The 144,179-nt window shown below is 46.0% G+C and overlaps 1 long non-coding RNA gene across 3 annotated transcripts; it reads left to right on the top strand.

Annotated features, from left to right (window-relative positions):
• Positions 1 to 4,418: 4,418 nt before the first annotated feature.
• Positions 4,419 to 101,637, top strand: LOC122733367. Of its 3 annotated transcripts, none has more exons than XR_006353824.1 (8): positions 4,419 to 4,733; positions 9,439 to 9,610; positions 10,837 to 10,939; positions 33,293 to 33,464; positions 89,923 to 90,077; positions 98,890 to 99,035; positions 100,414 to 100,572; positions 101,420 to 101,637. It is a non-coding gene; the product is annotated as an uncharacterized LOC122733367 (long non-coding RNA). The 3 variants fall into 3 exon arrangements; XR_006353823.1 differs by having other exon boundaries at positions 100,441 to 100,572; XR_006353825.1 differs by lacking the exons at positions 4,419 to 4,733; positions 9,439 to 9,610; positions 10,837 to 10,939; positions 33,293 to 33,464 and adding an exon at positions 75,597 to 75,699.
• Positions 101,638 to 144,179: the final 42,542 nt, after the last annotated feature.

Here is a 144,179-nt window from a genome sequence, read left to right on the forward strand (position 1 = left end):
CATGGATATGAATTGAGAGTGAATAGGTGAGTACTCATGATGCCTAATACCAATGAGGAGATAGAATCTACTACCACATAAATAGAATGATGGAAAGAGGCAAGGATCTCTTGTTCATAAGGTAGAAAAGGAAGAACCTGGGTACTTTAGTAGAGAAATATATGATTATAGATTTAACATTATGAAGAGAATCCTTCATCAATTATAAAGAGGATTAGGGAGAATGGAAGATTCCTCCCTTACATGAATTTCCAAAGGAAATATTTGATTACTCATAGATAAGAATATAGGAAGAGCAGAGGGATCAAACTGGGGGACAGTTGTCCATCAGGACAGAGAGGAGGGGGTCGGTGGGCATCAGTCCTGTTCCCTGGCATCCCCTCCCCTCATTCAGGCTCCCTGATTGGCCAGAGCTAGGTAACGCCACAGGCAGTTCGAGGCACTTGTAGCTATGGGGAGGGGGGAGTGCGTGGGTGCAGGGAAGATGAAATGAAATTCATTGGTTATCAGGGGGAGAGATGCTGTCTCCAAGGCAATGGGTGAGTGGGATGTCTGCTGGAGCCCAGGCAAGAAGCAGCAGGATTGGCTGGATGGAGACTCGTGCCTGGCCAAGGTAGGTGCTGACGTCATCGGCCAAAAGCACTGTGCGGATTTGGGGAGGGGGGATGCACCTTGCCCAGAATCAGTTCTCTTGATTCTCTTAGGACCCCTAGGGCTTGGAATGGATATCTGAGAGGGCAGGGGACCTACCCAAAACCCACCAGAAGTCCAAGCTCCTGAGCAATGGAGAAAAGGGCTCAGCAGAAATAAGCCCAAGATGTCAGGACCCCTGCCCATGCTAGGGACAAGGTCCCCAATTGGTGCTTACAAGACCTTATCATTACACCTCTTTTAGGCTTTAAGGTGTGATAGTCCTAGTGCAATGGTGGGGCAGTTTTGTTCAGGTGGCAAATCCATGGAGTCCCACGGCTTTTTTTCCTGTGTTTAGGGCTAGAATAGGGGAAGAATTTGCTGGGAAGCTTGTTGGGGGCTGCCCCATAGGAAAGCATTCCACTCACTAGCAGGGATTTCTCAGCTGGGCTTGGGCAACTAAGTGAGTTGTTTAGGTGGGGAGGGTTGAGAACAGACAAGGGGGTAGAATTTGAAAATGAGCTTGGAGGTTTACATGCAATGCAGGGCCAGCAGAGGCCTAAGAGGTCATGTGCTCCCACCTCCTCCTAGGACAAAAAGATAATTGAGCTCAAGGGAAGGGCAGGGACCTGGTCAAGGTCACAGGTCCAGTAAGGGGAAACCCAGGCCTGGAGCCCACATCTCTCTTACCTGGCAGCCTACCTGACTTCCAGGTTGGCCTATTCCTTGTCTGACATCCAAGGTACAAGATCCAAAGGTCCCAGGCACGTGTTCCTAGAAGCAGATGGGCAGGTTCCCCAAAGTGCTAGAGGTTCAGGGGGTCTTCAGGTAGGATAGTTAAGGGGAAAGCAAAGGGCCAATCCAGCTGCCCCCACCAACTTTTGGAGTAACCTGGCCTACAGAGTGAAATGGCTGAGCATGGTAGAACACTGGGTCTTCTTTGCATGGCTTTGTTCCACTTGAGAAAGAAGGACCTGCTCTCAGCAGAGCCTGCCTACTGGAACATTTTCCTGGGGTTTGGGGGTGTTAGCCTAGGCACATTACAGCTTTTCAGCCCTCACAGTCCTCCATGTTTAGTGCGAGAAAAGGAGGGACCTGAACATGCTACATATGTAAGCCAGTCCAAAGCCTGGGTCAAAGGAGGCCAGCCCTGGAAAGGCAGGGATCTAGAACTGCTTGGGGGAGGTGGGCAGGGGGTACTTGGGCTTTCAGGGATTGGAAGGAAGGGAAAGATTATCTAGAGAACACATGGGAGAAAGTGTCAGCTCTGCAAAGGGATGTCGATGCCTGGGCTGGGGAAGGGGCCCTGGGACTAAGGTCGAGAAGAGAAGCCCAAGTCAACCCTTGAGTATCATTTCCTTTGCCAACCTGGGCAGAGAGATCAGTTGGGTTCTAACCACCAGGGAATTGGGCTTCTCCCCAGAAGCCTCATGGACACCTACCCCTGGGGATGTCTCCTGATGCAAACTGCCTCAAGAGGTCAGAAGCAGGAGCCAAACCCAAGAGTTTGTCAAATGAGCCCAGAACTAGAGGAGAGCAAGAGCAAGTTCACTAGGACACCTAGAAGAAACATTTCCTCAGCAGGGGTGCACTGATGGGATCAAATCCTCTAGTGAATTGAAAGCTAAAGGAAAGCACCACTCAGAAAGGTGGAACCTACCCTAAACACACTCCAATCTGCCCTATTCCAAAAATGTGAGCAATGATAGAACAAGGGGATGCAAGTTGAGACATAAACACTGTTGGACACATGCTCACACACATACACAGAGATACATAAGGTCCCACAGTTATAACCCCCCAATACACACACAAAAATTGGTGAACCTCCGGTGATATTTTAAAAAATATTTTAATCTCTATCAGCTAGAGTTCATGAGGGAAAAAGGGAATGTCTAGGTTCTTCAAAAACATCTAATTCAGGGGCAGCTAGATGGCACAGTGGATGGAGCAAGGGCCCTGGATTCAGGAGGACCTGAGTTCAAATCCAACCTCAGACACTTAACACTTACTAGCTGTGTGACCCTGAGCAAGTCACTTAAGCCCAATTGCCCTACAGAAAAAAAAAGAACGAAAGAAAAGAAAAGAAAAAGATCTAATTGACTTGGGAAGTTTGGAGGATGTTTAGAGAATGGCAAAGCACTCAGGAACCTAAAACACCTGAGGAAAATCTCCTGGCAAAAAGGCAGAATATATGGCCCTACATATGGAACTTATTTTAGATGAGCATCCCGTTCTTTCCTGAGTATTTGGACATGGAAGTGTAGTCACCCTTCTCACTATATCCATGCATCTTAGTACAGCTAGGGTCTCTTTCAGTCTTCAGAGGAATGCATATTCTTCCCTAACTAATCTCATTAGGTTCATATTTTACTACTCCTATAGCCTAGCTATAAATGAAGAAAACTTTGGGTTACCCCATGTACCCCAAGGAATCAGAAGCACACATATGACAAATCACAAATCCCCTATACATACATACATACATATATAGATATAAATATATACAATATATATTTACATATTGCTAAGTGTATATATTCACATGCATAGTATATTATACATTTTGACTCATACATGATTTTTCATATATCCTCTCTATGTTGGAAGATATGAGAATTCCTAGATTGTTTCCCCATTTCAATAGGAGTACCTCATTTATGAATGCTCATTCCCCCTCCCTTTTATGCCTATATTCTTTGACTATATCCCTATATGTGAGTATACATATGCTTCATGGGTATGTCAACTGGAGTCTGCAAATATTCTCTCACAAGTAAAGAAGCAGTGGAAAAATTTTCTCATATACAAAGAGCACACAAAAGGATCAATACAAGTGAACAGAGAGAGAGAATGTAAATTCCAGATTTTATGGGAATAGGGAAAATGTCAGTACTCATGGATATGGATGTAGAGTGAATATGTGAGTCCTCATGATTCCTAATATTCATGAGGAGATCAAATATACTAGTCACATAAAAGGATTTATAGAAAGAAGCAAGGACTTTGGGTAAATAAGGCTGAAAAGGAAGCCCCTGCCTACTTTTGTATAGGTATATAGTCCATCTTGATATTGATGGGTTATCATTTTATCAATATAATGGCCGACAAAAGAAGGAATGTATACTGTCTAGGAAAGAGGCTAGGACAGCTTCTATCTGAGTATGAATAGAGAGAATATATAGAAAATATATGAATTTTATTATATAAAAGATATAATCTTACATAGCTATATCTATATCTATCTATCTATCTATGTATCTATCTATCTATCTATCTATAAAGAATTCTCTTAAAATGGTTCAGCCATGAAAAAGAAGAGGGAGAATGGAAAATTTCTCCCTTACATGAAATTCCAGAGGAAATATTTGAATACTCATACATAGATAACAATATAGAAAGGCCAGAGGGATTAAAGAGGGGAGCAGTGGTCCATGGGGACAGAGAGGAGGGGGTCGGTGGGCATCAGTCCTGTTCCCTTTCGCCCCCTCCCACCAATCCGGCTCACAGATTGGCCAGGGCTAGGTAACGCCACAGGCAGCTCAAGGCACTTGTTGCTATGGAGGGGGGGGGTGCGTGGGTTCAGGGAAGATGAAAGAAATTCAATTGGTTATCAGGGGGAGAGATGCTGTCTCCAAGGCAACAGGTGAGTGGGATGTGAGCTGAGGCACAGGCAAGAAGCAGGAGGATTGGCTGGATGGAGACTCGTGCCTGGCTAAGGGAGGGACTGACGTCATCAGCCAGGAGCACTGTGTGGATTTGGGGAGGGGGGGTGCACCTTGCCAGAATCCATTCCCTTGACTCTCTTAGGACCCCTAGGGCATGGAATGGATATCTGACAGGGCCGACAAGCCAAGGGAACTGCGAAAACCCTTCCTAAGGCCAAGGATCCCGAGTATGGGAGAGCAGGGGTCAGCAGACATAAGTCCCAGACATCAGGACTCCTGCTCATGTTAAGGAAATGGTGCCCAAATGGTCCCTAAGAGACCTTGTCATTACACCCCACCCTGGGCTCTAAGGTGTTACAGACACAGTGAGATTGGGGAAAAATATATGAAAAGAGAAAATATGGGTACCCATGGATATGAATTGAGAGTGAATAGGTGAGTACGCATGATGCCTAATACCAATGTGGAGATAGAATCTACTACCACATAAATGGATTGACGGAAGGAATAAAGGATTTCTTGTGCATAAGGTAGAAAAGGAAGACCCTGAGTACTTTACTAGGGAAATATATGACTATAGATTTAACATTATAAAGAGAATCCGTCATCAGTTATAAAGAGGATTAGAAAAAATGGAAGATTCCTTCCTTACATGAATCTCCAAAGGAAATATTGATTACTCATAGATAAGAATATAGAAAGAGCAGAGGAATTAAAGAGGGGAACAATTGTCCATCGGGACAGAGAGGAGGGGGTCGGAGGGCATCAGTCCTGTTCCCTGTCATTTCCTCCCCCCATTCTGGCTCCCTGATTGGCCAGAGCTAGGTAACACCACAGGCAGCTCGAAGCACTTGTTGCTATGGGGAGGGGGGAATGCGTGGGTGCAGGGAAGAGGAAATTAAATCAATTGGTTATGAGGGGGAGAGATTCTGTCTCCAAGGCAACAGGTGAGTGGGATGTGAGCTGGGGCCCAAGCAAGAAGCAGCAGGATTGGCTGGATGGAGACTCGTGCCTGGCCAAGGTAGGGGCTGACGTCATCGGCCAAAAGCACTGGGTAGATTTGGGGAGGGGGGTGCACCTTGCCCAGAACCAGTTCCCTTGACTCTCTTAGGATCCCTAGGGCTTGGAATGGATATCAGAGAGGGCAGGGGACCTACCCAAAACCCACCAGAGGGCCGAGCTCCTGAGCAGAGGAGAAAAGGGGTCAGCAGACATAAGCCCCAGATCCCAAGACCCCTGCACAAACTAGGGAAAAGGTCCCCAATTGGCCCTTACAAGACCTTGTCATCACACCTCTTTTAGGCTTTAAGGTGTGATAGTCCTAGTGCAGTGGGGTTGGGGTGAGGCATTCTGGTTCAGGTGAAAAATCTATGGAGTGCCACGCCTTTTTTCCAATGTTTGGGGCTAGAATAAGGGCAGAGCTTGCTGGGAGGCTTGTTGGGGGCTGCCCCATAGGAAAGCATTCCACTCACTAGCAGGGATTTCTCACCTGGGCTTTGGCAACCAGGTGACATGTTTAGGTGGGGAGGGTTGAGAACAGACAAGGGGATAGAATCTGAAAATGAGCTGGGAGGTTTATATGCAATGGAGGGCCAGCAGAGGCCTAAGAGGTCATATGCTCCCACCTCCTCCTAGGACAAAAAGATAATTGAGCTCAAGGGAAGGGCAGGGACCTGGTCAAGGTCACAGGTCCAGTAAGGAGAGACCCAGGCCTAGAGCCCACATCTCTCTCACCTGGCAGCCGACCTGGCTTCCATCTTGGCCTGTTCCTTGTCTGACAGCCAAACTTGAAGATCCAAAGGTCCCTAGGCAAGTGCTTCCTAGAAGAAGATGTGCAGGTACCCCAAAGTGCTAGAGGTTCTGGGTGTCTTCAGGTAGGAAAGTTAAGGGGCTAAGGGAAGGGCCAATCCAGCTGCCCCCACCAACTCTGGGGTAACCTGGCCTACAGAGTGAGATGGCTGAGCATGGTGGAGCACTGGGTCTTCTTTGCATGGCTCTCTTCCACCTGAGAAAGAAGGACCTGCTCTCAGCAGAGCCGGCCTACTGGAACATTTTCATGGGGTTTGGGGTGTTTGTGTGGGCATGTAACAGGTTCTCTGCCCTCAGAGACCTTCAGCTTTAGTGAGAGAAAAGGAGCGACTTGAACATGCTACATATTGATAGCAAGTCCAAAGCCTGGGTCAAAGGAGGCTGGCCCTGGAGAGGCAGGGATGAAGAAGTGCTTGGGGGAGGTGGGCTGGGGGGAGGCAGTTGTGCTTTCAGTGATGGGAAGGAAGGGAAAGATCATCCATGCAAAAGAGATGGGAATTTTCAGCTGTGGCAAAGGTCTTGCTTGGTGTGCAGAAGGGAGCTATGGGAATCAGGGTGGGAAAAGCAGCCCAAATCACCCCTTCATGAGAGTTTCTGTGCTCTTTCCTTTTCCACCCTGGGCAGGACAGTGCAATATTTCCAGAATTATATAGAGTATATAGGGAAACTAATATATGTGAAAAGTGATAGAGAATTTATTTATACATATATGTACATATAAATGTAGAAACTATGAGACTCATATATGAAATGCCAGTGAACATATGAGTACTCCTATACTTAAAAATGGAATGATTAACAATATTTGTGAGGAGATAGAATGTAAGTCATATAAATGAATTTATAAATGGAAGAAATGACGTCATGTACCTAGTACTGAAGATAAAAAACTTGAGAACTTAGACATATGTTATCAGTACATACATTAACATAAATAATTACTGGTAATCTCTAGGAAAGGCACCCTATAGTCATATATAGGAGTACTTAGAGAGGAAGACAGAGATTATATATAAATGGGATGAATATACAAGTTTTTTATTATATATAGGATTATATAAACTCTTTATTTGTGTTTGTGCATATATACGCATACATATATGTGTGTATGTGTATATATATATATATATATATATATTTATTTATTTCAGGCTATAAGGAGTGTAATTCACTACTCCTAATGATAAAAGAGAGACTGGCAAAATGGAAGATTCCTCCTTTACATGAATATATGGAGAAAAACTTGAGCCCTCATAGATAAGACTATACAAAGCCAAGAGGTGTATGAAGGGAAGGGGGAACAGAGGACCTTCTGGACAGTCAAAAAGGGGTCTGTCGGCATCGGTCCTGGTCCCTGGGGTCTCCTCCCTCAGTCCCAGGTCCAGGACAACAGTCAAGAGACCCATTGGCATCTGGAGCCAGTTGTAGAGCCAGGGGAGAGGTGGATGGGCGGGGGGAGGGTTGCAGGGAGGGGGTGAGGATAAAATGAGCCTGAGAGGGTGTGGCAGGAGGAAGGGGGAAACGAGTTGGAGGGGGCCCTTGGGGGAGGAGAAAATGAGACCAATAGAGTGTGCGGGGCAGCAATGCTGTCTCCAAGGAGATGGTGAGGGGGATGGGGGCGGGGGTCCAATAGAAGGAGCGGCGGGATTGGCGGGAGGGAGACTCCTGCCTCACTCAGGTAGCCGATGACATCACCAGCTACTGGTGCTCAGCGGGGAGTTCACCTTGCCCAGACTCAGCTCTCCTTGGCTGCTGGCTCCCTGAGGATCCTGGGAGCTGGGAATGGCTACCTGAGGGGCAGGAGATGCCCGGGGACCAGACCAAAGCCCACCAGGACCCAAGTTGCTGCACATGAGGCCAGGGAACAGGCCTCAGGGAACAGGACTCCTTCCATGGTGGAGAAACCATCCCTTAATGTTCTCTATGGGACTTTGTTCCCCCTCCCTCCTTCCCCGAGGTCCGGAAGTGCCTGGGGCAGGGGGGCACCTCTGGCTCAGGAGGCAACTCCAGGAATGCCCAGGGGTTTTCTTCCAGCCTTAAGGGCTAGCAGCAGGACAGAGCTGCTGGCTGGGGACCAAAGCATCTGAGTAGCAGGGATTTCTCAGCTGGCCAGGGGCTGGTTGGTTAGTCTTGGGGGAAGGGAGGAAGGGGCAGGGAATGGGGTGGTTTGGACATGGGAGGACAATCTCCATGCACTGGTAGGTCTGGATATTGGAGAGTGTGGCAGGAGACTTCAGAGGTCACCTGGTCCAACCTCCTCACTGGAGCAAGGGGGCAGGGACAAGGCCAGGGTCACAGAGCCAGTGAGGGGCAGAGTCAGGCCTCCAGGCAAGGTCTCTGCTGCCTTCCAGAGCAGCTGCCTTCCACCTTGGCCTCTGCCTTCTGGGACAGCCAAGCTGCACGTGTAGAGAGCCCTTGGGAAGGGGCTCCCCAGAAGCAGTTGGGCAGGTTCCCATAGAGCTAGGGCTTCTGGGAGTCTTCAGTCACGACTATGGGGTGGAGTCAAAAGCAAACTAGCCCCTCTTCCCCTCAGGTCTGTGCCAGCCTTGGCAATGCACTTGCCAAAGCCTTGGCCCAAGGAGGCCAGCCTTGGGGAGGCAGGGATCCAGAACTGCTTGGTGGAGGTGGGCCAGGGGCAGCTGGGCTTTCCAGGACAGGTAAGAAGGTGCAGATCATCCAGAGAACACAGGTGGAAATTTTCAGCTCTGCATAGGGAATGACATGGCCCACAGAAAAGGGCTGTGGGGATCTAGGGGGGAAAGAAGCCTCAATCACTCCTTGACCAGAGCTCATGTACCCTTCCCTTTCCAATCCCAGTAGAATCTTTGGGGTTCTGGCCACCAGGGAAGAAGACTCCTCTCTTAACCTGCACAGATGAGACCCCTATGCCTAAGGTTGTCTCCTGTGCAAACAACTTGAAGAGGCCAGAAGCAGGAGCCACATCCAATTGTTTGTCAATATGAGGCCAGAAATAGAGAGAAAGTTCCCCAGGAGAGCTAGAAACACTTCCTCTACAGGTGTGCACTGATTGGAGGAAATCCTGTAGTTAATAGAAATCCAAAGGAAAGCACAACACAGAAAGGTGTGGCCTGCATTAAACACTCCAGTCTGTCCTATTCTATCCTATGAGATGGACATTAGGACAGAACCATATAGCCTCCCATTCTTTCACCCACTACACCAAGGAATGACCAGGGCATGGGATGGAAGTTGGGACATACAATGAAATGCTGAAACACGTAGGCTCCCACACTTATACACACCCATACACACACAGTCGTGTTGCCCCAGGACAATCATTTCATTAACCATTTCAATTGGTATCAATTAGGAATCCTGGGGAGGAGAGGAAAGGTGACCTCCAGAGGGCCTTCAGAAACATCTGACTGACTTGGGAGGTACAGAGGTCGGCCAGACAAAGGCAGGACAGCCTGAGAACCTGGAGTCCTGAGGAAAATCTCATGGAAAATGGTGTTGGGATATCTGGATGTGTCTCCTCAGAGGTGAGCATTCCCATCTTTCACATGTATTTGTACGGGTATGAGTACAAACCTCTTCTCTCTCTCCATCCATACATCTGAGAATGAATATGTGCTCTTTCTTTGTTCAATGTCTGGAATCTCTCCTACACTCATTTGTTTTTCATATTTCCATACTCCTAGATCCACTGTGTACATGAATCTACAGATAGCAATTCCCCCACATTGTCACCTACATGTGTAGATATTTGTCAGCTATCACTTATTCAGGATATATCTCTGCAAAGAGATAGTGATGTTTCTTGTGACACATGTATATGATTATTCTTATGTTCTACCCCTCTCTGTTGGCATGTATGGGCATTTATAACACAGACCTATATTCCACTATAGGTACGTTATTTGTGTGTACACATTCACTCCATAGTAATCTACATAACAGGTACCTTATTCTCTGTGTACATTTTTGTTTATGAGGACTGGTAGACGCTGGACACTCACAGGCAGGAGTCTCCATATATTCTGTCACAGGGAGAGAAGCAGTGGAATACTTTGTAGCAATAGAGAGAGGATATAGGAGGTCTCATATATGTGAATAGAGAGAGTGAGAATGTGAGTATTCGTACATGTAGGAAATGAGAGAACGATTGCTAATGTTCATGAGGGGATAGATGTTACAAAGCATATGGTGGCAGCTAGGTGGTGCAGTGGATAAAGCACTGGCCCTGGATTCAGGAAGACCTGAGTTCAAATCCGGCCTCAGACACTTGACACTAGCTGTGTGACCCTGGGCAAGTCACTTAACTCTCATTGCCTGAAAATTAAAATAAAATAAAATAAAAGCATATGATTGAATTTATGGAAAAAATAAGTGACTTTCAGCATAAAAGAATGAACAGAAATAATTTCAGGCCATATATAAAAAATATTATCTTTCTTCATATATCTGAGGTGTTTTATAATATCTATATAATTATTACCATAAGTATGCAGTTGGAATGTACAGGAAATGAATACTGTATCTTAAATATGAATACATATAGATGAAGATAGAAAATATATATGAATGCAATATCCAAGTTCTTTGCTATATATGGGATGGTATAAGCCCCCACTTCTCTCTCTCTCCATATATATATATATGTAGTTTTATATACATATATATATATATGTGTGTGTGTGTGTGTGTGTGTGTATATGTATACACACATATCGTCATATACATATGGGTATATATTTCTTTATTTTAGGGTTCTCAACAGAGTCATTCAGTATCCATGAAGAAGATAAGAGAGAGATTGGACGATTCCTCCCTCACATGAATACACAAAAGAAACTTTTGAGTAGTCCTGGGTAAGAATATACAAAGCACATTAGTTTTGAAGGGGGACAGAGAGGCATCTGGACAGAGTGGAGGGTCTCTGGGCCACAGTGGAGGTCCCCGGGGTCCTCCCCATCTGTCCTGGCTCCCAGAACGACCACATTCAAGTAACCTGGTTGGCAGCGCAAGGCACTTGTAGCAGTGTGGGGTGGAGGACAATAGGAAGCAGAGAAGGGAAAATGGGCAGGGGAGCATTTGGGAGACAGGAAAAGGAGCAAGAGGAGGTGTTGGAGAGGGGAAATGAGCCTATGAATGGGGTTTGGAGGCAGGAGAGGATTACAGCGAGGAGAGTGAGTGGGATTTCTGGTGGGGGCCAGTGAAGGGAGGGACGGGGTTGGCAGATGGGGCACTCCTGCCTCACCAAAGTCAGTGCTGACATCACTGGCCATTGAAACCCAGTGGGAGGTCCACCTTGCCCAGACTCACCTCTGCTGTGCTGGTGGCTCACTGAGGACCCCGAGGGCTGGGAACAGATGTCTGAGAGCCAAGAGATAGAGACACCAGAGGACCAGCTCAAAGCCCATCTGAGACTCAAGCTCCTAAGCATGGGAGACAAGGGCTCAGGAGACATAATCCCCAGAACCCAGAACCTCTGTCCACACTAGGGAAATGCTCCCCAACTGGACCCTTGTCATTACACCCAACTGAGCTCTACAATGTGACAATCTCTAGGAGACGCATTGGGGGAGGCAGCCCGAGATCAGGAGTCAGGGTCAGCAAGAATCATGGGTTTTACTCCAGGAGAGCCACTTGGTAGACTTCTCTATGGGTATGAGTAGAGAGAACATATGAAGTATATGAATTCCTTCACAAATCAGATATAATCCTATAGAAGTTTGTAAAGAGAATCCTTCTACAATTATCAAGAGGAATAGAGCTTCCTCCCTTACATGAATCTACAGAGGGAATATTGGAATACTCATGCATAAGAATATCCAAAGCTCAGGGATTCTGAGGAGGGGGGACTGAGGGCCCTCTGGACAGACAGCAGGGTGTCGATGCCCATCATTCCTGGTCCTTGGGGTCCCCTCCGTCCATCCCGGCTCCTGGACTGGCCACAGCCAGGTAACACCACTGGCAGCTCGAGGCACATGGAGCTTAGGGGAAGAGGGAATGCTGGGGTGCAAGTGGGGGACAATGAGATCAACAGGGTGTGAGGAGGAGCGATGTTGCTTCCAAGGGGACAGAAGAGCGTGATGGGTGTTGGGGCCCAGGCAAGGAACTGGCAGGATTGGCGGGAATAGGACACCTGCCTCATCAAGGTAGGAGCTGACATAACCAGCCATCAATGCTCAGTGGGACTGTCATCCTGCCAAATTCAGCTCCCCTTGACTCTCTGAAGACCCCTAGGGCTGGGAGTGGATAGTGAGAGGGGGAAAGGTCAGATATCCTGGCCAAAACACACCTGAGGTCCTGAACATCAGAGACAACAGGTCAGTGACATAGGCCCCAGACCCCAGAACTCTTGCACATCCTAGGGAAACAGTATCCAACTGGTCCCTAGGGGAACTTGTCATTACACCTCACTTGGGGCACTGAGGTGTGACAGTCTCTTTGAGATGGATGGAGAGGGCAGCTATGGTTCAGGTGTCTGGCCCAGGAATAACCAGGGCTCTTATTCCAAACAAGGACAGAACATGATAAGAAGAAGTTAGCCCAAGGAAATGCATTTGACTAGCAGGAATTTCTCATCTAGGGACTGGGAACCAGTGAACTTGAATGGGGCAGAGGGCAGTGGGGGGGGGCAGGGTTAGAATGGAAGTGGGGTTAGAATCTTAGTGACATTGTAGGTGTGGATAGAATGGAGACTACAAGAGACTTCAGAGGTCATTCTGCTCCAACCTCCTCATGTGAGAAGAAAGGGGAATTGAGATGTAGAGGAGGGCAGGGACTTGGCCAAGGTCACCCATCCAGAAAGGGGCAGACAAGGCCTGGGGCCATAACTCTCTTCCCAGATGGAAGCCAACTGACCTGTCATCCATCTGGGCTCCTCACTTCACTGACAGCCCAGTTTCATGGGCCAAAGGTCCCTGGAAAAGTGCTCCCCAGAAGCAGGTGGGCAGGTTTCCCAAACTGCTAGTGATTCTGGGAATTTTCACCTAGGAATGTGGAGTTAAGGGAAGGGCAAATAGAGCCCCAACCCCAAACCAACTTTGGGGCATCCTGGGATACATAATTAACTGAGTGGGCATGAACAAAATCCATGCTTTCCTTGAATGGGTTTCTTCCAATTGAGAAAGAAGGAGGGATGACCACTAGGTGCTGTAATCAGAGCCAACCTTCTTGAACATTTTTGTGTGGTTCGGGGGTGTTAGGCTAGGCAAGGTGCATGCTTCCTGCCCTCAGAGTCCTCCATGTTTAGTGAAAGAAAAGGAGTGACTTGAACATGCAGGATGTGGCAGCAAGCCCAAAGCTTGGTCAGAGGAGGCTGGCCCTGTAGAGTCACGGATCAAGAAGTACTTGGTGGAGGCGGGCAAGGGGTCACATGGGCTGACAGTGATGGGAAACGAAGTGAGGATCACCTGCAAAACAGAAGTGGGAAGGGTCATGTGTATAAAGGGACCGGGGAACAACTAGGTGGCACAGTGGATAGAGGACCGGCCCTTGGTCAGGAGGTCCTGAGTTCAAATCCGGCCTAAGGTGCTTGACACTTACTAGCTGTGTGACCCTGAACAAGTCACTTGACCGCAATTGCCTCACCAAAAAAGGGGGGAACGTATTGGGATGCAGAAAAGTGTTCTGGGAATCTAGGAGGAAAAAGAAACCCCCAAATCTTCATGATCAGAGCTCTTGTGACCTTTCAGATCATGGGCAGGACATGTGGCTTCTGTGCCCCAAGGAAAGAGGGCTTCTCCCCCTACCTACACAGATGAGCCTCATGGATACCTACCCCTGAGGTCTCTCCTGCTGCAGTCTGCCTGAAGAGGCCAGAAGCAGGAGCCAAACCCACCTGGTTGTCATTGAGGCCAGAAATGGAGGAGACCAGCTTCACTAGGAGAGCTAGAGACACTTGGTGAACAGGCCCACACTGATGGGAGCCAATATGGTAGTTAATAGAAGGAAAGCACAAGGCAGAAAAGTGTGGCCTACAATAACAGACACACCAGTCTGACCCACTCCAAAGCCTCTTAGGACACACACACACACACACACACACACACACACACACACACCAATACACACATACGAACAGAAAGACATAAGCTCCCACATTTGTATAAACTCATGAACATTTAGTACATTTGTATCATAACAATATTTTAATCTATATCAATTAGTAATCTCGATTAGGAGACACAAGGGAATCTCCTCAGGGTCTTCAGAAACAGAAAGTTGGGAGGTGGGGCACAGAATGGCAAAGCAAGCTGAGAACTTTAACTCTTAAGGGAAATTTCATGAGAAAAAAAGGCAGAATGATTGGCCTTAGACAAGATGTCTTCCACAAGCGCTCCTATCTTCCATGTCTCTTTCCATGTCCTCTTCTCTCACTATATCCATACATCTCAGGTCTGAAAGCTTCTCTTTCTGTATTCATGGGATTGAATATTCCTCCGTACCATACTGAAGTTCATATTATAGCATACTTCAATCCTCTCTATAAATGAATTAAAAATATGGGTTCTCCCCATGGATTCTAGGAAATCAGATACACACACACACAAACACACACACATACATATACACACACATATATATATACATATATATGAGAATTTATAAATTCAGCATACTTACATAAATATATATGGGTTTTATATTTTTCCCTTTTTATTCAAATGCATGGTTTTTCCTATATCCTCGCTAGATGTTGGCCTATATGACGATTCCTAGGGCTTTTCCCTATTTTGTTAGGACTACCTCATTTGCAAATACTCATTCCCTCCCTGTTCCTCTATGTATAAATGTCCATATTCTTTGGCTATATGCCTATATAGGAGGACACATACACTGGGTCTGTACATTGACTGGAGTGTGCCAATATTCTCTCACAAGTACAGAATCAGTGGAATACTTTTCAGATATATGGAGGGCAGAGAGGAGATCCAATATATGGGAATATATAGAGTGAATATATATACAAGAATATAAACATGAATAGAGAAAATATGGGAACTCATGGATATGAATTGAGAGTGAATATATGAATGCTGATGATTCCCAATATTCCTGAGGAGATAGAATGGACAAGTCAATATGAAGGGATTTACAGAAAGTGCCAAGGACTTCCTGCACATAATGTTGGAGAGAAACGAATTTAGTTCTCTTATATATGAATGTATTCCGTCTTCATATAGAAGAGTTATCATATATTATCAATATAATTTTTATATAAGCAAGAATTGACACTATATGGGAGAGAGACATGGCAATCATCTATATGAGTTTGAATAGAGAGAATATATCCAATATATGAATTCTTTAATACAAAGGATGTAATCACATTTATATAATTATATATATAAGATTATGAAGAGAATAATTCAGGCTTTATAAAGAGGAATAGAGAGAATGGAAAATTCCTCCTTTACATGAATCTGCAGATGAAATATTTGAGCCCTCTTGGATAAGAATATACAAAGCCCAGGAGTAGAGAAAAGGGGGGACAGTGGGCACACTGGACAGACACCCTGGGGTTGCTAGGCATCAGTGCTGGCCCCTAGGGTCCCCTCCCTCCTTCTGGGCTCCAGGATTGGCCACAGCCAGTTAACTCCACTGGCAGCCCAAGCCACTTGTAGCTGAGGGGAGCGGTAATGTGTGGGTACAGGGAGGGGGAAATGAGACCAATGGAGTTTGAGGGGCAGCGATGCTGTTTTCAAGGAGACAGATGAGTGGGATGCGGGGGCTAGAGCACAGGAGAGAAGTGTGGATTGGCTGGAATGAGACACCCCCTCAGCAATATGGGCGCTGACGTCACCATCTATCAACACTTGGCCAAGGGTAAGGGTTGGGGGCGAAGAGGGAGGGGTCAGCCTTGCCCAGACTCTGCTCTGCTTGGCTCTCTGAGGACCCCTAGGCCTGGGACTGGATGTCACAGAGGGAAGAGATGCCAGGGGAACTGACCAAAGCCTACCTAAGGCCCAGGCTCCTGAGCATGGGAGAGCAGGGGTCAGCAGACATGAGTCCCAGACATCAGGACTCCTGCCCATGCTAAGGAAATGGTGCCCATCAAGTACCTAAGAGACCTTGTCATTACACCCCCCCTGGGCTTTAAGGTATTACAGATCCAGTGAGATGTTGGAGAATATATATATATATATGACTAGAGAAAATATGGGTACCCATGGATATGAATTGAGAGTGAATAGGTGAGTTCTCATGATGCCTAATATCAATGAGGAGATAGAATCTACTACCACATAAATGGATTTCTGGAAAGAACAAAGGATTTCTTGCATATAAGGTAGGAAAGGAAGACCCTGAGTACTTTACTAAAGAAACATATGGGGGCAGTTATGTGGGGAAGTGAATAAAGCACCAGCCCTGGATTCAGCAGGACCTGAGTTCAAATGCAGCCTCAGACACTTGAAAGTTATTAGCTGTGTGACCCTGGGCAAGTCACTTAACCCTCATTGCTCCACCAAAAAAAGAAAGAAATATATGACTATAGATTTAACATTATAAAGAAAATCCTTCATCAATTATAAAGAGGATTAGAGAGAATGGAAGATTCCTCCCTTACATGAATTTCCAGAGGAAATATTTGATTACTCCTAGATAAGAATATGGAAAGACCAGAGGTAATAAAGTGGGGGGCACTTGTCCATCGGAACAGAGAGGAGGGGTCGGTGGGCATCAGTCCTGTTCCCTGGCATTCCCTCCCCCTATTCGAGCTCCCTGATTGGCCAGAGCTAGGTAACACCACAGGCAGCTCAAGGCACTTATTGCTATGGGGAGGGGGAGTGCGTGGGTGCAGGAAAGATGAAAGAAATTCAATTGGTTATCAGGGGGAGAGATGCTGTCTCCAAGGCAACAGGTGAGTGGGATGTGTGCTGGGGCCCAGGCAAGAAGCAGCAGGATTGGCGGGATGGAGACTCGTGCCTGGCCAAGGTAGGGGCTGACGTCATCGGCCAAAAGCACTGGGTGGATTTGGGGAGGGGGGTGCCCTTTGCACAGAATAGGTTCCCTTGACTCTCTTAGGACCCCTAGGGCTTGGAATGGATATCAGAGAGGGCAGGGGACCTACCCAAAACCCACCAGAGGTCCAAGCTCCTGAGCAGTGGAGAAAAGGGGTCAGCAGACATAAGCCCCAGATCCCAGGACCCCTGCCCATACTAGGGAAATGGTCCCTAATTGGCCCTTACAAGACCTTGTCATCTCACCTCCTTTAGGCTTTAAGGTGTGATAGTCATAGTGCAAAGGGGAGGGGGGGCAATCGTGTTCAGGTGGCAAATCCATGGAGTCCCACGGCTTTTTTTCCTGTGTTTAGGGCTAGAATAGGGGAAGAGCTTGCTGGGAGGCTTGTTGGGGGCTGCCCCATAGGAAAGCATTCCACTCACTAGCAGGGATTTCTCACCTGGGCTTGGGCAACTAAGTGAGTTGTTTAGGTGGGGAGGGTTGAGAACAGACAAGGGGGTAGAATCTGAAAATGAGCTGGGAGGTTTACATGCAATGCAGGGCCAGCAGAGGCCTAAGAGGTCATCTGCTCCCACCTCCTCCCAGGACAAAGATAAGTCAGCTTAAAAGAAGGGCAGGGCCCTGGTCAAGGTTACAGGACCAGGAAGGGGAGACCCAGGCCTGGAGCCCACATCTCTCTCACCTGGCAGCTGACCTGGCTTCCATCTTGGCCTGTTCCTCCTCTGACAGCCAAGGTTCAAGATCCAAAGCTCCCTAGGCAAGTGCTTCCTAGGAGCAGATGGGCAGGTTCCCCAAAGTGCTAGAGGTTCTGGGGGTCTTCTGGTAGGATAGTTAAGGGGCAAGGGAAGGGCCAATCCAGCTGCCCCCACCAACTTTGGGGTAACCTGGCCTACAGAGTGAAATGGCTGAGCATGGTAGAGCACTGGGTCTTCTTTGTTCCTCTATGTACAAATACCCATATTCTTTGGCTATATTCCTATATAGGAGGACACATGCACTGTGTTTCTACATTGACTGGAGTGTGCCAATATTCTCTCACAAGTACAGAAGCAGTGGAATACTTTTCAGATATAGAGAGGACAGAGAGGAGATCCAATATACGGGAATATATATATACAAGAATATACACATGAATAGAGAAAATATGGGTACTCATGGATATGAATTGAGAAGGAATATATGAATGCTGATCATTCCCGATATTCGTGAAGAGACAGAATGGACAAGTCATATGAAGGGTTTTATAGAAAGAGCGAAGGACTTCCTGTATAAAAGGTTGAAGAGGAACCACCTGAGTACTCACATTTAGGAATATATTCTGTATTCCTATAGGTGAATTATCATATATTATCAATATAATAATTTATATAAGAAGGAATTTATACTCTATAGGAGAGAAACTTGGCAATCTTCTCTATGAGTCTGAATAGAGAGAATATATCAAATATATGAAATCTTTTATATATGGGATATAATCTCATATTTATATAATATATTTTTAAGATTATAAAGAGAATGATTTAGTCTTTAAAAAGAAGAAAAGAGAGAATGGAAAAGTCCTGTTTACATGAATCTACAAATGAAATGAGAATATACACAGCCCAGGGGTATTGAAAAGGGGGGACAGTGGGCCGAATAGACAGACAACCTGGGGTTGCTAGGCATCAGTGCTTGTCCCTGGGGTTCCCTCCCAACTTCTGGGCTCCCGGATTGGCCACAGCCAGGTAACGCCACTGGCAGCTCAAGCCACTTGTAGCTATGGGGAAGGGGTAATGCATAGGTGCAGGGAGGGGGAAATGAGACCAATGGGGTTTGAGGGGCAGCGATGCTGTTTCCAAGGAGACAGATGAGTGGGGTGCGGGAGCTGGAGCGCAGGAGAGAAGCATTGATTGGCTGGAATGAGACTCCCCCCCTCACCAAGGTAGGTGGTGACATCACCGGCCATCAACACTTGGATGCCAGTGAGGGTTGGGGGCGAATAGGGAGGGGCCGGCCTTGCCCACACTCTGCTCTGCTTGGCTCTCTGAGGACCCCTAGGGCTGGGAGTGGATGTCAGAGAGGGAAAAGAGGCCAGGGGAACTGCCCAAAGTCTACCTAAGGCCCAGGCTCCTGAGAATGGGAGAGCAGGGGTCAGCAGACATGAGTCCCAGACATCAGGACTCCTGCCCATGCTAAGGAAATGGCACCCAACTGGTCCCTAAGAGACCTTGTCATTACACCCCGCTGGGCTTTAAGGTGTTACAGACCCAGTGAGATGGGGGAGAATATATATATATGAATAGAGAAAATATGGGCACCCATGGATAAGAATTGAGAGTGAATAGATGAGTACTCATGATGCCCAATAACAATAAGGAGATAGAATTTACTAACACATAAATGGAATGATGGAAAGAAGGAAGGATTTCTTGTGCATAAGGTAGAAAAGGAAAACATTGAGTACTTTACTAAAGAAATATATGACTATAGTTTTAACATTATAAAGAGAATCCTTTATCAATTATAAAAAGGATTAGAGACAATGGAAGGAAATTCCTCCCTTACATGAATTTCCGGAGGAAATATTTGATTACTCATAGATAAGAATATGGAAAGATCATAGGTATTAAAGTGGGGGGGCAATTGTATATCAAGATAGAGAGTAGGGGGTCGGTGGGCATCAATCCTGTTCCCTGATGTTCCTTCCCCCCATTCCGGCTCCCTGATTGGCCAGAGCTAGGTAACGCCACAGGCTGTTCGAGGCACTTGAAGCTATGGGGAGGGGGGAGTGCGTGGGTGCAGGGAAGATGAAATGAAATCCATTGGTTATCAGAGGGAGAGATGCTGTCTCCAAGGCAACAGGTGAGTGGGATGTGTGCTGGGACCCAGGCAAGAAGCAGCAGGATTGGCTGGATGGAGACTCGTGCCTGGTCAAGGTGGGGGCTGACGTCACTGTCCATCAGCACTGGGTGGGGGTAGGGAGGGGGTTGCCCCTTCCTCAGAATCTGTTCCCTTGACTCTCTTAGGACCCCTAGGGCTTGGAATGGGTATCTGAGAGGGTAGAGAGGCCAGGTGACCTACGCAAACCTACCAGAGGTCCAGACTCCTGAACAGAAGAGAAAAGGGATCAGCAGACATAAGCCCCATACCCCAGGACCCGAGCCAATACTAGGGAAATGGTGCCCAACTGGCCCTTACAAGCCTTGGACATGACACCTCCCTTGGGCTTTAAGGTGTGACAGTGCCAGGGATATGGGGGTGCCCAGGCCCAAGTCTGTTTCAGGAGGCAAGTCCATTAAACCCCAGGGCTTTTATTCCAGTCATTAGGGCTATAATAAGGGAACAGATTGATGGTTGGGGGCTGCCCCAAAGGAAAGCATTGAAAAGGAGTGACTTGAACATGCTAGAAATGGTAGCAAGTCCAAAGCCTTGGTCAAATGAGGCTGGCCCTTGTGAGCCAGGGATAAAGAAGTGCTTGGTGGAGGTGGGCTGGGGGGAAGCTGGGCTTTCAGTGATGGGAAAGGAGGTGAAAATTATACACATAACAGAAGTGGGAAGTGTCATGGGTAAAAGGGGACCTGCTTGAGCTGCAGAAAAGTATTCTGGGAATCTAGGAGGAAAAAGAAGCCCCAAATCTCCAAGACCTTTAATATCATGGGCAGCTCATTGGGGTTCTGCCCCCCCCCAAGGATATAGGGCTTCTCCCCCAACCTACACAGATGAGCCTCATGGACTCCAACCCCTGAGGTCTCTCCTGCTGCAGTCTGCCTGAAGAGGCCAGAAGCAGGAGCCAAACCCACCTGTTTGTCATTGAGGCCAGAAATGGAGGAGACCAGCTTCATTAGGAGACCTAGAAACACTTGGTCAACAGGCCCACAGTGATGGGAGTCAATACCGTAGTTAACAGGAGGAAAGTACAACACAGAAAGTTGTGGCCTACAATAACACCAGTCTGACCCACTCCAAAGCCACTTAGGACACACACACACACACACACACACACAAACACACACACACACAAACAGAAAGACATAAGCTCCCACATTTGTATAAACTCATGAACCTTTGGTACATTTGTATCATAACAATATTTTAATCTATATCAATTAGTAATCTTGATTAGGAGACACAAGGGAAACTGCTGAGGGTCTTCAGAAGAGAAAATTGGGCAGTGGGGCACAGAATCGCAAAGCATGCTGAGAACCTTAACTCTTTTTTTTTTTTTTTTTAGTGAGGCAATTGGGGTTAAGTGACTTGCCCAGGGTCACAGAGCTAGTAAGTGTTAAGTGTCTGAGGCCAGATTTGAAGTCAGGTCCTCCTGACTCCAGGGCTGGTGCTCTATCCACTGTGCAACCTAGAAGCCCCACCTTAACTCTTAAGGAAAATTTCATGGGAAAAAAGGCAAAATATTTGGTCTTAGACAAGTTGCCTTCCATGAGCACTCCTATGTTCCATGTCTCTTTTCACATAGATGAGGACTCATCTCTTCTCTATATATATCCATAAATCTCAGTACTGAAAGGTTCTCTTTCTGTATTCATGGGAATGAATATTCCTCAATAGCCCACTGAAATTCATATTTTAGCCTTCATATAAGCTCGCTACAAAAACAAAGGGGGGGGCATCTAGGTGGCTCGGTGGATAGAGCATCGGCCCTGGATTCAGGAGGACCTGAGTTCAAATCTGGCCTCAGACCCTTAACACTTATTAGCTGTGTGACCCTGGGCAAGTCACTTAACCCCAATTGCCTCACCAAAAAAAAATACCACCAAAAAACAAAACATATATGCTCTCTATAAACGAATCAAAAATATGGGTTCTTGGGGGAAGCAAGGTGGTGCAGTGGATAGAGCACTGGCCCTGGATTCAGAAGGAGCTGAGTTCAAATTTGACCTCAGACACTGGACACTTACTGGCTGTGTGACTTTGGGCAGGTCACTTGACCCTCATTACCACCCACACAAAAAAAAAATGAAAGAAAAAGGAAAAAAAGGAAAGAAAAAAATATGGGTTCTCCCCATGTATTCTAGGGAATCACACACACACACACATATGTGAGAAATTATAAATTCACTATACTCATATATATACTATATTATCCCTTTTTACACAAATGCATGGTTTTTCATATACTCTCTCTATATGTTGACCTATATGAGAATTCCTAGAGCCTTTCCCTTTTTCGATAGGACTACCACATTTGCAAGTACTCATTCCCTCCCTCTACCTATATGTAAAATACCCATATTCTTTGGCTATATTCCTATATTGGAGGACACATATACTGTGTTTTTAAATTAACTTGACTCTTCCAATATTCTCTCGCAAGTTCAGAAGCAGTGGAATACTTTTCAGATATACAGAGGACAGAGAGGAGATATATGTGAATATAGAGGCAATGTATATACAAGAATATATATATATATATATATATATAAATAGAGGAATTTGGAGTACTCATGGATATGAATTAAGAATGAATATATAGGGGCAGCTAGGTGGCGCAGTGGATGGAGCACCGGCCCTGGAGTCAGGAGTACCTGAGTTCAAATCCGGCCTCAGACACTTGACACTTACTAGCTGTGTGACCTTGGGCAAGTCACTTAACCCCAATTGCCTCACTGAAAAAAAAATTAAAATTCAAAAAAAAGGAAAGAGTATATGAATGCTGATGATTCCCAAAATTCATGAAGAGATAGAATGGACGAGTCACATGGAGGGTTTTACAGAAAGAGCCAAGTACTTCCTGTATATAAGGATGAAGAGAAACGACCTGAGTACTTTTATTTAGGAAGATATTATGTCTTCCTTTATAGGCCTTATCATATATTATCAATATAATCATTTCTAAAAGAAGGAATTTATACTCTGTGGGAGAGGGACTTGGCAATCTTCTATATGACTATGAATAAAGAGAATATATCCAATATATGAAATCTTTTATATATGGGATATAATCTGATATATATATATAAGATTATGAAGAGAATGATTCAGACATTATAAAGAGGGAAAGGGAGAATGGAAAATTCCTCCTTTACATGCATCTACAGATTAAATAGTTGAGCCTTCTTGGAAAAGAATATACAAAACTCAGGGGTAGAGAAAAGGGGGGAGAGAGGGCCGACTGGAAGACAACCTGAGGTTGCTAGGCATCAGTGCTGGTCCCTGAGGTCCCCTCCCACCTTCCTGGCTCTCGGATTGGCCACAGGCAGGTAAGGCCACTGGCAGCTCAAGCCACTTGTAGCTGAGGGGAGGGTGGAATGTGTGGGTGCAGGGAGGGGGAAATGAGACCAATAGGGTTTGAGGGGCAGCGATGCTGTTTCCAAGGAGACAGATGAGTGGGATGCGGGGGCGGGAGCGCAGGAGAGAAGCGTGGATTGGCTGGAATGAGACACCCACCATCCCAAAGTAGGCGCTGACGTCATTGGCCATCAGCACTTGGCCATGGCTGAGGGTTGGGGGCGCATAGGGAGGGGGTCTGCTTTGCCCAGACTCTGCTCTGCTTGGCTCTCTGAGGACCCCAAGGGCTGGGAGTGGATGTCAGAGAGGGAAGAGAGGCCAGGGGAACTGCCCAAAGCCTACCTAAGGCCCAGGCTCCTGAGCATGGGAGAGCAGGGGTCAGCAGACATGAGTCCCAGACATCAGGACTGCTGCCTATACTAAGGAAATGGTGCCCAACTGGTCCCTAAGAGACCGTGTCATTACATAGCACCCTGGGCTTTAAGGTGTTACAGACCCAGGGAGATGGGGGAGAATATATATAGAACTAGAGAAAATATGGGCACGCATGGATATGAATTGAGAGTGAATAGGTGAGTACTCATGATGCCTAATACCAATGAGGAGATAGAATCTACTACCACATAAATAGAATGATGGAAAGAGGCAAGGATCTCTTGTTCATAAGGTAGAAAAGGAAGAACCTGGGTACTTTAGTAGAGAAATATATGATTATAGATTTAACATTATGAAGAGAATCTTCATCAATTATAAAGAGGATTAGGGAGAATGGAAGATTCCTCCCTTACATGAATTTCCAAAGGAAATATTTGATTACTCATAGATAAGAATATAGGAAGAGCAGAGGGATTAAACTGGGGGACAGTTGTCCATCAGGACAGAGAGGAGGGGGTCGGTGGGCATCAGTCCTGTTCCCTGGCATCCCCTCCCCTCATTCAGGCTCCCTGATTGGCCAGAGCTAGGTAACGCCACAGGCAGTTCGAGGCACTTGTAGCTATGGGGAGGGGGGAGTGCGTGGGTGCAGGGAAGATGAAATGAAATTCATTGGTTATCAGGGGGAGAGATGCTGTCTCCAAGGCAATGGGTGAGTGGGATGTCTGCTGGAGCCCAGGCAAGAAGCAGCAGGATTGGCTGGATGGAGACTCGTGCCTGGCCAAGGTAGGTGCTGACGTCATCGGCCAAAAGCACTGTGCGGATTTGGGGAGGGGGGATGCACCTTGCCCAGAATCAGTACTCTTGATTCTCTTAGGACCCCTAGGGCTTGGAATGGATATCTGAGAGGGCAGGGGACCTACCCAAAACCCACCAGAAGTCCAAGCTCCTGAGCAATGGAGAAAAGGGCTCAGCAGAAATAAGCCCAAGATGTCAGGACCCCTGCCCATGCTAGGGAAAAGGTCCCCAATTGGTGCTTACAAGACCTTATCATTACACCTCTTTTAGGCTTTAAGGTGTGATAGTCCTAGTGCAATGGTGGGGCAGTCATGTTCAGGTGGCAAATCCATGGAGTCCCACGGCTTTTTGTCCTGTGTTTAGGGCTAGAATAGGAGAAGAGCTTGCTGGGAGGCTTGTTGCGGGCTGCCCCATAGGAAAGCATTCCACTCACTAGCAGGGATTTCTCAGCTGGGCTTGGGCAACTAAGTGAGTTGTTTAGGTGGGGAGCATTGAAAACAGACAAGGGGGTAGAATTTGAAAATGAGCTTGGAGGTTTACATGCAATGCAGGGCCAGCAGAGGCCTAAGAGGTCATGTGCTCCCACCTCCTCCTAGGACAAAAAGATAATTGAGCTCAAGGGAAAGGAAGGGACCTGGTCAAGGTCACAGGTCCAGTAAGGGGAGACCCAGGCCTGGAGCCCACATCTCTCTTACCTGGCAGCCGACCTGGCTTCCACGTTGGCCTACTCCTTGTCTGACATCCAAGGTACAAGATCCAAAGGTCCCAAGCACGTGTTCCTAGAAGCAGATGGGCAGGTTCCCCAAAGTGCTAGAGGTTCAGGGGGTCTTCAGGTAGGATAGTTAAGGGGAAAGCAAAGGGCCAATCCAGCTGTCCCCACCAACTTTTGGAGTAACCTGGCCTACAGAGTGAAATGGCTGAGCATGGTAGAGCACTGGGTCTTCTTTGCATGGCTTTGTTCCACTTGAGAAAGAAGGACCTGCTCTCAGCAGAGTCTGCCTACTGGAACATTTTCCTGGGGTTTGGGGATGTTTGCCTAGGCACATTACAGCTTTTCAGCCCTCACAGTCCTCCATGTTTAGTGCGAGAAAAGGAGGGACCTGAACATGCTACATATGTAAGCCAGTCCAAAACCTGGGTCAAAGGAGGCCAGCCCTGGAAAGGCAGGGATCTAGAACTGCTTGGGGGAGGTGGGCAGGGGGTACTTGGGCTTTCAGGGATTGGAAGGAAGGGAAAGATTATCTAGAGAACACATGGGAGAAAGTGTCAGCTCTGCAAAGGGATGTCGATGCCTGGGCTGGGGAAGGGGCCCTGGAACTAAGGTCGAGAAGAGAAGCCCAAGTCAACCCTTGAGTATCATTTCCTTTGCCAACCTGGGCAGAGAGATCAGTTGGGTTCTAACCACCAGGGAATTGGGCTTCTCCCCAGAAGCCTCATGGACACCTACCCCTGGGGATGTCTCCTGATGCAAACTGCCTCAAGAGGTCAGAAGCAGGAGCCAAACCCAAGAGTTTGTCAAATGAGCCCAGAACTAGAGGAGAGCAAGAGCAAGTTCACTAGGACACCTAGAAGAAACATTTCCTCAGCAGGGGTGCACTGATGGGATCAAATCCTCTAGTGAATTGAAAGCTAAAGGAAAGCACCACTCAGAAAGGTGGAACCTGCCCTAAACACACTCCAATCTGCCCTATTCCAAAAATGTGAGCAATGATAGAACAAGGGGATGCAAGTTGAGACATAAACACTGTTGGACACATGCTCACACACGTACACAGAGATACATAAGGTCCCACAGTTATAACCCCCCAATACACACACAAAAATTGGTGAACCTCCGGTGATATTTTAAAAAATATTTTAATCTCTATCAGCTAGAGTTCATGAGGGAAAAAGGGAATGTCTAGGTTCTTCAAAAACATCTAATTCAGGGGCAGCTATGTGGGGCAGTGGATAGAGCAAGGGCCCTGGATTCAGGAGGACCTGAGTTCAAATCCAACCTCAGACACTTAACACTTACTAGCTGTGTGACCCTGAGCAAGTCACTTAAGCCCAATTGCCCTACAGAAAAAAAAAAGAACGAAAGAAAAGAAAAGAAAAAGATCTAATTGACTTGGGAAGTTTGGAGGATGTTTAGAGAATGGCAAAGCACTCAGGAACCTAAAACACCTGAGGAAAATCTCCTGGCAAAAAGGCAGAATATATGGCCCTACATATGGAACTTATTTTAGATGAGCATCCCGTTCTTTCCTGAGTATTTGGACATGGAAGTGTAGTCACCCTTCTCACTATATCCATGCATCTTAGTACAGCTAGGGTCTCTTTCAGTCTTCAGAGGAATGCATATTCTTCCCTAACTAATCTCATTAGGTTCATATTTTACTACTCCTATAGCCTAGCTATAAATGAAGAAAACTTTGGGTTACCCCATGTACCCCAAGGAATCAGAAGCACACATATGACAAATCACAAATCCCCTATACATACATACATACATACATATATAGATATAAATATATACAATATATATTTACATATTGCTATGTGTATATATTCACATGCATACTATATTGTACATTTTGACTCATACATGATTTTTCATATATCCTCTCTATGTTGGGAGATATGAGAATTCCTAGATTGTTTCCCCATTTCAATAGGAGTACCTCATTTATGAATGCTCATTCCCCCCCCTTCTATGCCTATATTCTTTGACTATATCCCTATATGTGAGTATACATATGCTTCATGGGTATGTCAACTGCAGTCTGCAAATATTCTCTCACAAGTAAAGAAGCAGTGGAAAAATTTTCTCATATACAAAGAGCACACAAAAAGATCAATACAAGTGAACAGAGAGAGAGAATGTAAATTCCAGATTTTATGGGAATAGGGAAAATGTCAGTACTCATGGATATGGATGTAGAGTGAATATGTGAGTCCTCATGATTCCTAATATTCATGAGGAGATCAAATATACTAGTCACATAAAAGGATTTATAGAAAGAAGCAAGGACTTTGGGTAAATAAGGCTGAAAAGGAAGCCCCTGCCTACTTTTGTATAGGTATATAGTCCATCTTGATATTGATGGGCTATCATTTTATCAATATAATGGCCGACAAAAGAAGGAATGTATACTGTCTAGGAAAGAGGCTAGGCCGGCTTCTATCTGAGTATGAATAGAGAGAATATATAGAAAATATATGAATTTTATTATATAAAAGATATAATCTTACATATCTATATCTATATCTATCTATCTATCTATCTATCTATCTATATATATATATATATATATATAAAGAATTCTCTTAAAATGGTTCAGCCATGAAAAAGAAGAAGAGGGAGAATGGAAAATTTCTCCCTTACATGAATTTCCAGAGGAAATATTTGATTACTCATACATAGATAACAATATAGAAAGGCCAGAGGGATTAAAGAGGGGAGCAGTGGTCCATGGGGACAGAGAGGAGGGGGTCGGTGGGCATCAGTCCTGTTCCCTTTCGCCCCCTCCCACCATTCCGGCTCACAGATTGGCCAGGGCTAGGTAACGCTACAGGCAGCTCAAGGCACTTGTTGCTATGGGGGGGGGGTGCGTGGGTTCAGGGAAGATGAAAGAAATTCAGTTGGTTATCAGGGGGAGAGATGCTGTCTCCAAGGCAACAAGTGAGTGGGATGTGAGCTGAGGCACAGGCAAGAAGCAGCAGGATTGGCTGGATGGAGACTCGTGCCTGGCTAAGGGAGGGACTGACGTCATCAGCCAGGAGCACTGTGTGGATTTGGGGAGGGGGGGTGCACCTTGCTCAGAATCCATTCCCTTGACTCTCTTAGGACCCTTAGGGCATGGAATGGATATCTGAGAGGGCAGATAAGCCAAGGGAACTGCGCAAACCCTTCCTAAGGCCAAGGATCCTGAGTATGGGAGAGTAGGGGTCAGCAGACATAAGTCCCAGACATCAGGACTCCTGCTCATGCTAAGGAAATGGTGCCCAACTGGTCCCTAAGAGACCTTGTCATTACACCCCACCCTGGGCTTTAAGATGTTACAGATACAGTGAGATGGGGGAAAATATATATGAAAAGAGAAAATATGGGTACCCACGGATATGAATTGAGAGTGAATAGGTGAGTACGCATGATGCCTAATACCAAAGTGGAGATAGAATCTACTACCACATAAATGGATTGACGGAAAGAACAAAGGATTTCTTGTTCATAAGGTAGAAAAGGAAGACCCTGAGTACTTTACTAGGGAAATATATGACTATAGATTTAACATTATAAAGAGAATCCGTCATCAATTATAAAGAGGATTAGAAAAAATGGAAGATTCCTTCCTTACATGAATCTCCAAAGGAAATATTGATTACTCATAGATAAGAATATAGAAAGAGCAGAGGAATTAAAGAGGGGGACAATTGTCCATCGGGACAGAGAGGAGGGGGTCGGAGGGCATCAGTCCTGTTCCCTGTCATTTCCTCCCCCCATTCTGGCTCCCTGATTGGCCAGAGCTAGGTAACGCCACAGGCAGCTCGAAGCACTTGTTGCTATGGGGAGGGGGGAATGCGTGGGTGCAGGGAAGAGGAAATTAAATCAATTGGTTATGAGGGGGAGAGATTCTGTCTCCAAGGCAACGGGTGAGTGGGATGTGTGCTGGGGCCCAAGCAAGAAGCAGCAGGATTGGCTGGATGGAGACTCGTGCCTGGCCAAGGTAGGGGCTGACGTCATCGGCCAAAAGCACTGGGTAGATTTGGGGAGGGGGGTGCACCTTGCCCAGAACCAGTTCCTTTGACTCTCTTAGGATCCCTAGGGCTTGGAATGGATATCAGAGAGGGCAGGGGACCTACCCAAAACCCACCAGAGGGCCGAGCTCCTGAGCAGAGGAGAAAAGGGGTCAGCAGACATAAGCCCCAGATCCCAAGACCCCTGCCCAAACTAGGGAAAAGGTCCCCAATTGGCCCTTACAAGACCTTTTCATCACACCTCTTTCAGGCTTTAAGGTGTGATAGTCCTAGTGCAGTGGGATTGGGGTGAGGCATTCTGGTTCAGGTGAAAAATCCATGGAGTGCCACGCCTTTTTTCCAATGTTTGGGGCTAGAATAAGGGCAGAGCTTGCTGGGAGGCTTGTTGGGGGCTGCCCCATAGGAAAGCATTCCACTCACTAGCAGGGATTTCTCACCTGGGCTTTGGCAACCAGGTGACATGTTTAGGTGGGGAGGGTTGAGAACAGACAAGGGGATAGAATCTGAAAATGAGCTGGGAGGTTTATATGCAATGGAGGGCCAGCAGAGGCCTAAGAGGTCATATGCTCCCACCTCCTCCTAGGACAAATAGATAATTGAGCTCAAGGGAAGGGCAGGGACCTGGTCAAGGTCACAGGTCCAGTAAGGAGAGACCCAGGCCTAGAGCCCACATCTCTCTCACCTGGCAGCCGACCTGGCTTCCATCTTGGCCTGTTCCTTGTCTGACAGCCAAGATTCAAGATCCAAAGCTCCCTAGGCAAGTGCTTCCTAGAAGAAGATGTGCAGGTACCCCAAAGTGCTAGAGGTTCTGGGTGTCTTCAGGTAGGAAAGTTAAGGGGCAAGGGAAGGGCCAATCCAGCTGCCCCCACCAACTCTGGGGTAACCTGGCCTACAGAGTGAGATGGCTGAGCATGGTGGAGCACTGGGTCTTCTTTGCATGGCTCTCTTCCACCTGAGAAAGAAGGACCTGCTCTCAGCAGAGCCGGCCTACTGGAACATTTTCATGGGGTTTGGGGTGTTTGTGTGGGCACGTAACAGGTTCTCTGCCCTCAGAGACCTTCAGCTTTAGTGAGAGAAAAAGGAGCGACTTGAACATGCTACATATTGATAGCAAGTCCAAAGCCTGGGTCAAAGGAGGCTGGCCCTGGAGAGGCAGGGATGAAGAAGTGCTTGGGGGAGGTGGGCTGGGGGGAGGCAGTTGTGCTTTCAGTGATGGGAAGGAAGGGAAAGATCATCCATGCAAAAGAGATGGGAATTTTCAGCTGTGGCAAAGGTCTTGCTTGGTGTGCAGAAGGGAGCTATGGGAATCAGGGTGGGAAAAGCAGCCCAAATAACCCCTTCATGAGAGTTTCTGTGCTCTTTCCTTTTCCACCCTGGGCAGGACAGTGCAATATTTCCAGAATTATATAGAGTATATAGGGAAACTAATATATGTGAAAAGTGATAGAGAATTTATTTATACATATATGTACATATAAATGTAGAAACTATGAGACTCATATATGAAATGCCAGTGAACATATGAGTACTCCTATACTTAAAAATGGAATGATTAACAATATTTGTGAGGAGATAGAATGTAAGTCATATAAATGAATTTATAAATGGAAGAAATGACGTCATGTACCTAGTACTGAAGATAAAAAACTTGAGAACTTAGATATATGTTATCAATACATACATTAACATAAATAATTACTGGTAATCTCTAGGAAAGGCACCCTATAGTCATATATAGGAGTACTTAGAGAGGAAGACAGAGATTATATATAAATGGGATGAATATACAAGTTTTTTATTATATATAGGATTATATAAACTCTTTATTTGTGTTTGTGCATATATACGCATACATATATGTATGTATGTATATATATACACATACATATATGTATGTATGTGTGTGTGTATATATATATATATTTATATATATTTCAGGCTATAAGGAGAGTAATTCACTACTCCAAATGATAAAAGAGAGACTGGCAAAATGGAAGATTCCTCCTTTACATGAATATATATAGAAAAAATTTGAGCCCTCATAGATAAGACTATACAAAGCCAAGAGGTGTATGAAGGGAAGGGGGAACAGAGGACCTTCTGGACAGTCAAAAAGGGGTCTGTCGGCATCGGTCCTGGTCCCTGTGCTCTCCTCCCTCGGTCCCAGGTCCAGGACAACAGTCAAGAGACCCATTGGCATCTGGAGCCAGTTGTAGAGCCAGGGGAGAGGTGGATGGGCAGGGGGAGGGTTGCAGGGAGGGTGTGAGGATAAAATGAGCCTGAGAGGGTGTGGCAGGAGGAAGGGGGAAACGAGTTGGAGGGGGCCCTTGGGGGAGGAGAAAATGAGACCAATAGAGTGTTCGGGGCAGCGATGCTGTCTCCAAGGAGATGGTGAGGGGGATGGGGGCGGGGGTCCAATAGAAGGAGCGGCAGGATTGGCGGGAGGGAGACTCCTGCCTCACTCAGGTAGCCGATGACGTCACCAGCTACTCGTGCTCAGCGGGGAGTCCACCCTGCCCAGACTCAGCTCTCCTTGGCTGCTGGCTCCCTGAGGATCCTGGGAGCTGGGAATGGCTACCTGAGGGGCAGGAGAAGCCCGGGGACCAGGCCAAAGCCCACCTGGACCCAAGTTGTTGCACATGAGGCCAGGGAACAGGCCCCGCACACAGGACTCCTGCCATGGTGGGGAAACCATCCCTTAATGTTCTCTAAGGGACTTTGTTCCCCCTCCCTCCTTCCCCGAGGTCCGGAAGTGCCTGGGGCAGGGGGGCACCTCTGGCTCAGGAGGCAACTCCAGGAAGGCCCAGGGGTTTTTTTCCAGCCTTAAGGGCTAGCAGCAGGACAGAGATACTGGCTAGGGATCAGAGCATTTGAGTAGCAGGGATTTCTCAGCTGGCCAGGGGCTGGTTGGTTAGTCTTGGGGGAAGGGAGGAAGGGGTAGGGAATGGGGTGGTTTGGACATGGGAGGACAATCTCCATGCACTGGTAGGTCTGGATATTGGAGAGTGTGGCAGCAGACTTCAGAGGTCACCTGGTCCAACCTCCTCACTGGAGCAAGGGGGCAGGGACAAGGCCAGGGTCACAGAGCCAGTGAGGGGCAGAGTCAGGCCTCCAGGCAAGGTCTCTGCTGCCTCCCAGAGCAGCTGCCTTCCACGTTGGCCTCTGCCTTCTGGGACAGCCAAGCTGCACGTGTAGACAGCCCTTGGGAAGGGGCTCCCCAGAAGCAGTTGGGCAGGTTCCCATAGAGCTAGGGCTTCTGGGAGTCTTCAGTCATGACTATGGGGTGGAGTCAAAAGCAAACTAGCCCCTCTTCCCCTCAGGTCTGCTCCAGCCTTGGCAATGCACTTGCCAAAGCCTTGGCCCAAGGAGGCCAGCCTTGGGGAGGCAGGGATCCAGAACTGCTTGGTGGAGGTGGGCCAGGGGCAGCTGGGCTTTCCAGGACAGGTAAGAAGGTGCAGATCATCCAGAGAACACAGGTGGAAATTTTCAGCTCTGCATAGGGAATGACATGGCCCACAGAAAAGGGCTGTGGGGATCTAGGGGGGAAAGAAGCCTCAATCACTCCTTGACCAGAGCTCATGTACCCTTCCCTTTCCAATCCCAGTAAAATCTTTGGGGTTCTGGCCACCAGGGAAGAAGACTCCTCTCTTAACCTGCACAGATGAGACCCCTATGCCTAAGGTTGTCTCCTGTGCAAACAACTTGAAGAGGCCAGAAGCAGGAGCCACATCCAATTGTTTGTCAATATGAGGCCAGAAATAGAGAGAAAGTTCCCCAGGAGAGCTAGAAACACTTCCTCTACAGGTGTGCACTGATTGGAGGAAATCCTGTAGTTAATAGAAATCCAAAGGAAAGCACAACACAGAAAGGTGTGGCCTGCATTAAACACTCCAGTCTGACCTATTCTATCCTAAGAGATGGACATTAGGACAGAACCATATAGCCTCCCATACTTTCACCCAGTACACCAAGGAATGACCAGGGCATGGGATGGAAGTTGGGACATACAATGAAACGCTGAAACACGTAGGCTCCCACACTTATACACACCCATACACACACAGTCGTGTTGCCCCAGGACAATCATTTCATTAACCATTTCAATTGGTATCAATTAGGAATCCTGGGGAGGAGAGGAAAGGTGACCTCCAGAGGGCCTTCAGAAACATCTGACTGACTTGGGAGGTTCAGAGGTCAGGCAGACAAAGGCAGGACAGCCTGAGAACCTGGAGTCCTGAGGAAAATCTCATGGAAAATGGTGTTGGGATATCTGGATGTGTCTCCTCAGAGGTGAGCATTGCCATCTTTCACATGTATTTGTACAGGTATGAGTACAAACCTCTTCTCTCTCTCCATCCATACATCTGAGAATGAATATGTGCTCTTTCTTTGTTCAATGTCTGGAATCTCTCCTACACTCATTTGTTTTTCATATTTCCATACTCCTAGATCCACTGTGTACATGAATCTACAGATAGCAATTCCCCCACATTGTCACCTACATGTGTAGATATTTGTCAACTATCACTTATTCAGGATATATCTCTGCAAAGAGATAGTGATGTTTCTTGTGACACATATACATGATTATTCTTATGTTCTACCCCTCTCTTTTAGCATGTATGGGCATTTATAACGCAGACCTATATTCCACTATAGGTACATTATTTGTGTGTACACATTCACTCCATAGTACTCTACATAACAGGTACCTTATTCTCTGTGTACATTTTCATATATGAGGACTGGTAGACGTTGGACACTCACAGGCAGGAGTCTCCATATATTCTGTGACAGGGAGAGAAGCAGTGGAATATTTTGTAGCAATAGAGAGAGGATATAGGAGACCTGATATATGTGAATAGAGAGAGTGAGAATATGAGTATTCGTACATGTAGGAAATGAGAGAATTATTGCTAATGTTCATGAGGGGATAGCTCTTACAAAGCATATGGTGGCAGCTATGTGGTGCAGTGGATAAAGCACTGGCCCTGGATTCAGGTGGACCTGAGTTCAAATCCGGCCTCAGACACTTGACACTTACTAGCTGTGTGACCCAGGGAAAGTCACTTAACTCTCATTGCCCTCAAAATAAAATAAAAGCATATGATCGAAATTATGGAAAAAATAAATGACTTTCAGCATAAAAGAATGAACAGAAATCATTTGAGTCCATATATATGGACTCAAATATTATTTTTCTTCATATATCTGAGGTGATTTATAATATCTATATAATTATTACCATAAGTATGCAGTTGGAATGTACAGAGATAAATAGTGTATCTTAAATATGAGTACATATAGTTAAAGATAGAAAATATATATGAATGCAATATCCAACTTCTTTCCTATATATGGGATGGTATAAGCTCCCCCACTTCTCTCTCTCTCCATATATATGTGTGTGTGTGTGTGTGTGTGTGTGTGTGTGTATGTATGAATACACACATATCGACATAGACATAGGGGTATATATGTCTTTATTTTAGGGTTCTCAACAGAATCATTCAGTATCCATGAAGAAGAGAGAGAATGGAAGGTTCCTCCCTCACATGCATACACAAAAGAACTTTTGAATAGTCATGACTAAGAATATACAAAGTCCATTAGTTTTGTAGGGGAACAGAGAGGCATCTGGACAGAGTGGAAGGTCTCTGGGCATCAGTGAAGGTCCTGGGGGTCCTCCCCATTTGTCCTGGCTCCCAGAATGACCACATTCAAGTAACCTGACTCGCAGCTCAAGGCACTTGTAGCAGTGGGGGGTGGAGGAGAATAGGAGGCAGAGAAGCGAAAATGGGCAGGGGAGCATTTGGGAAGCAGGAACAGGAGCAAGAGGAGGTGTTGTAGAGGGGAAATGAGCCTATGAAGGGGTTTGGAGGCAGGAGAGGACACTGAGGACACACACACAAGCCAATACACACATACAAACAGAATGACATAAACTCCTGCATTTGTATAAACTCATGAACCTTTGGTACATTTGTATCATAACAATATTTTAATCTATTTCAATTAATAATCTTGCTTAGGAGACACAAGGGAATCTCCTCAGGGTCTTCAGAAACAGAAAGTTGGGAGGTGGGGCACAGAATGACAAAGCAAGCTGAGAACCTTAACTCTTAAGGAAAATAGCATGGGGGAAAAAAGGCAGAGTATTTGACCTTAGAAAAGTTGTCTTCCACGAGCACTCCTATCTTCCATGTCTCTTTGCACATGGATGAGGACTCACCTCTTCTCTCACTATATCCATACATCTCAGGACTGGAAAGTTCTTTTTCTGTATTCATGGCAATGAATATTCCTCCATACCCCACTGAAGTACACATTCTAGCATACCTAGATCCGCTCTATAAATGAATTAAAAATACGGGTTCTCTCCATGGATTCTAGGGAATCAGAGACACACACAAGCGCATATATATATATATATATATATATATATATATATATATATATATATATACATACACACACACGATATATATGTGATATATATATCGCATATATATATATATACACACACACATATATATATGAGAATTTCTAAATTCAGCATACTTACATATATAGAGACATATTTCATATTTCCCCTTTTTATTCAAAATCATGGTTTTTCATATAAATATATCCTCACTATATGTTGGCCTATATGAGGATTCCTAGGGCCTTTCCCTATTTTGTTAGAACTACCTCATTTTCAACTACTCATTCCCTCCCTGTTCCTCTATGTACAAATATCCATATTCTTTGGCTATATGCCTCTATAGGAGGACACATACACTGTGATTGGAGTGTGCCAATATTCTCTCACAAGTACAGAAGCAGTGGAATACTTTTCAGATATACAGAGGACAGAGAGGAGATCCAATATATGGGCACATATAGAGGGAATATATATATATATATATATATATATATATATATATATATATACACACACAAGAATATATACAAGAGGGGCAACTAGGTGGCACAGTGGATAGAGCACCAGCCCTAGATTCAGGAGGACCTGAGTTCAATTCTGGCCTCACTTAACACTTACTAGCTGTGTGACCCTGGGCAAGTCACTTAACCCCAATTGCCTCACCAAGAAAGAAAGAAAGAAAGAAAGAAAGAAAGAAAGAAAGAAAGAAAGAAAGAAAGAAAGAAAGAAAGACTATATACATGAATAAAGAAAATATGAGTACTCATGGATATGAATTGAGAATGAATATATGAATACTGATGATTCCCAATATTCATGAAAAGATAGAATGGACAAGTCATATGAAGGGATTTATAGAAAGAGCCAAGGACGTCCTGCACATAAAATTGGAGAGAAACCAATTGAGTACTCTTATATATATTAATGTATTCTGTCTTCATGTAGATGAGTTATCATATATTATCAATATAATTTTTTATATAAGCAGGAATTTATACTCTACAAGAGAGAGACATAGCAATCATCTATATGAGTCTGAATAGAAAGAATATATCCAATATATGAATTCTTTAATATAAAGGATGGAATCACATTTATATAATTTTATGTTTTTAAGATTATGAAGGGAATGATTCAGCCTATATAAAGAGGAATAGAGAGAATGGAAAATTCCTTCTTTACATGAATCTACAGATGAAATACTGGAGCCCTCTTGGATGATAATATACAAAACCCAGGGGTAGAGAAAAGGGGGGACAGTGGACCCACTGGACAGAAAACCTGGGGTTGCTAGGCATCAGTGCTGGTCCCTGGGGTCCCCTCCCCCCTTCCTGGCTCCAGGATTGGCCACAGCCAGGTAACGCCACTGGCAGCTCAAGCCAATTGTAGCTGAGGGGAGGGAAGTATGCGTGGGAGCAGGGAGGGGGAAATGAGACCAATGGGGTTTGAGGGGCAACGATGCTGTTTCCAAGGAGACAGATGAGTGGGATGTGGGGGCGGGAGCGCAGGAGACAAGCGTGGATTGGCTGGAATGAGACACCTGCCTCACCAAGGTGGGCGCTGACATCACCATCTATCAACACTTGACCAAGGGTGAGGGTTGGGGGCGAAGAGGGAGGGTCTGCCTTGACCAGACTCTGCTCTTCTTGGCTCTCTGAGGACCCCTAGACCTGGGAGTGGATGTCACAGAGGGAAGAGAGGCCAGGGGAACTGCCCAAAGCCTACCTAAGGCCCAGGCTCCTGAGCATGGGAGAGCAGGGGTCAGCAGACATGAGTCCCAGACATCAGGACTCCTGCCCATGCTAAGGAAATGGCGCCCAACTGGTCCCTAAGAGACCTTGTCATTACACCCCCCTGAGCTTTAAGGTGTTACAGACCCAGGGAGATGGGGGAGAATATATATATGACTAGAGAAAATATGGGTACCCATGGATATGAATTGAGAGTGAATAGGTGAATACTCATGATGCCTAATACCAATGAGGAGACAGAATCTACTACCACATAAATGGATTGATGGAAAGAACAATGGATCTCTTGTTCATAAGGTAGAAAAGGAAGAAGCTGAGTACTTTAGTAGAGAAATATGTGACTATAGATTTAACATTATAAAGAGAATCCTTCATCAATTATGAAGAGGATTAGGGAGAATGAAAGATTCCTCCCTTACATGAATTTCCAGAGGAAATATTTGATTACTCCTAGATAAGGATATACAAAGCCCAGGGGTATTAAAGTGGGGGACAGTGGTCCATCGGGACGGAGAGGAGGGGGTCTGAGGGCATCAGTAGTATTCCCTGTCATCCCCTCTCCCCATTCGGGCTCCCTGATTGGTGAGAACTAAGTAACACCACATGAGTTCAAAGCACTTGTTGCTATGGGGAGGGGGAGTGCGTGGGTGCAGGGAAGATGAAAGAAATCCATTGGTTATCAGGGGGAGAGATGCTGTCTCCAAGGCATCGGGTGAGTGGGATGTGTGCTGGGGCCCAGGCAAGAAGCAGCAGGATTGGCTGGATGGAGATTCATGCCTAGCCAAGAGAGGGGCTGATGTCACCGGCTATGAGCACTGGGAGGGGGTAGGAAGGGGGGTGCCCCTTGCTCAGAATCTGTTCCCTTCACTCTCTTAGGAACCCTAGGGCTTTGAATGGGTATTTGAGAGGGTAGAGAGGCCAGGTGACCTACGCAAAACCCACCAGAGGTCCAAACTCCTGACCAGAAGAGAAAAGGGATCAGCAGACATAAGCCCCACACCCCAGGACCCCAGGCCATACTAGGGAAACGGTGCCCAATTGGCCCTTACAAGACCTTGTAATTACACCTCCCTTGGGCTTTAAGGTATGACAGTGCCAGGGAGATGGGGGTGACTGGGCCCAAGTCTGTTTCAGGAGGCAAGTCCATTGAACCCCAGGGCTTTTATTCCAGTCTTTAGGGCTACAATAAGGGAAAAGCTTGATGGTTGGGGGCTGCCCCAAAAGAAAGCATTGAAAAGGAGTGACTTGAACATGCTCAATATGGTAGCAAGTCCAAAGTCTTGGGCAAAGGAGGCCCGGCAGGGATCAATAAGTGCTTGGTGGAGCTGGACTGGGGGGGAAGCTAGGCTTTCAGTGATGGGAAAGGAGGTGAAGATCATCCACGAAACAGAAGTGGGAAGTGTCATCTGTAAATAGGGGACCTGCTTGGGCTGCAGAAAAGTATTCTGGGAATCTAGGAGGAAAAAGAAGCCCCAAATCTCCATGAACAGAGCTTTTGTGACCTTTCAGATTATGGGCAGCTCATTGGGGTTAAGCCCCCCAAGGATATAGGGCTTCTCCCCCAACCTGCACAGATGAGCCTCATGGACACCAACCCCTGAGGTCTCTCCTGCTGCAGTCTGCCTGAAGAGGCCAGAAGCAGGAGCCAAACCCACCTGTTTGTCATTGAGGGCAGAAATGGAGGAGACCAGCTTCACTAGGAGACCTAGAAACACTTGGTCAACAGGCCCACACTGATGGGAGCCAATACTGTACTTAATAGAAGGAAAGCACAACACAGAAAGGTGTGGCCTACAATAACAGACACACCATTCTGACCCACTCCAGAGGCACTGAGGACACACACACACACACACACACACACACACACACACACACAGAAAGACGTAAGGTTCCACATTTGTATAAACTCATGAACCTTTGGTACATTTGTATCATAACAATATTTTAATCTATTTCAATTAATAATCTTGATTAGGAAATACAAGGGAATCTCCTCAGGGTCTTCAAAAACAGAAAGTTGGGAGGTGGAGCACAGAATGGCAAAGCAAGCTGAGAACCTTAACTCTTAAGGAAAATAGCATGGGATAAAAGGCAGAATATTTGACCTTAGATAAGTTGTCTTCCACGAGCACTCCTATCTTCCATGTCTCTTTGCACATGGATGAGTACACACCTCTCCTCTCACTATATCCATACATCTCAGGACTGAAAGGTTCTCTTTCTGTATTCATGGGAATGAATATTCCTCCATACCATACTGAAGTTCATATTCTAGCATACCTAGAACCTCTCTATAAATGAATTAAAAATATGGGTGCTCCCCATGGATTCTAGGGAATCAGAGATACAAAAGCATATATATATGAGAATTTATAAATTCAGCATACTTACATATATAGAGATATAATTTATATTTCCCTTTTTATTCAAATGCATGGTTTTTCATATATCCTCGCTATATGTTGGCCTATATGAGGATTCCTAGGGCCTTTCCCTATTTTGGTAGGACTACCTCATTTGTATCTACTCATTCTCTCCCTGTTCCTCTATGTACAAATGTCCATATTCTTTGGCTATATCCCTATATAGGAGGACACATACACTGTGTTTCTACATTGACTGGAATGTGCCAATATTCTCTCACAAGTACAGAAGCAGTGGAATACTTTTCAGATATATGGAGGGCAGAGATGAGATCCAATATATGGGAATATATAGAGGTAATATATATACAAGAATATATACATGAATAGAGAAAATATGGGAACTCATGGATATGAATTGAGAGTGAATATATGAATGCTGATGGTTCCCAATATTCCTGAGGAGATAGAATGGACAAGTCAATATGAAGGGATTTACAGAAAGAGCCAAGGACATCCTGAACATTATGTTGGAGAGAAACCAATTGAGTTCTCTTATATATGAATGTATTCTGTCTCCATATAGATGAGTTACCATATATTATCCATATAATTTTTATATAAGCAGGAATTTATACTCTATAGGAGAGAGACTTGGAAATCATCCATACGAGTCTGAATAGATAGAATATATCCAATATATTAATTCTTTAATATAAAGGATATAATCACATTTATATAATTATATGTTTTTAAGATTATGAAGAGAATGATTCAGCCTTTATAAAGAGCAATAGAGAGAATGGAAAATTCCTCCTTTACATGAATCTACAGATGCAATACTGGAGCCCTCTTGAATGATAATATACAAAGCCCACTGGACAGACACCCTGGGGTTGCTAGGCATCAGTGCTGGCCCCTAGGGTCCCCTCTCCCCTTCCAGCCTCCAGGACTGGCCACAGCCAGGTAACACCACTGGCAACTCAAGCCAATTGTAGCTGAGGGTAGGGGGGAATGAGTGGGAGCAGGGAGGGGGAAATGAGACCAATGGGGTTTGAGGGGCAACGATGCTGTTTCCAAGAAGACAGATGAGTGGGATGCGGTGGGGCTGGAGGGCAGGAGAGAAGAGTTGATTGGCTGGAATGAGACACCTGCCTCACCAAGGTAGGTGCTGATGTCACCGTCTATCAACACTTGGCCAAGGGTGAGGGTTGGGGGCGAAGAGGGAGGGTCTGCCTTGACCAGACTCTGCTCTGCTTGGCTCTCTGAGGACCCCAAGGGCTGGGAGTGGATGGCAGAGAGGGAAGAGAGACCAGGGGGACTGGCCAAAGCCTACCTAAGGCCCAGAATCCTGAGCATGGGAGAGGAGGGGTCAGCAGACATAAGTCCCAGACATCAGGGCTCCTGCCCATGCTAAGGAGTAGGTGCCCAACTGGTCCCTAAGAGACCTTGTCATTACACCCCCCTGAGTTTTAAGGTGTTATAGACCCAGGGAGATGGGTGAGAATATATATATGACTACAGAAAATATGGGTACCCATGGATATGAATTGAGAGTGAATAGGTGAGTACTCATGATGCCTAATACCAGTGAGGAGACAGAATCTACTACCACATAAATGGATTGATGGAAAGAACAAAGGATTTCTTGTTCATAAGGTAGAAAAGGAAGAAGCTGAGTACTTTAGTAGAGAAATATATGACTATAGATTTAACATTATAAAGAGAATCCTCCATCAATTATAAAGAGGATTAGGGAGAATGGAAGATTCCTCCCTTACATGAATTTCCAGAGGAAATATTTGATTACTCCTAGATAAGAATATGGAAAGACCAGAGGTATTAAAGTGGGGGGCAGTTGTCCATCGGAACAGAGAGGAGGGGTCAGTGAGCATCAGTCCTGTTCCCTTGCGCCCCCTCCCACCAATCTGGCTCACAGATTGGCCAGGGCTAGGTAACACCACAGGCAGGTCAAAGCACTTGTTGCTATGGGGAGGGGGGGAGTGCGTGGGTGCAGGGAAGATGAAATGAAATCCATTGGTTATCAGGGGGAGAGATGCTGTCTCCAAGGCAACAGGTGAGTGGGATGTGTGCTGGGGCCCAGGCAAGAAGCAGCAGGATTGGCTGGATGGAGACTCGTGCCTGGCCAAGGTAGGGGCTGACGTCATTGGCCAAAAGCACTGGGTGGATTTGGGGAGGGGGTGCCCCTTGCCCAGAATAGGGTCCCTTGACTCTCTTAGGACTCCTAGGGCTTGGAATGGATATCAGAGAGGGCAGGGAACCTACCCAAAACCCACCAGAGGTCCAAGCTTCTGAGCAGAGGAGAAAAGGGGTCAGAAGACATAATCCCCAGATGCCAGGACCCCTGCCCATACTTGGGAAATGGTCCCTAATTGGCCCTTACAAGACCTTGTCATCACACCTCTTTTAGGCATTAACCTGTGACAGTCCTAGTGCAATGGGGAGGGGGGGGCAGTCTTGTTCAGGTGGCAAATCCATGGAGTCCCATGGCTTTTTTTCCAGTGTTTAGGGCTAGAATAGGGGAAGAGCTTGCTGGGAGGCTTGTTGGGGGCTGCCCCATAGGAAAGCATTCCCCTCACTAGCAGGGATTTCTCACCTGGGCTTTGGCAACTAAGCAACTTGTTTAGGTGGGGAGGGTTGAAAACAGACAAGGGGATAGAAACTGCAAATGAGATTGGAGATTTGCATGCGACGCAGGGCCAGCAGAGGCCTAAGAGGGCATCTGTTCCCACCTCCTCCTAGGACAAAAAGATAATTGACCTGAAGAGAAGGGCAGGGACCTGGTCAAGGTCACAGGTCCAGTAAGGAGAGACCCAGGCCTGGAGCCCACAGCTCTCTCACCTGGCAGCCGACCTGGCTTCCATCTTGGCCTGTTCCTCCTCTGACAGTCAAGGTTCAAGATCCAAAGCTCCCTAGGCAAGTGCTTCCTAGGAGCAGATGGGCAGGTTCCCCAAACACAAACCAATAAAATCATACAAACAGAAAGACATAAGCTCCCACATTTGTATAAACTCAAAAACTTTGGTACAATTGTTTCATAACAATATTTGAATATATATCAATTAGTCATCTCGATTAGGAGACACAAGGGAATCTCCTCAGGGTCTTCAGAAACAGAAAGTTGGGAGGTGGGGCACAGAATGGCAAAGCAAGCTGAGAACCTTAACTCTTAAGGAAAATTTCATGGGGAAAAAAGTCAGAATATTTGGCCTTAGACAAGTTATCTTCGAAGAGTACTCCTATGTTCCATAACAATTTGCACATGGATGAGGACTCACCTCTTCTCTCACTATATCCATAAATCTCAGGACTGAAAGGTACTTTTTCTGTATTCATGGGAATGAATATTCCTGCATACCACACTGAAGTTCATATTTTAGCCTTCATATATGGTCTCTATAAATGAATCAAAAATATCGGTTCTCCCCATGGATTCTAGGGAATCAGAGACACACACAAGCATATATATATATATGAGAATTTATAAATTCAGTATATTTACATACATATAGAGATTTTTTTATATTTTCCCTTTTTATTCAAATGCATGGTTTTTCACATATCCTCACTATATGTTGGCCTATATGAGGATTCCTAGGGCCTTTCTCTATTTTGGTAGGACTGCCTCATTTGAAAATACTCATTCCCTCCCTGTTCCTCTATGTACAAATATCCATATTCTTTGGCTATATGCCTATATAGGAGGACACATACACTGTGATTGGAGTGTGCCAATATGCTCTCACAAGGACAGAAGCAGTGGAATACTTTTCAGATATACGGAGGACAGAGAGGAGATCCAATATATGGGAATATAGAGAGGAAATATATACAAGAATATATACATGAATAGAGAAAATATGGGTACTCATGGATATGAATTGAGAAGGCATATATGAATGCTGATTATTCCCAATATTCATGAAGAGACAGAATGGACAAGTCATATGAAGGGTTTTATAGAAAAAGCCAAGGACTTCCTGTACAAAAGGTTGAAGAGGAACCACCTGAGTACTCATATTTAGGAATATATTCTGTCTTCATATAGAAGAGTTATCATATATTATCAGTATAATAATTTATATAAGAAGGAATTTATACTCTATAGGTGAGAGACTTGGCAATCTTCTGTATGAGTCTGAATAGAGAGAATATATCAAATATATGAAATCTTTTATATATGGGATATAATCTCATATATATAATAATATATTTTAAAGATTATAAAGAGAATGATTTAGCCATTAAAAAGAGGAAAAGAGAGAATGGAAAATTCCTGCTTTACATGAATCTACAAATGATGTGAGAATATATACAGCCCAGGGGTAGTGAAAAGGGGGTACAGTGGGCCGACTGGAAGACAACCTGAGGTTGCTAGGCATCAGTGCTGGTCCCTGGGGTCCCCTCCCACCTTCTGGGCTCCCGGATTGGCCACAGCCAGGTAACGCCACTGGCAGCTCAAGCCACTTGTAGCTGAGGTGAGGGAGAAATTCGAAGGAGCAGGGAGGGGGAAATGAGACCAATGGGGTTTGAGGGGCAGCGATGCTGTTTCCAAGGAGACAGATGAGTGGGGTGCGGGGGCTGGAGGGCAGGAGAGAAGCGTGGATTGGCTGGAATGAGACTCCCCCCTCACCAAAGTAGGCAGTGATGTCACCGGCCATCAACACTTGGATGCTAGTGAGTGTTGGGGGCAAATAGGGAGGGGTCGGCCTTGCCCAGACTCTGCTCTGCTTGGCTCTATGAGGACCCCTAGGGCTGGGAGTGGATGTCAGAGAGGGAAAATAGGCCCGGGGAACCGCCCAAAGGCTACCTAAGGCCCAGGCTCCTGAGCATGGGAGAGCAGGGGTCAGCAGACATGAGTCCCAGACATCAGGACTCCTGCCCATACTAAGGAAATGGCGCCCAACTGGTCCCTAAGAGACCTTGTCATTACACCCCCCTGAGCTTTAAGGTGTTACAGACCCAGGGAGATGGGGGAGAATATATATATATATATGAATATAGACAATATGGGTACCCATGGCTAAGAATTGAGAGTGAATAGGTGAGTACTCATGATGCCTAATATCAATGAGGAGATAGAATCTACTACCACATAAATGGATTGATGGAAAGAACAAAGGATGTCTTGCACATAAGATAGAAAAGGAAGACCCTGAGTACTTTATTAAAGAAATATGTGAATATAGATTTAACATTATAAAGAGAATCCTCCATCAATTATAAAGAGGATTAGGGAGAATGGAAGATTCCTCCCTTACATGAATTTCCAGAGGAAATATTTGATTACTCCTAGATAAGAATATGGAAAGACCAGAGGTATTAAAGTGGGGGGCAGTTTTGCATCGAGACAGAGAGGAGGGGTCGGTGGGCATCAGTCCTGTTCCCTGGCGTTCCCTCCCCCTATTCGGGCTCCCTGATTGGCCAGGGCTAGATAACGCCACAGCCAGCTCAAGGCAGTTGTTGCTATGGGGAGGGGGGGAGTGCGTGGGTGCAGGGAAGATGAAATGAAATCCATTGGTTATCAGAGGGAGAGATGCTGTCTCCAAGGCAACAGGTGAGTGGGATGTGTGCTGGGACCCAGGCAAGAAGCAGCAGGATTGACTGGATGGAGACTTGTGCCTGGCCAAGGTGGGGGCTGACATCACTGTCCATCAGCACTGGGTGGGGGTAGGGAGGGGGGTGCCCCTTGTTCAGAATCTGTTCCCTTGACTCTCTTAGGACCCCTAGGGCTTGGAATGGGTATCTGAGAGGGTAGAGAGGCCAGGTGACCTACGCAAAACCCACCAGAGGTCCAAACTCCTGACCAGAAGAGAAAAGGAATCAGCAGACATAAGCCCCATACCCCAGGACCCGAGCCAATACTAGGGAAATGGTGCCCAATTGGCCCTTACAAGCCTTGGACATGACACCTCCCTTGGGCTTTAAGGTGTGACAGTGCCTGGGAGATGGGGGTGCCCAGGCCCAAGTCTGTTTCAGGAGGCAAGTCCATTAAACCCCAGGGCTTTTATTCCAGTCATTAGGGCTATAATAAGGAACAGATTGATGGTTGGGGGCTGCCCCAAAGGAAAGCATTGAACAGGAGTGCCTTGAACGTGCTAGAAATGGTAGCAAGTCCAAAGCCTTGGTCAAATGAGGCCGGCTCTTGTGAGGCGGGGATAAAGAAATGCTTGGTGGAGGTGGGCTGGGGGGAAGCTGGGCTTTCAGTGATGGGAAGGAAGGTGAAGATTATACACAAAACAGAAGTGGGAAGTGTCATGGGTAAAAGGGCACCTGCTTGAGTTGCAGAAAAGGATTCTGGGAATCTAGGAGGAAAAAGAAGCCCAAAATCTCCAAGACCTTTCATATCATGGGCAGCTCATTGGGGTTAAGCCCCCCGAGGATATAGGGCTTCTCCCCCAACCTGCACAGATGAGCCTCATGGACTCCAATCCCTGAGGTCTCTCCTGCTGCAGTCTGCCTGAAGAGGCCAGAAGCAGGAGCCAAACCCACCTGTTTGTCATTGAGGCCAGAAATGGAGGAGACCAGCTTCACTAGAAGAGCTAGAGACACTTGGTCAACAGGCCCACACTGATGGGAGCCAATACCGTAGTTAACAGGAGGAAAGTACAACACAGAAAGTTGTGGCCTACAATAACAGGACACACCAGTCTGACACACTCCAAAGCCACTTAGGACACACACACACACACACACACACACACACACACATATATATATGTGAGAAATTATAAATTCACTATACTCATATATACACTATATTGTCCCTTTTTACACAAATGCATGGTTTTTCATATACTCTCTCTATATGTTTACCTATATGAGAATTCCTAGAGCCTTTCCCTTTTTCGATAGGACTACCACATTTGCAAGTACTCATTCCCTCCCTCTACCTATATGTAAAATACCCATATTCTTTGGCTATATTCCTATATTGGAGGACACATATACTGTGTTTTTAAATTAAAGTGACTCTTCCAATATTCTCTCACAAGTTCAGAAGCAGTGGGATACTTTTCAGATATACAGAGGACAGAGAGGAGATCCAATATATGTGAATATATAGAGGTAATGTATATACAAGAATATATATATATATATATGTATATATATATATACAGAGAGAGAGAGAAATTTTGGGTACTCATGGATATGAATTAAGAGTGAATATGTGAATGCTGATGATTCTCAAAATTCATGAAGAGATAGAATGGACGAGTCATATGAAGGATTTTATAGAAAGTGCCAAGGACTTCCTGTACATAAGGATGAAGAGAAACAACCTGAATACTCTTATTTAGGAAGATATTATGTCTTCCTTTACAGGCCTTATCATATATTATCAATATAATCATTTATATAAGAAGGAATTTATACTCTGTGGGAGAGGGACTTGGCAATCTTCTATATGAGTACGAATAAAGAGAATATATCCAATATATGAAATCTTTTATGTATGGGATATAATCTCATAAATATATATATATATTTAAGATTATAAAGAGAATGATTCAGCCTTTATAAAGAGGCAAAGGGAGAATGGAAAATTCCTCCTTTACATGAATCTACAGATGAAATAGTTGAGCCTTCTTGGATAAGAATATACAAAACTCAGGGGTAGAGAAAAGGGGGGAGAGAGGGCCCACTGGACAAACCACCTGAGGTTGCTAGGCATCAGTGCTGGTCCCTGGGGTCCCCTCCCACCTTCTGGGCTCCCGGATTGGCCACAGCCAGGTAATGCCACTGGCAGCTCAAGCCACTTGTAGCTGAGGCAAGGGGGGTATGCGTGGGAGCAGGGAGGGGGAAATGAGACCAATGGGGTTTGAGGGGCAGCGATGCTGTTTCCAAGGAGACAGATGAGTGGGATGCGGGGGCGGGAACGCAGCAGAGAAGCGTGGATTGGCTGGAATGAGACTCCCCCCTCACCAAGGTAGGCGTTGACATCACTGGCCATCAGCACTTGGCCAAGGGTGAGGGTTGGGGGCGAAGAGGGAGGGGTCGGCCTTGCCCAGACTCTCCTTTGTTTGGCTCTATGAGGACCCCTAGGGCTGGGAGTGGATGGCAGAGAGGGAAGAGAGGCCAGGGGAACTGCCCAAAGCCACCTAAGGCCTAGGATCCTGAGCATGAGAGAGCAGGGGTCAGCAGACATAAGTCCCAGACATCAGGGCTCCTGCCCATGCTAAGGAAATGGCGCCCAACTGGTCCCTAAGAGACCTTGTCATTACACCCCACCCTGGGCTCTAAGGTGTTACAGACCCAGTGAGATGGGGGAGAATATATATATATATATATATATATATATATATATATATATTTATATTTATATTTATATATATATGAATAGAGAAAATATGGGTACCCATGGATATGAATTGAGAGTGAATATGTGAGTACGCATGATGCCTAATACCAATGTGGAGATAGAATCTACTACCACATAAATGGATTGATGGAAAGAACAAAGGATTTCTTGTTCATAAGGTAAAAAAGAAAGAGGCTGAGTACTTTACTAGGAAAATATATGATGATAAATTTAACATTATAAAGAGAATCCTTAATCAATTATAAAGAGTATTAGGGAGAATGGAAGATTCCTCCCTTACATGAATTTCCAGAAGAAATATTTGATTACTCATAGATAAGAATATGGAAAGATTCGAGGTATTAAAGTGGGGGGCAATTGTCCATCGGAACAGAGAGGAGGGGTCAGTGAGCATCAGTCCTGTTCCCTGGCGTTCCCTCCCCCCATTCGGGCTCCCTGATTGGCCAGAGCTAGGTAACGCCACAGGCAGTTCGAGGCACTTGTTGCTATGGGGAGGGGGAGTGCGTGGGTGCAGGGAAGATGAAATGAAATCAATTTGTTATCGGGGGAGAGATGCTGTCTCCAAGGCAACGGGTGAGTGGGATGTGTGCTGGGGCCCAGGCAAGAAGCAGCAGGATTGGCTGGATGGAGACTCGTGCCTGGCCAAGGGAGGTGCTGACGTCATCGGCCAAAAGCACTGGGTGGATTTGGGGAGGGGGGTGCACCTTGCACAGAATAGGGTCCCTTGACTCTCTTAGGACCCCTAGGGCTTGGAATGGATATCAGAGAGGGCAGGGGACCTACCCCAAACCCACCAGAGGTCCAAGCTCCTGAGCAGAGGAGAAAAGGGGTCATCAGACATAAGCTCCAGATGCCAGGACCCCTGCCCAAACTAGGGAAAAGGTCCCTAATTGGCCCTTACAAGACCTTGTCATTACACCTCCTTTAGGCTTTAACCTGTGATAGTCCTAGTGCAATGGGGGCAGTCTTGTTAAGGTGGCAAATCCATGGAGTCCCATGGCTTTTTTTCCCAGTGTTTAGGGCTAGAATAGGGGAAGGGCTTGCTGGGAGGCTTGTTGGGGGCTGCCCCATAGGAAAGCATTCCACTCACTAGCAGGGATTTCTCACCTGGGCTTTGGCAACCAGGTGACATGTTTAGGTGGGGATGGTTGAGAACAGACAAGGGGATAGAATCTGAAAATGAGCTGGGAGGTTTATATGCAATGGAGGGCCAGCAGAGGCCTAAGAGCTCATCTGCTCCCACCTCCTCCCAGGACAAAAAGATAATTGACCTGAAGAGAAGGGCAGGGACCTGGTCAAAGTCACAGGTCCAGTAAGGGGAGACCCAGGCCTGGAGCCCACATCTCTCTCACCTGGCAGCTGACCTGGCTTCCTTCTTGGCCTGTTCCTCGTCTGACAGCCAAACTTGATGATCCAAAGGTCCCTATGCAAGCGCTTCCTACGAGCAGATGGGCAGGTTCCCCAAAGTGCTAGAGGTTCTGGGTGTCTTGAAGTAAGATTGTTAAATGTTAAGGAAAGGGCCAATCCAGCTGCCCTCTACCACCAATTTTGGGGCAGCCTGGCCTACAGAGTGAAATGGGTCAGCATGATAAAACACTATGCCTTCTTGGCATGGCTTTCTTCCACTTGAGAAAGAAGGACCTGCTCTCATCAGAGCCTACCTACTGGAACATTTTCCTGCAGTTTTGGTGCGTTAGCCTAGTCAAGGTATAGGTTTCCTGCCCTCAGAGTCCTCCATGTTTAGTGAGAGAAAAGGGTGAGTGGAAAATGCTAGATATGGTAACAAGGCCAAAGCCTGGGTCAAAGGAGGCCAGCCCTGGAAAGGCAGGGATCAAGAACTGCTTGGTGGAGGTGGGCAGGGGGGGGGGGTAGTTGGTCTTTCAGTGATTGGAAGAAAGGGAAATATTATCCACAGAAGAGATGGAGGAAGGTGTCAGTTCTGATATATTCCTGGGCTGGGGAAAGAGCCCTGGGACTAAGGTCAAGAAGAGGAGCCCAAGTCAACCCTTGGGTACTATTTCCTTTGCCAACCCGGGCAGAGAGATCAATGAGGTTCTATCCACCAGGGAATTGGACTTCTCCCGAGCAGCCTCATGGACCCTTACCCCTGGGGATGTCTCCTGATGCAAACTGCCTCAAGAGGTCAGAAGCAGGAGCCAAAGCCAAGAGTTTGTCAAATGGGCCCAGAAATAGAGGAGAGCAAGAGCAAGTTCACAAGGACAGCTAGAAACATTTCTTCAGCAGGTGTTCACACGTACACAATTTGGTGAACTTCTGGTGCAATTATATTATAAAATATTTTAATCTTTATCAACTAGGATTGATGAGGGGGGAAAGGCAATGTCTAGTGTTTCCAGAAAGATCTAATTGCCTTGGGAAGTTTGAAGGTTGCTTAGAGAATGGCAAAGCAGTCAGGAACCTAAAACTCCTATAGAAAATCTCATGGCGAAAGGCAGAATATATGGCCATACATACGTAACATATGTTAGATGAACATCCCAATCCTTCCTGAGTATTTGGACATGGAAGAGTCCTCACTTCATCTCTCACTGTATCCATAAATCTGAGTACTTATAGGTTCTCTTTCTGTATTCATTCCCTCCCTCTTCCTCTATGTACAAATACCCACCGTCTTTGGCTATATTCCTATATAGGAGTACACATAGACTGCGGTTGTATATCAGGTGGAGTCTGCCAATATTGTCTCACAAGTACAGAAGCAATGGAATGCTTTTCTCATATAGATACTCATAGATATGAATTGAGAGTGAATATAAGAGGGCTGATGATTCCTAAGATTCATGAGGAGATAGAATGGACAAGTTATATAAATATATCTAAAGACAAAGTCAAGGACTTCTTGTACATAAGGTTGAAGAAAATCGACCAGAGTACTCCTATATAGGAATATATTCTGTCCTCATATATATGAGTTATCATATGTTATCAATATAATCATTTATATAAGAAGGAATTTATATTCTGTAGGAAAGAGACCTGGCAGTACTATATGAGTCTGAATAGAGCAAATATATGAAATTTTTGTGTATAAGATATAATCTCATTTCTATAATTATCTATTTTTAAGATTATAATGAGAATGATTCAGCCATTGTGAAGAGGAATAGAGAGAATGGAAGATTCCAACTTTACATAAATATACAAATGAAATATGAGAACACTCATTGATAAGAATATACAAAGACCAGGGGTACTGAAACAAGGGGGACATTGGGCCACTGGAACAGATATTAGGGGGTTATTGGGAAACAGTGCTGGTCTCTGGGGTCCCCTCCCCACCTTCAGGGTTCCCTGATTGGCCACAGCCAGATAACGCGACTGGCAGCTCAAGCCACTTGTAGCTAAGGGGAGGGGGAATGCGTGGGAGCAGGAAGGGGGAAATGAAACCAATGGGGTTTTAGGGGCAGCGATGCTGTTTCCAAGGAGACAGATGAGTGGGATACGGGGGCTGGAGTGAAGGAGAGGAGTGTGGATTGGCTGGAATTGAGACACCTGTCTCATCCAGGTAGGCGCTGACGCCAGTGGCCATCAGCGCTCAGTGGGGGTGGGGGTGGGGGCGGGGGTCAGGGAGGGAGTGGGTGTGGGGTTCACCTTTTCCAGACTCAGCTCCTCTTGGATCTATGAGGACCCCTAGAAATGGGAGTGGATGTCTGAGACAGGAGTGAGGAAAGGGGACCTACTCAAAGCCCACCTAAGGCCCAGGCTCCTAAGCATCAGAGACCTGGGGACAGGAAATATAAGCCCCAGACCCCAGGACTCCTGCCCCTGGTAGGATAAAGGTCCCCAACTGGTTCCTAAAGCACCGTGTCCTTCCACACCCTGGGTTCTGAGGTCTGACAGGCCCTGTGATTTGGGGGCACAGTGTGGCATGCCAGGGAAGGGGGGCAGTTCAATGGTTCAGGAGGCAGGTAGGAAAGGAACCAAGCATTTTTCTTTGGGGAGCAATGAGGGTTAACTGACCTCCCAGGGTCACACAGCAACTAAGTGACAAGTATATGAGGACAGATTTGAACTCAGGTCCTCCAGAATCCAGGTCTGGTGCTTTATCCACGGGGCCACTTAGCTGCCCCCACACCAAGCATGTTATGCCAATCGTTAGGGCTACAACAGGTGAAGACCTTGGTGCCTGGCATGGGACCAAAGGAAAGCATTACACTCACTAGCAGGCATTTCTCACCTGGGACTGGGAACTCAGTGACTTGAACGAGGGAGGGTGGTTTAGCATGAACATGGGGTTAGAATATGAATGAGACTGTAGGTTTGGTAAGATTGGAGGACTAGAAGTAAACTCAGAGGCCACCTGCGCCAGCCTCTCATATAGAGAGAGGGTAACTGAAGTCAAAACAAGGGCAGTGACATGGCCAAGGTCACAGAGCCAGTAAGGGGCAGAGCCAGACCTTGAGCCCACATCTCTCTTGCCTGCCTGAATTTCATCTTGGCCTCTCCTTTCTCTGACAGACAAAGCTTCATGGGCTGAAGGCCCCTGGGAAAGTGCTCCCCAGATGCAGCTGGGCAGGTTGGCCATAGAGCTGGGGCTTCTGAGAGACTTCAGTCCCTCACTTCTCACCCCTGCACAACCTTTGGGGCAGCCTGGAGTACACAGGTACCTTGGAGCATGAACAAATCCATGCCTTCCTTGGATGGGTTTCTTCCACTGGAGAAAAAGGGGGGATAAGCCTGTCTACTTGAACATTTTCCTGGGATTTGGAGGTGTTAGCCGGGGCACGGTGTTTCCTGCCCTCAGAATCCACCAGGTTTAGTGACAGAAAAGGAGTACCCTGAACATGCTGAATGTGGTAGCAATACCAAAGCCTTGGCCAAAGGAGGCCAGCCCTCGAGAGGCAGGGATGACAGGAAAGTGAAGATTATCCACAGAAGTGTAAAGGGTCAATTGTGCAAAGGGACCTGCTTGGGCTGCAGATGGGGGCTCTGGCAGACAGGGTGGGGAGAGAAGCCCAAATAACCCCTTGAGCAGAGCTCAGGTGACCTTTCCTTTCCCAACCTGGGCAAATCTGTTGGGTTCTTCCCACAAGGGAAAAGGGCTTCTCCCCCAGCCTGCAGAGACCAGATTCACAGGCACCTATCCCTGAGGTCATCTCCTGCTACAAAAACCCTGAAGAGGCCAGAAGCAGGAGCCAAACCCAACTGTTGGTCAAAATGAGGCCAGAAGTAGAGGAGAGCAAGTTCACCAGGAAAGCTAGAAACACTTCCTCAACAGGTGTGAACTGACTGGAGCAAATCCTGTGGTTAATAGAAATCTAAAGGACAGCACAGCACTGAAAGTTGTGACCACCTGCATTAATGTACACAGGAGTCTGACCTATTCCAATGTGGTAGCAATGACAGAACATTGGGATGAAAGTTCAGACACGCAGACACACACAGAAAGCCATGAGCTCCCACACTTCAATGAACACAAACTCGTGTGCCTCCGGTACAATTATTTCATAAAAATATTTTAATCTATATCAATTAGTAATCTGGAGGAGGAGACAAAAGGGAATCTCCTCAGTGTCTTCAGAAACATCTGATTAACTTGGGCAGTGGAGAGGTTGGGCAGAGAGTGGCAAAGCAGGCTGGGGACCTTAACTCCTAAGGAAAATCTCATGGGGAAAATGGCAGAATATTTGGCCATATGTGAATTCTCTTGGGCAAGCATTCCTCTCTTCCATGTGTATATTGACAGTGATGAGTACACACTTTTTCTCTCACTTATATCCATACCTCTGAGAACTGATCTGTTCTCTTTCAGTATTCATGAGAATGAATATGCCTTCACACCCCCACTGAAGTTCATTATTTAAGTACTCATATACCCCCTCTATAAATGAATGAAAAATATGGGTACCACCATGTAATCTAGGGAATAAAATACATGTGTATATATGTGTATATATAAGAAATTATCAATTCACTATATTTATATATAATCTCTTTTGTCCATTTAGACTCATATGCATGATTATTCATATATCCTCCCTATATGGTGGCCTATGTGAGAATTCCTAGAGCCTTTCCCTATTTCTTTGAGAGTACCTCATTTGTGAGTGCTCATTCCCTCCCTCTGCTTCTATGTAGAGGTACCCATAGTCTTTGACTATGTTCTTATGTATGTGTACATCGCCTGTTGTCTACAGATATTCCATCACAAATACAGAAGCAGTGGAATACTTTTCAGATACAGAGAGAACATAGAGGAGATCCAATATATGTGAACATGTAGAGAGAATGTATGTACAAGTATGTAAATATATAAATAGAAAAAATATGGGTACTCATGGATATGAATTAAGAGGGAACATGGGAGTCCTCATGATTCCTAATATTCATGAGGAGATAGAATATACTAGTCACATAAATGAATTGATGGAAAGAAGCAAGGATTTCTTGTACATAAGGCTGAAGAGAAAGCCCCTGAGGGCTTTTATATAGGAATATCTTCTGTCTTTATATAGATGAGTTATCATATATTACCAATAGAATGGTTTTTATAATCAGGAATTTATTCATTCTAGGAGAGACACTTGGTAGTTTTCTATATGAGTCTGAATAGAGCAATATAGCAAATATATGAATTTTTATATATAGGATATAATCACATATATACTTATATATGTTTAGGTTTATAATGAGAATGATTCAGCCTTTATAAAGAGGAATAGAGGGAATGGAAGATTCCTCCTTTACATGAATCTATAGATGAAGTATTTGAACACACATTGATAAGAATATAGAAAACCCTGGGGTACTGAATAGGGGGGGACAGAGGGCCATTGGAACAGGGAGTTGGGGGGGACGTTAGGCATCAATGCTGGTCCCCGGGTCCCCTCCCCGCTTCCGGGCTCCGGGATTGGCCACAGCCAGGTAACGCCACTGGTAGTTCGAGCCACTTGTAGCTGAGGGGAGGGGGGAATGCGTGGGTGCAGGGAGGGAGGAAATGAGACCAATAGGGTGTGAGGGGCAGCGATGCTGTTTCCAAGGAGACAGATAAGTGGGATGCGGGGGCTGGAGCGCAGGAGAGGAGCGTGGATTGGCTGAAATGAGACTCCTGCCTCATCCAGGTAGGCGCTGACGCCAGTGGCGATCAGCGCTCAGTGGGGGCGGGGGCGGGGGGGGGGGGCGGAGGTCGGGGGTCGGGGAGGGAGTGGGTGTGCGGTTCACCTTTTCCAGACTCAGCTCCTCTTGGATCTATGAGGACCCCTAAAAATGGGAGTGGATGTCTGAGAGGGCAGTGAGGCAAGGGGACCTGCTCAAAGCCCACCTGAAGCCCAGGCTCCTAAGCATGGGAGATCTGGGGCCAGGAAATATAAGCCCCAGATCCCAGGACTCCTGCCCCTGGTAGGATAAAGGTCCCCAACTGGTTCCTAAAGCACCATGTCGTTCCACACCCTGGGTTCTGAGGTCTCATAGGCCCTGTGATTTGGGGACACGGTGTGGCATGCCAGGGAAGAGGGGGCAGTTCAATGGTTCAGGAGGCAGGTAGTAAAGAAACCAAGCATTTTTCTTTGCAGGGCAATGAGGGTTAACTGACCTCCCAGGGTCACACAGCTACTAAGTGACAAGTATCTGAGGACAGATTTGAACTCAGGTCCTCCAGAATCCAGGTCTGGTGCTTTATCCACGGGGCCACTAGCTGTCCCCAAACCAAGCATGTTATTCCAGTAGATAGGGCTAAAACAGGTGAAGACCTTGGGGCCTGGCATGGGCCCAAAGGAAACTATTCTACTCACTAGCAGGCATTTCTCACCTGGGACTGGGAACTCTGTGACTTGCACGAGGGCGGGGTTTAGCATGGACATGGGGTTAGAATCTGAATGAGACTGTAGGTTTGGTAAGATTAGAGGACTAGAAGTAACCTCAGAGGCCACCTGCGCCAGCCTCTCAATTAGAGAGAGGGTAACTGAAGTCAAAACAAAGGCAGTGACATGGCCAAGGTCACAGAGCCAGTAAGGGGCAGAGCCAGACCTTGAGCCCACATCTCTCTTGCCTGCCTGGATTTCATCTTGGCCTCTCCTTTCTCTGACAGACAAAGCTTCATGGGCTGAAGGCCCCTGGGAAAGTGCTCCCCAGATGCAGCTGGGCAGGTTGGCCATAGAGCTGGGGCTTCTGATAGACTTCAGTCCCTCACTTCTCGCCCCTGCACAACCTTTGGGGCAGCCTGGAGTACACAGGTACCCTGGAGCATGAACAAATCCATGCCTACCTTGGATGGATTTCTTCCGCTGGAGAAAAAGGGGGGATGAGCCTGTCTACTTGAACATTTTCCTGGGATTTGGAAGTGTTAGCCGGGGCACGGTGTTTCCTGCCCTCAGAATCCTCCAGGATTAGTGACAGAAAAGGAGTACCTTGAACATGCTGAATGTGGTAGCAATACCAAAGCCTTGGCCAAAGGAGGCCAGCCCTGGAGAGGCAGGGATGAAGACGTGTTTGGGGGAATGTGGGCTGGGGGCAGTTGTGCTTTCAGAGACAGACAGGAAAGTGAAGATTATCCACAGAAGTGGAAAGTGTCATTTGTGCAAAGGGACCTGCTTGGACTGCAGATGGGGGCTGTGGCAGACAGGGTGGGGAGAGAAGCCCAAATAAACCCTTGAGCAGAGCTCAGGTGACCTTTCCTTTCCCAACCTGGGCAAATCTGTTGGGTTCTTCCCACCAGGGAAAAAGGGCTTCTCCCCTAGCCTGCAGAGACCAGCTTCATAGGCACCTATCCCTGAGGTCATCTCCTGCTACAAAAACCCTGAAGAGGCCAGAAGCAGGAGCCAAACCCAACTGTTGGTCAAAATGAGGCCAGAAGTAGAGGAGAGCAAGTTCACCAGAAGAGCTAGAAACACTTCCTCAACAGGTGTGAACTGACTGGAGCAAATCCTGTGGTTAATAGAAATCTAAAGGACAGCACAGCACTGAAAGTTGTGACCACCTGCATTAATGTACACAGGAGTCTGACCTATTCCAATGTGGTAGCAATGACAGAACATTGGGATGAAAGTTCAGACACGCAGACACACACAGAAAGCCATGAGCTCCCACACTTCTATGAACACAAATTCGTGTGCCTCCGGTACAATTATTTCATAAAAATGTTTTAATCTATATCAATTAGTAATCTGGAGGAGGAGACAAAAGGGAATCTCCTCAGTGTCTTCAGAAACATCTGATTGACTTGGGCAGTGGAGAGGTTGGGCAGAGAGTGGCAAAGCAGGCTGGGGACCTTAACTCCTAAGGAAAATCTCATGGGGAAAATGGCAGAATATTTGGCCATATGTGAATTCTCTTGGGCAAGCATTCCTCTCTTCCATGTGTATATTGACTGTGATGAGTACTCACTTTTTCTTTCACTTATATCCATACCTCTGAGTACTGATCTGTTCTCTTTCGGTATTCATGAGAATGAATATGCCTTCACACCCCCACTGAAGTTCCTGATTTAAGTACTCATATCCCCTCTCTAAATTAATGAAAAATATGGGTACCCCCATGTACACTAAGGAATAAAAAAAACTCACACACACACACATATATATATATGAGAAATTATCAATTCACTATATTTCTATATAATCTCTATTGTCCATTTTGACTCTTATGCATGGTTATTCATATATCCTCCCTATATGGTGGCCTATGTTAGAATTCCTAGAGCCTTTCTCTATTTCTATGAGAGTAACTCATTTGTGAGTGCTCATTCCCTCCCTCTTCTTCTATGTAGAGGTACCCATAGTCTTTGACTATTTTCTTATGTATGTGTATATCGCCTGGTGTCTACATATATTCCATCACACTTACAGAAGCAGTGGAATACTTTTCAGATGCAGAGAGAACATAGAGGAGATCCAATATATGTGAACATGTAGAGAGAATGTATGTACAAGTATGTATATATATGAATAGAAAAAATATGGGTACTCACGGATATGAATTAAGAGGGAACATGGGAGTCCACATGATTCCTAATATTCATGAGGACATAGAATATACTAGTCACATAAATGGATTGATGGAAAGAAGCAAGGATTTCTTGTACATAAGGCTGAAGAGAAAGCCCCTGAGGGCTTTTATATAGGAATATCTTCTGTCTTCATATAGATGAGTTATCATATATTACCAATAGAATGGTTTTTATAATCAGGAATTTATTCATTCTAGGAGAGACACTTGGTAGTTTTCTCTATGAGTCTGAGTAGAGCAATATAGCAAATATATGAATTTTTATATATAGGATATAATCACATATATACTAATATATGTTTAGGTTTATAATGAGAATGATTCAGCCTTTATAAAGAGAAATACAGGGAATGGAAGATTCCTCCTTTACATGAATCTATAGATAAAGTATTTGAACACACATTGATAAGAATATAGAAAACCCTGGGGTACTGAATAGGGGGGGACAGAGGGCCATTGGAACAGGGAGTTGGGGCGGGACGTTAGGCATCAATGCTGGTCCCCGGGTCCCCTCCCCGCTTCGGGGCTCCGGGATTGGCCACAGCCAGGTAACGCCACTGGTAGTTCGAGCCACTTGTAGCTGAGGGGAGGGGGGAATGCGTGGGTGCAGGGAGGGAGGAAATGAGACCAATAGGGTGTGAGGGGCAGCGATGCTGTTTCCAAGGAGACAGATAAGTGGGATGCGGGGGCTGGAGCGCAGGAGAGGAGCGTGGATTGGCTGAAATGAGACTCCTGCCTCATCCTGACGCCAGTGGCGATCAGCGCTCAGTGGGGGCGGGGGCGGGGGGGGCGGAGGTCGGGGGTCGGGGAGGGAGTGGGTGTGGGGTTCACCTTTTCCAGACTCAGCTCCTCTTGGCTCTATGAGGACCCCTAGAAATGGGAGTGGATGTCTGAGAGGGCAGTGAGGCAAGGGGACCTACACAAAGCCCACCTGAGGCACGGCTTGGAGACCTGGGGCCAGGAAATATAAGCCCCAGACCCCAGGACTCCTGCCCCTGGTAGGATAAAGGTCCCCAACTGGTTCCTAAAGCACCATGTCTTTCCACGTCCTGTGCTCTGAGTTCTGCCAGGCTCAGTGATTTGGGGACATCATATGGCATACCAGGGAAGGGGGGCAGTATGATAGTTCAGGAAGAAGGTAGGAAAGGAACCAAGCATTTTTCTTTGGGGAGCAATGAGGGTTAACTGACCTCCCAGGGTCACAGAGCTAGTAAGTGACAAGTATCTGAGGACAGATTTGAACTCAGGTCCTCCAGAATCCAGGTCTGGTGCTTTATCCACTGGGCCACTAGCTGTCCCCAAACCAAACATGTTATTCCAGTAGATAGGGCTACAACAGGTGAAGACCTTGGTGCCTGGCACGGGCCCAAAGGAAAGCATTCTACTCACTAGCAGGCATTTCTCACCTGGGACTGGGAACTCGGTGACTTGCACGAGGGTGGGGTCTAGCATGGACATACCAAAGCCTTGGCCAAAGGAGGCCAGCCCAGGGACGAAGACATGTTTGGGGGAATGTGGGCTTGAGGGTAGTTGGGCTTTCAGAGACAGACAGGAAAGTGAAGATTATCCACAGAAGTGGAAAGTGTCAGTTGTGCAAAGGGACCTGCTTGGACTGCAGATGGGGGCTGTGGCAGACAGGGTGGGGAGAGAAGCCCAAATAAACCCTTGAGCAGAGCTCAGGTGACCTTTCCTTTCCCAACCTGGGCAAATCTGTTGGGTTCTTCCCACCAGGGAAAAAGGGCTTCTCCCCCAGCCTGCAGAGACCAGCTTCATAGGCACCTATCCCTGAGGTCATCTCCTGCTACAAACACCCTGAAGAGGCCAGAAGCAGGAGCCAAATCCACTTGTTTGTCACAATGAGGCCAGAAATAGAGGACAGCAAGTTCACCAGAAGAGCTAGAAACACTTCCTCAACAGGTGTGAACGGACTGGAGCAAATCCTGTGCTTAATAGAAATCTAAAGGAAAACACAGCACTGAAAGTTGTGACCAACTGCATTAATGTACACAGGAGTCTGACCTATTCCAATGTGGTAGCAATGACAGAACAATGGGATGGAAGTTCAGACACACAGACACACACAGAAAGCCATGAGCTCCCACACTTCTATGAACACAAACTCGTGTGCCTCCGGTACAATTATTTCATAAAAATGTTTTAATCTATATCAATTAGTAATCTGGAGGAGGAGACAAAAGGGAATCTCCTCAGTGTCTTCAGAAACATCTGATTGACTTGGGCAGTGGAGAGGTTGAGCAGAGAGTGGCAAAGCAGGCTGGGGACCTTAACTCCTAAGGAAAATCTCATGGGGAAAATGGCAGAATATTTGGCCATATGTGAATTCTCTTGGGCAAGCATTCCTCTCTTCCATGTGTATATTGACAGTGATGAGTACTCACTTTTTCTTTCACTTATATCCATACCTCTGAGTACTGATCTGTTCTCTTTCAGTATTCATGAGAATGAATATGCCTTCACACCCCCACTGAAGTTCCTGATTTAAGTACTCATATACCCTCTCTATAAATGAATGAAAAATATGGGTACCCCCATGTACTCTAGGCAATAAAAAACGTGTGTATATATGCATATATATGAGAAATTATCAATTCACTATATGTATATGTAATCTCTATTGTCCATTTTGACTCATATGCATGATTATTCATATATCCTCCCTATATGGTGGCCTATGTGAGAATTCCTAGAGCCTTTCCCTATTTCTATGAGAGTACCTCATTTGTGAGTGCTCATTCCCTCCCTCTTCTTCCATATAGATGTACCCATAGTCTTTGACTATGTTCCTATATAAGGGCACACATATGCTGTGTGTGTACATCGCCTGGTGTCTACAGATATTGTGTCACAAGTACAGAAGCAGTGGAATACTTTTCAGATGCAGAGAGAACATAGAGGAGATCCAATATATGTGAACATGTGGAGAGAATGTATGTAAAAGTATGTATATATATGAATAGAAAAAATATGGGTACACACGGATATGAATTAAAAGGGAACATTGGAGTCCACATGATTCCTAATATTCATGAGGTCATAAAATAAACTAGTCACATAAATGGATTGATGGAAAGAAGCAAGGATTTCTTGTACATAAGGCTGAAGAGAAAGCCCCTGAGGGCTTTTATGTAGGAATATCTTCTGTCTTCATATAGATGAGTTATCATATATTACCAATAGAATCGTTTTTATAATCAGGAATTTATTCATTCTAGGAGAGACACTTGGTAGTTTTCTATATGAGTCTGAGTAGAGCAATATAGCAAATATATGAATTTTTATATATAGGATATAATCACATATATACTAATATATGTTTAGGTTTATAATGAGAATGATTCAGCCTTTATAAAGAGGAATAGAGGGAATGGAAGATTCCACCTTTACATGAAGCTATAGATGAAATATTTGAACACACATTGATAAGAATATAGAAAACCCTGGGGTACTGAATAGGGGGGACAGAGGACCATTGGAACAGGGAGTTGGGGGGGGACGTTAGGCATCAGTGCTGGTCCCCGGGTCCCCTCCCCGCTTCCGGGCTCCGGGATTGGCCACAGCCAGGTAACGCCACTGGTAGTTCGAGCCACTTGTAGCTGAGGGGAGGGGGGAATGCGTGGGTGCAGGGAGGGAGGAAATGAGACCAATAGGGTGTGAGGGGCAGCGATGCTGTTTCCAAGGAGACAGATAAGTGGGATGCGGGGGCTGGAGCGCAGGAGAGGAGCGTGGATTGGCTGAAATGAGACTCCTGCCTCATCCAGGTAGGCGCTGACGCCAGTGGCGATCAGCGCTCAGTGGGGGCGGGGGCGGGGGGGGGGCGGAGGTCGGGGGTCGGGGAGGGAGTGGGTGTGCGGTTCACCTTTTCCAGACTCAGCTCCTCTTGGATCTATGAGGACCCCTAAAAATGGGAGTGGATGTCTGAGAGGGCAGTGAGGCAAGGGGACCTGCTCAAAGCCCACCTGAAGCCCAGGCTCCTAAGCATGGGAGATCTGGGGCCAGGAAATATAAGCCCCAGATCCCAGGACTCCTGCCCCTGGTAGGATAAAGGTCCCCAACTGGTTCCTAAAGCACCATGTCGTTCCACACCCTGGGTTCTGAGGTCTCATAGGCCCTGTGATTTGGGGACACGGTGTGGCATGCCAGGGAAGAGGGGGCAGTTCAATGGTTCAGGAGGCAGGTAGTAAAGAAACCAAGCATTTTTCTTTGCAGGGCAATGAGGGTTAACTGACCTCCCAGGGTCACACAGCTACTAAGTGACAAGTATCTGAGGACAGATTTGAACTCAGGTCCTCCAGAATCCAGGTCTGGTGCTTTATCCACGGGGCCACTAGCTGTCCCCAAACCAAGCATGTTATTCCAGTAGATAGGGCTAAAACAGGTGAAGACCTTGGGGCCTGGCATGGGCCCAAAGGAAACTATTCTACTCACTAGCAGGCATTTCTCACCTGGGACTGGGAACTCTGTGACTTGCACGAGGGCGGGGTTTAGCATGGACATGGGGTTAGAATCTGAATGAGACTGTAGGTTTGGTAAGATTAGAGGACTAGAAGTAACCTCAGAGGCCACCTGCGCCAGCCTCTCAATTAGAGAGAGGGTAACTGAAGTCAAAACAAAGGCAGTGACATGGCCAAGGTCACAGAGCCAGTAAGGGGCAGAGCCAGACCTTGAGCCCACATCTCTCTTGCCTGCCTGGATTTCATCTTGGCCTCTCCTTTCTCTGACAGACAAAGCTTCATGGGCTGAAGGCCCCTGGGAAAGTGCTCCCCAGATGCAGCTGGGCAGGTTGGCCATAGAGCTGGGGCTTCTGATAGACTTCAGTCCCTCACTTCTCGCCCCTGCACAACCTTTGGGGCAGCCTGGAGTACACAGGTACCCTGGAGCATGAACAAATCCATGCCTACCTTGGATGGATTTCTTCCGCTGGAGAAAAAGGGGGGATGAGCCTGTCTACTTGAACATTTTCCTGGGATTTGGAAGTGTTAGCCGGGGCACGGTGTTTCCTGCCCTCAGAATCCTCCAGGATTAGTGACAGAAAAGGAGTACCTTGAACATGCTGAATGTGGTAGCAATACCAAAGCCTTGGCCAAAGGAGGCCAGCCCTGGAGAGGCAGGGATGAAGACGTGTTTGGGGGAATGTGGGCTGGGGGCAGTTGTGCTTTCAGAGACAGACAGGAAAGTGAAGATTATCCACAGAAGTGGAAAGTGTCATTTGTGCAAAGGGACCTGCTTGGACTGCAGATGGGGGCTGTGGCAGACAGGGTGGGGAGAGAAGCCCAAATAAACCCTTGAGCAGAGCTCAGGTGACCTTTCCTTTCCCAACCTGGGCAAATCTGTTGGGTTCTTCCCACCAGGGAAAAAGGGCTTCTCCCCTAGCCTGCAGAGACCAGCTTCATAGGCACCTATCCCTGAGGTCATCTCCTGCTACAAAAACCCTGAAGAGGCCAGAAGCAGGAGCCAAACCCAACTGTTGGTCAAAATGAGGCCAGAAGTAGAGGAGAGCAAGTTCACCAGAAGAGCTAGAAACACTTCCTCAACAGGTGTGAACTGACTGGAGCAAATCCTGTGGTTAATAGAAATCTAAAGGACAGCACAGCACTGAAAGTTGTGACCACCTGCATTAATGTACACAGGAGTCTGACCTATTCCAATGTGGTAGCAATGACAGAACATTGGGATGAAAGTTCAGACACGCAGACACACACAGAAAGCCATGAGCTCCCACACTTCTATGAACACAAATTCGTGTGCCTCCGGTACAATTATTTCATAAAATGTTTTAATCTATATCAATTAGTAATCTGGAGGAGGAGACAAAAGGGAATCTCCTCAGTGTCTTCAGAAACATCTGATTGACTTGGGCAGTGGAGAGGTTGGGCAGAGAGTGGCAAAGCAGGCTGGGGACCTTAACTCCTAAGGAAAATCTCATGGGGAAAATGGCAGAATATTTGGCCATATGTGAATTCTCTTGGGCAAGCATTCCTCTCTTCCATGTGTATATTGACTGTGATGAGTACTCACTTTTTCTTTCACTTATATCCATACCTCTGAGTACTGATCTGTTCTCTTTCGGTATTCATGAGAATGAATATGCCTTCACACCCCCACTGAAGTTCCTGATTTAAGTACTCATATCCCCTCTCTAAATTAATGAAAAATATGGGTACCCCCATGTACACTAAGGAATAAAAAAAACTCACACACACACACATATATATATATGAGAAATTATCAATTCACTATATTTCTATATAATCTCTATTGTCCATTTTGACTCTTATGCATGGTTATTCATATATCCTCCCTATATGGTGGCCTATGTTAGAATTCCTAGAGCCTTTCTCTATTTCTATGAGAGTAACTCATTTGTGAGTGCTCATTCCCTCCCTCTTCTTCTATGTAGAGGTACCCATAGTCTTTGACTATTTTCTTATGTATGTGTATATCGCCTGGTGTCTACATATATTCCATCACACTTACAGAAGCAGTGGAATACTTTTCAGATGCAGAGAGAACATAGAGGAGATCCAATATATGTGAACATGTAGAGAGAATGTATGTACAAGTATGTATATATATGAATAGAAAAAATATGGGTACTCACGGATATGAATTAAGAGGGAACATGGGAGTCCACATGATTCCTAATATTCATGAGGACATAGAATATACTAGTCACATAAATGGATTGATGGAAAGAAGCAAGGATTTCTTGTACATAAGGCTGAAGAGAAAGCCCCTGAGGGCTTTTATATAGGAATATCTTCTGTCTTCATATAGATGAGTTATCATATATTACCAATAGAATGGTTTTTATAATCAGGAATTTATTCATTCTAGGAGAGACACTTGGTAGTTTTCTCTATGAGTCTGAGTAGAGCAATATAGCAAATATATGAATTTTTATATATAGGATATAATCACATATATACTAATATATGTTTAGGTTTATAATGAGAATGATTCAGCCTTTATAAAGAGAAATACAGGGAATGGAAGATTCCTCCTTTACATGAATCTATAGATAAAGTATTTGAACACACATTGATAAGAATATAGAAAACCCTGGGGTACTGAATAGGGGGGGACAGAGGGCCATTGGAACAGGGAGTTGGGGCGGGACGTTAGGCATCAATGCTGGTCCCCGGGTCCCCTCCCCGCTTCGGGGCTCCGGGATTGGCCACAGCCAGGTAACGCCACTGGTAGTTCGAGCCACTTGTAGCTGAGGGGAGGGGGGAATGCGTGGGTGCAGGGAGGGAGGAAATGAGACCAATAGGGTGTGAGGGGCAGCGATGCTGTTTCCAAGGAGACAGATAAGTGGGATGCGGGGGCTGGAGCGCAGGAGAGGAGCGTGGATTGGCTGAAATGAGACTCCTGCCTCATCCTGACGCCAGTGGCGATCAGCGCTCAGTGGGGGCGGGGGCGGGGGGGGCGGAGGTCGGGGGTCGGGGAGGGAGTGGGTGTGGGGTTCACCTTTTCCAGACTCAGCTCCTCTTGGCTCTATGAGGACCCCTAGAAATGGGAGTGGATGTCTGAGAGGGCAGTGAGGCAAGGGGACCTACACAAAGCCCACCTGAGGCACGGCTTGGAGACCTGGGGCCAGGAAATATAAGCCCCAGACCCCAGGACTCCTGCCCCTGGTAGGATAAAGGTCCCCAACTGGTTCCTAAAGCACCATGTCTTTCCACGTCCTGTGCTCTGAGTTCTGCCAGGCTCAGTGATTTGGGGACATCATATGGCATACCAGGGAAGGGGGGGCAGTATGATAGTTCAGGAAGAAGGTAGGAAAGGAACCAAGCATTTTTCTTTGGGGAGCAATGAGGGTTAACTGACCTCCCAGGGTCACAGAGCTAGTAAGTGACAAGTATCTGAGGACAGATTTGAACTCAGGTCCTCCAGAATCCAGGTCTGGTGCTTTATCCACTGGGCCACTAGCTGTCCCCAAACCAAACATGTTATTCCAGTAGATAGGGCTACAACAGGTGAAGACCTTGGTGCCTGGCACGGGCCCAAAGGAAAGCATTCTACTCACTAGCAGGCATTTCTCACCTGGGACTGGGAACTCGGTGACTTGCACGAGGGTGGGGTCTAGCATGGACATACCAAAGCCTTGGCCAAAGGAGGCCAGCCCAGGGACGAAGACATGTTTGGGGGAATGTGGGCTTGAGGGTAGTTGGGCTTTCAGAGACAGACAGGAAAGTGAAGATTATCCACAGAAGTGGAAAGTGTCAGTTGTGCAAAGGGACCTGCTTGGACTGCAGATGGGGGCTGTGGCAGACAGGGTGGGGAGAGAAGCCCAAATAAACCCTTGAGCAGAGCTCAGGTGACCTTTCCTTTCCCAACCTGGGCAAATCTGTTGGGTTCTTCCCACCAGGGAAAAAGGGCTTCTCCCCCAGCCTGCAGAGACCAGCTTCATAGGCACCTATCCCTGAGGTCATCTCCTGCTACAAACACCCTGAAGAGGCCAGAAGCAGGAGCCAAATCCACTTGTTTGTCACAATGAGGCCAGAAATAGAGGACAGCAAGTTCACCAGAAGAGCTAGAAACACTTCCTCAACAGGTGTGAACGGACTGGAGCAAATCCTGTGCTTAATAGAAATCTAAAGGAAAACACAGCACTGAAAGTTGTGACCAACTGCATTAATGTACACAGGAGTCTGACCTATTCCAATGTGGTAGCAATGACAGAACAATGGGATGGAAGTTCAGACACACAGACACACACAGAAAGCCATGAGCTCCCACACTTCTATGAACACAAACTCGTGTGCCTCCGGTACAATTATTTCATAAAAATGTTTTAATCTATATCAATTAGTAATCTGGAGGAGGAGACAAAAGGGAATCTCCTCAGTGTCTTCAGAAACATCTGATTGACTTGGGCAGTGGAGAGGTTGAGCAGAGAGTGGCAAAGCAGGCTGGGGACCTTAACTCCTAAGGAAAATCTCATGGGGAAAATGGCAGAATATTTGGCCATATGTGAATTCTCTTGGGCAAGCATTCCTCTCTTCCATGTGTATATTGACAGTGATGAGTACTCACTTTTTCTTTCACTTATATCCATACCTCTGAGTACTGATCTGTTCTCTTTCAGTATTCATGAGAATGAATATGCCTTCACACCCCCACTGAAGTTCCTGATTTAAGTACTCATATACCCTCTCTATAAATGAATGAAAAATATGGGTACCCCCATGTACTCTAGGCAATAAAAAACGTGTGTATATATGCATATATATGAGAAATTATCAATTCACTATATGTATATGTAATCTCTATTGTCCATTTTGACTCATATGCATGATTATTCATATATCCTCCCTATATGGTGGCCTATGTGAGAATTCCTAGAGCCTTTCCCTATTTCTATGAGAGTACCTCATTTGTGAGTGCTCATTCCCTCCCTCTTCTTCCATATAGATGTACCCATAGTCTTTGACTATGTTCCTATATAAGGGCACACATATGCTGTGTGTGTACATCGCCTGGTGTCTACAGATATTGTGTCACAAGTACAGAAGCAGTGGAATACTTTTCAGATGCAGAGAGAACATAGAGGAGATCCAATATATGTGAACATGTGGAGAGAATGTATGTAAAAGTATGTATATATATGAATAGAAAAAATATGGGTACACACGGATATGAATTAAAAGGGAACATTGGAGTCCACATGATTCCTAATATTCATGAGGTCATAAAATAAACTAGTCACATAAATGGATTGATGGAAAGAAGCAAGAATTTCTTGTACATAAGGCTGAAGAGAAAGCCCCTGAGGGCTTTTATGTAGGAATATCTTCTGTCTTCATATAGATGAGTTATCATATATTACCAATAGAATCGTTTTTATAATCAGGAATTTATTCATTCTAGGAGAGACACTTGGTAGTTTTCTATATGAGTCTGAGTAGAGCAATATAGCAAATATATGAATTTTATATATAGGATATAATCACATATATACTAATATATGTTTAGGTTTATAATGAGAATGATTCAGCCTTTATAAAGAGGAATAGAGGGAATGGAAGATTCCACCTTTACATGAAGCTATAGATGAAATATTTGAACACACATTGATAAGAATATAGAAAACCCTGGGGTACTGAATAGGGGGGACAGAGGACCATTGGAACAGGGAGTTGGGGGGGGACGTTAGGCATCAGTGCTGGTCCCCGGGTCCCCTCCCCGCTTCCGGGCTCCGGGATTGGCCACAGCCAGGTAACGCCACTGGTAGTTCGAGCCACTTGTAGCTGAGGGGAGGGGGGAATGCGTGGGTGCAGGGAGGGAGGAAATGAGACCAATAGGGTGTGAGGGGCAGCGATGCTGTTTCCAAGGAGACGGATGAGTGGGATGCGGGGGCTGGAGCGCAGGAGAGGAGCGTGGATTGGCTGAAATGAGACTCCTGCCTCATCCAGGTAGGCGCTGACGCCAGTGGCGATCAGCGCTCAGTGGGGGCGGGGGCGGGGGGGGGGGGCGGAGGTCGGGGGTCGGGGAGGGAGTGGGTGTGGGGTTCACCTTTTCCAGACTCAGCTCCTCTTGGCTCTATGAGGACCCCTAGAAATGGGAGTGGATGTCTGAGAGGGCAGTGAGGCAAGGGGACCTACACAAAGCCCACCTGAGGCACGGCTTGGAGACCTGGGGCCAGGAAATATAAGCCCCAGACCCCAGGACTCCTGCCCCTGGTAGGATAAAGGTCCCCAACTGGTTCCTAAAGCACCATGTCTTTCCACGTCCTGTGCTCTGAGTTCTGCCAGGCCCAGTGATTTGGGGGCATGGTGTGGCATGCCAGGGAAGGGGGGGCAGTACGATAGTTCAGGAAGAAGGTAGGAAAGGAACCAAGCATTTTTCTTTGGGGAGCAATGAGGGTTAACTGACCTCCCAGGGTTACAGAGCTAGTAAGTGACAAGTATCTGAGGACAGATTTGAAATCAGGTCCTCCAGAATCCAGGTCTGGTGCTTTATCCACGTGGCCACTTAGCTGACCCACACCAAGCATGTTATGCCAGTAGATAGGGCTACAACAGGTGAAGACCTTGGTGCCTGGCACGGGCCCAAAGGAAATCATTCTACTCACTAGCAGGCATTTCTCACCTGGGACTGGGAACTCAGTGACTTGCACGAGGGAGGGGTTTAGCATGGACATGGGGTTAGAATCTGAATGAGACTGCAGGTTTGGTCAGATTGGAGGACTAGAAGTAACCTCAGAGGCCACCTGCTCCAGCCTCTCATATAGAGGGTAACTGAAGTCAAGATGAGGGCAGTGACATGGCCAAGATCACAGAGCCAGTAAGGGGCAGAGCCAGACCTTGAGCCCACATCTCTCTTGCCTGCCTGGATTTCATCTTGGCCTCTCCTTTCTCTGACAGACAAAGCTTCCTGGGCTGAAGGCCCCTGGGAAAGTGATCCCCAGATGCAGCTGGGCAGGTTGGCCATAGAGCTGGGGCTTCTGAGAGACTTCAGTCCCTCACTTCTCGCCCCTGCACAACCTTTGGGGCAGCCTGGAGTACACGGGTACCCTGGAGCATGAACAAATCCATGCCTTCCTTGGATGGGTTTCTTCCACTGGAGAAAAAGGGGGGATGAGCCTGTCTACTTGAACATTTTCCTGGGATTTGGAGGTGTTAGCCAGGGCACGGTGAGTGGTTCCTGCCCTCAGAATCCTCCAGGTTTAGTGACAGAAAAGGAGTACCTTGAACATGCTGAATGTGGTAGCAATACCAAAGCCTTGGCCAAAGGAGGCCAGCCCTGGAGAGGCAGGGATGAAGACGTGTTTGGGGGAATGTGGGCTGGGGGCAGTTGGGTTTTCAGGGACTGACAGGAAAGTGAAGATTTTCCACAGAAGTGGAAAGTGTCAGTTGTGCAAAGGGACCTGCTTGGGCTGTAGATGGGGGCTGTGGCAGACAGGGTGGGGAGAGAAGCCCAAATAAACCCTTGAGCAGAGCTCAGGTGACCTTTCCTTTCCCAACCTGGGCAAATCTGTTGGGTTCTTCCCACCAGGGAAAAAGGGCTTCTCCCCTAGCCTGCAGAGACCAGCTTCATAGGCACCTATCCCTGAGGTCATCTCCTGCTACAAACACCCTGAAGAGGCCAGAAGCAGGAGCCAAATCCACTTGTTTGTCACAATGAGGCCAGAAATAGAGGACAGCAAGTTCACCAGAAGAGCTAGAAACACTTCCTCAACAGGTGTGAACTGACTGGAGCAAATCCTGTGCTTAATAGAAATCTAAAGGACAGCAAAGCACTGAAAGTTGTGACCACCTGCATTAATGTACACAGGAGTCTGACCTATTCCAATGTGGTAGCAATGACAGAACAATGGGATGGAAGTTCAGACACACAGACACACACAGAAAGCCATGAGCTCCCACACTTCTATGAACACAAACTCGTGTGCCTCCGGTACAATTATTTCATAAAAATGTTTTAATCTATATCAATTAGTAATCTGGAGGAGGAGACAAAAGGGAATCTCCTCAGTGTCTTCAGAAACATCTGATTGACTTGGGCAATGGAGAGGTTGGGCAGAGAGTGGCAAAGCAGGCTGGGGACCTTAACTCCTTAGGAAAATCTCATGAGGGAAATGGCAGAATATTTGGCCATATGTGAATTCTCTTGGGCAAGCATTCCTCTCTTCCATGTGCATACTGACAGTGATGAGTACACACTTTTTCTCTCACTTATATCCATACCTCTGAGTACTGAGCTGTTCTCTTTCAGTATTCATGAGAATGAATATGCCTTCACACCGCCACTGAAGTTCCTGATTTAAGTACTCATATACCCGCTCTATAAATGAATGAAAAATATGGGTACCACCATGTACTCTAGGGAATAAAAAAACATGTGTATATATGTATATATATGAGAAATTATCAATTCACTATATGTATATATAATCTCTATTGTGCATTTTGACTCATATGCATGATTATTCATATATCCTCCCTATATGGTGGCCTATGTGAGAATTCCTAGAGCCTTTCCCTATTTCTATGAGAGTACCTCATTTCTGAGTGCTCATTCCCTCCCTCTGCTTCTATGTAGAGGTACCCATAGTCTTTGACTATGTTCTTATGTGTGTGTACATTGCCTGGTGTCAACATATATTCCGTCACAAGTACAGAAGCACTGGAATACTTTTCAGATACAGAGAGAACATAGAGGAGATCCAATATATGTGAACATGTAGAGAGAATGTATGTACAAGTATGTATATATATGAATTGAAAAATATGGGTACTCATGGATATGAATTAAGAGGGAACATGGGAGTCCACATGATTCCTAATATTCATGAGGACATAGAAAATACTAGTCACATAAATGGACTGATGGAAAGAAGCAAGGATTTCTTGTACATAAGGCTGAAGAGGAAGCCCCTGAGGGCTTTTATACAGGAATATCTTCTGTCTTTATATAGATGAGTTATCATATATTCCCAATAGAATCGTTTTTATAATCAGGAAATTATTCATTCTAGGAGAGACACTTGGTAGTTTTCTCTATGAGTCTGAGTAGAGCAATATAGCAAATTTATGAATTTTTATATATAGGATATAATCACATATATACTAATATATGTTTAAGTTTATAAAGAGAATGATTCAGCCTTTATAAAGAGGAATGGAGGGAATGGAAGACTCCTCCTTTACATGAATCTATGGATGAAATATTTGAACACACATTGATAAGAATATAGGAAACCCTGGGGTACTGAATAGGGGGGGACAGAGGGCCATTGGAACAGGGAGTTGGGGGGGGACGTTAGGCATCAGTGCTGGTCCCCGGGTCCCCTCCCCGCTTCCGGGCTCCCGGATTGGCCACAGCCAGGTAACGCCACTGGTAGTTCGAGTCACTTGTAGCTGAGGGGAGGGGGGAATGCGTGGGTGCAGGGAGGGAGGAAATGAGACCAATAGGGTGTGAGGGGCAGCGATGCTGTTTCCAAGGAGACAGATGAGTGGGATGCGGGGGCTGGAGCGCAGGAGAGGAGCGTGGATTGGCTGAAATGAGACTCCTGCCTCATCCAGGTAGGCGCTGACGCCAGTGGCGATCAGCGCTCAGTGGGGGCGGGGGCGGGGGTCGGGGAGGGAGTGGGTGTGGGGTTCACCTTTTCCAGACTCTGCTCCTCTTGGCTCTATGAGGACCCCTAGAAGTGGGAGTGGATGTCTGAGAGGGGAGTGAGGCAAGGGGACCTACACAAAGCCCACCTGAGGCCCGGCTCCTAAGCATGGGAGACCTGGGGCCAGGAGATATAAGCCCCAGACCCCAGGACTCCTGCCCCTGGTAGGATAAAGGTCCCCAACTAGTTCCTAAAGCACCATGTCTTTCCACCCCCTGTACTCTGAGTTCTGCCAGGCCCAGAGATTTGGGGGCATGGTGTGGCATGCCAGGGAGGGGGGGGGGGCAGTACGATAGTTCAGGAAGAAGGTAGGAAAGGAACCAAGCATTTTTCGTTGGGGAGCAATGAGGGTTAACTGACCTCCCAGGGTCACAGAGCTAGTAAGTGACAAGTATCTGAGGACAGATTTGAACTCAGGTCCTCCAGAATCCAGGTCTGGTGCTTTATCCACGGGGCCACTTAGCTGACCCACACCAAGCATGTTATGCCAGTAGATAGGGCTACAACAGGTGAAGACCTTGGTGCCTGGCATGGACCCAAAGGACAGCATTCTACTCACTAGCAGCCATTTCTCACCTGGGACTGGGAACTCAGTGACTTGCACGAGGGAGGGGTTTAGCATGGACATGGGGTTAGAATCTGAATGAGACTGCAGGTTTGGTCAGATTGGAGGACTAGAAGTAACCTCAGAGGCCACCTGCTCCAGCCTCTCATATAGAGAGAGGGTAACTGAAGTCAAGATGAGGGCAAGTGACATGGCCAAGATCACAGAGCCAGTAAGGGGCAGAGCCAGACCTTGAGCCCACATCTCTCTTGCCTGCCTGGATTTCATCTTGGCCTCTCCTTTCTCTGACAGACAAAGCTTCCTGGGCTGAAGGCCCCTGGGAAAGTGATCCCCAGATGCAGCTGGGCAGGTTGGCCATAGAGCTGGGGCTTCTGAGAGACTTCAGTCCCTCACTTCTCGCCCCTGCACAACCTTTGGGGCAGCCTGGAGTACACGGGTACCCTGGAGCATGAACAAATCCATGCCTTCCTTGGATGGGTTTCTTCCACTGGAGAAAAAGGGGGGATGAGCCTGTCTACTTGAACATTTTCCTGGGATTTGGAGGTGTTAGCCAGGGCACGGTGAGTGGTTCCTGCCCTCAGAATCCTCCAGGTTTAGTGACAGAAAAGGAGTACCTTGAACATGCTGAATGTGGTAGCAATACCAAAGCCTTGGCCAAAGGAGGCCAGCCCTGGAGAGGCAGGGATGAAGACGTGTTTGGGGGAATGTGGGCTGGGGGCAGTTGGGTTTTCAGGGACAGACAGGAAAGTGAAGATTTTCCACAGAAGTGGAAAGTGTCAGTTGTGCAATGGGACCTGCTTGGGCTGTAGATGGGGGCTGTGGCAGACAGGGTGGGGAGAGAAGCCCAAATAAACCCTTGAGCAGAGCTCAGGTGACCTTTCCTTTCCCAACCTGGGCAAATCTGTTGGGTTCTTCCCACCAGGGAAAAAGGGCTTCTCCCCTAGCCTGCAGAGACCAGCTTCATAGGCACCTATCCCTGAGGTCATCTCCTGCTACAAACACCCTGAAGAGGCCAGAAGCAGGAGCCAAATCCACTTGTTTGTCACAATGAGGCCAGAAATAGAGGACAGCAAGTTCACCAGAAGAGCTAGAAACACTTCTTCAACAGGTGTGAACTGACTGGAGCAAATCCTGTGCTTAATAGAAATCTAAAGGACAGCAAAGCACTGAAAGTTGTGACCACCTGCAATAATGTACACAGGAGTCTGACCTATTCCAATGTGGTAGCAATGACAGAACAATGGGATGGAAGTTCAGACACACAGACACACACAGAAAGCCATGAGCTCCCACACTTCTATGAACACAAACTCGTGTGCCTCCGGTACAATTATTTCATAAAAATGTTTTAATCTATATCAATTAGTAATCTGGAGGAGGAGACAAAAGGGAATCTCCTCAGTGTCTTCAGAAACATCTGATTGACTTGGGCAGTGGAGAGGTTGGGCAGAGAGTGGCAAAGCAGGCTGGGGACCTTAACTCCTAAGGAAAATCTCATGGGGAAAATGGCAGAATATTTGGCCATATGTGAATTCTCTTGGGCAAGCATTCCTCTATTCCATGTGTATATTGACTGTGATGAGTACTCACTTTTTCTTTCACTTATATCCATACCTCTGAGTACTGATCTGTTCTCTTTCGGTATTCATGAGAATGAATATGCCTTCACACCCCCACTGAAGTTCCTGATTTAAGTACTCATATACCCTCTCTATAAATGAATGAAAAATATGGGTACCCCCATGTACTCTAGGGAATAAATAACATGTGTATATATGTATATATATGAGAAATTATCAATTCACTATATGTATATGTAATCTCTATTGTCCATTTTGACTCATATGCATGATTATTCATATATCCTCCCTGTATGGTGGCCTATGTGAGAATTCCTAGAACCTTTCCCTATTTCTATAAGAGTACCTCATTTGTGAGTGCTCATTCCCTCCCTCTTCTTCTATGTAGATGTACCCATAGTCTTTTACTATGTTCCTATATATGGGCACACATATGCTATGTGTGTACATAGCCTGGTGTCTACAGATATTGTCACACATACAGAAGCAGTGGAATACTTTTCAGATGCAGAGAGAACATAGAGGAGATCCAATATATGTGAACATGTAGAGAGAATGTATGTACAAGTCTGTATATATATGAATAGAAAAAATATGGGTACTCATGGATATGAAATAAGAGGGAACATGGGAGTCCTCATGATTCCTAATACTCATGAGGTCATAGAATATACTAGTCACATAAATGGACTGATGGAAAGAAGCAAGGATTTCTTGTACATAAGGCTGAAGAGGAAGCCCCTGAGGGCTTTTATACAGGAATATCTTCTGTCTTCATGTAGATGACTTATCATATATTACCAATAGAATCGTTTTTATAATCAGGAATTTATTCATTCTAGGAGAGACACTTGGTAGTTTTCTCTATGAGTCTGAGTAGAGCAATATAGCAAATATATGAATTTTTATATATAGGATATAATCGCATATATACTAATATATGTTTAAGTTTATAAAGAGAATGATTCAGCCTTTATAAAGAGGAATAGAGGGAATGGAAGACTCCTCCTTTACATGAATCTATAGATGAAGTATTTGAACACATATTGATAAGAATATAGAAAACCCTGGGTACTGAATAGGGGGAGACAGAGGGCCATTGGAACAGGGAGTTGGGGGGGGGACGTTAGGCATCAGTGCTGGTCCCCGAGTCCCCTCCCCGCTTCCGGGCTCCCGGATTGGCCACAGCCAGGTAACGCCACTGGCAGTTTGAGCCACTTGTAGCTGAGAGGAGGGGGAAATGCGTGGGTGCAGGGAGGGAGGAAATGAGACCAATAGGGTGTGAGGGGCAGCGATGCTGTTTCCAAGGAGACAGATGAGTGGGATGCGGGGGCTGGAGCGCAGGAGAGGAGCGTGGATTGGCTGAAATGAGACTCCTGCCTCATCCAGGTAGGCGCTGACGCCAGTGGCGATCAGCGCTCAGTGGGGGCGGGGGCGGGGGGGGGGGGGCGGAGGTCGGGGGTCGGGGAGGGAGTGGGTGTGGGGTTCACCTTTTCCAGACTCAGCTCCTCTTGGCTCTATGAGGACCCCTAGAAGTGGGAGTGGATGTCTGAGAGGGCAGTGAGGCAAGGGGACCTACTCAAAGCCCACCTGAGGCACGGCTCGGAGACCTGGGGCCAGGAAATATAAGCCCCAGAACCCAGGACTCCTGCCCCTGGTAGGATAAAGGTCCCCAACTGGTTCCTAACGCACCATGTCTTTCCACGTCCTGTGCTCTGAGTTCTGCCAGGCTCAGTGATTTGGGGACATCATATGGCATACCAGGGAAGGGGGGCAGTATGATAGTTCAGGAAGAAGGTAGGAAAGGAACCAAGCATTTTTCTTTGCAGGGCAATGAGGGTTAACTGACCTCCCAGGGTCACACAGCTACTAAGTGACAAGTATCTGAGGACAGATTTGAACTCAGGTCCTCCAGAATCCAGGTCTGGTGCTTTATCCACTGGGCCACAAGCTGTCCCCAAACCCAACATGTTATTCCAGTAGATAGGGCTACAACAGGTGAAGACCTTGGTGCCTGGCACGGGCCCAAAGGAAAGCATTCTACTCACTAGCAGGCATTTCTCACCTGGGACTGGGAACTCAGTGACTTGCACGAGGGAGGGTTTTAGCATGGACATGGGGTTAGAATCTGAATGAGACTGTAGGTTTGGTCAGATTGGAGGACTAGAAGTAACCTCAGAGGCCACCTGCTCCAGCCTCTCATTTATAGAGAGGGTAACTGAAGTCAAGATGAGGGCAAGTGACATGGCCAAGATCACAGAGCCAGTAAGGGGCAGAGCCAGACCTTGAGCCCACATCTCTCTTGCCTGCCTGGATTTCATCTTGGCCTCTCCTTTCTCTGACAGACAAAGCTTCCTGGGCTGAAGGCCCCTGGGAAAGTGATCCCCAGATGCAGCTGGGCAGGTTGGCCATAGAGCTGGGGCTTCTGAGAGACTTCAGTCCCTCACTTCTCGCCCCTGCACAACCTTTGGGGCAGCCTGGAGTACACGGGTACCCTGGAGCATGAACAAATCCATGCCTTCCTTGGATGGGTTTCTTCCACTGGAGAAAAAGGGGGGATGAGCCTGTCTACTTGAACATTTTCCTGGGATTTGGAGGTGTTAGCCAGGGCACGGTGAGTGGTTCCTGCCCTCAGAATCCTCCAGGTTTAGTGACAGAAAAGGAGTACCTTGAACATGCTGAATGTGGTAGCAATACCAAAGCCTTGGCCAAAGGAGGCCAGCCCTGGAGAGGCAGGGATGAAGATGTGTTTGGGGGAATGTGGCCTGGGGGCAGTTGCGCTTTCAGGGACAGACAGGAAAGTGAAGATTATCCACAGAAGTGGAAAGAGTCAGTTGTGCAAAGGGACTTGCTTGGGCTGTAGATGGGGGCTGTGGCAGACAGGGTGGGGAGAGAAGCCCAAATAAACCCTTGAGCAGAGCTCAGGTGACCTTTCCTTTCCCAACCTGGGCAAATCTGTTGGGTTCTTCCCACCAGGGAAAAAGGGCTTCTCCCCTAGCCTGCAGAGACCAGCTTCATAGGCACCTATCCCTGAGGTCATCTCCTGCTACAAACACCCTGAAGAGGCCAGAAGCAGGAGCCAAATCCACTTGTTTGTCACAATGAGGCCAGAAATAGAGGACAGCAAGTTCACCAGAAGAGCTAGAAACACTTCCTCAACAGGTGTGAACGGACTGGAGCAAATCCTGTGCTTAATAGAAATCTAAAGGAAAACACAGCACTGAAAGTTGTGACCAACTGCATTAATGTACACAGGAGTCTGACCTATTCCAATGTGGTAGCAATGACAGAACAATGGGATGGAAGTTCAGACACACAGACACACACAGAAAGCCATGAGCTCCCACACTTCTATGAACACAAACTCGTGTGCCTCCGGTACAATTATTTCATAAAAATGTTTTAATCTATATCAATTAGTAATCTGGAGGAGGAGACAAAAGGGAATCTCCTCAGTGTCTTCAGAAACATCTGATTGACTTGGGCAGTGGAGAGGTTGGGCAGAGAGTGGCAAAGCAGGCTGGGGACCTTAACTCCTAAGGAAAATCTCATGGGGAAAATGGCAGAATATTTGGCCATATGTGAATTCTCTTGGGCAAGCATTCCTCTCTTCCATGTGTATATTGACTGTGATGAGTACTCACTTTTTCTTTCACTTATATCCATACCTCTGAGTACTGATCTGTTCTCTTTCGGTATTCATGAGAATGAATATGCCTTCACACCCCCACTGAAGTTCCTGATTTAAGTACTCATATACCCTCTCTATAAATGAATGAAAAATATGGGTACCCCCATGTACTCTAGGGAATAAATAACATGTGTATATATGTATATATATGAGAAATTATCAATTCACTATATGTATATGTAATCTCTATTGTCCATTTTGACTCATATGCATGATTATTCATATATCCTCCCTGTATGGTGGCCTATGTGAGAATTCCTAGAACCTTTCCCTATTTCTATAAGAGTACCTCATTTGTGAGTGCTCATTCCCTCCCTCTTCTTCTATGTAGATGTACCCATAGTCTTTTACTATGTTCCTATATATGGGCACACATATGCTATGTGTGTACATAGCCTGGTGTCTACAGATATTGTCACACGTACAGAAGCAGTGGAATACTTTTCAGATGCAGAGAGAACATAGAGGAGATCCAATATATGTGAACATGTAGAGAGAATGTATGTACAAGTCTGTATATATATGAATAGAAAAAATATGGGTACTCATGGATATGAAATAAGAGGGAACATGGGAGTCCTCATGATTCCTAATATTCATGAGGTCATAGAATATACTAGTCACATAAATGGACTGATGGAAAGAAGCAAGGATTTCTTGTACATAAGGCTGAAGAGGAAGCCCCTGAGGGCTTTTATACAGGAATATCTTCTGTCTTCATGTAGATGACTTATCATATATTACCAATAGAATCGTTTTTATAATCAGGAATTTATTCATTCTAGGAGAGACACTTGGTAGTTTTCTCTATGAGTCTGAGTAGAGCAATATAGCAAATATATGAATTTTTATATATAGGATATAATCGCATATATACTAATATATGTTTAAGTTTATAAAGAGAATGATTCAGCCTTTATAAAGAGGAATAGAGGGAATGGAAGACTCCTCCTTTACATGAATCTATAGATGAAGTATTTGAACACATATTGATAAGAATATAGAAAACCCTGGGGTACTGAATAGGGGGAGACAGAGGGCCATTGGAACAGGGAGTTGGGGGGGGGGACGTTAGGCATCAGTGCTGGTCCCCTGGTCCCCTCCCCGCTTCCGGGCTCCCGGATTGGCCACAGCCAGTAACGCCACTGGCAGTTTGAACCACTTGTAGCTGAGGGGAGGGGGGAATGCGTGGGTGCAGGGAGGGAGGAAATGAGACCAATAGGGTGTGAGGGGCAGCGATGCTGTTTCCAAGGAGACAGATGAGTGGGATGCGGGGGCTGGAGCGCTGGAGAGGAGGGTGGATTGGCTGGAATGAGACAACGGCGTCATCAAGGTAGGCGCTGACGCCAGTGGCCATCAGCGCTCAGTGGGGGCGGGGGCGGGGGCGGGGGGCGGGGGGCGGGGATGAAGTGGCTGTGGGGTGCACCTTTTCCAGACTCTGCTAGAAATGGGAGTGGATGTCTGAGAGGGGAGTGAGGCAAGGGGACCTACTCAAAGCCCACCTGAGGCCCAGGCTCCTAAGCATGGGAGACCTGGGGCCAGGAAATATAAGCCCCAGAACCCAGGACTCCTGCCCCTGGTAGGATAAAGGTCCCCAACTGGTTCCTAAAGCACCGTGTCCTTCCACCCCCTGGGCTCCCTGACAGGCCCTGTGATTTGGGTTGGGTAGTGGAGGGGATTGGGCCGCGGGGGGGGGGGGGGGGGGGGGGGCGGGACGATGGTTCAGGAGGCAGGTCCAGCAGGAACCAATCGTTTTATTCCAGTCTAGGCCAAGAGCAAGTGAAGACTGTGATAGTTGGCATGTGCCCAAAGAAAGCATTCCACTCACTAGCAGGGATTTCTCATCTGGGACTGGGAACTAGGTGACTTGAATGGGGGGAGGGGTTTAAAATGGACATGGGGTTAGAATCTGAATGTGACTGCAGGTTTGGTCAGATTGGAGGACTAGAAGTAACCTCAGAGGCCACCTGCTCCAGCCTCTCATTTAGATAAAGGGTAACTGAAGTCAAGAGGAGGGCAGTGAAGTAACCAGCAATGTGTGTGTGTGTGTGTGTGTGTGTGTGTGTGGAATTAATTAATTAATCAATTGAAAATTTAAAAATAATTTTAAATTAAAAAAACTTTGCGGAGCAGCTAGATGGCACAGTGGATAGAGCATCGGCCCTGGAGTCAGGAGGACCTGAGTTCAAATCCTACCTCAGACACTTAACACCTACTAGTTGTGTGACCTTGGGCAAGTCACTTAACCCCAATTGCCTCACCAAAAGAAACAAAAAACCGTGGGGTGTGTGTGTGTGTGTGTGTGTATATATACATACATACATACATACATACATATTTGTACATGCATATATATATATACATATTTGTACATGCATATATATATACACACATTGTGTATACACACACGTTTCCTGATTTATTTTATCTACAGAATAATTCAATAGAGTATTTCAGTATTGATAAAGAATAATAGAGGGGGCAGCTAGATGGTGCAGTGGTTAAAGCACCGGCCCTGGAGTCAGGAGGACCTGAGTTCAAATCCGGCCTCAGACACTTGACACTTACTAGCTGTGTGACCCTGGGCAAGTCACTTAACCCCCATTGCCTGCAAAAAGAAAAAGAATTTTAAAAAAGAATAATAGAGAGAGAGAATGAAAGATTCCTTCCCTACATGAATGTGCAGAGGAAATTTTTTTAGCAGCAATAGATAAGAATACAGAAAGCCCAGGGGTTTTGAAGGGGGGACAGAGAGAGGTCTGGACAGAGAGCAGAGGGATGCTGGGCAACAGTTCTCATCCCTGTGGTCTCCTCCCTCTTGTCCAGGCTCCCAGATTGGCCACAATTTCTTAACCCCCGCCCCTGCCCAGCAGCTTGACCCACTTGTAGCAGTGGTAGTAGAACAGGAAATGAGGCAGAGAAGGAAGGTCTTTGGGAGAAGGGAAAATGTTCACTTCTGAGCATTGCTGTAATGCACAGAAAAGGAGCAAGAGGGGATGGTGGGAAGGGGAAAATGAGCCTTTGAAAGGGTGTGGGGGAGGGATGATGACTGCAGAGAGAACAGTGAGTGGGATTTCTGGTGGGGACGAGTGAAGGGAGCGACAGGGTTGGCAGATAGGGGACTCCTGCCTCACCGAAGTGGGTGCTCACCTCACCAGCCTTTGGAGCTTAGTAGGGGGTCCACCTTGCCCAGACTCAGCTCTGAGGGGTCAGTGTGGATATCTGAGAGTCAAGAGATGCCAGGGGAACAGCCCAAAGCCCACCTGAGCCCTAGGGTCGGGAGCATGGGAGAAAAAGGTTCATGTGATATAATCCCCAGAACCCCAGGACTCCTGCCCATGCTTGAGAAATGGTCCCCAACTGGTTCATAGAGGAACTTGTCATTGTACAACCCTGGGCACAGAGATGTGACGGTCTCTGTGAGATGGATAATGGGGGTTTAGGAGGCAGGTCCAGGAAGAATGAGGGGTTTTATTACAGAATTTAGGGTAAGAAAAAGGGCAGAATTGATCATTGGAATCTGCCCCCCAAAGAAATCCATTAGAGTAACAGGAACTTTTCATATGGGGATTGGAAACTAGTTCACTTCCATGGCTGGGCTGGGGATAAGTATGGACATAGGGTTAGAATCTGGTGACACTTATGGGTTGGGATAGAATGGAGGCTAAAGAAAACCTCAGAGGCCATCTGCTCCAGCCTCTCATTTAGAGAGAGGGTAACTGAAGTCAAGAGGAGGGCAGTGACATGGCCAAGATCACAGAGCCAGTAAGGGGCAGAGCCAGACCTTGAGCCCACATCTCTCTTGCCTACCTGGATTTCATCTTGGCCTCTCCTTTCTCTGACAGACAAAGCTTCATGGGCTGAAAGCCCCTGGGAAAGTGCTCCCCAGAAGCAGCTGGGCAGGTTGGCCATAGAGCTAGGGCTTCTGAGAGACTTCAGTCCCTCACTTCTCGCCCCTGCACAACCTTTGGGGCAGCCTGGAGTACACAGTTACCCTAGAGCATGAACAAATCCATGCCTTCCTTGAATGGGTTTCTTCCACTGGAGAAAGGAGGAGGAAGACCATTGCTGCTCTAATCAGAGCCTGCCTACTTGAAAATTTTCCTGAGGTTTGAGGGTGTTAGCCTAGGCAAAGTGCCTATTTCCTGCCCTCAGAGTCCTCCAGCTTTAGTGAGAGAAAAGGAGTGACTCGAACGTGCTGAATGTGGTAGCAATACCAAAGCCTTGGCCAAAGGAGGCCAGCCCTGAAGAGGCAGGGATGAAGACGTGTTTGGGGGAATGTGGGCTGGGGGCAGTTGCACTTTCAGGGACAGACAGGAAAGTGAAGATTATCCACAGAAGTGGAAAGTGTCAGTTGTGCAAAGGGACCTGCTTGGACTGCAGATGGGGGCTGTGGCAGACAGGGTGGGGAGAGAAGCCCAAATAAACCCTTGAGCAGAGCTCAGGTGACCTTTCCTTTCCCACCCTGGGCAAATCTGTTGGGTTCTTCACACCAGGGAAAAAGGGCTTCTCCCCCAGCCTGCAGAGACCAGATTCATAGGCACCTATCCCTGAGGTCATCTCCTGCTACAAACACCCTGAAGAGGCCAGAAGCAGGAGCCAAACCCAACTGTTGGTCAAAATGAGGCCAGAAATAGAGGAGAGCAAGTTCACCAGGAGAGCTAGAAACACTTCCTCAACAGGTGTGAACTGACTGGAGCAAATCCTGTAGTTAATAGAAATCCAAAGGAAAGCACAACACAGAAAGGTGTGGGCCTGCATTAAACACACTCCAATCTGACCTATTCCGATGTGGTAGCAATGATCAAACACCAATTAGGACACATACACACAGAGACATAAGCTCCCACACTTATACAAACTCCTGAACTTCAAGTACAATTATTTCATAAAAATTCTAATCTACAAGAGGGAATCTCTTCAGTGTCTTCAGAAACATCTGATTGACTAAGGAAGATCAAAAGTCTGGAAGAGGAAAGCAAAGCCCCCTGAGAACCTTAACTCCTAAGGAAAATATCATAGGGGAAAAGGCAGAATAGTTGGCTATACATTAAATTGTCTTAGATGAGGGGCACTTGGGTGGCGCAGCGGATAGAGCACTGGTCCTGGATTCAGGAGGACCTGAGTTCAAATCCGGCCTCAGACACTTGACACTTACTAGCTGTGTGACCTTGGGCAAGTCATTTAACCCTCATTGCCCAACCCCAAAAAATGCCTTAGATGACCATTCCTATCTTCCATGACATGTATGAGTACTCACCTCTTCTCTCACTATATCCATTCATCTGAGTACTGACAGATTCTCTCCCTATATTCATATGAATGAATATTCCTCCATACCCCCCTGGGGATCATATTTTAGTGCTCATACGTCCTCTTTATAAATGAATTAGGGGCAGCTAGGTGGCACAGTGAATAGAGCACTGGCCCTGGATTCAGGAGGACCTGAGTTCAAATCCCACCTCAGACACTTAACACTTACTAGCTGTGTGACCCTGGGCAAGTCACTTAACCCCAATTGCCTCACACACACAAAAAAAAACAACAAAAAAAATAAATGAATGAATTAAAAATATGGGTTTCCCCCAAGTACGCTAGGGAATCAGACACACAGATATATGAGAAGTTATAAATTCACTATATATATATATACATATATATATATATATATATCCACTATATATATATATACTATGTTGTTAATTTTGACTCATATGCATGATTATTCATATATCCTCCCTATATGTTGGCCTATATGAGATTCTTTGAGCCTTTCTCTCTTTCTATAGGAGTAACTTATTTGTTAGTACTCATTCTCTCCCTCTTCCTCTGTTTTTTGAGATACCACATATTCAGTGTATATCTATACATATAGACTATGTTACCTCTTGTGACTCATATATATGATTATTCACATATTCTCCCTCTCTCTGTTGGTGTTTATGAGCATGTATAGTATCTTTCTGTATTCCACTATATGTACTTCATTTGTGTGTACACATTCACTCCATATTCCTCTACATACGGGTACCTTATTCTCTGCCTACATTTGTATATATGAGGACTGGTAGATGCTGGGCATTCACAGACAGGGATCTTCATATATCCTCTGACAGGGAGAGAAGCAGTGGAATACTTTTTTATTTTTTTAATTATAAAAGGATTTTATTATTTTCCAGTTACATGTAGAGATAGTTTTCAACATTTGTTTTTATAAGATTTCTAGTTTCAAATTTTTCCCTCCCCCCCTCCCCAAGACAGCAAGTAATCTGATATAGGTTATATATGTACAATAGCATTAAACATATTTCTGAATTAGTCATGTTATAATAGAAGAATCAGAGCAAAAAAGAAAAACCTCAAAAAAGAAAAACAACAGCACCAAAAACAAAAGAAATAGTATGGTTCAATCTGCATCCATATTCCACAGTTCTTTTGTTTTCTGGATTTGGAGAGTCTTTTCCATCATGAGTCCTTTGGAACTATCTTGTACCGTTGTATTGCTGAGAAGAATCAAGTCTATCACAGTTGATCAACACATAATGTTCATAATACTGTGTACAATGTTCTCCTGGTTCTGCTTATCTCACTCATCATCAGTTCATGCAAGTCCTTCCAGGTTTCTCTGAACTCCTCCTGCTCATCATTTCTTACACCACAATAGAATTCTATTATATTCATATACCACAACTTGTTCAGCCATTCTCCAATTGATGGGCAGCTCCTCAGTTTCCAATAGCAGTGGAATACGTTTTTTTTTTTTTTTAGTGAGGCAATTGGGGTTAAGTGTCTTGCCCAGGGTCACACAGCTAGTAAGTGTTAAGTGTCTGAGGCCGGATTTGAACTCAGGTACTCTTGACTCCAGGGCCGGTGCTCTATCCACTGTAGCGCCACCTAGCTGCCCCTAGCAGTGGAATACTTTTAACAATATAGGGAGGATATAGGAGACCCAATATGTGTGAATAGAGAGATAGAATGTACACATGCTGGGAAAGAGGAACTTGTGGTCACTGTTTACCAGTCCCCCACACATAAACCCCTCCCCATCTTCCTTGGAAGATTCCCTTACTCAACTTGGACTCTAGATCAAGAAAAAAGGAAGGGCAGCTAGGTGGCACAGTGGATAGAGCACCAGCCCTGAAGTCAGGAGGACCTGAGTTCAAATCCGGCCTCAGACACTTAACACTTACTAGCTGTGTGATCCTGGGCAAGTCACTTAACCCCAATTGCCTCACCAAAAATAAAAAAAGAAAAGAAAAAAAGGAGCTTATTCACTGACTGGAAAGAACTTAATCTCTGGCTAACCAGCTGCCAGAAAGGGGGACTTAGCCTCTGGTCAAGCCCCCTATCTGCTAGAAAGGGAAATTTGGCCTTTGTAAAAAAAGCTTTATAATACTATGATTATTTATTCTTCTGGATTATCTGTTACTCAATGAGCAAGGCTTAGCAATCTATCTATTCACAAAACCTGTAGATAACCTAGACTTAAGACACGATCTGTGTTAGTCTGGCTTAGCTGTTAGGGCTAGCTTTTCTTTTCTTTTCTTTCCTTTCCTTTCCTTTTCTTTTCTTTTCTTTTCTTTTTTTTTTTTTGGTGAGGCAATTGGGGTTACGTGACGTGCCCAGGGTCACACAGCTAGTGTAATGATTGGAATGACACCACCTGCTGGAGACTTACTGTAGAAAAGCTCCACCATGAAGTGAAGGTCTCTGAGGGCAAGACCAGGAGTCTTTTCTTTGGCGTCAGGAAGTGACGTCTGCTTGTGGGAGGAAGAAGGGGGAGGCTGGCGCTCTGACTCACTCTTTTCCTGAGGACTCTGGTGGAGAAGGGAGCTAGTAATGCTCTCTCCCTTTAATAGATAGAGGAATCTAGGCCTTTCTCTCTCTCTTTACCAAATTCTTATTCTCCTTAATAAATACTTAAAAGCCTAACTCTTGCTAAAGCTTATAATTTATTGGCAACCACTCATTAGATATTTTAGACAGAATAGCTAGAATTTTAGCCTTTAACACTAGTGTCAAGTGTCTGAGGCTGGATTTGAACTCAGGTCCTCCTGACTCCAGGGCCAGTGCTTTATTCACTGCAGTGCCACCTAGCTGCCCCCAGAGCTAGCTTTTCTTAAAGAAGGGAGTTTATCCTATAAGCAAATTAAAAATAAATCCAAGTAATCGATAATAGATTTCCTTGTCACTTCTCCACTTTGATCCAAAAGTTTTGATTTCCTTATGAATCACTTGAGCAGAGAATCAAACTCCCTCAGGTGGTCTATGGTTTTAATGATTAGTCTCCCTAAAAAGTCTGTGTGACTGCCAAATCTGGGCTATTTGCCCTGTTTCTAGTAACAAATCTTTAGAAGTCTGCACATCAGAGCAAAGAGAAGCAGAAGCTTCTACCCCAGGGAAAGGGGATTCTTTCATCAAGAGAGCAATTGGAGGCCCTATTCTGACCCCTTTTGCTATATCTATTCTGATTATGAGACATTGTTTTAGACTACATGAGGTGCAATCTCTCCTATTAACTTTGGTGATAACACATTTATTGTTGTGTTTTTTTGTTGTTTTTGTGAGGCAATTGGGGTTAAGTGACTTGCCCAGGGTCACACAGCTAGTAATTGTTAAGTGTCTGAGGCCGGATTTGAACTCATGTCCTCCTGAATCCGGGGCCGGTGTTCTGTCCACTGTGCCACCTAGCTGCCCCTTTATTATTGTTTTTAATACAAATGTATGCAGACATAAATAGGTGCCCATGATTGGAGGTGCTTAGGTGGACCTGGTGACACACACAACATGCTTGAGTCCCAATGAGCAGTTTATACCATACCTGATCAGGTAGTCTGGCTGCAGCATTATTCATTACCTAGTTATCATATGAGAAAGCTATGTGCCATACATAGCAGGAGGGGTGATGGCAGTGCTACAATTTCACAAAGTGAGTGGGCTGGCCTACAGATTAAGCTCTTATTACCTACGGCCAGTGCATTGACACAATGTCCAGGGGGCAGTCCCCTTTGGTCCAGAAGTAATGATGCTTGGGAAAATGAGAACAAAGTCCTTCATGGGGGTGCAGCTAGGTGTCACTGCAGTGGATAAAGCACCGGCCCTGGATTCAGGAGGACCTGAGTTCAAATCCTGCCTCAGACACTTGACACTTACTAGCTGTGTGACCCTGGGCAAGTCACTTAACCCTCATTGCCCTGCAAAAAAAAAAACCCCAAAGTCCTTCATGGAATTCCACAGGCTCACTGGAAATCCTTGATAGAAAACAAAATGTTCAAAGGCCCATTCTGTATTGCAGCCTCCCTCTCTGGAATTCTTTCAGCCTGAGTTGTAATTCTGGGACGCAATAGATGTCAATAGAGTCCTAATAAGGGCTTGCTTAGTGTGAAGGGTAAATAAATTCCAACTCTACTTACTTTTTTTTCTGGACAATTGGAGTTAAGTGACTTGCCTAGGGTCACACAGCTAGTAAGTGTTAAGTGTCTGAGGCCCGATTTGAACTCAGGTCCTCCTGAATCCAGGGCCAGTGATCTATCCACTGTGCCACCTACCCCTCTACTTACTTTTATTCTTTTGGAATCTGAAGATGGTCAAAAATTTTCCTCTTCTGCCTTCTACCAATAAAAGTTCACACTTCCTTCCTGCAATAAATTTGTCCTGGGGGCAGCTCGATAGCGCAGTGGATAAAGCACCGGTGCTGGATTCAGGAGGACCTGAGTTCAAATCCGGCCTCAGACACTTGACACTAGCTGTGTGACCCTGGGCAAGTCACTTAACCCTCATTGCCCTACAAAAACAAAACAAAACAAAACAAAAAATAAATAAATAAATTTGTCCCAACTTTAAGTACAGTTTTTAAGTATACCTTTAATCTACGTTAAAACTGAAATGAAAATCAACTTCGCAGTGAACCCCAAAAGTTCACACTCAGAAAAGGACTAAACCAGACTGGGTAGGGCTTAGCAAATTCTGAGATGTGGAATTATTTGAACTTACAAGAGTTTTATTCTGAGTTCTCCATTGAACACTTCCCTGAATTTTACTGAATTTTTACTGGACCTGGCTTTATGAGGACACCTAGGGCTGGGAGTGAATGTCTGAGAGGGGAGAGAGGCCAGGGGATGTGCCCAAAGCCCACCTAATGTCCAGGCCCCTGAGCATAGGAGACAAGGGGCCAGGAGACATAAGCCCAGACCCCAGGACTCCTGCCCATACTAGGGAAATGGTCCCCAACTGGTCCATAGGGGACCTTGTCATTACACCCCTCACTTGTCTTTAAGGTGTGACAGTCCCAGTGAAATTGGCGGGGGGGGCATGTCTGCTTCAGGATGCAGGTACAGGAAGAATCTTGGCTTTTATTCCAGTATTTAGGGCTAGAACCTTGATGATTGGCTGCTGCCCCTAAGGAGAGCTTTCCACTCACTATCAAGGATTTCTCACCTGGGGATTGGGAACTAGGTGACTTGCTTGGGTGAGGAAGGTTGAGAATGGACAAGGGGGTGGAATCTGAATGAGATTGGAGGTTTGCATGGAATGGAAGGCTAGAAGAGACCTCAGAAGTCATCTGCTCCAACCTCCTCATAGGAGAAAAAAAAAGATAACTGAGCTCAAGAGAAGGACAGGGACCCGGTCAAGGTCACAGGTCCAGTAAGGGGAGACCCAGGCCTGGAGCCCATATCTCTCTTGCCTGTCAAATTACCAGGCTACCATTTTGACCTCTCCCTCCTCTGATAGACAAGAGTCATGGGCTGAATGAAGGGCTCTTGGAAGGCACTCACCTGAAGGAGGTGGGCAGATTCCTCATAGTGTTAGGTGTTCTGGGAGACTTTAATCAAGACTGTGGGGTTAAGTGAAGGGCAAATTGAGCCCCACCCCCAACCAACTTTGGGACATCATGTCATATATGGTTAATAGGGTGAGCATGAACAAAGCTCACGCCTTCCTTGAATGGGTTTCTTCCATTTGAGAAAGAAAGGGGGATGACCACTAGCTGCTGTAATCAGAGCACACCTACTTGAAAATTCGTTGTCCTGGGCTTTGCAAGGTGCCTGTTTCCTGCCCTCAGAGAACTCCTAGCCTAGTGAGGAAAAAAATGAGTCTCTTGTACATGCCCAATGTGGTAGTGGTAGCAAATCCTTGGCCCAAGTAGGCAAATCCTGGAAAGGCAGGGATTCAGAACTGCTGGGTGGAGGTGGGCTGGGGGGCAGTTGGGCTTTCAGTGATGGAAAGGGAGGTGCAGATTAACAACATAACAGCAAGGGGAATTTTCAGCTGTAAAAAAGGCATATCTTGGTGGGGCAGGGCAGAAGGAAACTATGGAAATCAGAATGAGAAAGAAAAACTGAATAACCCCTAGACCAGAACTTCTGTGCCCTTTCCCACCTTGGGCAGGTCAGTGGGATAATGATCACCTGGGAAAGAGGGCTTCTCCCGCAACCTGCAGAGATCAGCAGCATGAACATCCATCCCTGAGGTTGTTTCCTTCTGCAAAGAGACTAAAGAAGCCAGAAGCAGGAGCCAAACCCAATTGTTTGTCAAAATGAGGCCGGGAATAGAGGAGAGCAAGTTCACCAGGAGAGCTAGAAACACTTCTTCAACAGATGCAAACTGACTGGAGCAAATCCTATAGTTAATGAAAATCCAAAGGACAGCACAACACAGAAAGGTGTGGCCTGCATTTAACACTCCAGTCTGACCTATTCTATCCTATGAGATGGACATTAGGACAGAAACAAATAGCCTCCCATACTTTCACCCACTACACCAAGGAATGACCAGGGCATGGGATGGAAGTTGGGACATACACAGACACACAAAGACACGCTGAAACACGTAGGCTCCCACACTTATACACACCCATACACACACAGTCGTGTTGCCCCAGGACAATCATTTCATTAACCATTTCAATTCATATCAATTAGGAATCCTGGGGAGGAGATGAAAGGTGACCTCCAGAGGGCCTTCAGAAACATCTGACTGACTTGGGAGGTTCAGAGGTCGGCCAGACAAAGGCAGAATTCCTGAGGAACATCTCATGGAAAACGATGGGGGAATATTTGGACATAGCTCCTCACAGGTAAGGATTCCTGTCTTTCATGACAGGTATGAGTACTCACCTCTTCTCTCTCTATCCATACATCTGAGTATTAATAGGTTCTCTTTATGTGGTGAATGTACTCATTCTCTCCTTTACTTACTTGTTATTCATATTTTGGTACTCCTAGATCCATTCTCTAAATTAATCTATAGTATAATTTCCCTGACATTCTCGTCACACACACATATACACACATGTACATTTATGAGCTATCATATATTCAGTGTATATCTATACATATGGACTATGTTGTTTCTTGTAACACATATACATGATTATTCACATGTTCTCCCCATCTCTGTTGGCATTTCTGAGCATTTATAGCGCAGTCCTATATTCCACTATGTGTACTTTGTTTGTACATACACATTCACTCTGTCTACATTCCTATACATGAGGATTCACAGACAGAGGTCTCCATATATTCTCTGACAGGGAGAGAAGCAGTGGAATACTTTTAGCAATAGGGAGACCTGATATATGTGAATAGAGAGAGTGAATGTACACATACTTATATATGTAGATATAAATAAATGCATTGAAAAAATATATACATAGGAATCAAGACAAAGGTTACTAATGTTTATGAGGGGATATGACCTGTAAATCATATGAATGAACTTACAGAAATAATAAATTATTTTCTGTATAAAGGTGTGGAAATTTATTTTCATTTGGGGACCCTACCTTTAGACTGAGATTAGAAAGCCTTAGGCCCGCAGGGTCTCTCCCCCTCCTCCTCAGCTTCATCTGAGCGAAAAAGCCCCATGGGCTATACAAGATGCCAGGTCAGACAGCTGGGGGGCGGAAAAAAGCCCCTAGCTCCCTCCGACCTGAGCGGAGCTATCCAAAGATCCCGGATAGTCTGTGCTGAAGCACGTGAAAGCTGGGGAGTGCACCCCCCCCCAAAACCAGCCGCAGTCCTGGCTGGCGGATTAGCTTGGTCTGTGGAAGCGCAGGAAGCCCCGAGATTTGAGTGGAGAGAAGAAAAGGTATATATAGACCTGGGAGTGAGACTAGGAGGAATCTGTCAGGGGAGACGGACTAAAGAAGGAGCGAGGATGGACTAGAGAGAGAGAGACAAGATTAAGGAGAGGGGTTGACTAGAGGAGGATGGACTAGGCCCACTAGAGGGGAGCATGGACAAGGATGCTCTGGTTCGGAAAAGGAGAGCTGGGTCTGACAAGGTTACAGGCCTTAATACAAACCAGGGAAAGTATAACGTGCCCTGAGGCCGGAGGTGGCTAAGGCCCTTATTGTATTCAAGAAGTTCGAAGCAGCAGGTGGGAAAGAGACGCAGTGGAAAGAGACTCCAGGAAAGCAGTCAGGTTGTACTTTATTTCCCTGTATTCCTAATTTGAAATAGTATCTCATAAATAAACTCTGCTTTGATTATTTGGTTAAGAGGCTTCTTAATCTTTAGTCTATCAATTTGGGAGTGGAGCAGTGTGGTGGAACTTTACAAATGGCCCAACATTAAATGAACGAAGTCAGATAGCCAAATAGTCAAAAGTCCCCAGATTAGTCCTCCAGTCAGATTAGCCCCCCAAATTAGGCTAGTCATTTAAAAATATTTCAACAAAGGTATGAAAAGAAAGCACTCATTTATATATATATATATGAATATATTATCCATCTTCATATATATGAGGTGTCTTCTAATAGCAATATATTTCATAAGTATACAATTGTAATATATAGGAGAGAAACTCTGTAGCCTTAAATATGAGTATGTATAGATGAAGATAGAGAATATATATGAATGAAATGTACAAGTTCTTTCCTATATATAAGATGAAATGATCCCCCATATATATATATATACACATAAATATGTGTGTATATACATAAATATGTGTGTATATACATAAATATGTGTGTATATACATAAATATGTGTGTATATACATAAATATGTGTATATATACATAAATATATGCATATACATATTTTAGGCTTATCAACAGAGTCATTCAGCATTCATAAAGAAGAATAATGAGAGGGTAGAAGAATCCCCCCCTTACTTGAATATACAGAGGAAATTTTTGAGCATTCGTGGGTAAGAATATACAAAGCCCAGGGGTTTTGAAGAGGGGGACAGAGGGTCATCTGGACAGACAGGAGGGGTCTCTGGGCATCTCTTGGTCCCTGGGGTCCCCTCTCTCTTGCCCAGCTCTGGGAATGACCACAGTCAGGTAACCCAGTTGGCAGCTCAAGCCACTTGTAGCAGTAGTAGGGGACAGGAAAATGAACCAGAGAAGGTGTTTGGGAGAAGGTAAATGAGCAGCAGGGGGAGGGAAGACTGGAAAAGGAGCAAGATGGGGTGTAGGGGAGGGGAAAATGATCCTGTGGGGGCAGCTAGGTGGTGCTGCAGTGGATAAAGCACCAGCCCTGAATTCAGGAGGATCTGAGTTCAAATCCAGCCTTGGACACTTGACACGTACTAGCTGTGTGACCCTGGGCAAGTCACTTAACCCTCATTGCCCCGCAAAAAAAAAAAGAGAGAGAGAGAGAGAGAAAATGATCCTGCAAAGGGGTGTAGGGGAGAGATGAAGACTGTAGTGAGAAGAGTGAGTGGGATTTCTGATGGGGGCCAGTGGAAAGAGGGATGAGGCTGGCAGGAGGGAGACTCCTGTGTCACCAAAGTGGGCACTGAAGTCCCCAGCCATCTGTGCTCCATGGGTGGTCCACCTTACTCAGACTTAGTTCTGCTTTGCTAGTGATTCCTTGAGGACCCCAAGGGCAAGGAGTAAATAACTGAGAAGGGAGAGATGCCATGGGACCAGGCCAAAGCCCACGTGAGGCCCAGGTTCCTGAGCATGGGAGAAAAGGGGCCAGGAGACATGAGCCCCAGACCTCAGGACTCCTGGCCATGGGAGGGACACAGTCTCCACATGGCTTCTATTAGACCTTGCTCTTCCATTACCCCCAGCTCTGAGATGTGACAGTCCCTGTGAGACAGGAGGGAGGGCACCTCTGGTTGAGGAGGCAGGTCCAGGAAGAACCACAGTTTTTATTACAATTTTAGGGCTAGATTAAGGGCAGAATTTGATGATTGGATGCTGCCCCAAGAAAAACCATTAGACTAGCATGGATTTCTCATCTGTGGATTGGAAGCTACTTGACTTTCATGGGTGGGGAGGGGGGTGAGTATGGACATGTGATTAGAATCTGAATGAGACTGTAGGTTTGGAAAGAATGGAGGCTACAAGACACCTCAGAGATCATCTGCTCCAACCTCCTCATGTGAGAAAAAAGGGTAACTGAGGTCAAGAGGAGGTCAGTGGCATGACCAAAATCACAGAGCCAATAAGAGGTAGACACAGGTCTTGAGCCCACATCTCTCTTGCATGCCAGTCTACCTGGCTTCCTTCTCTGACAACCAGACTTCATGGGCCAAAGGTACCTGAGAAAGTCCTCCCCAGAAGCAGGTGGGTGGGTTCCCCAAAGTGCTAGGGGGTTCTGGGAGTCTTAGAACTGTTAAGGGTTAAGGGAAGAGCAAATCAAGTCACATGGCATACATAGTTAACAGGGTGTGCATGAACTAGACCCATGCCTTTCTTGAATGGGTTTCTTCCACTTGAGAAAGAAAGGGGAATGACCACTAACTCCTCTCTAATCCCAGCCCGCCTATTTGAACATTTTCCTGTGGTTTGGGGGTGTTAGCCTAGGCAAGGTGCCTGTTTCCTGTCCTCAGAGACCTCCAGGTTTAATGAGAGAAAAGAAGTGACTTGAACATGCTGGATTTGGTAGCAATACTTCAAAGGAGGCCAGCCTTAGAAAGGCAGGGATCATGAACTGCTTGGTGGAGGTGGGCTGGGGAGCAGGTGGGCTTTTAGTGATGGGAAGGAAGGTGCAGATCATCCACAGAACAGAGGGAGGAAGTGTCAGCTCTGCAAAGAGACCTGCTTGGGCTTCAGAAAGGGGAATCTAGGAGCAAATGGAAGCCCCAATAACCCCTTGAGCAAAACTCAGATGCCCTTTTGTTTTCCAACCTGGGCAAATCTACTGGGTTCTGCCCACCTGGGAAAGAGGGCTTCTCCCCCAAACTGCAAAGATCAGCCTCATGGATGGCTATCCCTGAGGTTGTCTCCTGCTGCAAACAGCCTAAAGAGGCCAGAAGCAGGAACCAAACCCAATTTTTTGTCAAAATGAGGCCAGAAATAGAGGAGAGCAAGTTCACCAGGAGAGCTAGAAACACTTCCTCAACAGGCCCACACCGCTGGGAGCCAATCCTGTGGTTAATAGAAATCTAAAGGAAAGCACAACACAGAGAGATGTGGCCTGCATTAAACACACTCCAGTCTGACCTATTCTAATGTGGTAGCAATGATGGGACAGGGTGTTGGATGGCAGTCAGCACACACACACACACACACACACACACACACACACACACACACACATACACAAAAGCTCCCACACTTATATAACCACATACACACAAACTCCTGAACCTCCAGTATAATTTTTTCATAAAAATGTTTTAATCTATATCAATTAGTATTCTTTTTTTTAATGGGGCAATGGGGTTAAGTGACTTGCCCAGGGTCACACAGCTAGAAAGTGTCAAGTGTCTGAGGCCGGCTTTGAACTCAGGAACTCCTGAATCCAGGACCGGTGCTTTATCCACTGCGCCACCTAGCTGCCCCGCAATTAGTATTCTTGATGAGACATATACTGTATTATCCATTATGACTCATTTGTATGATATTTCATATATCCTCCCTATATGGTGGCCTATATAAAAATTCCTAGAGCCCTTCTCTGTTTCTATAGGAGGACCTCATTTGTGAGTACTTATTCCCTCCCTCTTCCTCTATGTACAGGGACCCATAGTCTTTGGTTATATTCCTGTATATGAATATGCATATACTTGTGTGTACATTGACTAGAGTCTGCAAATATTCTCTCACAAATATAGAAGCAGTGGAATACTTTTCAGATATACAGAGAGCAGAGAGGAGATCAAATATATGTGAACAGAGAGATGGAATGTAATATATAGAGAGAGAGACAGAGAGAAAGAGAGAGATACAGACACAGAGAGAGAGAGAGAGAGAGAGAGAGAGAGAGAGAGAGAGAGAGAGAGAGAGAAATATGGGTACTCATGGATATGGATGGAAAGTGAATATGTGAGTCCTCATGATTCCTAACATTATTGAGGAGATAGAATATACTAGTCACATAAAAGGATTTATAGAAAAAGCAAGTTCTTCCCATATATAAAGTTGAAGAGGAAGCCCCTGAGTACTTTTCTTTTTTTTTTTTTTTTTTAGTGAGGCAGTTGGGGTTAAGTGACTTGCCCAGGGTCACACAGCTAGTAAGTGTTAAGTGTCTGAGGCCGGATTTGAACTCAGGTACTCCTGACTCCAGGGCCAGTGCTCTATCCCCTGCGCCACCTAGCTGCCCCCTGAGTACTTTTCCATAGGAATATAGTCTGTTTTTATATATTATCAATAGAATCATTGATATAAGCTGGAATTTATTTTCCCTAGGAGAAACACTTGTCAGTCTTCTATATGTGTCAGAACAGAGAGAATATATAATGTAAGCCCCCATCCACTGTAGGGAAACAGTCCTCAAATGTTCCCTACAGGACCTTGGCCTTTCACCACCCTGCCCCAGACTCTGGGAGATGGAGTTGGGGTGGGGGCACCTCTGGTTCAGGAGGCAGGTCCAGCAAGAACCACGGGTTTTAGTCCAATCTTGAGGGTTAGAATAAGGGCAGAACTTGCTGGGTGGGGGCTGCCCCAAGGGAAAGAATCAAACCCAGCAGGGATTTCTCAGCTGGAGAGTGAGGGCCAGTTTGCTAACATTGGGGGAGGGGGATGGACGTGGAGGTAGAGTTTGAATGTCCTTGTAGGTTTGAGTAGGTTGGAGGGCTACAAGAGACCTCAAAGGTCATCCTGTTCAACCTCCTCATTTAGAGAAAAGGGGTAACTGAATTCAAGAGGAAGGCAGTGATATGGCCAAGGTCACAGAGCCAGTAAGGGGCAGACCCAGTCCGTGATCCCAAGTCTCTCTTGCCTACCAGGCTAGCCGGCTTCCATGTTGGCCTCTCCCTCCTCTGACAGCCAAGCTTCCTGGGCCAAAGGTCCCTGGGAAGTCATTCCCCAGAAGCAGTTGGGCAGGATCCCCATAAAACTTGGGGTTCTGGGAGTCTTCAGTTATGACTCTAGGGCAAAGCAAGCCCCACTTCCCACCCACTTTGGTCCAGCCTGGGATGCATATTTAGCAGGGTGAGCCTGAGCAAATATTATTCCTTCCCTGAATGAATTTCTTCCATTTTTGAAATAAGGGAAATACTCCCAACTGCTTCACTCAGCACCCTACACGAACATTTTCCTGGGCCTTGGAGGTGCTAGCCTAGGCAAGGTGACTTTCCTAACCTGAGAGCTCTCTTGGTTAATCAGGGAAAAGGTGTGCCTTGGACATGCTTGCACACACAGAGAAACCCTGAAACACATATGCTTACACACTCACACACACAGACTTATGCACCTCTGGTACAGTCATTTCATTTAAAAATTTAATCTCTGTTGATTAGTGATCATGGTGAGAAGACAAAAGGGGGTCTCCAGAGGCCTTCAGAATCATACAATTGACTTGGGAAGGGGGGAGGTCAGGCTGAAAAAGGCAAAGCAAGCTAAGAACGTTAACTCATTCCTAAGGAAAATCTCATAGAAAAAGATGGAAAAATATTTGGACATATCTCCTCATAAATGAGCACTCATAGCTTCCATGTCTCTTTTGACATGTATGAGTAATCACCTCCCCTCTCACTATATCTGTACATCCAAATACTTTATGTATTCATATAAATGAATACACCTCCATACTCCCTTGGTGTTAATATATGCCGATACCTTCTCTATAAAAGAATCCATATATACGGGTTCCTCCATAGACTCTAGATAGTCATACATATTATACAAACACACATGTATACATAAATGTGAGCAAACATATTCAGTGTATATAAATATACTATGTATTTCCTTGTGACTCATATATAAGATTATTCTTATATTCTCTCTAAATGCTGACATATATGGGCATTCAGAAAGCCCTCCTATATTCCTATATGAGGACTTCATTTGTAAACACTCATTAACTCCATATCTCTCTACTTACAGGTACCCTTGCTACATATGTTCCTATATATGATTAACACTATATTTTGTGTGTACACAGACATGAGTTTTTATATCTTCACATGGAGAGAAGTAGTGGAATAATTTTAAGAATATAGAGAGGATAAAAGAGAATGAATATATGTGAATAAAGAGACTGAATGGCTGCATACATATATGTATATGCATACATATATGTATATAAAATAAATTAAAGAAAATATGTGTACTCAGATATGAATAGGGAGTGAATATGTGAGTATTCATATATGTAGAAGAGAGAATGATTACTAATGGGAGCATATAAAATGGATGTCGTATAAATGAATTTATAGAAAAAAATACAAATGTTTCCATGGAAATAGTAATGTAGAGAAAGAACCTGAGGGGCAGCTACGTGGCGCAGTAGATAGAGCACTGGTCCTGGATTCAGGAGGACCTGAGTTCAAATCCGGCCTCAGACACTTAACACTTACTAGCTCTGTGACCCTGGGCAAGTCACTTAACCCCAATTGCCTCACTAAAAGAAAGAGAGAGAGAGATGGAATGGAAGTTAGCACATACACACACACACACACACACACACACACACACACACACAGAAAAACTGAAATAGGGGCAGCTAGGTGGTACAGTGGATCAAGCACTGGCCCTGGATTCAGGAGGACCTGAGTTCAAATCCCAGCTCAGACACTTGACATTTACTAGCTGTGTGACCCTGGGCAAGTCACTTAACCATTATTGCCCCACAAAAAAAACCCACACTTATACACACACAAACACATTTGGTACACGTCTGATACAATCATTTCATTAAAAAATCTTTTTCATCTATATCAATCAGTAATCGTGGTTAGGAGACAAAAGGGGTTTGTCAACCAAAAAACTACATCCCAAGTCTATGAGACATGTATTACAACTGGATTTATTAGAAGAGAAATGAACATGTCTGTGGAATCCTAAGCAAGTGCAGAGTTCACAATCCAAATAGAAGCTTGCGTACTAATGAGATTATAACAAAGGAAGAAGGAGGAGGAAGCAGAAATCTCCACCTGAATGGGAGGGGCATGGCCAGATTCTCGAAATTTCCTTCTCCAATAACTAGCTCATGTTGGGAAAACCAGCTCCAACTTGATAGCTCTGCTCATATTAACAACAGAGTTATAAGGGGAACATCAAATTAGGAACCCACAGTTCACTTGAAACTTTAGAGAATTTAGGTTATAAATACCCCCTGTTCTTTCCATTTTTATCTAAACTCTTTACCTGATATAAATACTGTTAACAACAAGCTAAAGGGTTACAGTTACATTGATATATGTAACACATTCAAAAACAAACCATATATGTAAATACCAAAGAAGGCAAACTTCTTACACACTTCCAAATTACATATATATTTGTTTAATCCGGTTGTTTTCTCAAAATATTACTCAATTTTTTTTCTTTGCAATTCTCGCCAATTAACTGTTAATTATTTTAGCATTCCAAATTTAAATACCACTTAATTTAAATTAATTCCAATTCAATTCAGTTGTTCAATTCCCCCTTGGGTGGAAAGATAAGGATTTAATCCCCACATAAAAACCGAGGTTACAGAACACTTTTGTGAGATGAACTTTTGGGACCCACACACATATGGATTTCACTTATCAGGTTCTCAGGAGTGCCTTTAGAAACATCTGATTGACTTAGAAGAGGAAAGATCCGGCAGACAAAGGCAGAACAGGCTGAGAAGCTTAACTCCTAAGGAAAATCCCATGGAAAGAGATGCTGGAATATTTGGACATATCTCCTCATAGGTGAGCATTCCTATCTTTCATGTGTATTTTGACATGTATGAGTATACTCACCTCTTCTCTCATTATATCCATACATCTGAATACTAATATGTTCTCTTTATGTATTCATATGAATGAATATTGCTTCATAATTCCTTACTTTTGGTATTTCCATATTCATATAGCCTCTCTATAAGTGAATCAATATATATTAGATCCCCCATATACTCTAGATAGTCAATAGATATATTTTATTAGCAATCATATATTCAGTATATATATACACCTTTGTTCTCGTTCTATATTCTTATATATGGGTCCTGATGTACTCTGTGTGTACATAGACAGAAGTCTTAATGTATGCTCTCACAGGGAGAGAAACAGAGGAATACTTTTAATAATGTAGAGAGCATATAGGAGAATTAATATATATGAATAGAGAGCGAATTTATGCTTACATATATGTGTATATTGAAATAAATGGAGAGAAAAAATACGGGTACTGAGATATTAACTGAGAGTGAATATGTAAGTATTCACATAGAGAGAGAGAGAAAGAGGAATAAAGAGATGATTACTAATATACATGAGGAGATAAAATGTAAGTCATATAAATGAATTTATAGAAAGGATAAATGACACAGTACATATGAATGCAAAGAAAGAACCTGAATACTTATATATTCTGTCTTCATATATATGATTTCTTATATATTATATTATTATTCAAATACATTAAGTATGAAGTTATAATCTATAGGAGAGAAAACTGTAGTCTTATATGAGTACATATATGAAGATTGAGAATATATAAATGAAATTAATTATAAAAGTTCTTTTCTGTATATAGGATGATATAATCCTCTCTCTGTATGTATGTATGTGTATATAGACATATAGTTATACATACATACACATACATATATCTAAAACCCTATATTTTTCAGTACTCGAAGAATAGAGAGAATCTACTTGTATATACAGAGGAATGACTGAGCCCTTGTGGATAAGAATCTACAAAGCCCAGGGGTTTTGAGGGGGGGGGCAGAGAACTGTCTGGACAGACAGCTGAGTCTCTGGGCATCAGTCCTGGTCCCGGGGGTCCCCTCTTTCCATCCTAGATCCCGGAATGACAACAGTCAGGTAATGCCACTGGCAGCTCCAGCCACTTGTAGAGGCTGTGGGAGAGGGCAAAATGAGCCAAAGGAAATCTTAGAGGATTGGGAAATGAACTTGAGAGAGTGTGGGAGGGGAGGGATGCTGACTGCAGAGAGATGGGTGAGTGAGATGCCTGGTGGGGACCAGTGGAGGGAGGGGTGGAGTTGGTGGGAGGGGGACTCCTGCCTCACCAAAGTGAACACTGACGTCATCAGTGGGCATTCACCTTGGCCAAACTCAGCTCTGCTTTCCTGATGTCTACCTGAAGACTCCAAGACCTGAGAGTGGATATTTGAGAGGCGAGAGAGACCAGAAGACCAGCCCAAAGCGCTCCTGAGGCTCAGGCTCCTGAACATGGGACACAAGGGGTCTCCAGGGGATCCCAGGACTCTTTTCCATGGTATGGAAACAAGTTACTATGGGACCTTGTCTGTCCACCTCCCCCACCTCCCCCCCACCCCGGGCTCTGAGGACTGATAGTTCCTGTGAGATGGGGTGCGGGGCGGGGCGGGGGGGGGGGCGGCGCTTCTAGTTCAGGTGCAAGCATGGGTTTGATTCTAATCTTTAGGGTTAGAATAAGAGCAGAATTTTCCTGATTGAGGGCTGTCCCAAGGGAAAGTATTAGACTACCAGGGTTTTCTCAGCTTGAAGTGAGAGGGGAGCAGTTTGATAGCATGGGGGTTGGGGATGAGTATGAATATAGGGACTGAGTATGAATGCCATGAATGCCCTTGTAGGTTTGGATAGGATTGAGTGGGGGGACTACAAGAGACCTCAGAGGTCATCTGGTCCAACCTCTTCATTTGAGAAAAAGGGTAACTGATGTCAAGAGGAGGGAAGGGACATGACCAAGGTCACAGAGCCAGTGAGGGGCAGACCCAGGCCTTGAGCCCAGGTCTCTCTTGGCTGCCAGACCAGATGGCTTCCATCTTGGCTTTTCCCTCCTCTGACAACCAAGTTCCATGACCCGAAGGTCCCTGGGAAGGGTTTCTCCAGGTGCAGGTGGGCATGTTCGCCTTACAGCTAGGGGTTCTGGGACTCTTCGGTTATGACTTTGGGGTTCAGTGAAAGGCAAACCAAGCTCCCCCAACCTTTGGTCCAGTCTGGGATACACATACTGGGATATTTCTTCCATTTGTGAAATAAGGGGGGATGAACCCCAACTGCTTCACTCGGAGCCCTACTTGAACAATTTCCTGGGGGCTTGGAAGTAGCAGCCTAAAGAAGGTTCTTATTTCCTTCCTCAGAAGGTTCCTCAGAGAACTCCTGATCTAGTGAGAGAAAAGTGTGCCTTGAACATGCCCAATGTGGTAGTGGTGACAAAGCCTTGGACAAAGGAGGTAAGCCTTGGAGAGACAGGGATCAAGAACTGCTTGGTGGGAGGCACCTAGCTGGCACAGTTTATAAAGCACCGGCCCTGGATTCAGGAGGTCCTGAGTTCAAATCCGGCCTCAGACACTTGACACTTACTAGCTGTGTGACTCTGGGCAAGAAGTCACTTAACCCTCATTGTACAGCAAAAAAATATGTGTGTGTGTGTGTGTGTGTGTGTATGTATGTATGTATATCCCTTCGAGGATAAAGCACTGGCCCTGGATTCAGGAGGACCAGAGTTCAAATCCAGCCTCAGACATTTGACACTTACTAGCTGTGTGACCCTAGGCCAAAAAAACAAAAAGAGTACTCACCCCTTTTCTCTATCCATACATCCAAGTGTTAACATGTTCTCTTCATGGATTCAATGTATGAATTCTTTCCATACTTCCTGATTATTCATTTATCCTCTCTCTTTATGAATATATATATATATATATATGGGTTCCCTCATATACTCTCTTTAGTCACATATACACGAGTATCATGTATTTAGTGTATATAAATATACTATATTGTCTGACTCGTATATATATGATCATCTATTCTCTCTATGTTCACATATATGAATACTCAAATAGTCTTTCTATATTACTATACTAGTACTTCATTTATAAGTACTCCTTCATTCAATATTCCTATACATATAGGTACCTTAGGTGGAGTTTATAATTGTCCAATGTACAATAAAAGAAATTGAGGTAGAGCTCTGAGCCAATGGCACTTTATTAAAGAGTCCATGGTCCCTCTAGTGAAGTGGATCTCAGTTCTTCTTCATGATCTGAGAAGCCCCTGGTCCCCAGGGCCTTACTTTTATAGGGTTTGATACCCAAATGTGCAAAAGAGGCGTTCTAAAAATACAGAATCTCATTGTTTAACTTTACTCTTGAGGGCCCAAAACTAAGAGGGGTAAAGCAAGAGTCATCTCTGATGACCAAGTGATCAAAAGATGGACAGCTGCTCATATTGGGCAAGGGAGGGTGGTCCAGAGACACAAAAATAAGTAGGGGGACTTTCCAAAGAGCCAAGACATCCTGCCCATGCTGGCTTGGGACACAGAATTTGAGTAAAGCAGGGTGGAGATACCTTTGCCAGAATTCTTATGGGTGTACAAGTGAACTTGACATCCGGTAAACAAGTAGTGAATGTCACATTAAAGTTTGAGGCTGCCACAAGAACCCGTCTTATCTAATGGATAAATAAATAAATATATATATATGATTTATGTAAAATATAAAAATATAAATATATGCTTTATGTATAAATAAAAATAAAATAGATATGATTTCTGTAAAATATAAAAATTATTAATACTGATTGGAATACAGTAGGGGTACAAATGAATCATTTCTCACAGTTTTTCTCTAGCTATATCCCTATATATAAGTACTGATATCCTCTGTTTACATAGACGGGTGTCTTCACTCACAAGGAGAGGAGCATGGAATCCTTTTAGGAATATAGAGAGCATATAGAGAAGTCTTCTATGTGAATAGAGAATTTATAGAAATATGTTTATGAATAGAGAGAATATGGATATTCAGAGATTAATAGACAGTGATTATGTGATTACTCATATACATAGGAATAAAGAGCATAATTAAAAATTTTATGAGGGGGGCAGCTAGGTGGCACAGTGGATAGAGCACTGGCCTTGGAGTCAGGAGGACCTGAGTTCAAATTCAGCCTCAGACACTTGACACATACTAGCTGTGTGACCTTGGGCAAGTCACTTAACCCTCATTGCCTAACCAAAAAAAAACAAAAACAAAAAAAAATGTTTATGAGGAGATGGAATTTATAAATCATACAAATTAATTTGTAGAAAGATAAAATTAGTACTCTTACCTAAAAGTGTAGAGAACATGAGTGCTTATATATGAATATATACTCCGTTAATATTTATATGAGTTGCATTCTCTACATATTCAGCTAAATAAATGTGAAATTATGCTTTATAGAAGAGAGAATGCAGTGATAGACTTGGATGAATATAGAAAATATATATATATAAATAAAATATAAGTTCTTTCCTTTATATGGGATTATATATGTGTGTGTGATTATAGTTTAGTTCTCATAAAGAGAATTAGAGAGAGAGAGAATGGAAGATTTCTCCCTTACATGAATATATGGAGGAAATATTTGAGCACTCCTGGATAAGAATACACAAAGCCCAGGGTTTTGTTTGTTTGTTTGTTTGTTTGTTTTGCTTTTTTTGCAGGGCAATGAGGGTTAAGTGACTTGCCTAGGGTCACACAGCTAGTAAGTGTCAAGTGTCTGAGGTCGGATTTGAACTCAGGTCCTCCTGAATCCAGGGCTGGTGCTCTATCCACTGTGCCACCTAGCTGCCCCCCAGCCCAGGGATTTTGAAGGGGGGACACGGGGCCTTCTGGACAGACAGCAGGGTGTCACTGAGTAGCAGTCCTGGTCCCTGGAGTCCCCTCCCCCCATCCCAACTCCTGGAATGGCCATAGTCAGGACCCCTTCCCCTCCACTGGCAGCTTAAGCCACTAGTAACGGTGGTGGGGGAGAGAAAAATGAGCCACAGGAGGTCTTTGGAGGAAGGGAAAATGAGCACAAGATGGGGAGAAAGGGGAGGGAGAAATGAGCCCAAGAGGGCCCATGGGGCAGAGGAAAATGAGCCTGAGATTGTTTGGATGGGAGGGATGCTGGCTGCAGAGAGAAGGCTGGGTGGGATGCCTGGTGAGGGTCAGAGGAGGGAGGAGTGAGAAGAGTTGGCAGGAAAGTGGGTGCTGACATCACCGACCACCATCGCTCACCAGTGGATCCACCCTGCTCAGAATCAGCTCCGCTGGACTCCCTGAGGACCCTGAAGGTTGTAAGTGGATGTTTGAGAGGCAAAAGATGCCAGGGTACAAGCACGAAGCCCCAGAGTCCCCCTGAGGCCCAGGCTCAAGTGGCCAGGAAACACAAGCCCCAGACCCCAGGACTCCTGCCCAGGGGAGGGAAAAAGTCCCCAAGTCAACCCTAGCCCTCTTGGACTCGGAGGTCTGATAGTCCCTGTGAGTTGGAAGGGACAGGAGGAGAGGCACCTCTGGGTCAGAAGGCAGGTCCAGAAGAATTATGGGTTTTATTCCAACACTTAGGTTTAGAATAAGGGCAGGGGCAGCTAGGTAGTGCAGTGGATAAAGCACGGGCCCTGGATTCAGGAGGACCTCAGTTCAAATCCTGCCTCAGACACTTGACACTTACTAGCTGTGTGACCCTGGGTAAGTCACTTAACCCCCATTGCCCCGAAAAAAAAAAAAGAATAAGGGCAGAACTTCCTGATTGGGGGCTTCCCCAAGCATTAGAATAGCAGGGATTTCTCAGCTTCGGGGTTAGTTTTCTGGCATGGGGAGAGGGAAGTATACGGATGTAGGGGTAGAGTCTGAATGTGCTCTTGGGTTTGTATAATACGGACCTATTCTAGTGTGTAAGCAATGAGGAAACAGGGGGTAGGATGGAAGTTATGGCATACACACACATACAAAGAGACACACAGAATCACACATGCTTACACACACACACACACACACACACACACACACACACACACACACAAACTCCTGCATCAATGTTCAAACAGTGGATGGGATGGAAGTTAGGACACACACACTCACACACACAGAAACGTTGAGGTGCAGCTAGTGGTGCAGTAGATGGAGCACTGGCCTTGAAGTTGGGAGGACCTCAGTTCAAATTTGACCTCAGGCACTTACTAGCTGTGTGACTCTGGGCAAGTCACTCAACCCCGACTGCCTCACACATCCAGGGCCATCTCCTCTCTTCCTAATGTATATCTTGCCATTGGACCCAGATGGTTCTGGAGGAGAGAGTGACCTTGCACAGCCCTCCCTCACTTAAATCCAATTCAGTGCAAGCCATGACATCACCCAAAAGCCATGGTCCTCTTTGAGAATGAAGGACAAACAGCAACAACACTGACACACCTACCCTCCCACACTTACACACACACACACACACACACACACACACACTTATGCACATCTGGTACAATCATTCCAAAAAAGAATTTTAGTCATTGTCAGTTAGGAATCATGGGGAGGAGATGAAAGGTGACCTCCAGAGGGCCTTCAGAAACATCTGATTGACTTAGGAGGTTCAGAGGTCAGGCAGACAAAGACAGGACAGGCTGAGAACCTTAACTCCTAAGGAAAATCTCATGGGAAAAAGGCAGAATATTTGGCCATACATACATAACTTATCTTAGCTGAGTATTCCAAACTTTTATGTGTATTTTGATATGGATAAGTACTCACCTATCCCTTCATTATATCCATACCTCTGAGTACTGATCTGTTCTCTTTCCATATTCATGGGAATGAATATTCCACCATACTCCCTTGGGGTTCATATTTTAGTACTCATATATCCTCTCTATAAATGAAGTAATATATAAGGGTCCCTCCATATACTATAGAGAGTCATATAAATACATATATATATGAGCAAATAGGTGTTCAGTATATATAAATATACTATGTTGTCTTTTGTAACTCATATATAAGATTATTCATGTTTTCTCTCAACATGTTGACATATTTCTCTATTTACAGGTACCCCTATTCTCTGTCTTCCTATATGTGATTATTGATATTTTCTGTGCGTACATAGACAAGAGTTTTGATTTATTCTCTCAAAGGCAGAGAAGCAATGGAATCTTTTTAGGAATATAGAGAGGATATAAGAGAATGAATATATGTAAATAGAGGGGGCAGCTAGGTGGCGCAGTGGAAAAAGCACTGGCCCTGGATTCCGGAGGACCTGAGTTCAATTCTGGCCTCAGACACTTGACACTTACTAGTTGTGTGACCCTGGGCAAGTCACTTAACCCTCATTGCCCCACAAAAACAAAACAAAACAAAATGAAGGGAGAAATCATAGTACTCAGATAGAAATAGAGGGTGAATATGTGGATACTCATAGATGCAGGAATAGAGAGAATGATTATTAGTCTTTGTGAGGAGATGAATGTATAAATCATAGAAATGAATTTATAGAAAGAACAAATGACTTCCTGTACATAGGAATGAATAGATAGAACCTGAGCACAGAGATATTTATATATAGTCTGTCTTCATATACAAGTATGGGAGAGAATTCATGCCAAAATTCATATGCAAGAGTTGTCACATATTCTCTATATGCATTTCCATAAGTATGAAGTGATCATCTATAGGAGAGAGATTCTGTGTCTTGCATATGAGCGCCCATAAATGAAGAGAGAATATATAAATGAAATATATGAGCTGTTTCCCTTATATATGATGATATAATATATAGTGCAATATATGTAGGATTGTAAGGAGAGTCATTCAGTACTTATAAAGAGGGACAGAGGGGCAGCTAGGTGGCACAGTGGATAGAGCACCAGCCCTGGAGTCAGGAAGACCTGAGTTCAAATGCAGCCTCAGACACTTAACACTTACTAGCTGTGTGACCCTGGGCAAGTCACTTAACCCCAATTGCCTCACAAAAAAAAAAAAAAGAGGTAAAGAGAAAATGAAGATACAGAGGTAATGAATCTATATAGGAAATATTTGAGTCCTTGAGGATACAAAGCCCAAAGATTTTGAAGGGGGACACATGGCCGTCTGGACAGACAGCAGGGGGTCTCTGGGCATCAGTCCTGGTCCCCGGGGTCCCCTCCCCCCGATCCCGCTCCCGGAATGGTCACAGTCAGGTAACCCCCGCTGGCAGCTCGAGTCACTAGTGGCAGAGGTGAGGGATGGGAAAATGAACCCGAAAAGGTCCTGGGGTTCGGGAAATGAGCCCGAGAGGGTCCGCAGGACGGGAAAAGTGAACCTGGAACGGTAAGTGGGGGCGGGATGCTGACTTCGGGCGGAAGGGTGAGTGAGATGCTTGATGAGGGCCAAGGAAAAGAGAGGCGGGGGTTGGAGAGAGGGGGACCCCTGCCTCACCGAGGTGGGCACTGACGTCACCGGCCATTGACGTTCAAGTGGGGGTGGGTTGGGTTTGGGGAGGGGGGCACCTTGCCCAGCCTCAGCTCCGCTTGGCTGGTGGCTCTCTGAGGACCCCTAGCGATGATGGTGGGTGTCTGAGGCGAGAGATGCCAGGGGGCTTGCCAAAAGCAAAACCGAGCTCCCCCCACCCCTCCCCCAATCCTCAGGAACCTGAAGCCAGCCCGGGATGCACAGTTAGCAGACTGATCCTTAGGAAATCCCATGCCTTCCCTGAAGGGGGTTCTTCCATTTGGGAAATAAGGGGAATGACCCGTAGCTGCTTCACTCAGAGCCCTACTTAAATATCTTCCTGGGGCTTGGAGGTGCCAGCCTAGACAAGAGCCCTACTTGCTGCCCCTCAGAGAACTTCTGCTTAATGGGGAAAACGGTGTCCCTTGGACCTGCTGGATACAGTGGCACACACACAGCTACAATGAAACGTACTCTCCCACACTTATACACACTCATGCACACACTTATGCACCTCTGGTACAATAATTTTATGAAAAAAATTTTAATCTCTATCAATTAGAAATCAAGGTGAGAAGACAAATGGGGGTCTCCAGAGTGCCTTCAGAAACATCTCATAGACTTGGGAAGTGGAGAAGTCAGGCAAAGAAAGGCAAAACAGGCTGAGACTTTAACTGCCAAGTAAAATCTCATGGGAAGGGGCAGCTAGGTGGCACAGTGGATAAAACACTGGCCCTTGATTCAGGAGGACTTGAGTTCAAATCTGACCTCAGACACTTGACACTTACTAGCTGTGTGACCCTGGCCAAGTCACTTAACCCTCATTGCCCCGCAAAAAAAAAAAAGAGAGAGAGAGAGAATTGTTCAATACTCACATAGAGTAATAGAGAGAATGGAAGATTCCTCCCTTACATGAATATACAGAGGAAATATTTGAGCACTCATGGATAATACAAAAAGTCCAAGGGTTTTGAAGGGGGACACGGGGCCATCTGGGCAGACATCAGGAGGACACTGGGCATCAGTCCTGGTCCCTGGGGTCCCCTCCCTCCCTTTGGGCTCCCAGAATGGCTACTATCAGGTAACACTGCTGGCAATTGAAGCCACTTGTAGCAGCAGTGGGGAAGGGGGAAATGGGCCTGGGGCGGGGCGGGAATGAAGCTGGGAAGGAGGGTGGGGAAGGGATGCTGACATCAGAGACCAAAGAGTGGGATGTCTGATGGGGGTACACTGGAGAGAAAGGGACTCCTGCCTCACCAAGGTAGATGCTGACGTCTCTGGCTATTGGCACTCTGCGCTCAGCAGGAGGGAGGGGGCACCTTGCCCAGATTTGGTTTTGTTTGGCTGGTGGCTCCCTGAGGACCCCAAGGGTTGAGAGTAGATATCTGAGGGGCGAGACATGCAAGAGCACCAGATTCAAGTCCACCTGAGGCTCAGGCTGCTAAGCTTTTGTGACAAGTGGCCAGAATACATAAGTCCCAGACTCCAGAACTCCTGGCCAGGGTGGGGGAAAGGTCCCCAACTCGTCCCCAAGATACCTTGGCCTTTCACCCCCGACCCAGGCTCTGAATTCTGGCAGTACTTGTGGGACGGAGTCGGGGCACTTCTGGTTCAGGAGGCAAGTCAAAAATGAATCATGGATTTTATTCCAATCTTTAGGGTTAGAACTTGCTGATTAAGGTCTGCCCCAGGGAAAGCATTAGACTAGCAGGGTTTTCCCAATTGAGGGTGTGGGGGCCAGTTTGCTAGCATTTGGGGGTGGGTTATATACATATGTGGGTAGAGTCTGAACGGGCTTGTAGGTCTGGATAGGATAGGGGGGCTATAAGAGACTTCAGAGGTCGTCTGGTCAAATCTCCTCATTTGAGAAAAAGGGTAGCTGATATCAAGAGGAGGGCAGGGACTTGGCCAAGGTCACAGAGCCAGTAAGGGACAGACCCAGGCCTTGAGTCCAGGTCTCTCTCACCTTCCAGGCCAGCTGGCTTCCTTCATGGCCTCTCCTGTGACAGCCAAGCGTTATGGGCTAAAGGTCCCCAGAAAGGTACTCCCCAGAAGCTGGCGAGAAGGTTTTCCATAGAGCTAGGGGTTCTGGGAGTCTTCAGTTATACCTCTTTGGTCAAATCAAAAACAAACCAACCCACCCCGCCATGCACACATCCCATCTTAGGGATACCCACTTAGAGAATAATCCTTAGCAAATCCTATGCTAGTGAATGAGTTTCTTCCATTTGTGAAGTAAGGGGGATGACCCCCAGCTGCTTCACTCAGAGCCCAACCTGAACATTTTCCTGAGCCTTGGAGGTGTCAGGCTAGGCAAGGTCCCCTTTTCCTGCCCTCAGAGACTTCTGGTCTAAGGAGAGAAAAGAAGTGACTTGGACATTCCGGATGTGATTACAGTGGTAAAACCTTAGCCAAAGGAGACAAGCTTTGGAGAGAGAGATTAAGAACTCCTTGGTGGGGGCAGCTAGGTGCCGCAGTGGATAGAGCAACGGCCCTGGGGTCAGGAGTACCTGAGTTCAAATCCAGCTTCAGACACTTAACACTTACTGGCTGTGTGACCCTGGGCAAGTCACTTAACCCCAATTGCCTCACTGAAAAAAAAAAGAACTGCTTGGTGGAGGTGGGCTGGGGGGAAGTTGGGCTCTCATTGATGGGAAGGTAGGTGCAAGATTATCAACAGAACAGAGGAGGGGGATTTTCAGCTGTGCAGAGGGACCTGCTTGGGCTACAGAAGGGGGCTCTGGGTATCAGTGTGGGGAAAGAAGAGCAAATAAGCCCTTGAGCAGAACCCATGTGTCCTTTCCTTTCCAGTCAATGGGTTCTACCTAGCAGGGAAAGGGGGCTTCTCCACCAACCTGCACAGATAGGCCTGAGGGACATTTATTAGATTGTCTCCTGCTACAGATATCTTGAAGAGGCCTGAAGCAGGAGCCAAATCCAGTTCTTTGTCAATATGGGGCCAGAACTATAAGGAGAACAACTTCACCAGGAGAGCTAGAAACACTTTTTCAACAAGTCCAAACGGACGAAAAATAGTAATCCTATATATGTAGGACTGTAAGGAGAGTCATTCAGTGCTTATAAAGAGGAATAGAGAAAACGGAACATACAGAGGTAATGAATCTATAGAGGAAATATTTGAGTCCTTGAGAATACAAAGCCCAGGGATTTTGAAGGGGGACACAGGGCGGTCTGGACAGACAGCAGGGGGTCTCTGGGCATCAGTCCTGGTCCCCGGGGTCCCCTCCCCCCGATCCCTCTCCCGGAATGGTCACAGTCAGGTAACCCCCGCTGGCAGCTCGAGTCACTAGTGGAAGAGGTGGGGGATGGGAAAATGAACCCGAAAAGGTCCTGGGGGTCGGGAAATGAGCCCGAGAGGGCCCGCAGGACGGGAAAAGTGAGCCTGAAACGGTAAGTGGGGGCCTATCTGTGCAAAGTGCTGACTTTGGGCGGAAGGGTGAGTTAGATGCTTGATGAGGGCCAAGGAAAAGAGAGGCGGGGGTTGGGGAGAGGGGGACCCCTGCCTCACCGAGGTGGGCACTGACGTCACCGGCCATTGACGTTCAAGCGGGGGTGGGTTGGGTTTGGGGAGGGGGGCACCTTGCCCAGGCTCAGCTCCGCTTGGCTGGTGGCTCTCTGAGGACCCCTAGCGATGATGGTGGGTGTCTGAGGCGAGAGATGCCAGGGGGCGTGCCAAAAGCCCACCTGAGGCTCAGGTTCCTGTGCGTGGGAGACTAGAGGCCAGGAAACATACGCCCCAGACCCCAGGACTCCTGTTCCCCAAAGGGTCCCTATGGGACTATGTCCTTTCACTTACCTGGGATCACAGTCCCTTTGAAATGGTTGGGGAGAGGCACCTTTGATTCAAAAGGCAGGTCCAGTGAGAGCCATGGGTCTTATTCCAATCTTGAGTGTTAGTATAAGGGACTTCATGGCGACTGCCGCAGGGGGAACCATTAGACTATCAGGGTTTTCTCAATTAGGGGAGAGGGACTAGTTTCCTAGCATGGGGCTGGGATGGGGGATTATCGATGTGTGGGAAGGGTCTGAATGGACTGGTTGTTATTGTTGTTTCCCCTTCTTTCTCGAAGAGGACCATGACATCGGGAGGTGATGTCATGACTTGCACTGAATTGGATTTAAGTGAGGCAGGGCTGTGCAAAGTCACCAGCCTCACTCTCTCCTCCAGAGACATCTGGGTCCAGTGACAAGATAGATCAGGACGACTGGAGATGGTCCTGGATGTTTGAGGCAATGGGGGTAAAGTGACTTGCCCAGGGTCACACAGCTAGGAAGTGTCAAGTGTCTGAGGCTGGATTTGGACTCAAGTCCTCCTGCCTCCAAGGCCAGTCCTCTATACACTGTGGCACCTAGCTGCCCCTAAATGGGCTGGTACGTTTGATAGGATTCAGGGTCCCAAAAGGTCATGTGATCCAACCTCCTCACTTGGGAAAAAGGGTGGCTGAGTTCAAGAGGAGGGAAGGGACATGGCCAAGGTCACAGAGCCATGAAGGGGAAGACAGACACAAGGACTCAAACCTGGGTCTCTCTTGCTTGCCAGACTGGCTGGCTTCCATCTTAACCTCTCCCTCCTCTGACAGCCAAGTTTCATGGATTGGAAGTTCCTAAGAAGGCATTCCCCAGAAATCAGTGGGCAGTATCCCAATAGAGCTAGAAACTCTTGGAGTCTTCCTTTATAACTGTAGGGTTAAGTGAAGGGCCAACCAGTTTAAGCCAGCCCGGGATGCACAGTTAGCAGACTGATCCTTAGGAAATCCCATGCCTTCCCTAAAGAGGGTTCTTCCATTTGGGAAATAAGGGGAATGACCCCTGGCTGCTTCACTCAGAGCCCTACTTAAATATCTTCCTGGGGCTTGGAGGTGCCAGCCTAGACAAGAGCCCTACTTGCTGCCCCTCAGAGAACTTCTGCTTAATGGGGAAAACGGTGTGCCTTGGACCTGCTGGATACGGTGGCACACACACAGCAACAATGAAACTTACTCTCCCACACTTATACACACTCATGCACACACTTATGCACCTCTGGTACAATAATTTTATGAAAAAAATTTTAATCTCTATCAATTAGTGATCAAGGTGAGAAGACATTTGTCTGGGTGGTCTCCAGAGTGCCTTCAGAAACATCTCATTGACTTGGGAAATGGAGAAGTCAAGGAGAAAGGCAAAACAGGCTGAGACCTTAACTGCCAAGTAAAATCTCATGGGAAAAGGGTGTGGGCAGATCTGAGATCTGAGATGAGCATTCCTATCCTCCATGTGTATATTGACATGTATGAATCCTCACCTTTTCTCTCACTATATCTGTAACCCTGAGTACTGATATGTTCTCTTTATGTATTCCTATGTATGGATATTTCTCTATACTCCCTTGCTGTTCACATTTCAGTCCTTATATATCCTCTCTATAAATGAATCAATATGTATGGGTTCCTCCATATATTCTAGATATTCATATATGTATATATACATATATGTGTGTAAACATGTACATCTATATGAGCAAAAATTCCGTGTATATAAATACTATATTGTTTCTTGCAACCCATATATAAGATTATTCTTATATTCTCTGTATATGTTGGCATTTATGGGCATTCAGAAAGACTTTCTATATTCCTATATGAGTACTTCATTTGTGAGTACTCAGTCACACCATATTTCTTTACTTACAGGTACCTATATTCTTTTTCTATATCCCTATATATAATTACTGATATATTCTGTGTGTGCATAGACAGGAGTTTTTCTATATTCTCTTAAAAGGAGAGAAGCAGTAGAATACTTTTAGAAATATATAGAGGATATAAGAGAATTAATATATGTGAACAGAGAGACAGAGAGACAACATATACATGATGTGTATATATAAACAAATGAATAGAGAAAATATGGGTACTTATAGATATGAATAGGGAGTGGATTTCTGAGTGCTCGTATGCATAGGAGAAGAACCAGTGATGACTAATCTTCTTGAGGAGATAAAATACATGTCCTATAAATGAATTAATAGAAAAAATATATGACTTTATGTGCATAATAATGAAGGGAAAGAACCTGAATACATATATATCTATATTCTTTGTCTTCATATATATGAGATGTCCTGTATATAATTTACATAAGTATGAAGAAATATTCTATAGTTGAGACACTCTGTAGTCATATATGAGTACAAGGATGAAGAGAGTGAATATGTATGATATATACAAGTATTTTCCTACAAATAGGATTATATAATTATACGTGTAATCCTCTATCTTTAGGATTATAAAGAGTCCTTCAGGACTCATACAGAGAAATAGGGAGAGAGAATGGAAGATTCCTCCCTTACATGAATCTACAGAGGAAATATTTGAGTACTCATGGATAAGAATACACAAAGCCCAGGGGGTTTGAGGGGGGCAGAGGGACATCTGGAAAGACAGCAGGGGGTCCATGGGTATCAGTCTTATTCCCTGGCTTCCCCTCCCTCCATCCTAACTCCCGGAATCGCCACAGTCAGGACCCCCACAGACAGCTCGAGCCACTTGTGGAAGGTGGGGGGGAGGGAAAAATGAGACCGAGAAGGCGTGTGGGGGAGGGATGCTGACTGCAGAGAAATGGAGAAGTGAGATGTCTATTGGGGGGGGGGCCAGTGGAGGGAGTCTTCATATATTTTCTAACAGGGAAAAAAAGCAGTGGAATGCTTTTAGGAATAGAGAGAGTATATAGGAGGTCCCAAATTCCATCTAATAATATACAGAGGTATAGAGAAAATGTATACCTACTGACCTATACACAACACACACACACAAATGGAAACTGAGGCAATCGCCTTCTTGAGGGAATTTAGATCTCTATCCCCAAAGGGGAAAACTGGAGAATGAAAAGGCCAGCTCTCCAGATTTAAGTCCCCTTTTCCTAAAAGGGAAGGAAACCAGAGAAAGACAATGCCCATAAAATTAAAGAAATGTTTTGTTAATCAGAGAAGAAAAGAAAAAAAATGAGTGGGCTGCATGGGTATTATCCAGCCCACTGCTGAATAGGACACCAGGTAATCAATTGCATGGGTTTGTGTACATTTTAAACAAAGGCAGATAAGGAATTTGGGAAGGAAAGGTGGACTTAGAAAGGAATGCGTCGGGGGCAGCTAGGTGGCGCTGCAGTGGATAAAGCACCTGCCCTGGATTCAGAAGGACCTGAGTTCAAACCTGGCCTCAGACACTTGACACTTACTAGCTGTGTGACCCTGGGCAAGTCACTTAACCCCAATTGTCAAAAGAAAGAAAGAAAGAAAGAAAGAAAGAAAGAAAGAAAGAAAGAAAGAAAGAAAGAAAGAAAGAAAGAAAGAAAGAAGGAAGGAAGGAAGGAAGGAAGGAAGGAAGGAAGGAAGGAAGGAAGGAAGGAAGGAAGGAAGGAAGGAAGGAAGGAAGGAAGGAAGGAAGGAAGGAAGGAAGGAAGGAAGGAAGGAAAGAAACAAAGAAACAAAGAAACAAAGAAACAAAGAAACAAAGAAAGAAGGAAAGAAAGAAACAAAGAAACAAAGAAACAAAGAAAGGAGTCAGTGGGTCCTGTTCCCAAGGGGAGAGGGAATGAGGAATTTCAAGGGTCAAGGATACAGCTTTTGATACAGAAATTAGAAGGCATCCTTGGTGATAAGCAGTTCACAGGCTTGACTAGGAGATCTCTCAAAGACAGGATAATTCTGAGAGCCCCATAACCAAAGTTAGGGGAGTCCCTGAAGATTAGGTTGTCTCCAAAAAGACCATAAACAAGATACAGTCATAGTTTCATAACCTGCCATCAGGTAAATCTTTGAAGATAAGGAATGTCTCTTGAAGGTCCATAAACCACCACCACCAAATGGCTCAGGATCTGCTTCAAAGCTGCTATGATCTTAATTGACTTCAAAGTTGTTCATTTTCTACATGTTCAGCTAGGTTTACTCACAGTTACTGCAAAGGACTGTCAAGCAATTATGCTCCTTAGTTAATATAGGCAGCTCTCATACAGCTCTTCCGGATTACCTGGATAATTCAGGAGCTCAAGTCAAGGTAGTTAGTGTACTCATTTACAAATGCATTCAGGGGCAGCTAGGTGGCGCAGTGGATAGAGCACCAGCCCTGGATTCCGGAGGACCTGAGTTCAAATCCGACCTCAGACACTTAACACTTACTAGCTGTGTGACCCTGGGCAAGTCACTTAACCCCCATTGCCCTGAAAAATAAATAAATTTAATTTAAAAAAAACACAAATGCATTCATACACATGTAGATATAAATGAAGGGAGAAAATATAGTTCCTCAGAGACATGAATAGAGAGTGAATATATGAATACTCATACATGTAGGAAAAGAGAGAATGATTACTAATGTTTATGAGATCAAATGTATAAATCATATAAATGACTTCTTGTACATAGGAATAAAAAGAAATAACCGGAATGAATATATTTATACATTCACTGTCTCCATATATGTGATTTGTCATACATTTTCTATACATTCGTTTACATAAGTATGACATTATGTTCTTTAGAAGACTCTTCAGTCTTATGAGTATGCATAAAGAAAAAGAATACATATAGGATTACATCATCATATACATGGAAAAGAACTCATTTTATATATACATATTATATTAGTATTGTATATTATTATAGTCATTCTGTACCATAAAGAATAATAGAGAGAGAATATACATGAATATACAATGGAAATATTTGAGCACTCATAGATAAGAATACACAAAACCCAGTGGCTTAGAAGGGAAGGACAGAGGGCCGTTTGGACAGACCTCAGAGGGTCACTTGTCCCTGGGGTCCTCTCCCTCCATTTCTGGCTCCTGGAATAAAGAGTCAGGGTAACCAACCCCTCTGGCAGCTCGAGTCACTTCTAGGGGGTATGAGGGAGGGGAAAATGGGCCCCAGGCAAGGGAAGTGAGCCTGAAAGGGCTGTGTGAAAGGGAAAAATGGGGGACAGCTAGGTGGCGCAGTGGATAGAGCACTGGCCCTGAATTCAGGAGGATCTGAGTTCAAATCCGGCCTCAGACACTTGACACTTATTAGCTGTGTGACCCTGAACAAGTCACTTAACCTCATTGCCCCTCAAAAATAAGCAAATAAATACATAAATGAACGAATGAATGAATGAAAGAAAGAAAGAAAGAAAGAAAGAAAGAAAGAAAGAAAGAAAGAAAGAAAGAAAGAAAGAAAGAAAGAAAGGGGAAAATGAACCCAGGAAAATGCAGAGGGAAGAGATGGCGATTACAGAAACATGTGAGTGGAAGGTCTGCCTGGGGGCAGTGGAGGGAGCTTCAGGGTTGTCAGGAGGGGAACTCCTGTCTCACCAAGGTGGGCTCTGACATCACCGACCATTGGTGGTCAGCGGAGGGGTGGGGGTGGGGGTGGGGGGTGGCTGGGCGGGGTTTCCACCTTGCCTAGACTCAGCTCTGCTTGGTTGGTGGCTGCCTGAGGACTCCAGGAGTTGGGAACAGATATCTGAGGGGCAAGAGATGCCAGGGGACCTGCCCAAAGCCCGCCTGAGACTCAGGCTGCTAAGCTTTTGAGACAAATGGCCAGAGAGCAAGCCTCAGATTTCAGGCCTCATGCACAGAGTGGGGAAAAGGTCCCCAACTCTTCCCTAAAGCAACTTGGCCCTTAACCCCACTGGACTCTGAGGTCTGACAGTCCCAGTGGAATGGAGTCAGGGCACCTCTGGTTCAGGAAGCAGGTCCAAGGAGAACAATGGGGGGTATCAGTCTGTCTGGTTACAATAGAGGCAGAACTTGCTGATTGGGAGCTGCCCCTAGGGAAAGCATTAGAATAACAGGATTTTTCTCAAGGGAGGCAGGGAAGGGGATAATTTACTATTGGGGAGGGGGAATATGGTCATAGGGGAAGAGTCTTAATAAGTTTGTAGGTCTGTATAGGATGGGGGGGCCTACAGGACCTCAGACCTCCTCATTTAGAAAAAGGGCAAATCTTATATAAACAAATGTTGAAAACTATCTCTACATGGAACTGGAAAATAATAAAATACTTTTAATTTTTTTTTCAGGGCAATTGGGGTTAAGTGACTTGCCCAGGGTCACATAGCTAGTGTTAAGTGTCTGAAGCCAGACCTGAGTTCAGATCCGACCTCAGACACTTAACACTTACTAGCTGTGTGACCCTGGGCAAGTCACTTAACCCCAATTGCCTCACTGAAAAAAAAAGAAAGGAAGAAAGAAAGAAAGGAAGAAAGAAAGGAAGGAAGGAAGGAAGGAAGGAAGGAAGGAAGGAAGGAAGGAAGGAAGGAAGGAAGGAAGGAAGGAAGGAAGGAAGGAAGGAAGGAAGGAAGAAAGAAAGAAAGAAAGAAAGAAAGAAAGAAAGAAAGAAAGAAAGAAAGAAAGAAAGAAAGAAAGAAAGAAAGAAAGAAAAAGGGTAACAAATCAAGAGGAGGGTAGGGATATGGCCAGTGAGGGGCAGGCCCAGGCCTTGGGCCCCGGTCTATACTGCCTGTCAAGCCAGCTGGCTTCCATCTTGGCCTCTCCCTTCTGTGACAGCCAAGCTCCATGGGTTGACGGTCCCTAAGGGGCAGCTAGGTGGCGCAGTGGATAGAGCACCGGCCCTGGAGTCAAGAGTACCTGAGTTCAAATCCGGCCTCAGACACTTAACACTTACGAGCTGTGTGACCCTGGACAAGTCAACCCCAATTGCCTCAGCAAAAAAGAAAAGAAGGTCCCTGGGAAGGCACTCCCCGGAAGCTGGTGGGAAGGTTCCCCATAGAGCCAGGGGTTCTGGGAGTTAAGTAAAAAGCAAAGCAAATCATCCACATGCACACCCCACCCCCAGCTTTGGGCCAGCCTAGGATACACACTTAGCAGTGACCCTTAGCAAATCCTATACCTTCAATGAAGGAGTTTCTTCCATTTGTGAAATAAGAGGGATGACCCCTACCTGCTTCACTTCAGAGCCCAACCTGAACATTTTCCTGAGCCCAGGCAAGGTTCCTTTTTTCCTACCCTCAGAAAACTACCTGTCCAGTGAGGAAAAAGAAGCGACTTGGGCATGACGGTTATGGTAGTAATAAATAGCAAAGCCTTGGCTAAGGGAGGCAAGCTTTGGAAGGCAGGCATCGAGAACTTCTTGGTTGGGAGTAGGCTGGTGTCATTTGGGGTTCCATTGATGGAAAAGAAGGTGCAGATTATCCGGAGAACAGAGGGGGGACCTTTCAGCTATGCAAAGGGATCTTGCTTGGGCTGCAGAAGGAGGCTCTAGGAGTCAGTGGGAAAGGAAGCCCAAATAATGTCTTGTGCAAATCTCCTGTGACCTTTCCTTTCCCACCTTGGGGAGGTCTGTGGGGTTCTGCCCAGCAGGGAAAGAGGGCTTCTCCCCCAACCTGCAGGGATCAGCCTCATGGACATGTAGCACTAAGGTTGTCCCCTGCTGCAAACAGCCTGAAGAGGCCAGAAGACGGAGACAGATCATTAGGAGCACATATTCTCTCATAGGAAGAGAAACATGGAATGCTTTTAGAATATAGAGGATACAGACATCCCTTTATTGGTGAACAAAGAAAGAGAATGGGGGCGGCTAGGTGGCGCAGTGGATTAAGCACCGGCCCTGGATTCAGGAGTACCTGAGTTCAAATCTAGCCTCAGACACTTGACACTTACTAGCTGTGTGACCCTGGGCAAGTCACTTAACCTCCACTGCCCCGCAAAACAAAACAAAACAAAACAAAAGAAAGAGAATGCAAGAGTATACAGAAACACATGTGTGCATATATATATATCTATGTCTATATCTATATGGAGAGAGAATCCAGGTACTAATTTAGATGCATAGAGAGTGAATATGTGAGTACTCACAGAGGTAGGAGGAGTGATTACTAATATTCATGAGGAGATAGAATGTATAAGTCTAAATGAATTAATAAAAAGAAGAAATGACTTCATGTACACACTATATATGTACTTATATACTTATATATTTATATATACTTATGTACATATATATGACTATATTCTCTGTCTTCATATATGAGTTGTCTTATATTATCTATACCTTCATTTACATAGGTAGGAAGTTATACTCTCTGGGAGAGACACTGTAGTCTTATAATATATGAGTACATTTAGATAGAGAATTTATACAAAGAGAATATGTATAAATGAAATATACCAGTTTTTTCATATATATGATATAATTTTGTATATATAATCCTGTATACTTAGGATTATAAAGTCATTCAATGTTCATGAAGAAGAATGGAAAGGGAGAATAAGATTCCTCCCTTACATGAATATAAGGAGGAAATATTTGCACTCATGGATAAGAATATACAAGAAGCCCAGGGCAGCTAAATGGCATAGTGGATAAAGCACAGGCTCTGGATTCAGGAGGACCTGAGTTCAAATCCAGCCTGACACTTGACACTTACTAGCTGTGTGACCCTGGGCAAGTCACTTCAGCCTCATTGCCCTGCAAAAAAAAAAAGAATATACAAGAAGCCCAGAAGAAGAGGGGGGAAGAGGGTCTAGAGCAGGGAGTCAAACTTTTTCCATTCACAACCTCTTTTCCCCTGAGAATTTTTATGCGACAGGGGTATCTAGGTATAAAAAAATAGGCATACATGACCTTTGACTTCTTGCTAAATTTTTCACCACCCTCACATTCAGTTACTCTACCCCATATGGGGTCGCGACTCCCAGTTTAAGAAGCTGGGCTCTAGACAGCAGAGGATCACTGGGCATCAGTCCTGGTCCCTGGAGTCCCTTCCCTCCTTCCCTCCATCCTGGATCCCGGAATGGCCACAGCCAGGACCCCCTCCCTCCCCCACGCTGGCAGCTCCATCCACCTGTAGCGGCGGGGGAGGGGGGAGGGGAAATGAGTCTGAGAATGTCTTTGGGAGAAGAGAAAATAAGCACAAGATAGTGGGGAGAGGGAAAAATGAACCTGAGAGGCTGGGGGCTGGGAGCAAGGGTAAAAATGAGGCGGAGAAGACGTGTGAGGGAGGGATGCTGTTCGCAGAGACAGGTGAGTGGGATGTATGGGTGAGGGAGGGGTCAATGGAGTAAAAAACGAGGGTTGGAGGGAGGTGGGAGCTGACGTCACCGGCCACTGGCGCTCAGCGGGGGTCCACCTTGCCTCGGAATGGATATCTATGAAGCAAGAGATGCCAAAAGACAATATCAAAGCCCACCTGAAGCCCACGCTCCTGAGCATGGGAGAAAAGTGGCCAGAAAAACATTAAGCCCCAGACTTCAAGACTCCTGTCCATGGGAGGGAAACGGTCCCCAACTGGTTCTGAGATGTGACAGTCTTTGTGAGATGGGGTGAGACCTCTGGCTTAGGAAGAATAGCAGGTTTGGGTTCAGTCTTTGGGGTGAGAATAAGGGCAGAACTCACTGATTGGGGGCTGCCCCAAGGGAAAGCATTAGGCTAGCAAGGTTTTCTCAGCTGGTGTTGGGGGCTAGTTTCCTACCATGTAGGGGCTGGGCTTATGGGTATGGGGTGGAGCGTGAATGTGTTTGTAGGTTTGGATAGGATGGAGGGCTACCAGAGACCTCAGAGGTCATCTGCTCCAACCTCCTCATTTGAGAAAAATGGTAGCTGAGCTTGAGGTGGACAGGGACATGGCCAATGTCACAGGGCCAGTAAGGGGCAGACCCAGGCCTTGAGCTGGGGTTTCTCTTGCCTGCCAGCCTAGCTGGCTTCCATCTTAGCCTCTCTCTCCTCTGAGGACAAAGCTTCATGGGTAGAAGGTCTCTGGGAAGGCATGCCACAGAAGCTGGTGGGCAGGTTTTCCAAAGGGCTAGAGGTTCTAGGAGTCTTTGGTTATTACTGTGGGGTTAAATAGAAAGCAAACCAACACACACACACACACACACACTCACACACACTCACACAGGGCTGTGGGCCAGCCAGGAATACACACTTAGCAGAGTGACCCTTGGCAAATCCCATGCCTCCCCTGAATGGGTTTCTTCCATTTGTGAAATAAAGGGGAATGACGCTTAACAGATTCGCTCAGAACTCTATTTCAACATTTTCCTGGGGCTTGAAGAACCTTAGGCAAGGTGCCTGTTTCCTGCCCTCAGAGAACTACCTATCTAATGTGGGAAAAGAAGTGATGTGGACATTCCAGATATGGTAGCTGTAGCAAAACCTTGACCAAGGGGCAGCTAGGCGACGCAGTGGATAGAGCACCGGCTCTGGAGTCAGGAGGACCTGAGTTCAAATCCAGCCTCAGACACTTAACACTTACTAGCTGTGTGACCCTGGGCAAGTCACTTAACTCCAATTGCCTCACCAAAAAACAAAAACAAAAACAAAAAACCCTTGGCCAAAGGAGGCAAGCCTTGGAGAGGCAGGAATCAAGAACTGCTCTGTAGAGGTGGGCTGGCTGGAATTTGGGCTTTCAGTGATGGGAAGGAAGGTGCAGATTATCAACAGGACAGAGGGGGGAATTGTCAGTTGTGCAAAAGGACCTGCTTGGGCTGCAGAAGGAGACTCTAGGAGACAGGGTGGGAAGAGAAGCCCAAATAACCCCTTGAGCAGAGCTCAGGTGCCCTTTCCTTTCCCAACCTGGGCAAATCTATTGAGTTCTGCCCACCAGGGAAGAGAGCTTCTCCCCCAACCTGCACAGATCAGCCTCATAGATATCAATCACTAAAATTGTGTCACTGTTGCAAACAGCCTGAAGAAGCCAGAGGCAGGAGCCAAATCCAATTGCTTGTCAAAATTTGGCCAGAAATAGAGAAGAGCAAGTTCACCAGGAGAGCTAGAAACACTTCCTCAATAAGCCCAAACTGATTGGAGCCAATCCTGTAGTTAATAGAAGTCTAAAGGAAGATGTGACCTACATTAAACATATCCCAATCCGATCGATTCCACAGCATTAACAATTATTAAGGGGCGGCTAGGTGGCACAGTGGGTAGAGCACCGGCCCTGGAGTCAGGAGGACCTGAGTTCAAATCCGGCCTCAGACACTTAACACTTACTAGCTGTGTGACCCTGGGCAAGTCACTTAACCCCAATTGCCTCACTAAAAAAAAAAAAAAAAAACAAAAAAAAAAAACGAAACAATTATTAAGCATGGGATGGAAGTTAGGACATGCACATGCATTCAAAGACTTACACAGAAACACATGCTCCCATACTTACACACACACACACACACACACACACACACACTTTTGAACCCCCAATATAATCATCGATCATGGTGAGGAGATGAAAGAGGGTCTTAAAAGTGCCTTGAGGAATATCTGTTGACTTAAGACATAGAAATATAGGGCAGCCAAAGGCAAAAGAGGCAGAGAAGCTTACCTCCTAAGGAAAATTTTATGGGGAAGGAGGATGGAAGATTTAGACATGTCCCCTCCTAGATGAGTATCCCTATCTTCCATTTGTATATTGACATATATGAGTATTCTCTCTCTCTCTCTCTCTCTCTCTCTCTCTCTCTCTCTCTCTCTCTCTCTCTCTCTCTCCCTCTGTCTCTCTCTCTCCCTCCCTCTCTCCCTCCCCCAACTCTCTCTCTCTCTCTCTCTCTCTCTCTCTCTCTCTCTCTCTCTCTCTCTCTCTCCCTCTCTCTCTCTCTCTCTCTCCCTCTCTCTCTCTCTCTCTCTCTCTCTCTCTCTCTCTCTCCCTCTCCCAACTCTCTCTCTCTCTCTCTCTCTCTCTGTCCATACATTTGTGTTAATATGTTCTATTTATGGATTAAATGTATTAATACTCTCCTGGTTATTCATATTTCAGTACTCATATATCTTCTCTTTATTAATCTGTATATGTGTATATAATCATATAAGTTCCCTCATATTCTCTCTATAGTCACATATATATGAGTAATCATGTATTCAGTGTGTATATATATATACTATATTGCTTCTTGTGACTCATTATTAATATATTCTCTATATGTTTCCATATATGAGCATTTATAGTGCCTTTCTATATTCCTATATGAGCACTTCATATGTGAGTACTCATTTACTCAATATTCTCTTATGTACAGGTACCCTTATTCTCTTTCTACATTCCTATATATGAGGACTAATGGATGCTGGGCACTCACAGACAAAGGTCTTCATATACTCTCTCACAGAGAGAGAAGCAATGAAATACTTTTAGGAATAGAGAGAAGTTTTCTGAGTACTCATCTGTGAATAGAGAAAATATATACAAACATTCACACATAGAAATTAAGAGAGGAGGGGCGGCTAGGTGGCGCACTGGATAAAGCACCGGCCCTGGATTCAGGAGTTCCTGAGTTCAAATCTGGCCTCAGACACTTGACACTGACTAGCTGTGTGACCTTGGGCAAGTCACTTAAGCCCCATTGCCCTGAAAAAAAAAAGAAATTAAGAGAGGAAATATGGGTACTCAGATATGAATAGAGAGGGAATATGTGAATACCCAAATACATAGGAATAGACGGTGATTACTTCTGCTTATAAGGAATTAAACTGTAAAAATCATATACATGAATTTATAGAAAGAACAAATGACTTCCTGTACATAGCGATGAAGAGAAAGAACCTGAGTACATATATATTTGCTGTCTTCATATATATGTGAGCTGTCATATATTCAATTACATAAGTATGAAGTTATATTTTATAGGCAACTCTGTAGTCTTATACACCAGTATGCATAAATGAATATAGATAATATCTATAAAAGAAACCTAACAGTTCTTTCCCATATATAGAATGATATAATGCTATATACATACATACAATCCTATACATATAGGATTGTAAGGAGAGTCATGTAGTACATGACTTTATGAGTACATAAAGAAGAACAGAGAGCTAAAATGGAAAATACAGATAGAGAAAATATTTGAGCCCCCTTAGTGGCTTTTAAGAGGGGAACACAGGGCCGCGTGGACAGACAACTGGGGGTCCCTGGGCATCAGTCTTGGTCCCAGGGGTCCCTTCCCTTCCTCCCGTCTCCAGGAATGGCCACAGTCAGGAGGCCCCGCTGGTAGCAGGAGCCACTTGGAGGGGGGCGGGGAGGGAGAAATGAGCCTGAGAGGGTGTGGTGGGGAGGGATGCTGACTGCAGAGAGAAGGGTTAGTGGGATGTCTGAGGGACGGAGAAGGGATGAGCGACATTGGGGTAAAGGGGACTCCTGTCTCGTCAAGTTGGGCACTGACGTCACCAGTCATCGGAGCTTTGCCCTCAGTGGGTGGTCCACCTAGTTCAGACTGAGCTCCTCTTGGTTGGTGTCTCCCCTAGGACCCGGAGGGCTGTGAGTGAATGTCTGGGAGGAGAGAGATGTCAAAGAACGAGCCCATAGCGCCCTGCAGAAGTTCAGGTACTTGAGCGTGGGAGACCCCCTTATATGAATATATGGAGGAAATATCTGAGCACTGATGGTTAAGAATATACAAAGCCCAGGGGGCAGCTAGGTGGCATAGTGGCCCTGGAGTCAGGAGTACCTGAGTTCAAATCCGGCCTCAGACACTTAACACTTACTAGCTGTGTGACCCTGGGCAAGTCACTTAACCCCAATTGCCTCACCATCAAAAAAAAAGAAGAATATACAAAGCCCAGGGGTTTTGAGGGGGCAGGGGGCCATCTGGACAGACAGCAAGGGGTCGCTGGGCATCAGTCCTGGTCCCAAGGGTCCCCTACCTCCTTTCTGGCTCCCGGAATGGCCACAGTCAGTACCGCTCGCTGGCAGCTCCATCCACCTGGAGTAGCGGTGGGAGATGGGTGTGTGAATGAGCCCAAGAAGGTGTGGGGGGGGAGGGATGCTGACTGCAGGGAGACGATGAGTGGGATGCCGGGTGGGGGCCAAGGGAGAGAGGGCAGGGGTTGTCGGGAGGTGGACTCCTGCCTCACCAAGGTAAGCACTGATGTCACAGGCCACTGGTGCTCAGCGGGGATGGGGGGGCGTCCACCTTGTCCAGACTCAGCCCCCCTTCACTGGTGGCTCCCCTAGGACCCTGAGTCCTGGCAGGTAAGAAATGCCAGGGGACTACCACAAAGCCCACCTGAGGATCTCTGTAAGCAAGGGAGACAGGTGGTCAGGAAACATAAGCCCCAGACCCCAGGACTCCTGTGCCATAGGGAAATGATCCCCAACTAGTTACTAAAGGACCCTGGCCTCCCCCCCCTCCAGCTCTGCAGTCTGACAGTCTCTGTGGGATGCAGTAGTGGCTGGGGGCACTGGTTCAGGAGGCAGGACCAGGAAAATCAAAGGCTTTTGTTTCACTCATTCTGGTTAGATTACTGGCAGAAGTTGCTGGTTAGGGGTTACCTGAAGGACATGTGGTCTGTCCTTCATTCTCGAAGAGAACCATGACATCACAGTGATGTCATGACTTGCAACCTCCCTCTCTCCTCCAGAGCCATCTGGGTACAGTGTCAAATTATGTATCAGCATGCGATGTTTGAGGGAACTGGAAATAAAATACTGAACTATCTACAGATAAGGGGGAAAATCCTATGAAAAGAAATGTTGAAAACTATCTTTACATGTAACTGGAAAAAAATAAAATACTTTTATTAAGGTGATCAGAGTTAAGTGACTTGCCCAGGGTCACACAGCTAGCAAGTACCTGAGGTAAGATTTGAACTCAGATCCTCCCAACTTCAGGGAGAGTGCTCTCTCCACCACCTAGGTGCCCCACCTGAAGGGAAAGCTTTGGGTTAACAGGATTTTCTCAGCTTGGGGTTTGGGGCTAGTTTTCTAACATGGGGGAAGAGGTATAGATGTGGAGAGGGGGTGGAGAATGCATGGGCTTGAGGGTTTGGATAGGATGGAGGTGGCTACTAGAGGCGCTAGAAGTCATCTGGTCCAACCTCATTTGATAGAAGGACAACTAAGGGGGCAGCTAGGTGCACCAGCCCTGGAGTCAGGAGGGCCTGAGTTCAAATCCGACCTCAGACACTTAACACTTACTAGCTGTGTGACCTTGGGCAAGTCACTTAACCCCAATTGCCTCACTAAAAAAAAGGAAAAGAAAAGAAAAGAAGGACAACTAAGGTCAAGAGGAGGCCATGGCCAAGGTCACAGAGCCAGTAAGGGGCAGACACAAGCCTTGAGCCTGGGTCTCCCCTCCCTGCCAGGCCAGCTGGCTTCCATCTTGACCTCTCCCTCCTCTGACAGCCAAGCTTCATGGGCTGAAGGCCCCTTTGAGGACTCTCCCCAGAAGCTGTTGGCAGGTTCCCCATAGAGCTAGGGTTTCTGGGAGTCTGTAATCAGGACTGTGGGGTTTAGTAAAAGCAAACCAAGGCCACCCCCCAGATTTGGGCCAGCCTGGGATACACATTAAGTAGGTTGTCTTAATAAAAGCCATGCTTTTCCTGAATGTTTCTTCTATTTATTTAATAATAAGGGGAATGACCTCTATCTGCTGTTCTCTCACAGCCCTACTTGAACATTTTCTTGGGGCTTGGAGGTGTTAGCGTGGGCAAGGTGCCTATTTCTTGCCCTCAGATAACTTGAAGTCTAGTGAGGGAAAAATATGACTTAGACATGCCCATTGTGGTAGTAGTGGCAAGGTCTTGGCCAAAGGAGTCAGATGCAGGAGAGGCAGAGATGAGGAACTGCTTGGTGGAAGTGGGCTGGGGGGCAGTTAGGCTTTCAATGATGGGAGTATCAACAGAACAGAGGGGGGAATTTTCAGCTGTGCCTCCCATATTCTCTAGATTAGTCCCACTATCATTCATCATTCTCTCTATCTCTCTGTCTCTCTCTCTCCTTTCATTTCTGTTCCTTCTCTCTTCTTCTTCCTCTTCCTCCTCCTCCTGCTCTTCTTCTTCTTCTTCTTTCCTTATTGTAACCCTAAAGACTGGAATAAAGTCCATGGTTCTAGCTGGACCTGCCTCTTGAACCAGAGCGGTACCTTCCCTTCCCACAGGGACCGTCAGAACTCAGAGCTCACAGGGCCAAAGACAAAGTCCTTTGGGGACCAGTTGGGGAACATTTCCCTACCATGGGCATAAGTCCTGGGGCCTGGGGCTCATGTTCCCTGGACCCTGGTCTCCCATACTGAGACAGTCTGGGACTTAGGGGGACATGAGTTGGCTTCCAGGCATCTTTCCCCTCTCAGATATCCAATCCCAGCCCTCAGGGTGCTCAGGGAGCCACCAGGCAAAGAGAGTTGAGTCTAGGCAAGGTGCACCCCCCACTGAGTGCCTTTGGCCATTGATGTAAACACCCATCTGGGTGAGGCAGGAGTCTCCCTACCTCCAGTGATGCCCCTCCCTGCACTGGACCCAACCAGGAATTCCACTCACTCCTATCCCTGCAGCCAGCATCCCTCCCTCCCATGCCCACTCAGGCTCATTTTCTGCTCCCCCAAAAAATAGGTCCATATACCCCATGTCCCAAAAATCACAGTACAGCTTTAAGTTCTTAAACCTTTAAGAGTTTAAAGTTTGGGGTATATATCAAAATATTCACAGCAACTATGTGATCACAAAGAGCTTGGAACAAAATAATTTCAGAAATGGCTGAATAATTTTTTTCTGAGGGAGGGAAAAAGCATGTATTAACTTTCAACTATGCCCTGGCACATAGTAGGTACTTAACAAATGTTGGTCATTGACCACTACAAGCCACCCACTGTGCCAAACTAAATAAGATCTTATGTACTTCACACAATAGCACTGTGTGGTGCTATTATATTCCCCATTTTCAGTTAAGGAAACTGAGGCAGGCAGAAATGAAGTGACTTGCCTAGGATCTCACAGAGCTGGGAAATGTGTGAGACTGGATTTGAACTCTGGGCTTTCTGATTTCAGGCTCAGTGCCCTATCCCCTGTGCCACCTGGCTGCCTAAGGGTACCTGACTGTAATAGAATATTACTGGGCTATAAGAAACGACAAATATGAAGATTTCATGGAACCTTGGGAAGACTTACAGAAATGAATGCAGAGTAAAATTGAGCTAAAGCAGTAACACCTCATGCAGGCTGACTGCAGAAACCTAAATGGAAAAGATAAATACTACATGAAATGATGATATTAGGAGTATGTGAGTGTGTGTGTGTGTGTGTGTGTGTGTGTGAGAGAGAGAGAGAGAGAGAGAGAGAGAGAGAGAGAGAGAATGTGTGTCCTTTCCTAAATGCGCACCCTCTTTTCCATCATTAAGAATAAGGGGGGGTGGGGCAGCTAGGTGGCGAAGTGGATAGAGCACCGGCCCTGGATTCAGGAGGACCTGAGTTCAAATACGGCCTTTGACACTTATTAGCTGTGTGACCCTGGGCAAGTCACTTAACCCTCATTGCCCTGCCAAAAAAAAAAAAGGAATAAGGGGGAATTTTTTTTTATTTCAAAAGGAAATAAAAAGAATAAGGGGGAATAAGGCAGTTTCGAAGGGTTTCTATCTAGGAGTCATCTTTCTCCCAACCCTCGGGATCCTCAGGGAGCCATCAGTGAAGGGGGGTTGAGGCTGGGTAAAGTGGACCTCCGGCTGAGCGAACATGGCCGATGACGTCAGCTCAGATTTTGGGGAGGCAGGAGTCTCCCAACCCCCACCGCCTCCCCTCCCTTCGCTGGCCCCCACCAGCCATCTTATTCTTCCGCAGTCAACATCCCTCTACCGCGTTCTCTCTCTGACTCATTTCCCCCTCCCCCTCCCTCTCCTGCTCATTTTCCCTTCTCCCAAACACTTTGTGAGGCTCATTTCCCCCTCCCCCACCGCCGCTACAGGTGGATGGAGCCGCCAACGGGGGTCCTGACTGTGGCAGGGACGGGGACGGTGACGGAGAGAGGGAGAGATCCCCAGGGACCAGGACTGATGCTCAGAGACCCCCTGCTGTCTGTCCTGACGGCCCTCTGCCCCGCCCTTCAAAACCCCTGGGCTTTGTGTATTCTTATCCATGAGTGCTCAAATATTATCCCTATATATTCATGTAAGGGAGAAGTCTTCCATTCTCTATTTCTATTCTCTTTATGAGTATTGAATGACTTGTTATAATCCTATAAATATGGGATTTTATGCATGCATACATAGGATTATACAATCCTATGCAAAAAATAACTGAAATACATATTTCTCTATATACACAAGGGGGGAAATTATAACAGAAGAATAAGTCTTTATGGCCAAGAAGTGGTAAATTTTAAGCCATATAATACTATGTATCCTTTTCTTGGGGTGGTTGGGTGCCACAGTGAACAGAGTGCTGGTCCTGGAATCTAGAAGACTCCTTCCTGATTTTAAATCTGGCCTCAGACATTTACTGTGTGGTGACCCTGGGCAAGTCACTTCACCCTGTTTGCCTCAGCTCCTCATCTGTAGAATGAGCTGGAGAAGGAAATGGCAAAGCACTCCACTATCCTGGCCAAAAACATTTCAAATGGGGTCACAAAGTATTACAAGATTGAAACAACAATGGGCAGCTAGGTGGCGCAGTGGATAAAGCACCGGCCCTGGATTCAGGAGGACCTGAGTTCAAATCTGGCCTCAGACACTTGACACTAGCTGTGTGACCCTGGGCAAGTCACTTAACCCCCATTGCCCTGCAAAAAAAGAAAGAAGAAAGAAAAGAAACAACAACAACAAAAACAAATCCTTTCCTTATCCCTTTGTTGTTGTTTCTTTTCATTCATGTCTGACTCTTGATCATCACATTTGGAATTTTCTTGGCCAAGATACTGGCCTTGTTTGCCATTTTCCTCTCCACCTCATTTGACAGATGAGGAAACTGAGGCAAACAAGGTGAGATGACTTGTCCAAGGTCTTACAACTAGTAAGTTTCTGAGTCTGAATTTGAACTCGTCTTCCTGACTCCAGACACTCTATCTACTACCCCATTTAGCTGCCTTGTATGTATGTATGTATATAAAATATATATTTATACATAAATACATGCATATGTAGATATATGAATTTCTATCGATATCAACATGTCTATCATGCATCTCCATGTACCTACATGAGTGTGTCTATAAGATTGGCAGCAGCCCTGCCCCCTCTGTCCTCCATGGCCACCAATAGCAGAAACAGGTGTTCTTAGATTGTCTAGTGCATGGAGTTTAGGTTTGGAAATTATTTTCACCCGAATGTTTTCCCTTCAATCTTTGTGTCAAACATTATGCTTCCATAGCCTGATAACAAAAGTTATCCCATCTCTTCTGAAGGTATGTGGCCATTAATATTGATTTTGTAGCTACTTTCCAAGAAGACTTGAGCAAATTTATGGTGAATGTCATAATAGCTAAGAGCTACCATTCATAGTCTTTTGTTTTTTTTATTTTTTTTGTTTTTGAGGGGCAATTGGGGTTAAGTGACTTGCCCAGGGTCACACAGCTAGTAAGTGTTAAGTGTCTGAGGTCGGATTTGAACTCAGGTCCTCCTGAATCCAGGGCCAGTGCTCTATCCACTGCGCCATCTAGCTGCCCCACCATTCATAGTCTTTTGAGGTTTGCAAAGTACTTCACATATATGAGCTCGTCTGATCCTCACTGACCCTTTGGGTGCTCTTGTCCTCCAGACTTTGCAATTGAGGAAACTGAGGCAGACAGAGGCTCAGACTGACTCAGGTTCACACAGCTAGGAAGCACGTGTCTGAAGCTATGTTTGACTCCCCCAGTCTTTCTGACTCCAGGCTGAATGCTCTATCCACATGGCTGCATCTTAGAAAAGCAACCTACCACAATGGCAAGGGAGAATACACCCAGGACAAACTGGCCAGCTGGCTGGGGCATGGAGTGTGTGCAGGGAGGATGGGGTAGTCATCCTGGGAAGAGAGGCTGCATCAAGAATGGGAAGGGCTCTACAAGCCCAACAGAACCATTTCTATTTTATCTTGAAGGCTGAAGCTTCTCAGGCAGCAGAGTGATGGGGTCAGAGCTGTGCTTTAGGGATGAACACCATTTTGGTAGTTGTGTAAGGGTGGCTTGGTGAGGGCAGAGAATGGATGCAGGGAGATTCCCACCACCACCATCAGGAGGCCATGGCTATTGGCCCCAGCCTGTATTAGGGTGGTCATGGTGTAAGTGTTCATAAAGTGGATACATGAGAAGTGTGAAGGAAGTGAGATCAAGAAGACTTGGCAACTCCATGGTTTGGGGGTCAGTCTGAGGCTGAGAGCTCAAGGAGAGCCCCAAGAGAGCAGATCCAATCAGAAAACTGCACCCACAGAAGCTGAGAAGAAAGGATGAGGCAGCACCAAGAAGCAAAAGGCAGATCTCTGGATCTAGATGGGAAAGTGAAGAACGTGAAAAACTTTATGGAAATACAGGATGAAATATCAACTGAAACTCCTCAGGCAGCAGAGTGACAGGGTCAGAGCTGGGCTTTAGGGATGAATGCCATTTGGGGAGTTGTGTGAGGGTGGTTTGGTGAGGGCAGAGAATGGATGCAGGGAGAACCACCCCCCCCCTTCCTCTATTACCGCCACCAAATATGTGGTCTTTGGGAGAAGTGAAAATGAGCAGGAGAAGGAGTGGGGGAGGGGAGAATGAGCCTCAGCCAGTGTTGGGGGAAGTCTGTTCACTAGAGGGATAGGAGTGATAGGAATGTCTGGTGAGGGCCAGCAGAGGGAAGGGAGGGGTTAATGGGAGGAAGACTCCTACCTCACCAAGGTGGATGCTGATGTGGCCAGCCAATGGAGCTCAGTAGAAAGTCCACCTTGCTGGAACTCAGATCTACTTGTCTGGAGGCTCCCTGAGGACCCTGAGGGCTGGGAGTGGATATCTGAGGCGGGGAGAGGTCAGGGTACCAGCCCAAAGGCCACCTGAGGTCTAGGCTCATGAGCACGGAAGACAAGAGGCCAGTATGCCACAGACCCCAGGACTCCTGCCCCTAGTAGGAAAAAGGTCCCCAACTGTTCCCTAAGGAACAGTGTCCTTCCACCCGCGCTGTGTTCTGAGGTCTGACAGTCCCTTTGAGTTTTGAGGGGGGCCTATGGTTCAGCATGTAGGTCCAGGAAGAACCATGGGTTTTTGAGAGAATAACGTGCACACTCAACTGGGTATAGTAATCTATCTTACCCTGCAGGAAAGTGGGAGGGGAAGGGGATAAGGTGGGGAGGTGATAGAAGGGAAGGTAGACTGGGGGAGGGGATAGTCAGAAGCAAAACATCTTTGAGGAGAGAAAAGGTGAAAGGAGATAAAGAATAAAGTAAATGACATGGGAAGGGAGTAGGATGGAGGAAGATTCAGTTAGCAATTGTAACTGAAATTATGACCAGAATGCTCTCAGAAAATCCTGGAAAGACTTATATGAGCTTATGCAAAGTGAGATGTACTGTATACAAAGTAACAGCAATATTGTAAGATGATCATCTGTGAATGACTTGGCTATTCTCAGGATCGCAATGATCCAGGACAATTCTGAAGGACTTGTGAAAAATGTGCTCCATTTCCAGAGAAAGAACTGATTGGGTCTGAATACAGATTGAAGCATATTTTTTTAGTTTTTCTTAATTTTTTTGTCTTTTTCTTTTACAATCTGACCAATGTGGAAATGTTTTGCATGACTACACATGCATAACTTATATTGAATTGCTTGCATTCTTAAGGGGGGAGGGAAGGAGGACGAGAATTTAGAACACAAAGTTTTAAAAACTGACATTAAAATTGTTTTTACATGGGGGCAGCTAGGTGGCGCAGTGGATAGAGCACCGGCCCTGGAGTCAGGAGTACCTGAGTTCAAATCCGGCCTCAGACACTTAACACACACTTACTAGCTGTGTGACCCTGGGCAAGTCACTTAACCCCAATTGCCTCACTAAAAAAAAAACAAACTTGTTTTTACATGTAATTGGGGAAAAATAAAATTCTAACTAAATGGTGAGGAAAAACCATGGGTTGTATTCCTGTCTTTAGGATTAGAAAAAGAGCAGAACTTGCTGGTTGAGGGCTGCCCCATGGAAAGCATTAGACAAGCAGGGATTTCTCAGCTGGGGAATGAGGATCTATTTGCTAACATTGGGAAATGGATGATGGATGTGGGGGTAGAGTCTGAATGGGATTGTAAGTTTGAATAGGATGGGGGGCTACAAGAGCCCTCAGAGGTCATCTGGTCCAACCTCCTCATTTAGAGAAAGGGTAACTGATGTCAAGAGGAGGCAAGGGACATGACCAAGGTCACAGAGCCAATGAGGGCAGACCCAGGCCTCGCCCAGGTATTTCTTGGCTGCCAGACCAGCTGGCTTCCATCTTAGCTTCTCCCTCCTCTGACAGCCAAGTTTCATGGGCTCTCCCTAGAAGCAGGTGGGCAGGTTTTCCATGGACCTAGGGCTTCTGGGAGTCTTCAATTAGGACTGTGGGGTTAAGTAAAAAGCAAACCAGCTTTGGGCCAGCCTAGGATACACAGTTATCAGGGGAAGGCTGAGCTAAGCCCCTGCCTTCCCTGCATGAGTTTCTTCCATTTTACAAATAAGGGGGATGACCCCTGCCTGCCCAGAGCTCTACTAGAATATTTTCCTGGGGCTTGGCAAGGTGCCTGTTTCCTGCCCTCAATGATATCCAGACCTAGGTAGAGAAATGTGCCTTGGATATGCCCAATGTGTTAGTGATGGCAAAGACTTGGCCCAAGGAGGCCAGCCCTGGAGAACAGGGATCAAGAACTGCTTGTTGGAGGTGATCTGGGTGGCATTTGGGCTTTCATTGATAGGAAGGAAGGTGCAGATTATCACTGGAAAAAAGAAAGGGACTTTTCAGCTGTGCAAAGGGTCTTGCTTTGGCTGCAGAATAGAGCTCTGGGAATCAGGGTGAGAAAGGAAGTCTGAATAACCCCTTCAGCAGAGCTCCTGTGGCCTTTCCTTTCCCATCCCTGGCAGGTCAGTGGGGTTCTGCCCACCAGGGAAATAGGGCTTCTCGGGGCAGCTAGGTGGCACAGTGGATAGAGCACTAGCCCTGGAGTCAGGAGTACCTGAGTTCAAATCCAGCCTCAGACACTTAACACTTACTAGCTGTGTGACCCTGGGCAAGTCACTTAACCCCAATTGCCTCACTAAAAAAAAAAATAGGGCTTCTCCCCAACCTACAGAGATCAGCTTCATGGACATCTATCACTAAGATTTTCTTCCTGCTGGAAATAGCCTGAAGAGGCCAGAAGCAGGAACCAAATCCAATTGTTTGTCAAACCCCACCCCACCCCCAAAAAACAGCACACTCCAATTTGATCTAAATCAACGTTAGTAATTATTGAACAGGGGGTGAGATGGAAGTTACAATACACACAGAGAGACATACAGAAACATACACACTGGCATACTTGCATATACCCATGTGATTCAGTGATCAAATCGTGGATGGGCATATACACACAGAAACACACAAGCTTTCACATTTACATACACTGGTGTATCAATGATCAAACAGGGAAGGGATGAAAGTTAGGACATGCATACACACACACAAAAACTGTGAAACACATAAGATCTCACACTTAAACACATTCATACACACTTGTGCACCCCCAGTACAATCATTTCGCAAAAAAAATTTATGTAGATTAGAGCAGGAGAGGATGTGGGGAGAAGGGGAAAATGAGGCCAAGGAGGCGTGTGGGGGAAGGATGTTGACCGCGGAGACTGGTGAGTGGGCTGTCTGGGGTGGGGGGGAGGGGTTAGTGGGGGGACAGGCAGGTATAGCGAGAGGAGGACTCCTACCTCCCCAAGGTGGGCGCTGATGTCACAAGTTATTGGTGCTCAGCGGGGGGTCCACCTTCCCCAGACTCAATTCTGTTTGCCTGGTGGCTCCCTGAGGATCCTCAGGGCTGGGAGTGAATCTCTGAGAGGGGAGAGATGCCAGGGCGTCAACCCAAAGCCCCATGGAGGCTCCTGAGCATGGGAGACAAGTGGCTAGAAACAAGCCCCAGACCCCAGAACTCTTACCCATGGTAAGGAAACACTTCCCAACTGGTCACTACCGAACTTTGTCCTTCTACCTCCCTGGGCTCTGAGGGGCGACAGTCCTTGTGGAATGGGGAGGGAGGCAATTCTGCTTCAGGGGGTAGGTCCAGGGGCTTTATTCAAGTTTTTAGGGTTAGAATAAGGGCAGAACTTGCAGATTGGGGGCTGCCCCAGGATTTCATTGGCTAAGAGGAGGGGGGCTATTTTGCTAGCATTTGAGGCAGGGTATGGATGTGAGGGTAGAGTCTGAATGAGATTGTAGGTCTGGATAGGCCTTAGGGTTGCAAGAGACCTCAGAGGTCATCCACTCCAACCTCCTCATTTAGAGAAATGGTAACTGCAGTCAAGAAGAGGCCAGAGGCATAGCCAAGATCACAGAACCAGTATAGGGGCAGGCCCAGGTTTTTAACCCAGGTCTCTCCTCACTTTAAGGCTAGCTGGATTCCATCCTGGCCTCTCCCTCCTATGACAGCCAAGGTCCCTGGGAAGGTACTCCCCAGAAGCTGTTTGGCAGGTTTCCCATAGAGCTAGGGGTTCTGGGAGTCTTCAGTTAGGACTGTGGGGTTAAATAAAAAGTAAATCAAGACTCCCATCAACCACCTTTGGACCAGCCTGGAGTATACAGTTGGCAGGGTGACATGTGTTACCTTCCATTTGGGAAATAAGGAGGATGACCTTCACCTGCTTCACTCAGAGCCCAACTTGTACATTTCTCTGGGACTTGGAGGTGATAACTTAGGCAAGGTCCCAGTTTCCTGCCCTAAGAGAACTCCCAGTCTAATGAGGGAAAAGGTGCGCCTTGGACATTCCCAATGAATCACTCATGAATCAATGATCAATCAATGTGTTATGGGGAAAATGGGATACGGGGTTTGGGTTAGGGGTAGGGGTTCTTAGTGTCATGGGGTGCAGAGCACCCCAGAAGTTCTCTGGGGCACATCAAGGAACCTTCTCCTTGAGAAACTAAACCAGAGGACTGATGCCTAGAGAGATAAGTGGAACCAGATCTGACTGAGCTAGCTCCACGACCCCCACCCTTCATTCAAGTCTCCCTTGGGTGTGGCTGCGGCCTTTGTGTCCTGAAGAGAGAGCCACCCCTCACCCAATTCCTCTAGTCACTACCAGTGGGGGATGGTCCTCCACTTTTCACCCAATTCCCCCAGCTACCACCAGTGGGGGATGGTCCTCCCTCACTAAAAGAACTTTTCACAGCCAGATGGTCACCCCCATTGGTCCTCTATAAAAGTACCTGCCAGTCTCCTGCTCGAGGAGATTGGTACCTCTGAGCCATGTGCTTTGTGCCTATATCCCCATGAAAAGTCCACGGATTTCTTTCATGGTTCCCCTCCCCCCACCCTTCCCTTCCCTTGCTCCTAAATAAACTACCACCTTATTCTAACTACTTTTGTGTGCAAGAGGGTGTAATTCTTTAAAGAGGAATTCCTAAGAACCCCAACCCCTACCCTCAACCTGTACCCCATTTCCCCCCTCCAAGGTCATCTGGTCCAACCTCCTTGGTTAAGAAAAAGGGTGGGGGCAGCTAGGTGGTGCAGTGGATAGAGCACTGGCCCTGAAGTCAGGAGTACCTGAGTTCAAATCCGGTCTCAGACACTTAACACTTACTAGCTGTGTGACCCTGGGCAAGTCACTTAACCCCAACTGCCTCACTAAAAAAAAAAAAGGTGACTGAAGTCAAGAGGAGGGAAGGGTCACAGGCCAAGGTCACAGGTCCAGTAAAGGGCAGACGCAGGCCTTGAGCCCACATCTCTCTTGCCTGCCAACTTACCTGGCTTCCATCTTGGCCTCTCCCTCCTCTGATAGCCAAGCATCATGGGCTGGAGGTCCTTGGGAAGGCAATCCCCAGAAGCAGTTGGGCAAGTTCCCCATAGAGCTATGGATTCTGGGAGTCTTTAGTTAGGACTGTGGGGTTAAGTAAAAAGTAAACCGGGAAGCTAGGTGGCACAGTGGATAGAGCACTGGCCCCGGATTCAGGAGGACCTGAGTTCAAATCCGACCTCAGACACTTGACACTTACCTAGCTGTGTGACCCTGGACAAGTCACTTAACCCCAATTGCCTCACCAAAAAAAAAAAAAAAGTAAACCGAGACTCCCATCCCCCAGGTTGGGGCCAGCCTGGGATACACAATTAGCAGAGTGAGCCTTAGCAAAAACCCATGTCTTCCTGGAATGGGTTTCCTCCATTTGTGAAATAAAGGAGATAACCCCTGACTGCTTTACTCAGAGCCCTACTTGAACATTGCCTTGAGGCTTGGAGGTGCCAGCCTGGGCAAGGTCCCTGTTTCCTGCCCTCAGAGATAACCTGACATAGGGAGGGAAAAAGTCTGCCTTGGACATACCTGATGTGGTAGTGGTGGCAAAGTCTTGGCCAAAGGAGGCCAGCCCTGAAGATGCAGGGATCAAGAACTGCTTGGTGGAGGTGGGCTGGGGGCAGGTGGGCTTTCATTGATGGGAAGGAAAGTGCACATTACAGACAGAACAGAGGTGGAATATTCAGCTGTGCAAAGGGACCTGCAGAATGGGACTCTGGGAATCAGGGAGGGGAAAGAAGCCCAAATAACTCCTTGATCAGAACTCATGCACCCCTTCCATCCCCAACTTGGGCAGGGCAGTGGGGTTCTGCCCTCCAGGGAAAGAGGGCTTCTCCCCCAACCGGCAGAGATTAACTTCAGGGACTTCTATCCCTGAGGTTGTATTCTGCTGCAAACAGCCTGAAGAGGCCAGAAGCAGAAGCCAAGTTGGATTGTTTGCCAACATGAGGCCAGAAATAGAGATCAATTTCACCAGGAGAGCTAGGAACACTTCCTCAACAGGCCCACACTGATGGGAGCAAATCCTGTAGTTAATAGAAATCTAAAGGAAGGCACAACACAGAAAGATGTGGTCTGCATGAAAACACCCTCTAATCTGACCTATTCCAATGTATTAACAAGGATGGAAGAGAGGGTGGTATGGAAGGTAGGACATAAACACACACACACACACACACACACACACACAGAGGCACCCCCACACTGAGAAACACAGGCTCCAACACTTAACACATATATACTAGTGAAACCCTTCCCCATTCAATTAAATGATAAAAGACTTTTAATTCATATCAATGAGTGGTCACTGTACCAAGACAAAAGAGAGTCTCAAAAGTGCCTTCAGGAATAGCTGATGGCCTTTGGACAAGGACAGATGGAGCAGCCAATGGCAAAAGAGGCAGGAAAGCTTACCTCCTAAGGAAAATCTCATGAAAAGGAGGATGAAAGATTTAGGTGTGTCCCCTCCTGAACAATCCTATCTTGCATTTGTATATTGACAAGTCCAAGTAGTCACCTCTTCTCTCCTTATATCCCTACATCTGAGTGTTAATATGTTCTCTTTATGGGTTGAATGGATGAATTCTTTCCTAGACTATGTGGTTATTCATATGTAAGAAGTCAAATATCTTCTCTCCATATGAATATATAGATGTAATATATATTGGTTCCCCCATATCCTCTCTATAGTAACATACATATAACCAATCAGGTAGTCAGTGAATATAAATATAATATACTGCTTCTTGTGACTCATTTTTTATTATTCATGTATTCTTTTTATATGTTTGCATACATGAATACTCATCATCTCTCTATATTGTTGCATGTGAGGGAAAAACAATCCTCTTCTCAATAATTCTTGGGAACTCAGCAGTGATGTGACATAGGCTCTTTTATTTCCTTCTCCTGAGGAGGCACCCTAGTGTGCAGCTAGTGGGTGAAAAGAAAGGGGGCTCGCAGGTCCTGTTTATACCCTCCCCTTTTTCATCATTGGTCCGATTACTCAAGGGTTATAATCTACGAGGAAAAACTAGCTAATCAGAACACAGTATTCCCATCTCTATTCCATATATGGGCATAACTCAGGAGTGGACCTTATTCTTCCTTATATGGACACAACTACGGAGAGGACCTTATTAAGACCAGGGCTCCTTGAACCATGTGGTTTTGTTAGCCAGAAGGGGAGGAAGGGATTGGAGACCTTTGTCCTACAAACAGGTCAGGAGGAGTATGATTGACTGTTATATCTTCATTGAGAGGAGACAACTACCCATTTTCTCAAACTGCACTGTTACTTCCTTTGGGAGTACTCTTTCACTCCATATTCCCCTACATACAGGTACGCTTATTCTCTGTCTACATTCCAGTAAATGAGTCCTGATATACTCTGCTACTCATAGACTGTAATCTTCATGTATTCTCTCACAGGGAGAGAAGCATGGAATCCTTTTTGGGATATAGAGAGATTATGGAAGAACTTTTACATGTAAAGAGAGAGAATTTATACATATATTTATGAATAGAGAGAATATGGATGCTCATATAGATGAATAGAGAGTGACTATGTGAATACTTCTTTATGTAGGAATAAAAAGAATGATTACTAAGGTTTCTGAGGACATAGAGTATATAAATAATAAAAATTAATTCGTGGAAAGAATAAATTAATACTCTTACTTAAGAATGAAGAGAAAAAAAGATGAGTGCTTGCGGGTGTGTGTGTGTGCACACACACATAGAAAAAAATACAATATATACTATTTCTTCATAAAAATAAGTTGTCATATATTCTCTATATTCAGTTACATAAATATGAATTTTTACTTTGTAGGTGAATGTTAAAATATATTTAATTCACTTGGATAAATATATAAATGACATACATGTGTTCTTTCCTTTACATAGGATTACATAATCATATATATATGAATACACATATAAATACACACACACCCCTTTATAAAGTGAAACATTCAGTTCTCATAAAGAGAAATAGGGAGAATGGAAGATTTCTTCCCCTCATGACAATAAAGAGAAAATATTTTAAGACAAGGATAAGAATAAACAAAGCCAGGGCAGTTAGGTGGCCCAGTGGATAAAGCACTGGCCTTGGATTCAGGAGGACCTGAGTTCAAATCCGACCTCAGACACTTAACATTTACTAGCTGTGTGACCCCGGGCAGCTCACTTAACCCTCACTGTCCAGCAAGAAAACAACAAGGAAAAAAGAGAGAGAGAGAGAAAATAAACAAAGCCCAGGGGTTTTGAAGGGGAGGGGGGGTCAATGTTCCGTTTGCACAGAGATCAGGGGGTCTCTGGGCATCAGTCCTGGTCCCTGAGGTCCCTCCTCCACCATCCCGGAATGGCCACAGTTAGGTAACCCCCGCAGACAGCTCGAGCCACTTGTGGCAGCAGTGGGGGAGGGGTAAATGAACTGGAGAAGGTGTTTGGGAAAAGAGAAAATGAACAGGACAGGGAGGGGGAGGAAGAAAGGCGGCTGAGTAAGAATGCGGGGGAGGGACGCTGACTGCAATGCGACGAGTGAGTGGGATAGCTGATGGGAGGCAGTGGAGGAAGGGACAAGGGACGGGTTTGGAAGGAGGGGGAATACTGCGTCAGAGAGATGGGCGCTGACGTCACCGGCCACTGATGCTCAGCGGGGGGTCCACCTTGCCCAGACTCAGCTCCCCTTGGCTGGGGGCTCCCGGACGACCCCGAGTGCTAGGAGTGGGTTCTGAGAGGCGAGAGATGTCAGAGGAGCAGCCCAAAGCCCACCTGAGGATGAGCCTCCTGAGCATGGGAGGCAAGAGCACAAGATACACAAGCCCCAGACCCCAGGACTTCTGCCCCTCCTAGGGGAACAGTACCCAACTGGTCCTTACAAAGTCTTGCGCTTCCAGCGCCCTGGGCTCTGAGGTGGGAGGACAACTCTAGTTCACGAAGCAGGTCCCGGAAGAAGACTCACACACAAATACAATATATACTCTTTCTTGATATAAATTACTTGTCATATATTCTCTATATATTCAGTTACATAAATGTGAATTTTTACTTTATAGGTGAATGTTGAAAAATATGTAAATTCACTTGGATAAATATAGAAAATATACAAATGACATGCATGTGTTCTTTCCTTTATATAGGATTACACAATCCTATATATGAATACACATATAAATACACACACACACACACACACACACACACACCCTTTATAAAGTGAATCATTCAGTTCTCATAAAGAGAAATAGGGAGAATGGAAGATTTCTTCCCGTCATGAGTATAAAGAGAAAATATTGTAGGACTTATGGATAAGAATAAACAAAGCCCAGGGGTTTTGAAGGGCGGGTCAAAGGTCAGTCTGAACAGAGATCAAGGGGTCTCTGGGCATCAGTCCTGGTCTCTGGGGCCCCCCTCCCCCGTCCCGGAATGGCCACAGTCAGGTAACCCCCGCAAGCAGCTCGAGCCACTTGTAGCAGTGCTGGGGGAAGGGAAATGAACTTGAAAAGATATTTGGGAAAAGAGAGAATGAACAGGAGAGGGAGGGGGAGGAAGAAAGGCGGCTGAGTAAGAATGCGGGGGACGGACACTGACTGCAATGCGACGAGTGAGTGGGATAGCTGATGGGAGGTAGTGGAGGAAGGGACAAGGGATGGGTTTGGAAGGAGGGGGAATACTGAGTCAGGGAGATGGGCGCTGACGTCACCGGCCACTGACGATCAGCGGGGGGGGGGGGGTCCACCTGGTTCAGACTGAGCTTCCCTTGGCTGGGGGCTCCCCGACGACCCCGAGGGCTGGGAGTGGGTTCTGAGAGGCGAGAGATGCCAGGGGAGCAGACAAAAGCCCACCTGAGGATCAGGCTCCTGAGCATGGGAGGCAAGAGCACAAGATACACAAGCCCCAGACCCCAGGACTTAACTGGTCCTTACAAAGTCTTGCTCTTCCAGCCCCCTGGGCTCTGAGGTGGGAGGACAACTCTAGTTCACGAAGCAGGTCCCGGAAGAAGACTCACACACAAATACAATATATACCCTTTCTCCATATAAATTAGTTGTCACATATTCTCTATATATTCAGTTACATAAATGTGAATTTTTACTTTATAGGTGAATGTCGAGAGACATGTAAACTCACTTGTATAAATATAGAAAATATACAAATGACATAAATGTGTTCTTTCCTTTATATAGGATCACACAATCATATATATGTATACACATATACACACACACCCCCTTTATAAAGAGAATCAGTCATTTCTCATAAAGAGAAATAGGGAGAATGGAAGATTTCTTCTTCTCATGACTATAAAGAGAAAATATTGTAGGACTTATGGATAAGAATAAACAAAGCCCAAGGGATTTGAAGGGCGGGTCAAAGGTCAGTCTGGACAGAGATCAGGGAGTCTCTGGGCATCAGTCCTGGTCCCTGGGGTCCCCTCTCCCCCGACCCGGAATGGCCACAGTCAGGTAACACCCGCAGGCAGCTCGAGCCACTTGTAGCAGTGGTGGGGGAAGGGAAATAAACTTGAAAAGGTATTTGGGAAAAGAGAGAATGAATAGGAGAGGGAGGGGGGGAGGAAGAAAGGCGGCTGAGTAAGAATGCGGGGGAGGGACGCTGACTGCAATGCGACGAGTGAGTGGGATAGCTGATGGGAGGCAGTGGAGGAAGGGACAAGGGATGGGTTTGGAAGGAGGGGGACTCAGGGAGATGGGCGCTGACGTCACCGGCCACTGACGCTCGGGGGCGAGGGGTCCACCTTGCCCAGATTCAACTCCCCTTGGCTGGGGGTTCTCGGACGACCCCGAGTGCTGGGAGTGGGTTCTGAGAGGCTAGAGATGCCAGAGGAGGAGCCCAAAGCCCACCTGAGGTTGAGGCTCCTGAGCATGGGAGACAAGGGCACAAGGGCACAAGATACACAAGCCCCAGGCCCCAGGACTTCTGTCCCTCCTAGGGGAACAGTACCCAACTGGTCCTTACAAAGTTTTGCTCTTCCAGCCCCCTGGGCTCTGAGGTGGGAGGACAACTCTAGTTCATGAGGGAGGTCCCGGAAGAACACACACACACACACACACACACACACACACACACACACACACACACACACATACACGCAAATACAATATATTCTCTTTCTTCATATAAATTAGTGGTCATATATTCTCTATATATTCATTTACATAAATGTGAATTTTTACTTTATAGAATGTTGAAAATATGTAAATTCACTCGGATAACTATAGAAAATATACAAATGACATACATGTGTTCTTTCCTTTATATAGGATTACACAATCATATACATATATGAATACACATATAAATACACACACACACACCCCTTTATAAAGTGAATCATTCATTTCTCATAAAGAGAAATAGGGAGAATGGAAGATTTCTTCTCCTCATGACTATAAAGAGAAAATATTGTAGGACTTATGGATAAGAATAAACAAAGTGCAAGGGTTTTGAGGGGGGGCAAAGGTCCGTCTGGACAGAGATCAGGGGGTCTCTGGGCATCAAGCCTGGTCCCAGGGGTCCCTCCTCCCCCGTCCCGGAATGGCCACAGTCAGGTAACCCCCGCAGGCAGCTCGAGCCACTGGGGGAGGGGGAAATGAAGTGGAGAAGGTGTTTGAGAGAAAAGAAAATGGACAGGAGAGGGAGGGGGGAATGAGCAAAGAGGCTGAGTAGGAATGTGGGGGAGGGACGCGGACGGCAATGCGACGGGTGAGTGGGATATCTAATGGGAGTCAGTAGAGGAAGGGATGGGGTTGGAAGGAGGAGGACACCTGCGTCACGGAGATGGGCGCTGACGTCACCGGCCACTGACGCTCAGCGGGGGGTCCACCTTGCCCAGACTCAGCTCCCCTTCTCTGGGGGCTCCCGGACGACCCCCAGGGCTGGGAGTGGGTTCTGAGAGGAGAGAGATGCCAGGGGAGCAGCCCAAAGCCTACCTGAGGAACAGGCTCCTGAGCATGGGAGGCAAGAGCACAAGATACACAAGCCCCAGAACCCAGG

Source organism: Dromiciops gliroides, chromosome X (assembly GCF_019393635.1).
Source record: "Dromiciops gliroides isolate mDroGli1 chromosome X, mDroGli1.pri, whole genome shotgun sequence".
NCBI classification, from domain to species: domain Eukaryota; kingdom Metazoa; phylum Chordata; class Mammalia; order Microbiotheria; family Microbiotheriidae; genus Dromiciops; species Dromiciops gliroides.